Source organism: Trachurus trachurus (assembly GCF_905171665.1).
Source record: "Trachurus trachurus genome assembly, chromosome: 23".
Lineage (NCBI taxonomy): Eukaryota > Metazoa > Chordata > Actinopteri > Carangiformes > Carangidae > Trachurus > Trachurus trachurus.
In genome coordinates this window covers 13,960,930-14,105,108 of record NC_139912.1, presented here as the reverse complement: position 1 = coordinate 14,105,108, position 144,179 = coordinate 13,960,930, and the positions used below count along the sequence as shown (strand labels likewise).

Here is a 144,179-nt window from a genome sequence, read left to right as displayed (position 1 = left end):
ACAGCATGATGTCAAGCCAAGAGAGGGAGGTAAGAAATAAGGTCTTGTCTGGCACCTACTATTTTTAAATGAGACTGATTTGGTTAAAATATAAGGCACATAGTGCACATGCAGGTGAACTCCGTCAATTCATGAATGTGTGACAATTCCAATCATTTCTGTCAGGTTGATGTGTCTTTAACAAGCAGTTAAAATGCTGTAAAATGCTTTTGACAGCGTTATGACTTTCACCATTGGTATGTACTAATAAAAACATACACTCTGACCTTCTGTGCTTTCCCCCTGTCCTGGGTGGCAGTAAAATAAAAAAGCTTGATATTGGATCATAAACAACTGACAAGGCTTCTGCTGGATTAGAAAAACAGGCGTTTTAAAAGGGCTGTAAACATCCAGAGGATGGAGGTTCTACAGCTCTTTCGTTGTAAGAACCGAAGGTGTGAAGGCACACTACCATTTAAAAAAAAAAACATTTGAATATCTTATTGGGAATTCAGTTCTTTTCAGTGTTGCCACTGGTTTAGTTTGCTGTGCCAAAGTGAACCAGTGCATATTTTTCTTGCGAGTTATACTTTGGTGAGATTTGACCTGCAAATTCATGTTGTGTACCAATGTCTGGCAGTGCTGCTGACCTATGAGGGGGCAGAGAGTCAGAGAGTCCAAAATAGACAAAGCTAGTTCAATTCTACAAAAGACAGTTATGAGACAGAAGTCAAAGGTACAAATATCTCCTCTGAATAAACTCAAAGTAACTTATAAGATGAGTACATTTATGAAATGAAAACTGGGGAAATTTCCCATTTTATCTACTGTATGATGTTAAAAAATCTGAACAGTTGTCTGAACCAGACATGGCAAAACAGTGTAGATCCTGTACAGTCCCATTGTCTCACTATTCCTTAATTATTTATGGTCCTTTTGTATGTTGAGGTCCATCAATCAAAACAATAAAAAGGGTTTTCCATAAAAGCATTCAAAGTTATGAATAATATGAAGTTTATATAGACAATCGAGGAACACCATAGCCCTCACTCTTTTAAAAGGATGGGTTAAGGTTTAGGTTAAAGCTTAGATCCAGGTATGAGTCAGGCTCAAGATTACCACTGAACAAGAAACTCATTAGCATTGTAAAGACAGAGGCCATCTATGCCTTACATCCTCTTGACCTCTGGGGTCATCACTGAGCTGGTGTGTGTGTAGCCATCTGTGTTCAGGCTGGTTTGAACCATGTAGCATCAATTTATAATCTATGAAATGACCTATACGTCACTGTTAAACAGATGGTTGATGTTGCCTGAGAAAACAGACATTGGTAATTAGATGTTGTGCTTTCAGTTATTTTGCTTGTTGCTATGTGTTGTTTGCTAATTTTGAAATTGAAAATCTAAATGGTTTTGGTTAGAAATAAATACTGTATACTGCCGAATGAAATGAAACCATTCAGTTGAACAATGGGTCATTTTCTCCTCGTAAAGTCATTTTTTCTATCTGTTATATAGCCATCGAGGGGACAGTAAATATTTTATTGGTCACTTTGGGTGAAGATTGGGAGCAGCAGGGCGCTTTAGGCATGCCCAGTCAGTGAAGCAATCAATCACATTTATTCATGTTTAGATCATTTTGAAGAAAAAAAAATACATTACATCTCAAAATATCTGGTAATATTGTGTGCATGAAAAAGATTTGTCTACCCCAAAAGCCCTGCTACCCCTCAGCAGATGCATCCAAATAAAATAAAGTGCACTGTGTGTGATTCTGTGTTCAGAGATCTTTATATTTGGTGATTTTATTGCTGTCATGGTGCAGCAACAGCAGCCTGAACTATTTGTATGGCTTTACCTGAAAGGATTCATTTGGTAATTACATATATCCTCACAATCTGAAGGCAAAGTCAAGTTTCACCTTGATTCCTGAGTGGCTTCAACTTGTGGTGATGATAGATTTAGAGAACGCCATAAAAGAACACATTTAAACAGAGCTGACCTTTCATAATAACATTTTATTGCCCCAAATCAGCTTTTTGAACAAAAGTTCTACAGTGCAAATAAAAGTCAGACGTTGCTCCACAGCTGTGGGAGTGAACAGAATAGATTGTGAGATTAAAATGACCTTGCCGGTCAAAATTCATATAGCAAACCAGTGGTAATGTCAAGCTCAAGTCCCACTGTGATTAAAGAACTCAACCAACAATTAAAGGACTTAAACAGACATTTACGTTTGTGTAATAGGAATCCCCTGCTGACCTGCCTTATAGATTTTCCCAACATAGATCTGTGCTCCTTGGTATTTGCCAAATTACTGTATGTTCTACAATCTGCACTTTATTGAGCATATTGACTGTAAGGCCACCCGCTACCAGTTAGGCAGCCACACCCTCAGCCACAGAGGGCCCCGGATCAATACCGCATGCTTGTTCACTACATGGGTCCCGGCCCCTGTTGTTATGGATGCAGCGTAGTCCACAGAAAGCACTCAGATGTAAACTCAATACACGCTTCTCCTGCCATGTAAAGGAATGGATGGCAAGAAAACTTTTTTGTGTGTCCATGAATGTGCACATTGCTACTCCTATAATTTCTCTAGCAAACAAGAAAAAGGGGAAATGCAAGAAAAAAAAAAGAAACTCAAGCGACAGTTGTGTGCAGGATGACACCTCGTGTCCCTTATTGTGCCATTTCCTTCCAGATGGAGCTATTGTTCCTGGTGTCTTTCCGCTCTGACCGCACATAAGGCTGGCAAGTAGACATAAGACGCACTGCAACATATAGACATAAGGAGGATCAGGGATACAATGGAAACTTCCTTATCTTCCCGACAGGCAGTTGCTTGTCCTGCAGTCAGGATTAGGCAGGAAAAGGGGAACCAGCAGCTGGAAGGAGGAAGTGAGTCGGCACGCGACGTCGTGAGCTCAGCAGTGTATGACTAATCTTACGTCCTCTGACCGAACGTGATCTGTCTCTTACACTGCTTCATCACGGTGTGCGGGGGGCCAGATTAAGGCCACATTAATTCACTACAGGGAAGCCCTTTGAAACCCAGCTGGTGCGCTGATAAAAATCGAAAGGGCTGCGCTCCACAGAGGGAGGGTGTGCATGTGAAAAGGGAGAAAGACTTTGTGAAATATTTTTCAAAGGAGAAATGTGGTACCTCCTGGTCATGGGAAATGAATGTGTTTTGAGTCTCTGGATTTGGAGCTGGCATTGTAGATTAAATCACCATTTTGAAGCATGGTATCATTAATACTGCTAAGATACTTACTACAATTACACAAAGTTACACACCTTTCAGGGTTTTAGTGGTTTATTTAGTCGTGACATCCCGATTTTTCCAGTCTGTGTCTGGTTTAGCACTTGAATCAAATGCTCATGTATTTGGTTGGTTTGGCAGAATGTGAATGAAAAGACATTAAAAACAAATTACCACACTTTCAAGCTTTTCACTGTTAAAAAAAACTGTATATGATACATATATAATATACGGTAAATAAATATATCTGTGTGTGCTATATTTTTCTGTTTATTTGCAACATTGTGCAATCCAATAACAGTATGTCTGCATGCTTGGTCAAGTGTGGCTCCATGTGCCTTATCAGTAAAACCGAAGGATGATGTGTCCTGCTTCTCAGTCTGCCTTTGAAGTTTTAGGTTAAGTCTTTGACAGAGGTGTGTGTGTGTGTGTGTGTGTGTGTGTGTGTGTGTGTGTGTGTGTGTGTGTGTGTGTGTGTGTGTGTGTGTGTGTGTGTGTGTGGTGCAGGAGGCTGGCCTTGTGTCCCTCTGTAATCCTGTTAAGCAGCTGGACAATGGAGGAACAGCTGGCTTGGCCTTCCTGCACTCTGCAGCATGGAAGGTAGGACGATGTGCACTGCATTCAGATGGAGTAAAAAATAGAAAAATAGGTACACATCTATTGATCATTTTTTTCTCTATATCATCTGTTTCTGTCTGTGTCTCTATCTTTTCCCTTCCTGCCTTGGGGCCCCAATGACACTCTCCTGGCCTTGGTGCTCCATCCATCCTCACGGTTCAATACTGGCACAGATGTTGGGGAAAGTTTAAGAGGCCCACTCGTGCCATTAGTCCAGCAGCAGGGCCTGGGAGCAGCAGGGGAAGACTTCTCTAATCAGTTTTATTGGTGCTGTGCTATTGGGTTAACACAACAGGGTCACGCCCAGAGCCCAGCAGCACTCTGGAGTAAATGCATGTGTGTGTGTTTGTGTACAGGGGGTATCTGTGTATGTTTACACCCTAAGGCTATAGCACAGATATTAATGTCTGTCTGCCTCTGTCTCTTTTATACACATACACAAACACACACACACACACACACACACACACACACACACACACACACACACACATTCAGTGAGGGTGAAACCTGAGACTCAGCTGTGTGGCAGATGAGCTCCAGTTGGTTTAGACGCTGTGATCAAATAACTACATGGGTTCACACCTCTGTGATGCTCTTATTGTTGGAAATGATGACAACTCTAGTATGAATGAATAAAAGGCCAACATTGTGTCCACAGCAACGTTGGCAGGATTCACAGATTTCAGTATAAAATGTCAGGTATGTGACTTAGACTTATTAAGTCGGAATAAGGTTTCTTTCTTCTTTCATAAAAGGCTCCCAGACGAACAAACCTCTCCTATGTTTTGCATGCTCATTCAATTTTGTCCGATGAATTCAGGCTGCTCAGTAGTCAAAGTAAAGCCACTGAGGGAAATCTGAACCTGTCACAGTGCCTGAGGACATCTCCACACTCGTGGGCTACATGACCCTGCATGGCCAACGTAGTGCGAGGTCAGCTGGTCAGACGCCAGGTTGGCTGCTGGCTTATCAAGTAAAGAGGCTGTCACGGTCTCATATTCCCCCCGGTCATGCTGCTCTGCGGTGGTTAAGTTGCTGCGTATGTTGAATGGTGAACTTAACCAAGGAGAGGGTAACACAGCCCTTGGGCGTCTGGTCACAGCAGCAGTTCAGGAGGGATCTTGAGATTGCTGCCATTTACTTTTCTAAAAACCCCCGTTCAATGGAGCGGCAACAAAAGAAAGTGTCGGGGACTGATTCGACAGCGATTTGACTTGTTTCAGTGGCTGCCTCGGTTCGTCTGATGCCAAGCTTTGAATGGCTCCATTATTACACACCATCCATTTGTGTATATGTGTGAATTTGTATGTAAGAAACAACTTTGCTTTGCCTGGCTGCTCAAAGGGGACATAACTAAAATTGGACATTAAAACCCACTGTTTCTCCAACAACTCACTAATTAAAGGTTTTTTTTTTTCCCGACTGGCACTCTGCAAATTATAAAACAAAAGGTCCCTCTGTGTGTAGTTGAATGAATCCCAGTTTAGTTGTTTTGTCTTTTCCTTACTTTTGTGGCCTGGCCGCCTTTTGTTCCTCTTATAACTCTGTTCATAATTTGATAATTAATTGACTGGAATCACTCGGGCTCTTTTTTACACTGTCAGTTATTTTGCTTCAACAATCAGGATCACGAGACAATGAGTGGAGTAGAGATAGTCATTATGAGGATTGGATCTGAACATTGGCCTCCTGCAAAGTAATTAGACAGTAATGAATAGTTACAATGTAATTACTAGAACAAAAAACAGAAAAGGACGACGCTTTTCAATTACCATTATGTACCATTATTTCCCCTCGGCCTTTAGCTCCACGCTGTAAGTAACACTAATCGTGTTTTTACCTCAGTGGATGGTTCAGAGTGTTAAATAATGTATGGGTTATGGCTATTGAGAGCTGTGTGTGGGTCGCCCTCAGGCTCTTCTCACGCTATCAGGTTTGCAACACGCCAGCAGAAATATCACTGTTTGGTATTGAAACTGCTATTCTTGTCGTGTCATATTTATCACCACTGGTAATTGAATATTGGTAAAATCTAAAGATGAAAGTCATTCTGTGTAAGCAAGTAACCAACAAGGTGAAGCTGTCAATCAGTCAGCATCCGATGACTCGCATCAGAACCTATAGGTTCATCAGCGTCACGGCTCAGCTTCTGTCTTCCCTGAATCAGAAGCCAACGCTGTTTTAAACATCACTCCTGTCATCCTAAAGTCTCCTAAATGACATTGCAAGAAGGACACTCTCAGATCATCATAAAATCAAGATTTATGAGTCCTGGAGGTGTTTTCACTTTGCCTGCGCTAACATTAAAGACATGCCACTCCGTTGTGTGGAGGATAATGCTGTGAGGCAGCTTTGTGGGAGAAAGGGAGAGAAAAGTTTGCTCTGGTAACTTATTTAAGAGCAGTTTGTTAGTATTCTGCAGGGCAGGCCTTTTAGCGCAGACCAAATGCGTGATCATCATTCCTGATTAGATCAGGTCTCTGCCGATGACGCACCGCTCCGTCTGTTGGCAAGGATACTGTGCCTTCTGAACGCATCAGTGAGGGATTCGCAGGGTTACAATTACCAGCTCTACCTATACCTGACAACTCTGTGTCCAAGAAGTTTCTTTATGAAAGTTTACATTCAGATTTGCTATATATTCAATACTGAAATGGTTCAAAGCTTAACTAACGTGTTTCTATTTTCAGAGGGGGACATGCGAAGTGCCCCATTTTCTTTCAATCACAGCCACACAGGACATTATGCTAATGTGGTGTTTCAGGCTTCCTTTGAAGTGCAACACTTTTCCCCTGCAGCAAGCTATTTTTGGTTAACCTTTGACTGACTGGCAGATCACACTGACGGATTTTTTTTTTTTTTTTACCATAAAATATGAAATGACCAGCACAGCTGTTTGAACCCACCTCAGCCCTCCTCACCTTAAAGTTAACTACTTGTCTAAGACTTTATTGAACATGCAACTTTACAGGTATGACACCATTCTGCTGCCGTATTGCCAGTCCAGTCCTCAGACATCAAAGACCAAGAGGCACATTTTGTTTGTGCAAATCTGCAATATTCCCTGTGTAATTTCTCATCTCTAGGTTTCGAATCCCACCTCTCTTAAAGTTATATGACTCTCTTCAATTTTATATGAGAACATGAGGTAGGCATCTGTCCGGTGTCTCATGCACATACGTATGGGACAATAATACGGGATGATGAAATGCAGGGTGAGAGAAACTGTAGAGATGATGGAAAGTGGGTGAAACGAACAATGAAAAGGATGGAGACAGGCCGTAAATGATCGCAATGATGATGTCACCATAGAGACACCATTAATCTCAGGTGTTCTTTAATTTCAGAGGATTATGACGGACATGTAAAGCTTTCAAGAACTACAGTATGTGCGTTTATGTGTGAGACTGTGTGTAAGTGGACACACACATTTAGCTCTGTTTTTTTGTCCATCAGCAAATCTGAGTTTATGTAGGATCACAGTGACAGTTTAATCATTCTGGTAATATTGTTAATCCCACACTCAGACTGCAAACATCAGCACTGGGGTGAGAGTTGAGAGGGATTGAAAAGAGGAAAAGAGGAACAAGGAAGAGAACATGAAAATGGTCAAAGAAAGGAGGAGAGGAACCCGAAAGTTCATTAGTTGGTGATGTCAGCCTGAGAAGTCACCTTCAGAGGTCAGCAGAGACAGCGGTGACCTCATCAGAGCGGGACAAAAGTGCTTTGGCGGAAAGGGTTAAGTGTTATCTGGGGGGCTGTATCTGGATCTGCTCCGACGCCCTTGACTGAGCCACTGTGGTTCTTGTACCTGCATGACTGGTGATAAGGAGGATGACGCATCTGTGCTCTCTGCTTATAATCTCAGCAGTGACGGCTATTCGTCATGAACACAGGGTGTATCCGCCTTCCGACTGGGAACAGCCTCGCTATAATCAAAACTACAAACTGGAGACATATGAAAGGACATCAGACAACAACAACAGCATTGTGGACCATGCTTAAGAACAATCACTATCAGTTTGCAGGAGATTCTGCTCCCAAACACTTGACAGAAATGTGGCAAATGTCACAGCGAGCTCCCTCCGCTTCTCAGGCCCCCACTCTTTTGTCAAGGTGTAAATGACAGCAGGTGTCACAGATCCTCGACTCCTATTGAACAGACAGGTAATGAAAGAGAGAGACAGAGGGAGAGGACCAAACAAAACCCCACAAGCCATGTGTGCAACAGCGAATCAGAGCAGTGTCAGCAGAGTCTGCCAATGACACACCTCGTTTCTAAAATAAAGAGAAGTTTGCCACAAACCAAAGAACAAGACCCAGGACAAGAAACAGTTTAATAGTAACCCTAACCTAACAACACACAACTGCAGGACAGCCTCAACAATATCAATACAAAATAAAAAATAATATTACAAGATAAGACATTTAAAAAAAAAAAACCTCACACTTGTGTGTGAGGTTTTTTTTTTTCAGTGTTTAACTATGTGTTGTAGGCTACTGTCTTGTGACAGTAGCCTACAACACATAGTTAAACACTGAGTTATTTCCATGCAGTGCAGTATAATGTTTGGTCCAAAATTTAACAGGTTTTGGACCAAAAGTAATATCAAGAGGAAATGCAGATAAACTTTGTCCACCTTCCACCTGGAAGCTGGCAAACTTGATCAAACCATAAATCTGTGATGTTGTAAAGAGAGGTCCTGATTCATTATCTTGGACTGTTGAATAGCAGGGGAAACCACCTTATGTCAGTGTTTATAGGTTTTTACATACAGTAGCTGTGACTTGTTTCTGTCAGTACCGCTCTGGTGCAAGTGTCATGTCAAAATCGTTTTTCAAATGTGATTTGAAGAATGCAAAATGATACAGATTAGCAGCAGGATCGGTTCAGATTTTCTTCCACGAAAAGTGCAGAAAAATGTTAATCAAGTAAACACAGTGAAGTCATTTTGTTTTCAAATGTGAAATCAAGCCCTTGATATTTCCCTATAACCTTTACCAAGTGTTGTTATAATGCTTAAACAGAACCATAAAAAGGTTCATTGACAACTTTTCCTCATTATACTGATAAAAAAAAAAGTAATCTAGGCTTCATTACATTTCTGTCAAAACATATCTGCTGTGGCAAATTAGCCTAATTCCTAGCGTGACAGGGTTGTAATATCACTGCTTTTTCAATTTATCTTAGCAGCATCTCCGGGTCCTCCGTCTACTTCTCTCCTCCTTTTTCCATCACCCTCTCTTTCCTCCACTCCCCCTCTGTCCCTCTCCCCTGCAGAGTGGGGGCAGTTGGGCTGGAAGCTAATTTGAAGCCAATCAATACTGGTCTGTGTTTCTTCCTGTGTGTCAGCCCAGTCAGACAAGCCCAGTGCCCCTGTCTAACTGCCTGCAGAGAGAGAGAGGGGGAAGCATCAGCATCAGTTTGGTGACTATCGCTCTCTGACTTTAAATCTATGGCGGCGGCTAAACTGCACTCCTCCAACTATTGTACAGAGGGCAAGAGGCTATCAGATTGAATCCAAATGAGATTGATTTCCATGCCAAATCCAGTTGTCAAATGTGTGCACTGACAAATAGCCCTCTCAGTAACTTGATTAACTGTGTGGATGGCATTTTAACTCCTGTTAGATTTTTGTATTGATTTTGTTTTGCACAAAAGTATGGGGATATGGATTTTTTCTCTTTTTTTGGGTGGAATGTGTAAACACTGACAACAAACAGATGCACTCTTGAGCATACAAATAGAGATGCAGGCGCCAGTGCATTCTGGTTCACACACACACACAAACACAAACACAAATACACACCCTCGTGCACACAAAAACACATGCTGCATGTCCTTCACTCTGCCTGCATGCAACAACACTGATGCTCAGATACTGAATCTGGCCGAGATAAGACCAGTCCCCTCCCTTTTCTCCCAGCCCCTCTCCTTAAACAGCCAATGAGGAAGCTGCCTATTCATGAGCAGGAGTAGGAGCAGGCGTGTGTAGACAGCCTGCCACAGGAGGAGGTGTGTCCTCGTGAGCCAAAATGTGTGTGTGTACGAGCGTGTGCTCACACTGAGAGAGGAGGTGGTGGAGAAAAGACAGTGGAAAGAGTGTATGTAGGCATGCAAGTGAGAATCAAGGGAAGGAGTGACAGGCAAGAGGGAAAGAGAATCCAGGTGCTACTACTCATCTTACCACTGATACACTCTCCACAAACACACACACACACACTGAAGGAACTGCATCCACAACCTCCACTAAGGCAGTGAACTGAACCACATGTGTTGCGTTGCGTTGCGCGCTCGGAGCGACAGAGGGGATCTCTGAGGATACACGGATGAGAAAGTGGTGTGTGGGGGAGCCAAAGGAAGAGGAGCCCCAGTGTGTTTCGCCCCGGGGGGAGCTCACACACACCGCAGATAGCACACACAATCCAGCGGGCACTCAGCAAGCACTGTTTCCCTGACAACTAGAATGGGCTGCAATTTGTGCACCTTGCAGAAACGGGAGGAACACTACAAACTGCTGTATGAGATTGCACAGGTAAGTGAGACTCAAGGATGTTTTTTTGGTTCCGGTGCGGTCGGTGAAGAGCATCATCGCTATGATGAACTTAATGACGGAGGTAATGATGGAGGTGGATAATGACAGGAGGGATTTGGTGTCTGAAAACAAGTGGATTTCCCTACAGTGAGTGAGTGAGGAAGGCGAGGGTGAGTAAAGTCAGAGCAGATACAAGAAGGACTCAGAAAGAAGACGGGTTGAGTTAGGAACCTGGAGGAAAAAATGGGAGAGGTACATAAGAGAAATGTACAAAAATGAGTTACTTCCAAGCAACCAGGCAAAGTGTGTGTGTGTGTGTATGGGTGCATATGTGTGTGTACCTCTCCATCAAAGTGAGTGGAGCTAGTTATTTCTCCTCAGTAGCAGGAGATGTGAGAACAAGTTCAGCTTTTCTTCCCGCGCTGGCTCCAGGGGAATAATTCATCACATCTCCTCAGCTCTGTGACTGTCTAGAAGCCAAAACAGTTCAAAGAACAACCAGTAAATGTGTTCTGCTGTTTTTTTTTTCTTCGTCTTCTTCTCCGTCTCTCTGTTGTTTGTCAGAAGTGGACAGACAATTTTTTCTTCTTCTCCTTGACCTGATATGACAGCTTTGTACATTGCTTCTGTCATAGAAGGATAGAAGGATTTCTTTCAGCTTTTGTGACTTTGATGTAGTTATCGTTGAGAGCTTACACCTCCGCCGATGTGCCCAATGAGTTCATTTACCTTTTTAACTTTTTTTTAAATTTCTAAAATACCAGGGCAGGAGTCAAATGTAAGAATGTAAAAGATTTGTAGAAGAGTTGGTAGAGATACAAGCTGTGGAATGACAGAACCTGCAGAAACATACATTCTGTCACAGTTAGCGGTAAATGTGTAACTTGTCATCTTGTACTGGGCTTGGCTGAAATGTGTAGATTAGATAAGGAGGTGTTAAGTGTGAATCTACTAGGGGGAAAAAAATCTCCAAAGTATCACTATGCCAGAAACATATAAAAATGATGTGTTTGTTCTCTTTGGCCACTTCTTTTGGTATTGTAACTGGTTTCAGGTGAGGACAAATACCAACATGAGCTACTGCATCTGAAGTGCGGTGACATTGTTTTCACAGCAGCGATCATGGTTATGTGTGGGAGCCGGGAACACGTGCCTCGGCTTTCCACGGCTGCTTGTGTACAGTACGCACCAATGCCAGCCCAGCGGCAGCGAGGATTCATTCATCATTTAGTATCTTACACAGTTACAGACGGCAGGGAAACTGGATACGGCGCGGTAATGAGACTGAGCAGGATGGCTGAATGCTTCATGTTAGTTTAATATCACCCAAAACATCCATTAATACCAGAAATATATACCTTCCTAGCACTGACGGGAGGAAACTTTTACGTGTTCAATAAGATATAAGACCATAATACTGTATGTGATTGGGCTTTACGACAATACAGCTGCTGCCAGTTGTTTGAGGTGGTGATAATAATGTTGCTGACAACGAGGGCTTGTTCTTATTGTCGGGTCTCAAAAATGTGAGAAATACATTATCAGCACTCCAACCCTCCATCGCTGCTAGACGCTGCTTTATAAATGTTTTTTCCACTGTGCTGCAGTCTTAAGCTAATTAAGCTCTCAGACTAAATGCCCCCATGCTCTAATGAGATAGTGGATGTCTGCGTTGTCTGTCTGGGTGGAGGAGCATGAAAATTAACCATGTCAATTAAAGGAAACTCTAGGAGGTCATTGCTCCTTTTTTTGTATTGTTGAGGTGAACTGAATGTACACGGCAGAAACAAAAGGCATCCATGCTAAAGCTCAGGCTATTTTTATTTGCTGTTACAGAGCAGTGGGTGTAATGTATCATCAAGCAATTGGCTGCTAACAATGAAAAAAGAACCTTATGGTTTCCTCCTATTTCCGCATCACCCTGTAGGTGTCCTGGCACTCTGGCACACATCCAGCAATACTGAGCGTGAGCGAGCGCAGCCGCTCACTGTTAAACGCTCTGCAGTGTGTATGTGACAGTCGGCGAACACCTACCGCTCTCATTACCAGTGTGAAAGAAAGAGAGAAAGAGAGCGAGGGAAAGACAGAGAGCTCACCAGGCAGTAAGTGTGTCAGTGTGACTTTGTCCCAAAACTAGAGGGTGAGGGGATTCTGCAAATCCAGAGAGACTCCTCAACAATCCCTCTGTCTCTCTTTTCTTCTCCTTTTATCATTCCAGACTCATTTCTTCTCCTTCGTTTTTCATACTTTCTCCTTCTCTGTATTCCTCATTAATCCTGCGCTCCCTCCCTCTTTCTTCGTCCCAGCATTCGGTTCCTCCCGACCCTTGTTTTACTTTTTCGCATACACAACACTTCTGAATCGAAATGTGTTTCAGTTCTGTTGTACTTCCAACGGCGCTGCACAATAGGACACCACCTGCTCATTATGCCAGTACAACACTAAAGGATGTTGATTATGTAGCACAGGTAAAGCAGGCAGGGCAGAACAGGTGCTTTGGAAGAACTGGAGCTCCTTCATTTGTCCCCTTCACGCTCTTGTGCTGTATTTCACATGAGTGTGTCTCTTGCTAAATGTTTTTGCCAGGCTTTCTGTTTGAATTTGTTTTTTTCTGATGATCAAAATAATCAAGTGTAGCCTCATCCAGTTTGTAGACATGCTCAAATCTGTGTAATTTGGTTGAAATGCTTTGACTTACTTTAGGGACACAGTTCAAAATCCAAAATCTTCACAGCCATATGGTGTAAACATAAACATAAAAATCTACTAACACCAACGCTGTGGAAGTGCACATAAGGGAAGTGATGGAGCAGAGAGCCCAAAACAGACTAAGCTATTGTACCGTCCAGTTTGACTTAACCTCAAGTATTGAAGAGATGGTTTGCGAGTAGTTATTACACAGGAGTAGATGGCAGGAATAAACTGAATTTATTGTCCCATTAACACCCAAGCTAAGAAGTACTAATGAGAAGAAATAATGGACAATCTTGAAAACAAAAATGTCTCAGAGAAGAATAACTAGAAAGAAGCCAGTGAGTCACTGAGAATGACTACCGCCCTTTGACTAGCAGCTCAGTTAGCTCACCTAGAGTTCACTAACTGGCTCACTACATCACCAGATTCATTTCCCCATGTCACTTTCTGCTGTGTCCAGGTCTTTGGGGATGATTTTTCATTTCTGAAGATGATGAAACAATGACCCTTCCACAAAATGGATTTCAGCTGCTCTGAAATTCTATGGTAATGGTTCTGCCCCTGAAATAGACACATTATGTTTGGTCCAGACCTGCTCTGCACCTTTCATTTTGAAAAAGTAAAAGACCATTTCCCAGTTTTCAGCCTGCAGACCTGCCCCAGTCTCTCCTCCTCCTCCTCCTCCTCCTCAACCGCTGAAGCTATCTCTGTTCACACAGCTGCACCGCTCAGGAAGGGACGGCGGGCTGCCCGACCCCAGCTGCCCAGCGGCCACTCAGAGATTTATGACTCTCGTCAGACCATTTACATTCAATGTTTCGTTTGCGATTTTGTGCTTGTGCCTGTGTGTGTGTGTGTGTGTGTGTGTGTGTGTGTGTGTGTGTGTGTGTGTGTGTGTGTGTGTGTGTGTGTGTGTGTGTGTGTGTGTGTGTGAGCACTGGCCCCTGTGTATGACTGCAGGGCTCCATCTAGAGCAGTTGTAGCAATTGCATTCCATATTTTGCTTGTGGCTGTGTTAAATTGTCCCATAGCCTCTGGCCTCCAGGGCCTCATAGGACCCATGTGTTTTGTCTTTTTGGTTGTATCAAAGTCAGCACTATTACATGACACCAAACAACAGCCTGTGTAACAGTCACTTACTACCCTGTGTGTTTTCATCCTCTGCTTAGTGCTAAGTAGAGTGTTTATTCTCCATGGATGCATTAGCGTTTATTGTTACTGTTGGGGGAAAGCAGAATATCCGTACTATTCACTACCGTGTCAGTGCGATATTACCTTTTAATATTATTAGTATAGCCTTTTCTTTGTGCCTTTTGTTCCATTTGCACATATGTGGGTGTGCATGGTTGTGAACCAGGCCATCCGTGGCATGGGTCTGTCCTCCGGAGACAGATGCTGTGCCACATGTCCAGCCTGTTAAACAGCATGGAAGGGGCCAGACAGTCACCCCCTCTTCCAGCCACCGCCTATGGTGTCCAGAGAGTGCCACACAGAGCAGGGGAAGCTGTGGTCAGTCCAGTGCAGCCGTCACCTCCATATGGCCACCTCAGAGCAGACCTGCACCCTGACTTCATCCAGAAACATGGATGTGAAACATCAAATGATCCCTGTGATTCAAAAGTGAGCGTGTAAAGACTTTCGGTGGATGAAGTGTTTGGACAGATGAGCAGCAGGGGAGGAAGGGAGGTGCTATCACCTGACTCGTCGACCGTCCACTTATCAGGGAAGCGCAACAATGCTCCTGCATTCCCTGTTTTCTTTTCTCAGTCTCTGTGTCTGTGATGGGATTTTGAGCTCAGCAGAAAGTATTGAATGAAGTGACCTTTCCATTTTTTTTCTTGCATTTTTCAGGCCAAGAAGTTGTTTGCCTGTCTGCGTGGGTCAGCGAGTTTAACCTTTTCACCTGTCAGTGTAATTCCTCTTGACAAGTCTCTCTATCCCTCCCACACACAAACAAACACAACACAGACACGCTCACTTGCTGAATGGCTAATTACATCATGTAGATTCATTAAAAAGTCAAAATATAAAATTTGAATTCTAAATGAAAGTTATTTTCCTACCAAAAAAAAGACATCCAAGTGCTCCCAGATGACAAACCGACAACACATTCAGTACTTAGAGGTGCTGAATAATTAACTCAGGTAATCATTAACATTCTAAAAATGTTAATCTTGCATTATGGAGATGAACTCTGCTGTTGAACACAGATCATCTGGTGTCTTCCATCATGGTTATAGTTGCTCGTTTGGAGCACAGCATGGCGATAATGCCACATGATTTAGTGGTGCATATGGCCTCGTCACCGACACCGCGGGTAGCACGTCTTCCAGGCGTCAGCCAAAAAAAATGGAAAGAGGAAATGGGTGATTATTCAGCGTTGGGTTAATGCCAGGTTGATGTAGAGAAAAAAAAAAAACCAACAACAACAACAACAACCAGATTTCTTGTGTGAGTTTTTGCCGGTTTTCTGCAGTGTGTATTGAAAGGAACAAGTGACATGGAGAGTGATGGATAGATGATGACAGAAAGGTTGTCAGTCTGGAAGTTGATGTCTGTGTCTGTCTTTCTTTGTGTATCCGTCTGCCTGGCTGTAAGCAAACATACATACACACCATTTTCTGGCATGTGTATATGTGTGTCCTTGTGTGTGAGGGTGGGAATCACAAAGACGGGAGGAGACAGGTCCGGTGTGGACAGTGTGGGGGTTATTGGTGGTGGTGGTGGTGGTGGTGGTGGTGGTGGTGATGGGGGCAACAACAGTCACCGTTTCGCTCCAGCAGCCAACGATCTCCCCCTGCTTTGGCTCTGATAAGCCCAGGATGAAAGCCCTTTCTGTGACACTCCTCACCCCCACCTCCTGTCTCCCCTCCAAACAAGGCGAAGGATGCGCACACGATGCATGTATACACACAACTACAGGGCAGTGTTAAGAGGTAGATATGCCTGTTTTGCAAACACTGTGTACATTCATGTAACACACAGAGGCTAAATCGCACCGGGGTCCATCCATTCATCAGCTTTATGGCGTGTTTTTCCATTTTTACGACTGTGTAAAAATGTCATTCAAGCTCTTAGCACCCGACAAGAGGACTTATCAGTTGTTATCAGCCTCTAGCTGATTACCATACTCACCGATCAGCCAAGTGGCCTGGCCAAGATGATAGGAGGCAGGAGAGAAAAAGAATAAGAGGAGAGGAGAGGAGGAGGGTGGGGGTAGAGTTTGATGAGGTACAATGGAAAGGTATAGAGCAAGGAAAAAAAGGTGTGAGAAAGACAGAAATGACAGTACAGAAAGTTAAAGGAGGAGGGGAAGGAGAGAGAGGTGAGACCGAGGTAAAACCGAATCGTTCAGCATCAAAAACACTTTTAAATTTCCACATTTTCCAGATTTTCTTTCCCATCCCTTCTTAACCTCACCCTCTCTGTAACACAAAGTCTCACCCGCTCCTCCTCCTCCTCCTCCTCCTCCACCACCTCCTTCTACCATCACTTATCAGTCGCCAGACACTGTTTCAAGTCCGTTCTGCTCCACTGCCCCTGTCTGTCTTGCCGCCTGTTTGTCACTGTCTGGGTATCCCATTCATTAATACACTTTGGCATAACCCTATACCGCCAGAGGTGCTACAGATTTTCCCTCTGCGTCGGAAGGACCCTGGAAGGAAACAGATAGTGATGGAAGACATGGGGACGGTCTGTCATTCATGTGTTGCAGAGACAGTCATTTTGTCTAGTAGTCCCAGTGTGTGTGTGCCGTCAGCCGGTGACTGTTAGAAGGTTTGAAGCCAAGAATAACCCAATAATCCACCTTATGGCCGCATGCTGCAGGTTATGTTTTGTCAGGTTCGACAGATGTTGCGACGAACCATCTGTTACGTATATGTTGTGGGGTATTGTTGCTACACGCTTCTGCGAAAAATATGCATGCAATATGCACAGAATTATTTACCCGCTGCAGTGGGAAAATGCTAAAACACATCTTCTGAGACATAAAAAACCCTCTAACACCCTTCACATTAGCATAAAAGTTCTCTCAGTCAGATCTTTGGATGAGTTCTTTGGCAGTGAAGGTGCAATTCTCATCTGAGACCAAATGTCAGTTATACTATAAAAAGAAAACCTTCGCTGTTTCCCCTCTCTCTTTCTCTTTTCCCTCCCTCTCTCTCTCTCTGCCAAGTATTTCTCCATCATGGATAATCATCAGAGGGAGACGGGGGTTATTTGTTGCAACTGTTTTCAAAGCCGCCATCACTGCGCTACAGCATATTTTCCACAGCAATATGTGTTGATCATAGTGTGTATAAAAATGTCTTGATGTGGCTGTTAGCTAAATGCTTAAAAATGCAAATGGACCGTTGTTGTGCCTCTGCCAAGTGTGTTTTGAACACACAGCGTGGATCCTGGGTCCAGGTGGTCTAAAGGGAGATTAGGTTACAGCAGGACCATGGTGTTGAATTCCCACTTAACCAACTTGGGCTTAGGAGTCATTAGGCCCACTCAGAGCCTGGTGTCGAGTCCAGTTACAGATAGAATAACACTAAACCATCTGCATAGTTGGGGGGGATGATTACATTTAGCATGGGGTGTAACCATAAGCCTCATGTTGATATGGGAAATGCCCACAGGACAGAGAGTAGCCAAAGAACTGTGGGTGGGTCTTTGTTGTTAGTTAGTAGCTTTAAGCAAATGTTTCAGACATGAACAGGTTCATTAAATCTTGACAGGTTTAGGGAACGCATACATGATCAGAGGAAATGCAGAGACTACTGTACAGCATGTGCAGACAGATAGTCCAAACGGATACAGCACAGTCTTTGTACATTGAACAAAATTGCTATTGAGAATGACCTTACTTGACAGATGTGTGTAGAATGAATTCAAGAAACACATGCCTCTCTGTGTTAGTACTCAGGTGCCCTGTCCAAGATCACACTCATGGCCCACTTATTATTTTCAGTAGCTTGAATCCATATAACTTTGGCTTCATCAGTCGAAAACATTACTTCATTGTCATGATTCTAAACACTTTGGGACTCTCAGTGTTGGTGTAAAAGTCAGAAAAGTAACTGTAAGAAGACCTTATTTGGTCAACGGCTGTTTCCAAAGACTAGATTGATGGTCATACTTTGGTAAAAATGAATTAGATTAATTGTGATGTTAGTTAGAAGAAACCAGTGCTGACTGTTTGTAGGAAGTGAGATACAAACCATATAAACTTACATGTACTTTGCTTATGAGAAACAAAATGAATTCTTTGCAGGGACACACCAGGTCCCTGACATCAAACATGCTTTGCAGCCTTGTAACATGAAACCTCAGTCAAATTATGACTGTGACCCATTTTGAGAAACAATGATCTGATTTAATGTGTCAATCCGTGCAAATTACGCAAACACGGCGACTCATCATCAGCTGACCGATAATATATTGGTGGCAAATGTGATTAGCCATTCACTCAGTCATATTGTAGACTTACACTCTTCTGACTGAGAGCATGAATACAGCTGAAGTCTTGACTGAGTCGGGTTGAATGAGGGGGAAATTGCAGCACAGCGTCTCTCACTTAACTAACCAACCATGCTTTTGGATGAAGGTATTTTTCATCGCAGGAAGAGCCCTTCTCGCCTGCTCATAGTTAGTGGAGTGTGAAGTCGTTTTTCTTTTCCACCAAAGGGGAGTCTGACGAAGATTCATGTTATGAATAATGCTAATGACTCAGGTGCTTCCAGTGAGCATAAACACGTTAAAATGAAAGAAGTAGAAGAAAAAAACCCCGGCAAGGTTTGGTTGGAGGACAGATTTTTTTTTTTTTTTTTAAGTTCACACTCAACACTTAATTTTATGCAAAAAGCAGCACATAAATCTTTGATTTTCCTGCTCCCCCAGAAAAATGTTTTCACTTTCCAGGCTTTAGCATGTTTTGCTAATTATGCCCCGGCAACTGAGGCTGGTTCCTTTTGCCTTCAACCAAAACGTGAATAACAAAGATTCACAGCAAGACTGCATCCAATTGGGATGCCTACTCTGTGAATGTTAAGAGTTTTATGGCGGGACTAGTATGTAATAACTCATTCCTTCATTATTTAGGCTCCAGCATGCAATTGTTTTTCTTCTCTCAATTCCACCCCCCATTATTTAGAGACAAACATGAACTTGGTGATGTTTTTTTACTGCCATTATGACTCCAAGTCCCTCAAGTCGTGAGAGGCTTTGCTCATTTCCCACTGACGTATTGAATCAGCAACATTTATTAATAAATCTAAATATAATTTAGAGACATTTTCTAATATTGCCGAACCAATCTCTAAAAATATAACAAAAGTGTAAAATGGAAACATGCCTACTGTAAGGTTTTGAAAAAAAGTCTCAATTCACAAGCCTATTTAATGAATTTCTGAAAAAATAACCTTGAAAGGTTAAGGCCTGGATTATTCTGTATTTCCCTATGTATAATCAACAAACGCCATTAAAAGACCAAACCAACCAAGTTAATTTCCAAAAACTTTTTCCACCACGCACTCAATCATGAGGCTAACCCTAGCCTTAACCCTAACGCTCCAAGTTCAGTAACTACTAAATTAATTAAATTGCTAGCAAAGGAAATCTTTTTAAATGGGTCACAAATGTTTTATTTTTTATCAAGGGATTTCCTGAAACAGCTGGGCTGGGGTTTGAACAAATGTTACTCAAACAGGACACAGTGGTGCATTTGTTGGGGACTACTGTATTTCCAGCTGCGCATGAATACACATTTGACACAATTGGACAGTGCATGGAAAATTGATTAAGAATACATTACAGTCCTCACATTCATGTCACCAGTGAACATAGTTTAAATGATGTGTCGGTACATATGTCTTTAGCCATATAAATAGCATGTAAGCACAAATTCATTGTTGTCTTTTAATAGAATTTGCTGGAAGTAAGAGGGATAAATAAGTACAAGAATTGCTGACATGCTTGGATGCATCATGTATGCTGTTGAGCTTTCCCATACAGAGGAGTGGCATAACCTCTTTGTGAACTCAGCCGTCTGGATGAATTATGTGGGTCTAATCGGTGACCCCCGAGAGCCTAATTCAAACTCATTGCTAGTGTGTGTCGAGGGGCTGGAGGAAGGGCCACACTATTGTTCAGCCTGGCTCAGTGGCTGTTGTTTTAATGGCAGATGAGAGATTAATGGTGATCTAATGACTGCGGGGAGGACACGGTGCAACAATAGAGTCCTGGTACCATGCAGGCCAAGTACATTAGTCAGTCAAGACAACTATCTGCATTGACACGCGCATGCACACATAAAAATGTACACACGGAAATGCTCAGTTAATCCCAAGACGCACAAGTAGAGTGAAAATGAAAGTGACGTCCATTGATTTGTCAATAAAGAAGTTTTGCAGTCATCCAGCAACAGTGCGCCCTGTCTCATCATGAGCAAAACAAACTGAGCTAATTCTCAACCCGCCAACCCCCCAATGTGACAAAAGAAGGCTAATTTATGCATTGGCGACGTGGTGTGCGAGGAATAAGAGCGAGGCAGCGGGGCTGGCTGGATGCTCACTCGTGGATCGCGGTAATTGTGATTTGGTTGCTAGGATGTTGAGGGTAATGAATGTCTTGTTGTTTGTCAGTTTGTCATAACCCGTGCCATCCGTGGCTGCTTGAGAACACAGAGCCTATTAGTTATACATAGAGACATTGGCCCTGCTGTGATGTATGAGCCCACCAGGAAGAGGATATTAGTCACTTTATGATGGAAAATGAGCGGAAACTGCCGGTTGGTGCTGAATGAGATCGCAGATTAAACTAGGTGATGCAAAGCAAACCTCTTGACTTTTGCCATGTTTTTTTTTTTGTCTTTTTTATCGAAAAGCATACTGACGTGTAAACTGAAGGGAAGAATGTTTTAATTGAAGTTTTATCATCACTGGATTACCGCAATGAAAATAGAGTAGGAGGTTGTTTTTCCCTTGGAAGTGTCACATGCACATACACAGATGGGATTGTGTTATGAATAAAAGAAAATACTCATATTGTAATTCCAAAAAAAGCCAAATACAAGACAAATCATGTTTCATTCCAAGGCTTTACCACTGGGAAGGGTCTGTATTCATGAAGCCTAATTGAAAGGAAGCCCGCCTTGCATATAGAAGTGGAACAAAGAGCAGGAAATGAGATGGTTCCTAATGCGTTCACTGACAGATGATAACCTTTGATTTCCCCCCACTTACATCAGAAATGGCTGCTTGGAATGACAGTCACAAGTCAACAGTCTCTGATGTCTGCGTGCGTGTTTCTACTGCTGCTGGTGTTAAGCCGGGGTGGGGAAAGACAGACATGTGAAGAGCGAGAAGGGAGAAAACCCTTGAGACACACAAATAAAATAAAAAAACAGATGGGTAAAAACAGAAAGTGATGTAGTGTCTGTTTTTAAAGTGCTCTGGCAATATAGAGCTTCTTTCTTTCTTTTTTTTACCCACTGAAGCGAAATGAAACAGGCTGATTTACAGTGACAATGACAGACAAAAGGAGAGAAAACACACTTATACTGCTAGACCAGGAGAAGAACGAGAGAAATAAAATTACTAATAAGATCAGATCAGAAGATGGTGCAGTGTTGGAAAATAACATGTGCATGCAGAGGTGTGTTTATTGATTGGCAGACTCCTCAATCCTCAATCCCTGCTGGCTTCTTAAATATCAAAACAATAGAGAGTTTAGCTAACTCATAAAATAAACATTGATCCCATGTAATGGATTTCATGGGGGTAATTAGGCACACAAAGACTGTAGCGATGTTTTAAAGGAGTCACTGACACAATGGCAATCATATAAATACACTAAAATGCACTGTGGACATACACAGGGCATGGTGCTCCTGTTGGTACCAACAAACCCAAATGTTTGCACATCATGAGGATTATCTGAGAGGGTTCTGGAAAGAGTGATAGAGATTTCTTTTCTTTTAGTCCACAGGGAAGGAACAGTGTATGGCGAGTTGCAGAGCAGCGCAGTCGATCTTGCTGAAGGACACTTCAGTTGTTCTGATGCCTCATGATGGGGGGCTTGAATGCAACATAGCCAGTTGAAGGACAGTACACCACACTGTCACTTTTAGCAGGTACTACAGAAAGAGGATATATTGGAAAGCACACAGGCTTGTCGCAAGATTATTTTAAGCACGTTATATTTTAGCTAAAGCTTCATACATTTTTAACATCGTCTGAAGCTAAGATCTAACAGCTGAAACATGCCAGCACTGGGGGAAAAAGCCATTCTTGGAGGAGATGCAGTCTAATCTACTGCAGACAGATGCTGTGTGATGTGGAAGGGATTGACCTGAGCGGGCTACTTAACATCCGTCGCGACAGCAGCTATTTAATCCACATTTCATGTTGTCATGTGGTCTTCCTCATGCAGAACTAATTGGTTGTTTTTGCCTGTTGTGCAGGAACCCATGTCTGTGAAAAACTGTGAAGGACACTCATTACAACTTGTAATCGCACTCGCAGGCACGGACATAGATGCAATCACAGGTGCAGACGAGCACATAAACACAGAGAGGAAGAGCTGAACTCAATTCAGTGAATAAGGGCCCTAATAAGAGCACTGAACGGGGTCTCCTTGAACCCGTTGCCATGGTACAAACTCACACACATACTCATAAACACACACACACCCCCCCGTGCCACCACCACAACTATGAACACAAACACACATCCCGTGCTCTGCCTCTCTCCCACAGTCTCCCTGATCTCTCTGATTTGCATTTTGGTTAACACTCTAATTGCCTCTCATTAAATACCTTGTCACTTTGATTAATTGGCGCGATACAGAAATGTAAAACAGCAGAGCATTACAATGCACAGTGAACACTTGCTGATTGGAAAAGACGAACAAGCCCTGGCTAAACACGTAAAACAGAGTAGAAATCCCACCAACTCCTCATGCACTTTTTAAGTCAAGTCAGGGTTTTAAAAATAAAGAATTTTCAGGTAATTAAGAAAAATGAATAAGACTATAACGTGGCAGATATTTGAAACTGGTTTCAATTTCAGACCGCTTCCGCAATGCAGCTACTGTAGGTGTCTGTGAGCATGTGAAGATGCCCTTGAACTTATCCCCAGCGGGTCAGCACTACAAGACCTTGGTTGCTCTTGTCAACAGCAAAAGCCCAGAAATATATCACCAAGAAAGGACTTCCATGCTGAGTGCATCATCTTTGACTAAATATAGGTTCAAATGAATCATATCTCAACATAACAGCTATTTACTACAGCCAGTCATCATACTCAAGTTTGAAATTGGCTATAATTGTGGTAAATTATATATTGTAGCCAGTCTAAGCTGCATTTTAAAACTATGGGATCCTCTGCCTCTTTAGAAAAGACAGATGCTGTAATTGTACACTAAGCAAGATAATATAAGAGATGTCTTTTTCTTACTATCTTCAGAGTGCTTGGCATAGAAAAGTCATGAGAAAACTAAACTTTTAAGTTTTAATCCCCAAAAAAAGATATTGATATATAAAAGCATATCATCTTCCAAAACAGTAACGGGCAGAGGTTAGCTAACAATGGGAGAAGCCAGTTTTACAGCTGCACCACCTGTGTTGTGCATAGTCAGGGAATGCAAACCTCCGCAATCAGAGCAAACACTGCAAAAGTAAGTACAGAAACCTCAATTAGTGACTGTGGCTCACTATACTGTACTAATGAAACTTGCTGCATTAATTTGTCTCTAAGGTCTTATATTTTCAAATGACTTGGAGCTTTTAAATAATGTTTAACTTGGCTGATGGTGTGGTAGCTGTATAAGACCGACTTTGATGAACAAAAATTCATTTCAATCACCTCTGTTCTGTTTTGCTGGTTTTTCCCTGGTTGCTTGTCACACATGCATCAATAGCATCATGGTATTCTCATCGCACAAGAGGCAAGGGTCAATGTGATTCAGCTGACCGAGCATGGCACCAGTTGCGCAGCCTGCCACTCAAATTTATGAAACCATCATCTCCTTTGCCTCTGCTGCACCGGGGTGATATTGCATGTCAGAGACTTTTATTATTGAAATGAGACATTTATGACAGTAAGCCCTCGCCACACGAGAGTGGCCTCCTGAATCATCTCGATACAGCTCAAGGAGGAAGAGAAATGAGATCTGGCAGATTATTGGAGCACGCCACCTGTGCTTCCTCACTCATCACAATATGCCAATTTCCATGAATGTAAAAACAATCTTTGTTGTATTGAGCTGGAGTTCGGAAAATCATGATCTAGGCTATTGTGGGGGACAGCTTGGTGGTGGTGAGGAGCAACATGTCTCCTCAGGGGCAGAGGAGGCCGGGGATGAATAGGCAGAGGTTGTCTCTCCTGGGTAGCTTATTGTTTGGGTGCCTATGTGAGCCTATTCAATGTGAGATACTGCATTATTCAGTCAAACATGGTTAATGGAAACAACCAAAGCTGTTTTAAGTCTGTCGGGAGCTGATGTAATGTTTAAGCTTTGTGTTGTGTATGAGTGTGTGCATGTGTGTGTGTGGTGTTTGTGTGTATTATCTCCCATTTGCTCACAATGACACCATATCAGACAGGTTTAGCCGTGAGGTTGAGTGGTTTCCATCACACTCTTATCTCTGAGCAGCAAACACACACCCATTCACATGTACGACCATACACACAAATACACACACAAATACACATAGGTACAAACAAACAGTGTGATCTCTACGCTTTCCTTATCTGCTTGCATGCAAAAGTAGAAACAACATTTAACCATCGTAGTGGGCAGCTGATAAAACCCTGCAACACATTTAAAGCTTGACATGGACCTTCTATTGAGCATAGTGAATGCCTCCGTGCTGGTGACTGATTGGCTTTCACTGTGTTATTTTCAACCCAGTCTCAACACATGTAACAGCCATTTCCACACCATGGTCCGCTAGTGACCCCTCATAGTCAGTGATGTGTGTAATTGGCGCATCAGGGGGAGTAAAACGTTGCATTAATAGCCGATAGCTGAGACTCGCTCTGTCTTATATGCGTGACCTTAAAAGCCTGTGTAGAGTCATGTCAGGCTGTGAAATATGGCATACCTATTCAACAATCCACTGAAGTTTTTTGAGAGCACAAGAGGTCATGATTAATTGAGGTTGTCTGACACATGGTTATTCCACTATACAGAATCAAAATGTAATATTTGGTCAAACTGAATCCAGTATCTGACATTGTGACATTTGTTTTTACCATGCTCAAGAAATGTGTTATTTCTGAGACAATCTAGGCTAAAGGATTTCCAAAATAGTTACAAACCAAAACAATGATACTAAGCTAGGAAAGTCTGAGCTAGCCTGTGCTCGAAAAACCTTGAAATACTTTTTCTTATAAGACGGTTTCATTTTGATTATGCTACATATTAGTGCTTCAATGTCATTAATTAGGAAGTAGTATTGAAACATGATAAAAAAGAAAAAAGAACTAGCTGAACATCCTGTTGAAGATGCTTAGCATAAGACAGCTGGGTAACAAAAGCTGTTGCCATTTTGAGTTTAGAAGAACTTGATGTGGTATAAGGCTTTTACATGTATATTTGTATCAACAATTATCAACGTTAACAATATGAATTGCTAATAGTCTAAAGGTTTTTAGCTTACTTGGGAAACTGTCTTACAAAAACAATAGGTAACTGAGGGAGCGATAACAAATGGGCTGATAACAAGTAAATGGCAGTTTCACATTATCAGTGTGTTCACAAAGGACACTCATAAGAGTAGGCTACATTCAATCCTCCTAAACTATATAACACACAACTTTGAACCTTGACCTTTAGGAAGGAGTGTTTGGACAGCCTTGCTTTGGTTTAGGGCTACTGGGAACCATTTTTATTGGCAATAGTAACCTTTAACTTGAGAGGTATATGAAGGCTGCACGAGATTGTTGGTTCATTACAGCAGTCCCTATAGACAACCCTGACCTCAGACTATTTTTAGCGGTCTTGGAGCTTTCCTACGTTGTGTCAGATGATGTAATGATACTGTCTCGGTGTCAACTTGGTCACTGGCTTGCAGCTGAGTGATGAGAAAGGGAACCACTAATAAAAATGGAATTACTGTTGGATATTGATGGAATCCACTCACTTACACGTCTCAGTGCTGGTATCCAACTTGCATGTATAGCTCCTATATCCTTGCCAACATACACATATGGAATGGAGGATCCCACACTATGAACTAAACCACAATCCCTTTGGGGAAGCAGACTTTGCAAGGATAAAAGATAGGAAATAATAAGATAAATTATTCCACACAAAAAAGGGATATTGTTAGAAATACAGTTTTATGTCACTAAGATTTAATTCAGTCAGAAAATAGAACAAAGAGAAATATGGGATTCAAAGATCAAAAATTATTACAAATCTATCCGCACAATCAACATCTTTGTTATCTCAGAGATTTAAACATTTCCTCTAACTCGACTGCTTCTCTTTACTTCATCACTTGTGCTTTAATTATCCCTAATGCTTTGTAAAGTCAGTGTATACGATGTACGAAATGTGTGAAGCACACAAACACATAAAAGCTGCACGTTCTGAGCCATTATCCCCGGTCTTTGTCGCATCTGCTGTCCATTAATCAGCCCCCAGTTAGCTCATCAACAGGCAGATTGAATAGAGGAACAACAGCAGGTAAAGACACTGGCAGGTGTACCCCCACAATCACTTCCTGCTTCCCAGACCATTCCCCCTGATTGGAGATTAATGTGTCCATCTGGTCCTAATTCCAACTTTAAAATGTTGTCGAACTTTCTCTACACTTTGTCAAAGATGCACAAATGAGATAGTTAAATGGTGTTAAGGGTGTTATATGGCAGAATAATATCACACAATAATAGAGGTCACGGGTCCCATGCAGTCATGCATTAATTTCTATCATAGCGGCAGATGGTAGTAAAAGGTTTTGCAACACTTTCTAAACTTGTGTCATTAATTTAAAAAAAAGTTGTGTCCAATCCAACATACCTAATTAAATAAGCCCATACTGCCACTTAAAGAATACAGCTTTTGCTCTCCTCCCCCAGTAATGATGCTGATATTGGCATATAAGTTCTTTACCCACACCCTCAGACATCCAAAATCAATGCAGTTAATCAACTTCAGGGTGTGACAGATTGAAAATGAACTTGAGCAAAGGTGTAGGCTTTCAGAAGGATTGTAATTGGGTCAAACAAAGTGACAAGGTGCCAGAGATGGAGAAAATGCACGGCTGTACGAGTTTGTTTTCAGGCTGACAGCTGTCAGTATGTCGTCCCTCACACCTTCTCCACTGATTCCCTCGTGGCACAACCTTTTCTAAACTTGCAAATTAAGTAGGCGCTGCTCGCTAAAAACTGATATTCCCAATGGAGCGAGGTGTACCTCCCGCTGCTCTCCCCCACTTTGCTGCTCATTTGCCTAAATTGGTGTTATCATTCTATGCCTAATGGACGTAATGGTTGGAACACGATGTAAATAATGCACTTAAGTTAGGCAGATCTGAAAAGCAATACTGGAACAAAACAGAATGAGAATTATTAAAGCTTGGTTTGGGGAGTTTTTCCTCCTTTGGAAAATACAAAATTATGAGCTGCTCCACAACAAATTGTCTGAGCCTGTTAAGAAGAATAATATGTTATGTCCTCATTTAGTCAAGAATTACTGCCTACGGTCTTTTAAAAAAAAAAAATCATGAAAATTCATAGTTGCTTAAGAAGGAGCTATTCAGCAGCTAACTGTAGGAGGAAGGCATCATGTGGATCCCAGGTGTGAATGTGAAATAGGCTGTTTCTGAAAGCAGCATGTATGTCTGTCAGAGTGTCCCTGGATATATGAAGGTTAGGAAAAAAACACAATGAGTGTGCACACCTCTCCCTGGACTTGTTGCTTCTTTTCAGAGACACTACATATTTCAATGCCGTGAGGAATTTCAGGTGACATGCTTCCACGCTAGTCTACCACATCAAACAGATACAGTAGGACAGGGTGTTTTTGTGATTAGTGTTTCCTGATGAAGCTCTCGGTCAAGTGACTCTTTGTTCTTTGTTTCCCAAGGTGAATGGGCGCGACTTCTCCAAGGTCGAACATGACGAAGCTGTGGTGGAGGCCATCAGGCGAGACCCCATCGTTGTCCAGGTTCTCCGGCGAACACCCACCAGGGCCACACAGGCTGTTGCACACAACCACAGTGGCACACCACAGGATGTGTGCGTTGTCGATGTTTGCACGCAAACAGACATCACCTTCGAGCACATCATGGCTCTGGCCAAGCTTCGACCCGCTACCCCACCCGTCCCTGATATCTGCCCCTTCCTTTTGTCCGACAGGTGAGCAAATCACAGTGCACAATGTTAGACCCTTCCACACACACACACACACACACACACGGAAATGATACAGACAGGTTGGATGTTTTTATCTCTCATACCATGGTAGTTTTTAAGCAGGTGGATCATAGTGTGGAAACTCCCTGCAGAGCTGGGCCTGTGATATCATTATGCATAACCAAAGGCGCATGCAATAATTGCTTCTGTGTGCTACATCCATTTTCTTTAATGGGGGCTTTTGCTGGGCGATTAAAAGCCAATGGTCTGATAGAGCTGGCATTCTGGCGCTACATCCATTCTGTAGCTATTTATAGGGCTTTGCTGGGAAGCAAATGAAATCAATTTGTCCTATAAAACTACAAATCTGCCAGTGTTGGTCAATGATTATGGAGATGCAGTTACAGTATCATGGTGACAATTTACAGAGGTCATGACTTTTATAGCAGGAACAGTTGATGTCTTCATTGCTTGTTCAGAGTTTTGTTGCAGAATGAGATGAACATTATTTAAAAAAAGAAGAAAAAAAGCATCACATGCACATGGAAGAATACGCCAGGGATCTCAGGCACCTTAATTCACAATTAGGACGTCTTAAAAACCTCATTTGTTGGGTGTCTCAACAATTAAGAAAATGATTTTCTTTTTATCATAGTGGTTATTGGTGATGCTGCTTTTGGAAGAGATTTGAAAGCCTCATTTGTGGCTTTCATGTCCAATAAACAAATCCATTATGCAAAATTTACATCACTTTTATCTAATGCATACAGCGAAAAGTTCTTCAAGGCCTGGATATTTGCTGGATGGCTGTTGATGTAACAAATATACAAACATATTTACTGTATACACACACTGAACACTTGCAAATGAGAATTTACAGTAATGATCTTCAACACAACCCACTTTTCCTCTGTTTTCTCTCTAGCTGTCATTCCATCCACACCATGGAGCACGAGTTCTACGAATGTCCAGAGTACCTGTCGAACACCCCAGCAGAGGTGGAGAGGCCTGAAGAGTATGAGTATGAGGTACAGTTTTGCATAAATTGCCCTTTTTACTTCAGGAGTACAATCTACTAGGACGTTCTGCTTTAAAAAATACTGGAATTCAGCCTTCCTTTAGTATTTTATAAACTGAAAAATTGCTACTACTGTTCAGTTTTCATTGAACTTGAGGACAAACATGGCGCAACTCAAGGGGAGAGATGTCCGCCCAGAAATACTCTAATAAGTATGTCTGTGCTGCAGAACTACTCATTGGACTGTTTGTGGCTCCCCAAGCTATTGAATAGCCTCAATGTTTTTCCCCTGGTGCAGTGGGATATGAGGCCGCCATTGTGTCAATAATACAAAATCCCAGGAAATAAACCAAGGCTAGCCCCTTTTCACATGAAGCTCAGGAGTCCCATAACAATACAAGAGAAATTGCCTACCACAATAATACTAGAAAATTGGCAGCCTTTTGTCAAAGCGTCATATTCTCTTTAGATTGTTCCATGTAGCATAGCGCTGTCCCTGGGTCTGAGAGGTACAGTATAAGGCCATTCTTCATGTGATGGTACCAAAAGAAATACCTCTCTGTTGTGTTACCAGTGTGCTCCACTCACAAACAGTAGAGTTTCTTTCATCATGAACTCTCCTGCAGATACAGTTGTGCTCCTTTGACTGTCACTCCAAACAGAAAAGTGATTGTGAAAAAGCAAGCACTCACCTCATCAGGAGAAAAACGAATTAAAAACAGTATGAAAATGATTGAGTTTATATAAAACATAACAAAATCCACCCCGCTACATGTATCAGAAGACTGCAGTGTCTCATAGTCAATGATTTCCACAAGTGTCTCCACATGCATCACACAGGTCAGACAGTGGATCTTGAGGTCACGCTATAGGTGACAGTGATGGGTGACGTTTGCCACCGTCAGTGGTCCGACCTACTTTAATAGGCACTCCCCGGTTCAGTGAACTGCATTGTGGGTCATTAGGATTCCTCCGCTGCCAGCTGCGGCCTCACTTCATATCGTCATCTGGAGTCTCCTGTGTGGGTTGGGGGTGGAAGTCGGTGGGGGTTGGAGCGAGGATGTGGGATAATAGCGGTAGTATCAGAACAAAGTTGGTTTTAAAGCATGAACACACACATACACACCTAGTTTAAAAAAAAAAAAACTCCCATCCCCTCCTGCCAGACACAAATTGGTCATCCACACTTACCTCTGTCCGTCCATGTGTATCTAACTGAAACATGAATGGCTTTCCTCTTGGATGAAACAGAAGAGGGCTGCCATTCCCAGGAACATTACGTATGACAGACAGGTTGAGCTTCACTTCAAAATGATTGTCCACATGGGTACTCCTGCTGTCATAATACTCCTGTCAAGTCTACCGCACTGTAATATCACCAGGTAGCAGACAATAGAGACCAGCTTGCAGGTTCACAAAGGAACAGCGAATCATTCCAATTATGAGCACAATTCTAGAGAGTTAGTTAATAATAAGTTAAGTTAATAATAATTTCAATCCTTTCCGGGTATTTGTATCTACTTCCCAGGCACAGCAGTGTTAAATTATGTCGGATTTTAATGAAAGCTCTATTTATCCACCAGGTTATGCCGTGCAGTTAATAAAGTGGCAGCAGTCTGCAAGAGAGCAGCCAGTTAGCTGTTTGCCAAATTAGTCAAAATAAACGTGTCTTAATGATGGATTATCAACAGATGCCAAGCTTCAAATGCAACATTTTCTTAATCCCCCAAATAAATAAATAAAACAGGGGAAAAAAATGCAAAAGACTGTACAGTACAAAAGAACAAAGACTCTTTCTACAAATGTTTCTACCATTAAAGAGGTACTCGCTTTGGGAACTATATAGGGATATAAATCAATGCAGCAAAGGCCATGATAACCAGGGTCTTACTGTATAATGAGCAGTGGTGTTATAACTATAGCTCAAATATCAAATCACTGTCCTCTTTCAAAATACACTCCAGTTTGTAAGAGGTTTAAGAGTCTGATCCATCCTAAACAACTACAAGAAGAAAATGGTTTGAGGTGAGGTAATTATGGGGGGGAAAAGCAAGCTATCAACGGTAAAGCTGTCATTATAAAGCACGGTCAAACCTGACTGACTGTGCATCATGAGGATGAGGAGGTCATCATGTGCAGTGTGGAAACAATGAGCCATTGAACATTAGACTCAGCTGTAATTTTCTTGTGAATGAATCGTGAAGTAGGTTTAACTGTTGAGTGCATATTGGCCCAAAGTGTCACTAACAGATGCTTAATGCGGCTCTAAAAGTCAGGACATCAGCTTTTGTCAACATGAATTTATTTCTCATATATGTTAGTAGCATGAGGTAAATGTGATCTTTTCAATTTAACATTACTTACCACATACTGTAAATTAACAATTGTCACTATGCATGTGATTGTAATCCACGTTAAATTAGTTTGGGCATCACCGCTGTGCCATAGTCTCAGCTCCACAGTGGCACAGATTATGATCCAATCATTGCTAATCGTGCCTTTCTACAGCTTCAGCACCCACAGCTCTGCACATCTGGAGCTCATTCAGCAGTGAGCCTCGCACCACGATAACTGACTCTAGTAATCCACTAAAAACCCCAGTGTACCACCCAGTGTGTGCTGACATTAAGGCGTTAGCGCTGCCTGATCCTGCTGTGTACTGCTGTGATTCCACTGTCAGGGTTTGTTCAAATCAGCCGATGCACTAAACTGGTGAGGAGCGTGGGTAGTCGAGACCAGTGCACTGTGTTACAACATTATAAACTCCTAACACACGCCCAAGCCTTTGAAGGTCAGGGCTGTCTGCACAGGGGGTTAAATGCCACCGAAATTAATTACTTCCCCTGTCAATCTCTGCTATCGTGGTTTCCCATGACTGGGAAAAAAAGGGGGTTGGGGCTTAATTCTAGCCCCCTCCACCCACCCATCCACCCTCATCTCCTCTTTTTTTTTTTTTTTTTTTTAACACTCTATCCCACACCTCCACCTTTCACAACTTCACAGCACTGAAATGAATTTGGCAGCATGGGGTTAATAAAGATTACCCCCGCAGTTATCTTTATGTGAATACCTTTATACACAGCAGAGATCAAAAAGAGCTAGTTGCAAATCGGGTTAAATTTCGAGAATTTTCCTGTGGGAGGGGAACAGCTGGTGAAATACCATCACTATAGGCATCAAAGACTTGCCCTGTATGTTGCCACATGCTGAGTTCAGTGTGATATTGAAGGCTTTTATTTTATTGATGCACAGAGCACATGCTGCGGCTATGTGTTTGTGTTTTATATTTTACTGTACCTACAGAACCAGTACATTACGTTGCAGTGCACTGCTATACGCTGCAGGTTATACAATCCAGCAAAGAGTCATCATTCATTTTACATACTGTAGGGCTGTGCTGTCCTCCATTCATTCTGCTGGGTTGAGTTGTGCTGTGGTGACTGCTGTGGCTCCAAGTCTCAATCTGATCTCAACTGTCAAGATTGAGCAGCAGAGTGTGAACAAGTGACAATGAGGACATGAAAGGACGAAACCAATCTGGATCTGGATGTGTCCTCAGTGTGATTTCCAAATGGCAGCTTTGAGCAGCAGCTAAGTTACCTAAGACCTCATTAAGTCGTCCTTAAGGCTGCACAAATTACAATTTTTATATTAACAATGAAGAAAAGACTAATGTGTAATAGAAAAATACTTTCTTTTTCCCATCAGCTGTTGAGAACATTAACCTCTTTCAGCTATTTATTTGTGTTTTTTTCTAGTTCAGTCTTGCTTCTCTAATCAAGCCAAGACAGCAAAACAACATCTTGTAAAAAACCTCCTTACCCCTGTTACATAAGAGTGAGAGCCACAGATTGAAAGAGGCATCTGCTTGGTAGCTCTGTGTCCCTTAGTGATCATTTTGCACCTCTTTTGGTCATTTTGTGTCTCTTTTGGGTCATTTGAACAGTAACTTTAACAATTACTTCAAAGGCGGTGGTTGTAACGTCATTTGCAAAGTAGGCAGCCCTAACCACTGATGTGAATGCACCTAGAGACAGATTAAGGGCACATTTGAGATTCACTCAGACCATATTAACGGTTTAAAGTGATCTGAGGTGGTGTGAGGCACTTTGAAGGACCAACCACTGAAATTACATGCTTTGCATAAGCAGTAATACAAAGTCATTTATTCTCATTCCATTTGTTGTCAAATCCCATGAGCTGGCTTTGTTTGAAATTCCTGAAATGGCACCAAGGATACAACATCAAATATGCCGGGTGATCAGGTTTTCCTGGAACACACCAAGGAAAAGACCTGGTCGATTCATTGTATACACTTGACCCACATCTGGCTGAAATGCAATTGTGTTATGACTTCCACTAATATGCTAATTAACAAGTTGAAATAAAATTGGAAGTGACACCCACATAACCATGAAATCTTTTTTCCCCCCTCTTACTTTCAATTTCTAATTAAACACAGCAAGTGAATTGTTGTTTCCAGACTTTGGTCTTTGCAAACTAAAATTATGTTTTTGTTTACTTGCATATAACTACAACAAGGAAATGTGAAATATAATCACAAGCAGCAATTGTGGAGATGCACTCTAATGAAAGGAGTGTGAATGCTGAACACTAATGTGTGAACATGCAAGGGAGTGTGAAAGGTAGACATTTGAGGTCGCCCGGATATTGTGCATCAGTCGAAAAATAACAGAACCTTTTGGCCTAAAGCAATTTCACATATTAATGACCATGGGACAACAAAACATTCCTAAAGTGATTAGTGACGGTAATGTGGAGCGTAAAGATCTACCAGGACCTGGTCGCTCATGGGTGGTATCATTTCATCTGCAATACAGGACTGAATTCCATGCTTGAAATGATATGGTTTTGGAATCCATCCAATACATTATCGTAAAAACAAAACAAAAAACGTAACCTCATAACAGGCGTAACATTATTGGTTTTTAAGACATCATTGGTTTGTTTGTGTGTGACAGGAGGTGGAGCTGTGCAGACAGAACAGTCAGGAGAAGCTGGGTCTGACGCTGTGCTACAGGACCGACGACGAGGAGGACACAGGCATCTACGTCAGCCAGGTAGGCCCACAGAAAGAAGTTTTATCCCTGAACAGTTTCTTTTATGGAAGTGGTGGTAATTGGTTCCCAGTGCCACACAATCTTAGTTCTGTAAAATAAAAATGCCATGGCCTTGTGAACCCCCCTGAAGCTCTCTCGATGAAGTCTGGTGGAACTACTCGCGACTTCACCATCAGTTCCTGTTGGAGCAGGAATTTATTAAAAGATGAGCATGACATCCCATTTGAATTCCCATCTTTACATGCTGAAGCAGAGAGCAAGTCGAAGTGAATTAGGGAGGGAGGAGAGAAAAATGTTTGCCAGTCAAATATCAACTGAGAGTGAGCCACGCATGGCCAAAGAGGAAGTCAGGTTTGAAATGTGATTCCCGTTTCTGCCGTTTTCAATCCCTCCTCCTTTTAACGTGTTTTAATTGAAGGTTTTAATTAGGTCTGAGCAACAACCTTCTCTTCCCGCCCCCACCACAGTATGTTAAATGATACAGTCTCCCATTTAGTGTACCCCTACTGAATACCAAACACACAAAACAAAAGGGGAACACACGGCAGAGAGATTCTTTTTAAAATTCAAAGGGTTTGTGACTTGGAGAGGAGGAAAAAAATACTTCCTCATGCAAAATTGTTAACAAAAGGAAAACAAATTATTGCACTTTTTGAGACAAAGCTCGATGAATGGTAATATCATGAGGGCTTTAAATGTTACAAAACTGAATTAGAAAAATGTTCAGTGTGACTCCAGGTGCAGTTTTCAATCCCCTTACAAACACAAAGGCGAGGGTGTGAGAAGTAAGAGCTGCGACGAGGATTAGAAACACAGCCATGAGGATATAAATGGCAGAATTACAAAGACATGCAGTATATTTAGCTCCTCTCAGCTTTTATAAGAAATGACTTGTGTATAAATCTGTGAACTGTGGCAGCTCTTCCTCTGGTTTTCCACCTGTTCTTACTGAACCACACCAAGACTGAACGCAACCAAAAACAACAACACCAGCACCTTCTGAACCTGAACAGACTGTGAAAGCAAGTCCCCCACCGACAGAACACATCTATTTTTGTTTGTTTGATAAAAGGATAAAAATGCTAATTTCCCTCATTAAAATGTATATATGGATAGTATTGGTGAGACTTGGCGATTTTTTTTTTTCACTAAGGTTTTTTTTGTTGGTATCTCTCTTGATCCTCAGTGCAACAATAACAAAGTTTATCAAAGGATTGTGAGGGCTTGTTGTGTTGCTGTGCCTCATATCTATGCATTTCCAGTGGGAGGCATTTTCAGACATAAGAGGTGTTGATTCATTCAACTAGAATCATGTCTGCACCTTAAACACTTTTGACGGTTTTTAGTTTTTCTACTGTGTCTTTTTTTCCTACTCATGCTCCGTATCTATGAAGCCAATGCTCCTTCATAGAGAGTCAAGGACTCACATGTTGCCTCAGTCAGTGTCAGTCACCAGCAGCCAGGGCTTCTCAAGAAGAATAGGATACATGTTAGCATCAAGAGACAAAAAACACAATTCGTATCATGTAAGAAATAGGAGGTTGTCAGTGAGAGAATAAGTATATTCTCTTTGTAAAAAAAAAAGAGAGAGATAGAGAATGTTTTTCCTGACAGCAGAAATGAGAGCAGTGGTGTAAGAGTGCTACATCAGTGGTGTTTTTTGGGGGGGAATAGGGAGCTGCACAATGACCAGCTGTCAGCACTGATCTCCATGTTCTCTTTGTGCAGGTGGAGCCAAACAGCATAGCAGCGAGAGATGGACGCATCAAGGAAGGAGATCGTATTCTACAGGTGTGTAGTTTCATCTCAGCCGAGTATATTCACACATTATAAACTCACACAGATACTGACACTTCCTCCTGTTCTGTGTATAGTCCTGACCCTTCAGTGTTCTTCACATCCCTGGCAGGATGCTATCTGTGATATCAGCCTTGTTTTTTTTTTCTTTTTTTCCACAAAAAAACACATATATATGGAAAAATAATCCAGATTTTTTTTCTATGTGGAAAAATCCTCCAATCCCCCTTCATCCAAGCTGCTGGTGTCTCCAGTCTAGGCAAGCATATGTATATTTAATCACCTCGTTTTACCAGGGAAATTAAAGTTCTTTGTAGCTGTTACACCAGGCACTACATCATCTCCAGCACTGCTCTCTGTCTCAGTCTTGCTCTGTCTCATTATGCAAAAACACCTATGGGATCTTTCTAACCGATATCCTTCTTCAGGACACTTTGGAGAACACTGGTTGGAGTAAAGAGATAAGAAAATGGGCTGCACATCGGGGGGCGTAGGACAGACAGATACCACCATGGCTACACTTTCATATATTATGACTTTTGTACAACATAGTTTCAGTGCCCATTGTTTTCTTACTGCAACACCGGGCTAACACAGTGAAGTTTGCACCCGATGCACGCGAGCAGCTGTGTGTGACCAAGGTGAACACACCCTCGTTAAGACTTAATGAGGGACTGTCTGTTACCTGGTTCTTGTTCAGTGGCCTGTGTGAACAGAAAACTAATGTCTTCCTTGTGAGAGTGTTTTTTGTGATGTCACTATGTTGGTTCTTTTTTGTTGATGCTTTTAATGTTATTTCCTCTAACCCATGTTTGGGGTTTTCATGTTAGTCAGCTCATTTATGTTTGTTTTATTCATGTGTCTATATGCATTTGTGGATCTATACACAGCTTTGGTCGAGATACTTATTCAAATGTAAAACCTGCCCACACTCAATCCTTGTTAATGAGTTCAGTGAAAACACCTTGCACCTCTTACTGGCTTCCTCCTGATAGGCTGTTGCTGTTTGCCTGGGAGCGTATTTAATCCTCTAGAGCCTCACAGTCTGTATATTGTGTTTATAGTCCTCTTTGCATTAGATGCAGCTCTCATATCTTTGTTAGTGTACAGGCTTAATTATGACATTGGAAAACAGAACCTTAGATTCATGACAACCAAATAATTAATTGAGAGTTGTAATCTCCACATTAAGACAAAGCAAAAATAGCTGTGGTTGCAATTCTACACAAAACATAGCATCCTGATACAGTGGGGTATTTAAAGGCACTTCACATGACGCATTAACTTGCAGTGGATTTATCATTTTGACCGTTTGTCAGGCTAGAAAGAAAGATAATGTCATAATAAAAATCAGATAATGAGGGCACATTTGTCACGATATTATTTCAAATCATTATACATAATTGGGTTTTGTCCCAGTGAAAATGAATGGAAAATTCCAACTGAATAAAATGAATTAAATATAAAGATCCTGGATTAAAAAAAATAATGCATCTAGGATACAGTTTTATGTACTGTTACTGATGTATCATCACTGAGCGACACCTCAACCTGCCTCCAGTCTGAACAGCAGTGCACCACCATTACCTCTGCTCCGTATTTATTGTATATAGCACTTTGAGTATCTCCATTCTGTAGTGTTTCTGTTTCCCTGTAGTATGAATGATTGTAGGGAGCAGGGCCCGCTGTACTCCTGGCCCTATTATCTTCATCTGACAGCCCCATTACTCTAGTGAGGAAAAGATGAACGCCACCTGTCAAAGAACAGTTAATTGTGTGTCTGGATATGTGGTGAGAGCAGACTCTCGTGAGGTTGGACTATACGCGTAAGCAATTGACTTCCCTTAGTGAGCGCACAGCCTACCCATTCCTCTATCTACAGACGCAGGGAGTGGGAAGACATGATGGCAGAAAGGTGGAGAGATGAAATGAGAGATGGTCAAGCAGACATGAGGGAACAATAAAAACAAAGTGTGAAAAAGTAAAGGAGAGAGTAAAAATTATCCAAAGATGGCGATGGAGAGAAAGGTGCCTTGCAAGAATATGAAGACTTTTTTTTCATTCACATCAGTTGCATGTTTGAAATTTCAGATCTTTCGTACTCAGAACTTTCTGCAAGTTCTTTTTTTCTTAACATGACCATCTATATGTCTCTTTGATGTGCAGATAAATGGCTGTGAGGTGCAAGACAGAGAGAAAGCTGTTGCTTTGTTGTCAAGTGAAGAGGCAACGAGCATCATACTACTGGTGACAAGACCAGAAATCCAGGTAAACACACACACACATACACTCTCTCTCTCACAGGCTCCCTGCCCTCCCTTGACAACCTATGTCATGTCAAATAACAGCAGCTGCCTGCAGAGTGCCTGTTGCTTTCCTTCCAACTGTCAGCTTGATTGTGTGGAGCTTCTGCACACAGAAAACACTCACAGGCACAGAGAGAGAGAGAAAGTGAGAGGTTTCTAACAAGATGTTGTGATTTCAGCTTGAGGAGGAGGTATGGCTGGATGATGAGCAACAGGAACTTGTGGAGGAGCTGAAGAGGGAGATCCTGGAGGAGAGGAGGAAGCAGAAGGAACGCAATTTTGACAGGAGAGATGAGGTGAGAGGGTCAAGGAACAGACATGGATCAAAATGAGGCAAAAAGAGACAGATGGGTAGCTGGGAAAGATGGAAGGAAAGATTAAAGCAGAAGTAAGCGATATTTTTGTGTTAATATAAGTCTTAAATAGTTATATCTTCCGACAGCAATCACTTACATAGAGTGTTTGGACCGAAACACGGGTCTCTCAGTCGCTCTGCTCTGAGCCGAGGAGAAAACTTTTCTCGTATCCTACAAGTTTTATCCAATGAGGAGAGAGAACGGCATGAAGGGCTGTGTGTGCAGCCAAGGGATGCGCCTGAATGTGGCGACGTAGGGACGAGGACCAATAGATCCATGACGAGGGCAGGGGCTGCTAACTCCATCGGCTGAGAAGACGTTATGGTGCGTTCAAGGCAGCCCGTAACTCGTGTATTTCTGACCTGTGAAGTCGTACCAGTTCGATCTGGTACGAGTTCACGGGTCGGAAGTTACGAGTGGCCGTTATAGTGCACTTTCACAGGTGCAACAGGAAGGAAAAACACGAGTGGGTTGCCTGGAACGCTACTAAGTCGTGACTTGAAGCTGTAATTTACGGTTTCAAAAGCCTGCCTCGAACGCAGCATTAGCCAAAACGACTGGATCGCTTACTTCTGCTTTAACCTTCAAACTTCTTAAGAATATTGGTATTGGACGATTTAGCAAAACCCTGGATAATGTTCAGTGAGTGTGTTGGTTCAGGTTTCAGAAAGGTCATGGTCACTGTAAAAATCTGCTCTAACTTTATTATTGGGTGCAAATTATGGTTTCCTGTATTGAGGTCAGATTCCATCTAGCCATCAGATATTGGTATTGGATGTAAATTATGAAAAGAATAATTGTCCAATTGGATGTAATATTAAGGGACAGTTGGCTGAGCTCTTTCCCTTCAATTAAATCAGTAATCTAATCATGCAGTGGCAAATATAAATCTGTTTTTGTCCTTTCTTCATGTACCAGCATCAAGCTGAAGAGGAGATCACAACTGACACGGCTACCTGCTCCTCCAATAATCAAGACAGTGGGTTTGGACGCAGCACAGACAGTCCGGAGCATCAACCTCTGCTGTCCAGACTTCACAGGAAGAGCCCAGCCCATTGCCTGAGAGAGCGATGGCGGGCAGAGCATCCACACACTGGAAGAGGGACTGCGGCGCCACAGGACACACATTGTCAAAGGACAATGTCCAAAGGCCAAGGCCATGACGGGGTACTCAGTATTCGCAACAGTGGAGGTGGGATCCTAGGTTTAGAAAACCGCTTCCAGCAACTTCTGGAGCTCAAGTGTCAAATCCGTAATGGAGGCGAGTGTGGGGTGTACTCCATCCGACACAGTATAGAATGTAGCCTGACTGAGCAGGGAGGTGGAGGCGACGATGGGGTGGATAGTGTAGAAGAAGGGGGAGGGATGGAGCAGGAGTTGAGGATGCTGAATGAGGAACTGCGCAACATTGAGCTGGAGTGTCAGAGCATCATGCAAGCACATCAGCTGCGCCAGACCCACCAGCTGGACCCCTCACAGCCCACACCCTGTTCACCGGGACGGACCCCCAAAGATGGGCACAAGCGGCACGGCAGGCTGGCCGACATCCACGAATACCCAGAAAGGTCGGACAGCGATAAGATCAGAGAGAAGGACAGCTCCAGTGCCTACAACACAGCCGAGAGTGCGCGGTCAACGCCACTAGGTATGGAGAGATCGCCTGACCACTCTCTGCAGAGACACATCAGCATCACTAACCAGAAAAACCTCAGACTGGCCTCTTCCACACCATCCAGCCCCATCGCCATCCCTAAGCCCCATGGTACACCCAAAAGTAGCAGACCAGCAGACCCAGGCCCTGTAATCTCCAGCAGCCCAGACCAGAGCAACCCCTCCAGGTCTGAGTCAGACCCTGCCCTGCCTGCAGATGATGAGAGGTGTGAGAAGAAAGGCAGAACCAGAGAGTCCCGGAGAGGGCTTCCCTATGGGTATTCGTATCAAACTACCCCCTATCAAGGCCAAGGAGGATCCAGACAACTTCAGGTATGTATTATAAAGAACACACACAGAAGACATGTAAACTAGACATTGATTTACCCTTAGGTAAGACTCTTCTGATGTTCTGATGACAGTTCTTCTAACGGTGACCTCTGTGTTGCAGAGCTACATGCAGCTGCTACAACAGCACTCCTCCCTGGAGTATTCCCAGAGCCAGCTGAGTCTGCTCAGCGTCTGTCGAGATCCCGTGCACCGGAACGGACGCCCTGGGGAACCTCGTCTAGAGTGGAAGGTCAAGGTCCGTGCTGACGGAACAAGATATGTGGCGCGAAGACCTGCTCGTGACCGCATCCTGAGGGAAAGGGCACTCAGGATCCGGGAGGAGAGGAGCGGAGGTATGACCACAGATGACGATGCCATGAGCGAAATGAAGATGGGCCGCTACTGGAGCAAAGAGGAGAGGAAGCAGCACTTGGCACGTGCCAGGGAGCAGAGGAAGAGGAGGGAGTTCATGCAAAAGAGCCGCCTCGAGTGTCTAAGGGAGGGACCAGCCAGTGGAGCTGAGGGCAGGAAGGAGATCAATATCTTAGAACTGAGTCACAAAAAGATGATGAAGAAACGCAACAAAAAGATCCTTGACAACTGGATGACCATCCAGGAGTTGATGAGCCATGGGGCTAGAGTCCCAGAGGGGTCTAAAGTACACAACGCCTTCCTATCCGTCACAACTGTCTAATGGACATACAGCACTGCGCATTACACTGTACACTTTGATATCAGGTAGCCTGCAGTTCAGGAACTACTTTGCTTTGTTTAAGAAAGGAAAATGTATCTGCTGAGGACTTCTGTAGCATTCCTGAAGCCACTTCGTATCTACTACCACAAGAATGTTTGAAGAATTTTCCAGAACTATCATTACGAGACATCAGCCATTCAAAAACCTGACTTCTACCTGTTTTTACACCGGCTTTTTTGGTGCTCTGGCTTCTGATAGCTCATGAGTTTGGTAGCATGTTGGTTCGAACAGATTCACACATGAAAGGAATCAACACATTTACTTCATGTATACTATGTATTGTGTCTTCATACACTCCGTTCTTCTGTTTCATTGAATATGAAGCGACTTCACTTGCCTCGTTCAAGGTGGCGTTTTTTTATAATGGGGGAAAGTACCAATATTTTTCACACTTTGTAAACTCAGTGACTTTTTGTAAGGAAATTTTTTACACTGAATGTCAATGTACTGTATACATTTTATTGTTATTTATGTTTGTATCTCCAAACCATCAAGGTCAGAGTTGGCTCTATTTGATTGTACTGTAGCTTGCATTGTTTAGCAGTCCAACATAGACAGAAATGAGAAAACTTTGAGAACTCCCTGAAGAACTCCCCATCTTAAAAACACTGCTTTGATTGTGTTAATAATGTCACTAGGGTTAGATTTGACTGAAAAATGTATAGCACTCAATTTAAAGCACTCAAAGGCTTGTATTAGTCATTGGCTGAGAGGACTTTATGAAACAGATTTACCTCAACTTGCAGTCAATACATGAGTAACTGCACTGACTTAGGGAACCCTTGAGTCGACCATCAACCCTTGCAAAGTATGTGAATTATGTTAAAACTGTTAAATATATTCTTATTTATATTGTTTACTGTTATTTCTATTTATTGTAAATTAATTTTATGGTCCATCTAATAAATGTTTCACATCAAGTGGCTAGCCCTTGAAAGGCCGACGCACTTTTCAAGGCACTGTGAAGAAAATGTATCATACTGCAGTCTTTCAACCCAAACCTGCTGATTTTCATTGTAAAGTTCATTAAAGAGGCCTTGACTTCAGTATTTGTTGATGGTGAAATTTGTAATAAAAAAGAGTAAGAAATACGTATTTTTTAGTCAGTAGGGGAGACCGGGGACAGTAGCAACAGGGGATGGTTGCAACATGTCATTTTTCTCCAATCAGGAACAAGCTAGAGTGATGATACTCACACTGCACATGCTTAGTTGGATTCCCCCCCTTGCAGAGAAAAATCAGCTGAATTCAAAAGATGCTCCAGGTTTTATTGCAAAAAAACTGTTTTTGAGGTATGAAAGTATTTTTTTCTTGAGCTTTGTTTTTGTTAAAACTGTTGTCAATCTTTTTGTGATTCTGCTCAAACTTCTATGGTTTAAAGGAGTGACATGTTAACTTTAAGGTGATATGATTAGCATGTATCAAGAGCACTTTGTTTAGCTAGCACATGGAGTTTAATCATGGCTGACCGCACGGGGACAGTTGCAACGACTGTTGCAACTGTCCCCGTGCAATATATGAATATAAAAACAGACCACAAAACAGTATTTTGACATTAATTTTTTTTTTACTGTTGTATTGCTAATATTAAAATGATGAGAGAATAAATGACAATGGCAATATAAAAGTTATTCCCTCACAAATTATTCCATTCATCCTATATACTGAAAGTCTTTTTTTTTCAATTTGAATATTTGACATCTGCACATGCAGTAATTCCTCCTCATCTAGACAAATCTATACTGTAATTGCCATCTGATCAAAGCTGATGAATAAATAACACTATAGAACTTACATTTTTGATAATAATCCTTTTACTAGACATGAAATATATTGTATTTGTAACATGTTGCAACTGTCCCCGGGCCCGGGGTCAGTTGCAACATCTGACTCCTTACACTCAAATGCAAATTGTGAAGAATGTGGATTCTGTAATCATCTATTAATTGTGTTGACTATTAACAGACAAATGTAAGTGTATTGTATAAAAATTTGGTTTGTCTAATCCAAACCATCTCTGAGTAAGAGAGCCAAATGCAAAAAGTGTTGCAACTGTCCCCGGTCTCCCCTAATTCCCTATAAACACTTTGTCCTTTGTCATTTGTGACTGTAATGTGTTTATCTTAACATGTCGCCATATTAACCAAAGGTTTTTAGCCTTGGCTCTCGGTTTATTGTAACAAGGTTGAGTGTGACAGCTTAAGTCGGTATTTTTGCAGCAACACCTACACTGCACTAACAGCAGATTTCAGAGCAACTTATAACAATTTAAGCAGTTGTCAATCTCAGTCAACACAACTCCAGCTGCCTCATTAAGTTGCTTTCCAGCCACATGTGAATTATGTGAAATTCCAATTTGTGCATGAAAAAACACAACTTATCACAAAAGAGCTTGGCTGAGAAGGAAAAGTAAATTGACTGAGAAAAGTGAAATCCAACAATGTGCAATGGAAACATGGTGTGATAATGTTCCGATGAAGCTTCCAGTCCATTGAGCAGACAAAACGGTGCATGACAGAAAACAAATGTTCACGTTATTACATGACAGAAATATGCTAAATGCCACATTTTTCATACATTGTGATTTAGTTTTGAGATATGGCAGACACACTTTTAACTATGTCATTTTTTGTACCCTCATTTGGTAATAAGATTAATGATACCTGACAGGACCAACAACTTATCTATCTTTACAAACCAACTCAAGCTGATTTATTTGAAATTATGTTTGAAGAATTTGAGTAGACACCTGGAGACAGTTGATTGTTGTTCCATCCCTATTGTCTTACAGTATTATCACAACAGCTATTGGATGGATTGAAAATCTATGAACCTCTCTGTGTGAATGCAAATTATGTTTACTGGTTTAATTTAGGTTCGGGAGCAGGTGCACGTCTCAACCACACCTCTAATCATTAGCCAAGCCTAAATATACATGGCCTTCTTCCTCCGCCCCCCCAACACTTCCATCCATTAAAATGTTAAATCACACATTGTTGTGGCGTGATCCTTGCTAGTACGGTAAACACGTTAAAGATGGTAATGACCACCATGAGATCAAGCTCACAAAATACCGGCAAAACTAATTGTGTTCCCATCAGCCTTAGCTGCAATTTGTGTTCAATTAGCATTATGATGTGATGCTTGCAACTCCCTGATATAAAATAAAAAAGCACTCCACATGAGGAGAATATATTTTTAAAAGCAGAGAAGATCTTGCACACATGTGTGTTTGTGTGTGTGTGTGGTGTGAGGCAGCCAGGCAATAAGATACATAATGTCGGGGAAATCCTTGTGGTAAGTGCTGCTACTGATCAATACTGTGCAATCAGCCAAAGCTACAGAAAATGATTGCTAATTGAACACATGGGAGAATTAAATGGAAATGATTGCTGCACCTGGAAAACTACTACACCTGCCTCCAGGCCTCAGCAAAGCGAGCCTCCGGATCTCCACAGTCACACTAACAGGAAGTCATAAAGCATTTTGATGTTTTGTGGCTTGAAAGCTCACATAGTAATTTACCCTGTCGTTACAGTTTACAGTATTCATGTATTCACACAAGGACGACTGACTGACAGTATGTGTGGGGGGGGGAGAGAAAGTATGTGTGTGTGTGTGTGTGTGTTGGTGTGTGTGTGTGGGGGGCATGTCCATTTAGCGATAGGATGCATCAAAGCTAAACTATACTCCTATTTCAAAGCATTGAGGAGATGCTGGTGAAGTCTCCTCATCCCCTGTCAATCTGCTGTGTCTGTCCACAGCCCACTGAACTGAAGAATTAATGAGAGACATCAGGCTGGCATCCCCATCGCCAGGGCTTTTATGCATAACATTAAATCAGGTAAGCACTGCACCCGCTTTTCTCAAAGCTACTCATCTCCCTGTATGATATCCAAACAGTTTTTTTTCTCCATGTGACAGAAGTGGCAAAGGAATTGAGGTATAATTTGTTGCAGTCAACCCAGTATTATAAATGATTAATCCCAATGTGCATAGCATAGATAATTAAATGTATTTAAAATGTTGATCTGTTACACACCAGTGGTATTGTGGCAGAATACCATGGAATAGGCTTGGGTTTCAATACATGTGTGAACCACAATGGCATGACCAAAATACATAGCTTAAAGCTGAGGCGCTGGGGCTTAAATTGTTCCCAAGCTACATGCTTGCAAGACATAACATAAAAAGATGATAAAAACCAGAAATCCTTCAGAATATGGAACGAGTTTGTTCAAAGACCTTGGCATCCTAAAATAAATTGTAAAAAAAAAAACATCTTAAAGTTTTAAAATGCTGCAGATGCAGTCATATAAATGCTGTTTCAATACATGCTGGATATAGGTCACTGCTGTTAACTGAGAGTTAGTTGAGAAAACTGATGGAGCAGCTATAAGGGAAAGCTAGACTAACTCTAAATAAGATAAAATTGTTTGTCTAATAGCAAATCTAAATTTCACTAATTAATTATTTTTGGTGTAATGTAGAAAACTGTAAGTGTAATAGGCCTACTTGTGTTTTTATGTATATGTGCTAAGCTCTGCCTGCAGCTGTAGTGCTGTTTTCAACAGAGAGAAAGCTAATAAGTGTATTTCCCCCCAAAGTATTCCCTTTGAACGATAAAACAAACAAACAAACAAAAATCATTACACACACAAAAAAAGAAAGTTCAATCCAGGTAACATGTAGCAAAAAATACATAAAGTTAAGTTTTAAGACTCCATGAAGAAGGCACTGGGGGGGAATCTTTACAGATGTTTACTCCCCGGATCCATCTACACAGCAGGATGTGCCCCAAACATAAACACGAATATGTGAATCCCATATATTCTGACTCCCCTTCAACCATTCTTCTCATCTAGATCTGTCTCATTCAAATTCCAACAGCTGATGTGAGCGGAGCAGGCCGAGTGCTGCGGTGATGAAAAAAGCAGAGGTATCCTGGCTCTCTTTAATCTAATGATGCCTTTGAAGCTGCAGAAAGTGAGCGGGACTAGAACAAAGTCAGGTGTTCTTTACCGAGACGTTGGTTTAGATGCTGTGATGGCAAGTGTGTGACACTGTCTGTGTGTGAGGATGCTGACTATGTGTGTGTGTGTGTGTGTCCTTGAGTGTGAATATACAGTGTGCCATTAGACAAATAAAACAACACTTTGGAGATCCTCAGTTGATGGTTAATTGATTAAAGATTTTATCTGGGCCATGTTCAGAACTGGAGCTTTTTGACTTTGTCAGTATCACCTCATTATTTATAGTGCCTTACTTATAGATATTAAGCATCACTTTCAATATGTATACTATTAAGACTTGTCCCGTCCTGACCTCGAGCTTTCTGCTTTAGATTGGCACACTGGCAGTTTCCACTGATAACAGAGGCAGATTTACCTCTCCTATCTCTGAAACAATCTCAGATGGCAAATGGAAACTTCTGGCCCAACATTTGCCTGGTTCTTCTGGCCCATCTACTTGCATATCTGGGCAGACTCCGACTGTTGTCCTCTAGTGTTGGCAGTCAGAACATTTTCTATGTGAAGGCCAGATCTGGTCCAGATGGGGAAGTAGCATCTGACAATTATAATGTATATGGGCCAGATCTTAAGACTGAGCCAGTAGACACACAAGCCATGTTACCAAAGTATATCCTGGACATATCTTACTTTCTTGAAACTGTGGCAGACAGATTTAGTTTTACTTTTTAGCTTTGTTAACTAAACATTTCTAATTTCACCCCAGGATCCAGGGTAAAAGATACTCTCTTCAGCTGACGATCATGTAATACATAGACAGTAGGTTAAACCTTAACATGAGTACAGGTTTAACATACTGTAAAGATAAGAAGAATGCATTTGGGAAATATAACATAATCTCAGGTGATGAATTTGTATTTCCTTCTGTCTCCCAGATGTGGGACTTTTTAGCGTAACCTTTAACCCACATATTCATTAGCTAATGACGCTCTTTAACCCTGATGTGAAGTGATGCTAGGGGGATTTAGCTGCTGCAAACAGGAGCAACTAATGTTCTGCACTGCTGAATGCACTTTTAATGCTTTTTTGTGTGTGTTGGCTTTTGGGAAATAAAAAAAAAGTGATACAACACAAGTTGAACCATCATTGAACAATTATTGTTTGTGGTTCAGGGTTTTGGCAGATGGTCAGTCGCTGTTGAATTTCAGACCAAAAATATGAAAGTTGTGAAACAGTGAATAATACTGCACCTCTGTGCACTACATAATTTTCTAATCGTGCCTTATGTGTTTTTAAGATGAGGGTATACTGTAGCTGGGATATTGCATGTTTTTTAATGCAAGTAGTGTACTAGCCCAAGTGTGCCTCTACATAAAAATCAGCCTCCTGGAATCTCTACACCTTGTGGGGAAGCCTCAGTGCTAAATGAGTAATGGCCCCTCCTACCTCAGCCGCTACCACTTGGTCGCCCTTGAGCATGGCAATTAACCCCCAATTGCTCCAGTGAAGTTGGTAAGTGGTAAACAGTGTAAGCCTGTGGTTATACTGGGTTGCTCCCAGGTATGAATGTATCTCACTAAATTAATGTGAGGAGGGGGAATTAAAAAAAAAAAAAAAGCAAAATTAGTTAGGAAAAAAACTCTAGTGCAAACTCCTCTTCCATCATACTGTTTGTGTATTGGAAAATTATCATCATGTTGATGTAGATTTGATCAACTGTCAGGCCAACAACATCCAAGTGTGACATATCAAGACTTGTGTCTTATTATGGAATAAATGACTAATTAGATTGGGGTAATGACTGATGATTTTCCATGCATTACATTTCTATTCATGGCTTCAATTATGTGCTAATGGCTCATTCAGAATTCTATTTAACAAAATGGATCATTTTTACTATCTTTTCCCCTTAAAGGACAATTAACTGTACTGCTGTGAAACTTCAATCAGTTACAAACTCAGAAATGTCACCACTATTCCAACACTTTGATGATATTCAACACCAACAAATGAACTATGCTATTACAAAATATCAAAATAGCTGAAGGAAACTTGCATTCATGCATCAATAAACCTCACATTTTTTTGAGTCCTTTTAACAGTGCTTCTTTAAGTGTCTGTTAAACACAAGCATTCACAGACCATGCAGCATAAAGAGATGATATTTTAGATTTAAAACTCCTGCTGAGCAGTAACAGCAACACTAACGATGGCTCAACTTGTGCGTAATGAGCGAGATAAAATATTCAAAGCCCCGGCCCCGATGCAGATTTAACACTTGAGATAATTGGAAGCGAACATGAAGAGAAGAGGTGGGGTAGTGAGGAACAAAAAGGCTGTAACTGTTCCTCTGTGGGACGGCGGAGGGAGACCATGTTATATGAATGAGTGGTGCCAACAGTCTGGGATTCTGTTGAGTGTGGCACAGTAGGTGTGTGTTTTGGATAATATTGCACAACTCATGGTTCCCTTTTGGTTCTTGTAATTTCACCTGAGTTTATTACATGTTTCTCTAAGGCCGGTTGATGAAACTTTAAAAACCCTCAAAAGGATTGAATGAGGGGAAAAAAACATGCTGAAAACAAGCCATCTTTCTTGGCAATCTGAAAAAATAAAAATGTTTGTTTTCTTCAAAAAAAAGAAAAGAGAAGAGAAGAAAAAAATTAAAACTGTGCTAGAATGTGTGATCTTGTTTTTAAGAGATTTTCAAAAAATGTCCCCAAATGTTCCAAGAGGAGAGAAAAATAAAACAAAAACAATTGACAGATTTTAAAATGTCATCTTCTATACCTATAAGATCAAAATAACGCAGCAGTGATAGTGATGGTGGTTGCAGCTGGTTTCATAATCCAGCCAATCTGACACCTGGTTTATCCTGCGAGACAAACATATTCTGTTTCAGAGTCTCCTGTGGGGCGAAGGCTTTGATTAGCTAGTGATGTGCTGCACTATTGATCTGGCTGACTGCTCCTTATCTTGCTCTGTTATTTCTGGTTTAGCGCAGGCATCCTGGTGGGCTCAGTGGTTATAGAGTGTTGTGCTGGGAATACCATCTCTGCTCCACTTTGGGGGGGTCTAAAACAAAACCCTCTTGGGTGGAGGACCTACAAAAACAGCTTTTACACAAACTGGTGCTCTCAAATGTTCTAATAAATAAGCAATGAACAACAAGTGTGCCAGAGCCAGATTTATATGTTTTGTGTGTCTCCTGGAAATACCTCTGTTGTAGTCTGTCACCAAAAAATTTAAGAATGATTTTGTTGTTTCACTGTAGCCTACTTGTCTTAGCCAAATAGTAATTCAGCTAACTGACTGTTCTACTATGGGGCTATCCCACATCATATAGAACAGATGGCAACCCTACGCCTTATGTAAAAAGGTACATCATTTTCATGTTTCAAGAGATCCAGTTGTTTTGGTCCTTTTTTATGGATCATTGGATTCTGAAGTGTTTTCACCACCTCACTCCATCCTCTGTGAATAGCTCCCTGAAACAGCCTACTTGGAAATGGAAGCTTTAACCAAGTGTCATTAGGCCTGATGAAAGCAAATTGATTTTGCTGGCAAGGAGGATTTCCAAAAGAACAAGTGCCTCCATGAGATTATCTTAAACACGAAGAGGACATGTTTTCTCTTTATTGTTTGGGCAAAGGTGCACAGATGGTGCTTCCCTGCTTATACAGCCCCTGTGAAGCTGTGAAAAATGAACACAGGAAATGAGACAAAAATCAGGTCCCACTCGGAGCAATTGATCTGGCTTTATGAGAAGCTGCACTGTGATGTGTCTGTTAAGACACTGTGGGTGCATTGACCCAATCACTGCTGAGAATAATTAGGCTACTTAAAGCTGCACTATATCTGTCTTAAGCATAGCAAATTGGCAGTAAAGCAATAACCACTGGTCAATATAAGATAATAACCATGTAAATGAGAAAATGTAGATTCATCAAGACCAAAATTTTACATCATCAAAACAACTGACAATTTGCTTATCCCCTGTAACTGTCGTACATGATGGCTGCTACCTCTGTCAGGATTCATTACAATTTTAAATTTGTGTCCTCAATTTCACACAGAAATAGGCTAAAAAAAAAAAACAGCAGCTGTCGGCTGAAAGAACTTCTCTCAAGCAGAATTTTATCAGCAAGAAAAAGCAAACATAAACTAATCATCTTATGTTAAGCTAGGCTGTCAGTTGGGTGAAATCGCTCTCTACATGACTTTTTCACTTTTTCCCTTCTCTAACAAGGAGGCAGAAGCAGAGTGCTATGAGACTGAGGCTAAAGCTACATGTCCAATAACAGCATTGTGTGAAAATGTAATGACATTACCTAAGGTTGCATGTTTATGCGTTATTCATTGTTTAAACTGTTATGATGAGGCCAATCAGGAAAACCTTTTTCCACTGGAATTTTTGAAATATAACCTTAAACCCCATAATATAACATGTTGCACTAATGATGTGCCTGCTGCCTTTGGACATATTGGTTTTAGAATAGGCTAGCTAGCAAAATGTTAGCAGCTTACTCATAAACTTATAGTTCATAAGCAACAAAACAGTGTCTGGTGTTTAAGTTTATTTTTTACATTTTGTACTGACTAGGGTACAAATTGTATCTTGCATCTCCCTCCAGAACTATTTAATGCCTATTATCATTGCATAAAAAGGCAAAACATTATAGCTTTACATTACAGCTGCCAGGTCAGACAATCCCTAGATTGTGTTTAGCAAACAGTCACTATATGATCATCAGTCAGTTTGAAATCATACTGAAAGAGACAATCAAGGGAGTCCCACAGGGCATACTCTTTCGCATTTGATGAGAGCAGAAAATTTCATTTACCATTGTCCCTTTCCATCATTCATCCATTTAATTATTCATTTATGAAGTCATCCAAGAGGATTTCAGAAATGTTTCCCATCTCTCCTCTATCAGATTGCCCTCAGGAAATCTGAAACCTACATAAAAGACTTAAAGGATATGTACTAGAGATTCTCTAAATAAGATGTGTTACTGACTGACAAAGCTGCTGCATGTTGCTGTCTTGGTCTTCTCTCAGTGTACACAACTTACTTAGTCATAAAGGTTGAAAACAGGATCCAACTTTTCAAACCATAAAGCACCTCTAGACTCCTGCAACAAAGGGAAGACAGCGTTTCAGAGCTGGAATCAATAAAAGATTCATTTGAGCGAGGAGAGTAAGTTGGTGTGGGAAAAAAACACCAGAAAACACAAGAAACATCAAGAGATATCAATAAAAGCAGCTTAAGACCAAAGCGGCTTATTTGACAGCATGACAGAGAAGTGGATGCCTTGGGATCGATTACACTAATTAACTGTTTCACACAGCAGAGTGCGGTAAATATCAACTGAAGAAAACAGTTAATAAAGACAAACTCACTACACTCTGCATATTGCATTTGTCTCCTCCACTGACTTCAACTTAAATTTGCATCATCCGCTGATCGATTTAGTCACTTTGAGAAAAAATTGTCACCCGAGTCGTCACCACTCAGCTGCATTGACACTTTTCAGTTGCAGGCTCAAGCTCATGATCTGATGGAGTAACAGTCACATGAGGCAATGAATTGCCATTTACCAAAGTGAGGCTGAGTGGAAAACGTTGCACATTAGCTGAATAAATGGCTGTGGGTAAGACATTGTAGGAAACATGGCCTGGGAATGTATGTTATATATTTTCCAGACAATTTCTCTTCTTGGTCTTGAAAACTTCAGCTATGTCAAAGCACCCGAGTTCATACACCTCTCTAGGCTGGATGGATGAATAAAATAAATCATGTATGCAAGAGCTGAAAAGGCTAGAGGTCTAGTTTATGGTGCAAGAAATACCCCAATACAACTACATCTTATTGACATTTACAATGTGGATCACATAAAAGAGTTAAAGTGTGGATTTTATATCTTAAACCTGCACTGAACTTCTGTTTTTTTTTTTATCAACAGTGGATCAAGTGACATGTGAAACCTGCCTGGAGCATAGTACCAATATCACAGTGCAGTACAGTAACAATGACTCTTATATTATGGTGAGAATAAGTGCCCACAGAAAGTTTATTTTGCATCGGTGCACATTCAAGGTGCCCCACCACCTTCCCTCTCTGCTTACTGTATTTTCATGTTTTTCCTTTCCCCTGCTGGTTGCCACTACTAACACCGAAGCCTCCCCACAGGGCTCTTCATAATCATGTAATCCACCCATTCACTAGATGGAACCTCCTTAAATTCCCCTTATATTTACCTCCATGTTCTCCTCGGGGTGTTGAGGCCTCCTAATGAGCAATAAGCTACAGTGGAGCTAATACCATGAAGCTTCCAATCCTTCATCACTGATAGGGGAAAGACCCGAGGAAAGCTGTGAGGGATAGAGATAGACGTGGTTATTAACACTGGACCACCTCAACCATGAGCATGTTTATGTGCACACACACACACACATACACACACAAACATACTAAGGGGCCCCATAGACAACTTCTATCTCCTGGGCCCCCTCTGTCTGCCTCTGCTTCTCCCCTTCCTATGTCTGATTCACAGGGCCATATGTCTATATTGTGTGTCAACATACAATCTAAATGCAAATGGTTAATCCTCTCTTCTGTAGCCCACAGCCTCCCAGGAATCAACACACAGCCCCAACTGACATTCATGCCATTATTAGGTTAGGAAGCGATCACAGGTACAATCAAATAATTAAACCTGCATTTTTAAAACCCTCTGCTGCTGCGCCTTGGCTCCGAACAGCCAAGGGACGCTTAGGAGCGCATTTCTGCCTGCACAGCTCCAACATGGGATGAAAGGCCTATTTTAAAGGCCTATTACATACCAATGTCGATGGATAATTTGCAAATTCATGTCCCTACAACCACAGCATCATTATATAAGGTGGAAGTGGGGTGCCGAATACTTAACAATGCATATTTAAGAAGGTATAAATATTTGTTTTTATGTTGTGAGAAAAGGTTAATTACATTTTAATGCCGGTGTGGGTATTCAAAGGTGCCCGACACCAATGCATTAGCCGGTCGCCTTGTTCAGTGTAGGCACAAGGGAATAGATCCTCAGAGCCCGAGCAATTACTGGTGGGTAGTTTAAGTCTGCACTTGCTTCCCCACCGAGGGGAGAGATGGGAGGGGAGAATGAGTCCCACATTCTGGAGCTTACATGGTAATTATGAGGGCAGAAGCTGCTTTTTGTGGGTTTCATATCAAGACACATCTGATATTTGAAATAAATGTTTCTTCATGTGTAACCCCAAACACCCCTCTACTTGACGCTCGTTAAAAATACTTTCTATTACACTGGACTGAAGCATGAAGGACCTAACACCAATTAATATTTCATATTCCCAGTTTTTTAGATGTTTTGACAATTATGGGTCATACATTGTGGTTTACCCAGGACTGTAATAAGAGGAATAGCTGAATAATTCTGTTTCCTCTCACTGAAATCCCTTTAGAGAAGATCTGTGAATGTCTGCTATATAACGCATATCCTTAGCAGATAGTGTACAAATTTTTTAAGTTTGCTAAGCACATATCATGTCAATAATAACCTACATTTTTACAGATACATTTTGAGCTAGTTCAAGGGTGCTGATGTGTTCTTTTGGAGGAGGGGCCATTGGTTGATTGTGCAATTATGCAGAAAAAAAAAAAGAGAAAGCTGTGGAGCAATCCCCCGAGAGCTCTAAACTCAAACTAAAGGCTAGAGCATTTGCCTCGTGGCTTGCAGCCTTTTCTTTTTGAATAATTCTCCACTTCCTGCATTAATTATTTCTTTCGTGGTCTTGCGGAAAGAAAAAAAATCGAAATGCTGCTGTGCCCAAAACAAAATCCCACAATATAGCTACTGATTTCAGTGCTTTGGGTATTTGACTAGTGTTGATGGGAAAGTGTTTTCAAAGCAGTTTCAGGCCGTATCAAAAAGACAGGGCGGCAGCTTTCTCCTGTGTTTTCCCGCATTTTGGCATGAATCCCTAAAGACTGTGAAAAGTGCTGGCTTAGTTAAGGAGCTACCAGAGGGCAAGCGAGTATATAGTGCTAGAAAGGGAAAGAGAGAGACACAGAGAGAGAAAGAGAGAGAGTTTAATGTACTTTGAAGCATAAGAAAAACAAACCAGATTGCTGCTGTAAAATTGCTGAGACGCTTCGCCATTAAACTCCCCGCCGCTTTGTTTAAACAACTCAACGCATCACAAAGACGACTAATTTGCCTCGAGGCGCCGAAAGCATCTTCAGCTCAAGGCCCCGCCCTTTTTTGTGTATGGTACACATTTTCATGCAGAGCATCTGTCAAAATACATATTTTCCCCAAAGCATTCCCAGACACCTCCATTCCAAGGACAAATCAATTAGCAGTGAAAGACAGGCAGATGGTTTTGAAGGACGTTGCTGCCTCTGCCTCAGGTGAGAGAGGCATCGGATGGCAGCGAGCAACTGTCAAGTAGGATACTCGTCTGAGTGATTCCCGGATGTCATGCACACACACATGCATCTCCCAGAGAGCCTCTGCCAATATCAGACACATGCTTCCACAAAGAGGCAGCTTGCAGCTTACTGTAGGATGCAAAAATCAACGCTGAGAGAGTGAGAGAGAAGTGTGAATATTTCATATACATATTATCAAACTGAATCCTCGATGAGCATTCCTTCAAAATTACCCCAGGTGATGCTAAAGAGGCTCAGCGGAAAGGGTGCTGGAATTTTTGTTCACCTAGAGAGCAAAAAAGGAAAAAAAGGGGGGAGATCAGAATGTGAATAATTCAAAATAATAGAAAAAAAAAAGACTACAAAGATGCAGGGGGAAAAAAATCAAAAGCATAGCCTATTGTTAATGCTGGATTTCAGCAGCAAAGCAACCAGCAAAAAGCTAATCTTCCTGCTGATCGTATACTTACAAAGGGACAATACATCAATGTGGGTAATTAGGTGATTTCCCAGCGTCTTTCATTTTACCGTCCGACTGATGAGATAACAAGCTAACTGAATTAGCCAAACTGCTTATCTGCAGGTAACCACGACGACCGTTTTGGTTTGTTAATAATTGAGGCAGAGAGGAAGCAGGTACAAAGGCAGCCATTTTGAGAACCTGTGGCTGGGAATGATAGAGAACCTGTAAACTGAGGGAAGGGCCTATCAATTAAAAGTGCCATTGTCTCCCATTCAGCCATAATTAAGGCAGACAAAGAGCAGTGGATACAGTACACACAGGCTAGCATGGATGGACAATTGGATATAGACAATGCAACAAAGATAGGGAATCATTAATTATAAGACAAAAAGGCAGCAGCAACAGCAACTACGAAAAAAACCCAAACACTTACAGTGACGATGAAAACGAGGCCTGATTCCAAATAAATTCGGTACAAAGTCCGTAGATCTCCAGATTTCCCTGATAAGAGGGAAAACCGCACTGCTAGCAATCACTGCTACTAAATGTTTCCTGAAGTGAAACTGAAATGCCATGTAAAATGCACTACTGAGATATTTTCTCTGGTGATTTTCAAAATAAATAAAAATATTCCCATCACTTCAGTAAATTATCTCTGGCTGACATGCAGGCAGCCTCCAATCATGGAAATGGACTACATAACTACCAACATCCTAATGCCTGCTAATTGTGATTCATGACTTCAAATACCAATCAGATAAAGTGATTAAGTCTTGGCTTGTCCAAATCTTTAAATCATAGCTTCCCCTCCCAGCGCATCATCCTCTGATATAGTCCATGTCTCATCATTTCATTATTAATCTTTCTTTGTTTTGAAGCGGTGTTGCTCCCCAGAGAGCCCAGACTTGGCACAATTAGAAGATGCAATTATTCCTTGCAGAGTTGTAAATCTAAACAATCTATATCTGTTCTCTGTCTTCAATAAACTCAAAGCACATGTGTCAGTTTCATACTGTACACTCATATAGATCACAATTAAAAACATGCCAGCACAGTTAACAGCTCAATTTTAAGCGTGTATCTTTTACAAATACATTAATTCAACTGATCAAACTCAATTGCAGATGAAGACCATGGGATGGGATTGACAGGTTCGGAGCAGGCAGGGTTTAGGTATAGTCTTGAGAGAGAGGCAGATTAAAGAACATGAAATAGTAATGACTGCTACTGTACAAATGGAATTTTTATGTGGATGTCTGTGACAAAATTTCTTTGTTTCAACTAGTTAATGATTCTTTCATCAAAGTGGTGAACAGACTGATAGACCCAATTTCCAATGTCCCCCCTCAGGCCTAAGGCTTGAACCCCCACAGACTTAATTAACGTCACCCAGAGACATTAATTTGACGACATACCACTTTTGAATTTGCGGTTTTGATTCCCTTGATTCGCTCCCTGATTGTAAACAAAGAAAGTTGGATAATACCTGATGAAAGCATGTTCATTGTGAACCATCCGTTTGTGCACTACATTTCATAATGTATTGGGATACTGTGAATCCAATATTGAGGGTGTAATAATTCTCACAATTCTCAAAATGAAAACTAACTAGTGGACAAAAAAACTGATAAAAGCAAGTGTTTTTATTGATTTCCTCTCATGCATTCATGGTATTTCACCTTCTTTGCATCAAGATGCAAATTGCAAGAACTTCACATGTGGCATATGCTTCACACAACGTTGTCTACCAGTAACAAACGACAAGTAGGCCTACACAAGTGGATTTGGATTATCTTTTAGATGCTAACAAATAAACTGGCTCAAGTTTATATCTTTCTTTAATGAGTGTGATTAGATACAGAAAGGACATTGGCAAATGAAGAGCTGTATCTGTATCATTACCAGTATGCGGAAAATGACCTTGCCCTGCTGTGGCAGCTTAATCACCGCTGACCAGTAATGAGTGCCTGAATCATCAGTGATCAAAATTTAAAGCTTTAATCACCACTGGCCAATATAGCACTGGAAGTAAGGCTATAGCTGGCCTGACAAGTGAAATACTGTTCACTTCCACAAAGAGTGTGTCTTTTTATGATGGCACTGAATCAAAAAGGAATTAACCACTTTGCAAACACAACATTACTGCGATGAGCGCGGGGTAAATTATGACTAGAAATTGTCATGGCACTGCATACATGGATCATTTTAGTTGCCATCTGTTTTTATTACCCCCCCGTGAACAAAGAAACTGAGGGGTGTTATTTATTTTATTTTTTTAATTTTAGTCCGCCATACAGTGACAGTAAGTAAGTCTTCTGCGACCTGTCGAACATGAGCTCATATATGTGGCCTAGTCAGATAATATAATCATCTCTAGGTCAAAGTCTCTGGGCTTTTTTCATTTTCAATGCACAATATCCGTCAATACATCTCAGACCAGCTGTGCTATTGAAGACGCGACTATCTTTTCGGCACCAAAATGTTAATTAAACCATAAATTGAATCTGGCTGTGAAAAAAGCAACAGCTCATATCTATGATTGGAAATGGAGTTCAGTGAAGAAGGGAGGGGTCCATTCATCTTGACTTTGAAGAACATTAGGCTGATGGGTGAGCACAGTCCATCCCTCTTAACACACACTTACAGGGGAATGTTCCGTCGGACATTAAATTAATTTCACATTTTGTGTCATTAACCTCTTAATGAAGAAAGTGGAATCATTTTACTGAACAGTTAGAGTGTTCATGGCAGCGGTTTCAGCGTGGCAATATTCGGAAGTCATCACACTGTGTTTGACCTTGACAGTGGTCTGAGTTGTGTTAAATCTGAAATGCTCCGGACCTTTCCACCGCATGCCTCTTCAATTGAAATGTTCAAGTTTCAAAACCCGCATATGTCAGTGTCTTTTTATTTTGCTTTGCTGCTACCCCTGTCTTTCCCCCAGCACGTCTCCAACATCTGCACTCCCAAAGCTCGAGCCGCTTCTCTCCCCAAAGTGGCAGTGATCTGAGCGACAGGCTGGGGTTCTGCTGCTTACATAAGCTGTCAGTTCTGAGGAGTCTGTGTATTCCCAGATCAAAGTGAGGCCTGTCTGAGCAGCTGAAGTGCCCTTAATATGTTCGTCTCAGCAGGAGAATCCATAGGCTGGTTCTGTCTGACTGTCTCGCTGCTGCCGGTTCGTGACTTGGGGGGGAAGAAAGAGATGTTTTTCAAAGTCTCAGAAGGGACAGATAAAAGACCATGAAAAGGAACTGAAAAAAATACCAACCTAATGAAATCATAAAGTTGCCAGCGTCCTGCACTTTTCTCTGTGTCTTTGCATATTCACATGTACCTCGCACCTTTTATTACTATTCATTTCTTTTACAGACCCATCATTAATGACAGCAACCACATGTTCTCTCTCTAGGAAACTAGGGAGGAGGTTTCTGATGCATCTGGTGAATTATACAGAAAAACCCCTCCTCCACCACCCAGATAAGTTGCAACAAATATGGTCACAATCTCCCCTGAGTTAAAGACATCTGACTTGAATTGTGTCATAATTTGTGTATGGATTTGTGAATTGCAGAAAAAAAAAACCCATTGTGAGGTCACAGTGTGCCAAAACCAAAACTAATGAAATCGCCTCTGGGCGTTGCCGATATATCATATACACAGGTACATAAAATCACAAAGACCTTGAGCTTTGACCTTTGGCCACCAAAATCTATTCAGTTCATCCTTGAGTCTGTTCGTCCCATTCATGTAAACACAGTCAGAACTTGTCAAGGTGAGCTTGACCACCGAAATCTAATGAGCAATGACATAGTGTTCACAAAAATGGGGCCGGCAGACAATATGTCTAATAGCTATAGCAACATTAGAGGCTGTAGCTCTATGATGTGCTTGTCTCTCAAGGAATCATTGACAAGAAACGTGACCAACTGGTGTACTCTTTCTAAACACTTACACTGTTTTGGTTCTGACCTTTCATTTCACATCTTCTTCTCTCATGTCGTCCCCCTCCCACATCTCTCCCTCGACAGTATGAATCCATCTCTGAGGTAGATAATCATGAGTTCCCCCAATTATAACCTTTCCCCGTGTTTCTCCGTTAGGACACCTCGTTAGTCCTGTGTGCTATCAGTGATTGATCACAACCATCAGCCTCATATCCTGTCTCACATCCTCCGCCCGGATCATCAAGAGAGCTGAGCCTGATAAACATTACTGATAAACTCCGAATGCATTTGATTAAGGAGACGTGGAACGCTGCCAAGATGGCTAACCATTAGCCGGTGTGTATTTTACTCATTGACATCATTTGGAGCCACAGAGCAGTCAGTGATGGAGCGTATGACAACGGTGAATCATCTTCCTGCTTCTCTCTCTGCTCTTACCTGGGGAAATAAAAGAGCTGTAAACTGGCTGAGAGACAGTGTAGCATTTATTTTAGACTATATTCACTTAACAAGTCACATTAGTAACTCGTGGCATTGTGTTTGTTTTCCATGCTTGTGTAAGCCCTAATAGTGTTCACACTTTAACCTGTCCATCACATAACATAGGCAGGAAACAAAGGGGCTTTAATTAACAGAGCAGATCCTTATCGTCATGGGAACAAACGTGATATGGTGTTACTGACGTCTTTTGCCACCTTGTTGAGAGGTTGGAGAATTACACGGTGTGAAACACTGTGTGCACACATACACAGACACACAGACACACAGACCGACATCAATGTATAGCAGACATGTTGCCTTGTCTTAACAGAGCTTTAAAGCCTTCACATGTGTGTCCAGGCAGATCAATAGGTGCCGAGTGTAAAATGGGTGCAGGCGTAAATTAACACACGAGGGAGATGCCAAAAGAAGACACCATGCAGCACAAGATCCACCACGGTGCAATTTGCACAAATACACTTCTCCTGCCTGAGTGTACAACAAGTGGTTGGAACTGTTGTTCTATTTTCATATAAAAAGCAGGAGGTACATAATGCTTCATAATTATTATTCATTATGTTCAACCTCAAGTGTCTGTAAAAGAATTAAAACTTTTCCTGTTGCACATTTTTTTTTCTTTTCATTGATCTATTATACATAAAAACACAGCTCACTGGCTGTCAAAATATTTAACACATGGAATATGTTTCAGGGTGCTACCACACTGTTTTTCTACACTATTGATTTAATGTAATTAAGGCAGTCTAATGCCTCATCATGCTTGCCTCACTTCCACTTGTTATTAACGGCTTTACATGCATGAAATCTGTTATGGGAATGTTCGTGAAAGCTCAGACTGCATGGAGGTGTGTTCAGAACGAGACCATCACAGTAAAAGTGACACATTTCACACCAGATGTGTTTTTTGATGCACTGACACCAGCAACACAAAAAGAGAAGGGTCACATTTCACAAGCTGTCATCCCATCTAATTAATGGAAAGGAAATGGAAAACAGGATATTCAAGAAAAACGTTACCATCACTGTGGAGTTTATAGACTTTTACTTTATTTGAGGGAGAGACACCACTCACTTTTTTGTCACTTTAGTTTTTTAGTTTTTCCCATTATATTATACAAGTGTAAAACCAACATATAGACAAAAACAAATACAAACATGTGGGTGTTATAGCCTTAGCAATCTGAGCTTCCTGCAGTCTTAGGCAATGTGTCACCTTTTTCATCTTGTAGATTTCCTCTACAATCTGCGTCCATTGATCCTGAGTAGGCGGGGTCAACACCACTCACTTTTACTGCAATTTCAGATGTAATTGTTGGTTAATCCAAACTCAATGCAGAGTCAAGACTCATCGGAAATACTGCTGCTATTGTTGCATGCACTGATCAATAGTTAGTGTTGGAAACGGATCAGGAAACTGAGCACTGCACTGCATCGGCATCAGGCAAGAAATATTGAATGAATATTCAAGAAACACTTTATATTAGTAGCCGTTTTCTTCATTATCCTCTTTTATAACTTTACTAATAACATTTTCCTGAGCACAGAAGTAAATTTCATTAGCAGCCATGTCTGTGCCCTATGCACTATACTCTCAAGTTGCCTTGTTGCTGTTTTCTGCTTACACCTCTGCTCACGCTGAGAGAATACCAAAGTGGAACCTAAAATGTTAACAAAGTGCTTAACAACGTGGTGAACGTGCTGCTCGTAGGCGGCAGCGGTATCTGAGCCGCTACGCCCTCCAGGCAAAATCATGATGATGTGCTCATACTCACGCTGCTCACACACCACCCATGTCTCACTGGCATAAAATAAATACAACCCATGTATTGACAAAGAAAAATAGGTTGATATTTTAATGGTCAGCTCGAATTCTAATAAAAATAGATTTTTTTTAAAAGTCCCTCCATCACTGTCAATACATATAATTAAGTGCAGCCTCTTTTTTGCATGATGTTTGCTTTGACACTTGCATACTCATACACACAATAAACTCTTTAGAGTCAAAATGGGTGCACACAAACACACCTGTGTAGATGTGCATACATTACACACAGACAGAGACACACACACAAACACAAGCTGGGTGGACACATGCAGACACAGTCACTGATTTCCACACACACACACACACATGCACAAATATATGTATTCATACAATAGCCTGCAACTCCCCTCGAGCCTGGCAGGTAATTGCTGTCTGTGGGGGGACAGGTGCTTCTACAATAGAGTGCCAGTGTCCAGGCAGGCTCTATTCACTGCCATTGTAATTACCTAATTGAAAAGCTCACTGGGGAAAGAGTGTGAGAGTGAGAGAGTGTGGAGAGTTCGGTAGAAAGAGGAGAAAGGAAAAGATAAGCCCCGGGCTTTTGGAATATAATCAAGCTAGACACTAAACACCACATACACACACACAGAGTACACTTACTCACATATTCATTCACACACATATGTATGCTTCCATAGCAGTTTTTGCACCCATGCACGCCGGATATTCCCATAACCACATGTCAGACCACACACACACACACACACACACAGACACAAGCGTAGGCTAAGGTTTTTTATTTATTTTCTGAATCAGATCCCTCTAGTGGTAAATACTGTTGAGCTGTGATTGAGGGATGGATTGAAGGAGGGAGCGGTAATGGGAAATCTATTGTAGTGCTTTGAGGATGTGGCACAGAAAAAAGGAGAAAGGTCAAAGTATGTTGAAATATAAAAGCGGACGGGTCACTCTCATTTCTGATGTCAGCCCCCTATACTTCAGTTATGAGTTTCACATGGAGCCTATACACAAGGGAGAGCAAATGGGGTCTGTGCATGAGTGTGATGTGTGTGCACATTTTCTTATATGATTGCATATAAATGTGCAGCTTTGAGTTTTCTATTGGGAATAATTCTGCCTTTGCTGTAGCTTTTTACCAATAAATTCGCCTAGACTGCACTTCTGAAGCTCACGGACACATCTATACATACAAAAACTTCAGAGTAAAAGTTGTCTTCGGTCTTTATGCTAACAGCCTGCTGGCTACAGCCTTACATTTACCGTATAGATGTGAGAGTGGCATCCATCTTCCCTGCAAGCTATAGAAACAGTTAGCCATACTCTGTCTGTAATGTCGACTTATTGTCCTTGGATGTGTTCATCGTATTGTACCTGGCTCATTTTGGCTCTCATGTGTGCCAGTAGTGCAGCTACAAAAAGGAAGAAGCTCATATCCCCAAGGCTAATATTGCACAGACTTTTGACGTTCTTCAGATGTTTGGAGGTGAAAACTTCTGCAACACCATCCCTCTGTGAGAACATTTTGTTGCCATTTCTTGAACAGAAAAAAAAATGAGCATGTTTGATGAACACATTGGGTATTTTTGTATTCACTGTGTGGTTCGTCTGTGTGTGCCCTCTGATGGGTGCAGCAGAAAAACAAGGCATGAAAAACTGGGTCAGACACTGGTGGATTTGGAATGTAGATTCTTGTAGAAATAATATGAGAAGATAGAAATTTAGAGACACAACACATGGAAATCAAAGAGATGGGAGAAAATAAAGATGCTTACAAAGTGATGAGGACAAAACCAAGGACAAGGACCGCCATTTGGCAGACAGCCTGATAAGAGTGGGAGAACCCTGAGTGCTGGCTTCCTTGAAAGCGTGATACAGACATCGTTAGGCACGGAAGTTGACAAACACACATGCAGAAAATAAACTAAACCAATATGTTAACATATAATATCATCACTCTTATCTCTCTTCATATGATGTATGAGTGAATCCCTGAAGCGAATGTAGTGTCAGCGCAAGCAAAGATGTCATATTCCATCTCACTGGGCATCAAACGTACCCTGGAGTTGCACACATGTAAATAAGAGGCGTATAACATGACATTATGTTTGTGGGAAACATTCAGGCCTGTATGACTCTCTCTCTCTCTCTCATCTCCTACAGGAGTGATATGTAGACCCTATTACAACATGTAAATGACCCCCTGCTGAGCAGATCTACGAGTGTGATATGACATACGTGCTCAAATGTGCGGAGCAGAAGTCATATATATGTGTGCTGCTGCTCCACCTAATTCTTCAGCCAGTAGTGATATGTGTTTGAACATGTGTGCATTATGCATCCATGTTCTGTAGTGTGTGTGTGTTGGATTCAAGCTGTCAACATTAGGTGCTTTCTTGTCCCTCTGATAGAAGCTTTATGAATAAGAGGAACTTTAGATCAAAGTGTATATACCATAAATGACGGATATACACAAACACTGCCAAAACTCACAGAGCCCATAATGAAATAGTTTCCACTTGCTTATTAGATAAACTCAGGTCTAAGGATAGGTTTAGCACCCGTCTTGGTTTTATTGCATGCAACTCTGTGCTGGTTCTTTTACACATCATGGTCTGTTTACAAGTCTTGGAGAGTCCAGCTGCAGTTATGTTCCCTAATGGATGTGGACACAGACAACCTTGGATATATCACTTGTACAGTACCTACTACTTTCTATTCTATGGACTTCCCTTATAGTACAGGTGCAGGAGCAGCCTTGCGTAAACACCCACCAATGATGAAATTTCCGTCAGTCACACTTCAGCTGACACTTGGCTTGTATAAAGCCTTTTATTGCTCCAAAGGGAGCGGAGAGGAAAATCTGTTGAATTTATCCAGCTCCTCATCCCAGCTTGAGGATAGCAGCTCAAGGCTACACTAGGTGCTACGAGCACAACACACGCAGTCTGTGGCTTAATATTAGAAAGAATCCCAGACCAAACTGTCCGCTGTAAACTTATGGTGTGGTAAATGTAAGGATCCATGCAAACAACAACACAAAAAAGATTAAACTTAAGGCAAATCCATTCATTATAATGCCTTATTAGAGGGTGAAAAGAAGACAGACAGTGTAGCTAATGCTGGAGTAGCAGTTAAGTTTCTTCCTATTATTATCAATATTGATCTTCTGAGGGTTTCCCATTACTCCATTTCTTATTTTTCCTCTGTATTAGTGCTTGTTTACTTCGTTTGATTAATTAATACAGTCCATAATTAGCCCTCTATTCATTCACTGCTACAACAGACTTCCAAATGGCGCTCATGCCCAGAATATGTTTCTTTCTTTAGAAATCTGTTTGTTTACTTTTGCTGACCCAGTGTCGAGGTTCAACTCTGTTTTCCAGGCGAGCAATATCCAAAAGATGGAGCTCTGAGGCAGCAGAGTGCTCTAATTGCTATATTGGCTGTGGCAGCCTTGTTCTTTTCTTTCATCCTCAACACACTCCATCAGCCTTTTCTCTGTCCTCCCACTGTACTCACCTCTCCTCTTCAACATTTTGTCCTGTTACAATACGGAGAAAATAGCCAACCTTACTGGGATTTATTTATTTATTTTTCTCTCTTTTTTTTTGGCCATCACAAACACGGACGCTTGCAGATGTACATTTAATTAATCTGTGATGTCTTCATTCTCCTCTTCTCTCTTCCACTTCAACCCAGTCTAAACGCTCGAGGCCACATATTTATTTCAAATAGTTTCCCTTTCCAGCTGCGATGGCACAAAAGAAATAAAATCAGAGTTATTTATTACAACATAAAACACGTAGTTTCGGGAAAATGAAACCACGGAGGATGGACGATATTGAATTTTTCACCATGGTGCTCAATTCACGCCATTGTCTCTCGCTCCCCGGGGACCTGGTCTGTTACATGTTGCATTTAAGCACACAGGTCAATAGAGGTAATTGATAAGCTCTCATAGCGATATATAGTGATGAATGAAGGATATTCCTCGTCCAATAAATCAAACTAGCTCCACAACCATAAACAGATGCTTGTATCCCCCACCTAATGGGAATAAGCATACACTCATTCTCTATAGTCAGTGCCATACAGCGTCAGACAGGCATCTACACGGCAGTGCTATTGGTCCATCACTTACACTTTATGAGCACCCCCAGCTGAAGCAGGGATGGTGCTGCATCTCAGGTGGCCAAGTCATAGATTATTGGCAAGTCCATTGATCAGTCCAAGGAGGTGAGAGAAACATAGCATCAATCTTTTTTCAACTTATAAACCTTCTAGAATACACAAAGAAGACTTTCATTGATGAAGAGAAAAATCTCATGAGTTTGGTTTAGTGTGATCTTAGACCATTCAAGTAACTGTAACTACATTTTAAAAATGTATCAATATATTTTTTTTCCAAATGATATCATTTTGAAATAACTCCAACAAACAAATTCATGAATTGTTTTTGGTTTAACTGACTTCTCACTGTAGTCCTTTGTTAAGGATTAATTATACTTTTCCTTCCCCAAGACAAATGCTCATATTTTCTTTTTTCAAAAAAGCATTAGTGGACATATGAAAAAATGCTACCCTCTGGTGGTTAAATATAACACCACACCGTACAAATTTGACAAAAATGAAATGGTCTTCAATATACAAAAAAAGAGCACTGCAATTTTATTTCCAACAGTGACATTGACAAGTAAACATATAAAAGTCTCAAAAACATATCTTTACAACAACACCAACATACCATAAACACTGACATTTATAGCATTTATTTACAACATTTTCAACCCATAAGTGTTAAAAAATACATTCACTGGTGCAAAAACCAAAATTAAAGTAATAAAACAAACACTTTGGTATCAGGTCAGAAGCTTGTAGCTTATGTTCAAAAGCATAATATTTTTTCTGAATTGTGTATGTTAATCTATGTCAGATATGCTGTATATAGAAGATTAACCTCATTTCATCATATCTATGTGCCCATGTAGACACAGCACATTCTTTTAAAAAAGGAGAAGATGCTGTTTTATCATTCAGCAGTGTTTGAAACAAATGAAGGAACTGTATGATGGTTAACTTCAAAGAAATATACACAAACATGTAGCCCACCATCACGTTGTAAAACAAACATTGTACCATATTCTCCTCTTGTATAACATAAGATAACAAAGCAAAAACATGTTTACTCAGGCACAGTGCTCTGGTGGAGATTTCATATGCTCCACCCATGCCACTGCAGAAATAAATGAAGAACAATCCCAGAATTAATTTGCATAATCACTTTGCACTGAAATAATAAAATATCACTTCACTGTCACTCCCCTAAATTACTCTTCCTCCATGTTACTGAGTGGTTTCTGAAGAAAAAGGTGGCCCAACATATACATCTCTCAGAAACTGGCTCTGCAGAGAGCCTTTTGTCCAGTTTGATATGGTTTGTCTCTTTTAATAAGAGTATTTCACAAGATTTAATATATTCTCCAATATGGAAAGTCAAGAGCTGCTCCTTTATTTTATTTTTTTTTAACAGATCTCTTGCACCTTCAGTCAGCAGCCAAAGACTCTGAAAGAAGCAAATTATTATAAGAAAGAGAGACTACTAAATGCTTTTTGGTTTAAATCAAATCTCCAGTTGGAAAAACAAACACTGCTGAAGCCCCCCCCCCCCAAAAAAAAAACACCTAGAAAATAATTTGTACTGTATTGTATTGCATTTGTAGCAACTGTTAAATGTATCTTGTGCTACACCTGGCCTACACTACATTGACAGTACATGTCAGGATTTTACATCACACTCACTTAAGCAGCTTACTAAAAGTTAGCAGTTACTGGTCTGAGTCTTTCACATTTCTAACTGGGTTTCCATCCACCTGGTTTTCTGCACATTTTCAGTTAGCACGACAAACCCTGAGTGGAAACAAAACACGCAAAAACATTGAGGTAAAAAAAAAACAAAAGAAAACATATGCTTGATGGGTGAAAAAGTGGATACTATGTCACAAAGTGCAATGGAAACAACCCCGGCCAATAAATGACATACATGAAGCATGAGCTGCGTCTTAAAAGATATGAAAAATGGCAGCAGATGTGTCATCAAATATGCAGAGCATATTGGGGGCACTGCAACCTTCCTCAAATCAATACATGAAACAAATGACTCGAGAATTAGCACCACTATCTATTTATATGTATTGACAAACCCATCTCCTCATAGCTGCATTATGATAATGGATGAAAACAGACATTAACACTCAATTTCGTCAAAATTCAGTTAAAATTTGTCTGGATGAAAATCTATCAAGTGAGCATTAAGCAACTGTTCCCCACAGTGACAAAAAAATAGTTTGCCATGTAACAACTTTTTAACCAAGATTTAGTGGTTGCATTTACAAAATAACTGACATTCATAGCACAAAAGCTGCAGTTTGTAAGAACAGAACATAATGAGGTGAATGTCTCGACACGTGTGGCTAAAACGTAGTGAGTGATTAGTCTCAATAAACAGTCTTCCTCATCTTGGTAGCTGAGCTTGGAAAATTCCTACTGGCCTCCATCCCATCTGTAATTCTCGTCACCGGGCTTGTGGAGCCTTCCTGTTAATATTTGCCAGGCTGTGTGCCAGTTTCTTTGTGAAGAGTGCGTGGGATTTACCACAATAAGTATGTGTTGTCTTCAACAGCTCCTCCTCAAGAGGATCCAACAAAGAAGTCACTGGGTCTGCACCAAACGCGTACTGGAACGACAAAAACAATTTGGTGATTAGCTTTCATTGTCGGTGTATTTGGAGGCCAAGCCAAAGGGTTAAATCAGACCAGATAATCTTCCATTTGACCAAAACTAACTAACTCTGCTCCTGGGAACACTATAGAAGCAGTTTTATACCCTTGCTCTGATCTATGCCTTATCACAATCATATCACAAATGTCTACAGAGATGTCTTTGGATTTCATGTCTTAGTGATTGTCCTGACATCCACTGTGAATTGTGGGGGCAACCTATTTCAAACAGGTCGAGTTGCTTTCAGTGTTTTATCACCTAGCCAGATACTTCCAGGTGCGTCCTGTTTCCTCCAATTAGTAAACAAAGCATTTTAAGACGTCCTGATACAGATTCAAAAATTAATGTTAAGAGGCATTCAGTAAAATGAAGGATCTTTTGGTCATACAGAATAAACAGTCTTCCTCATCTGAGCTAAAAACACATAGTGGTACATATAAGGTTCACCTATATGGTATGTAGGACACTTTGTGTATCCATGTCGTTTCATGATGCCAGATAAAATGATTTTCACTCTTCCATTGCCCCCTGTTTTTTGGGGGTTTGTTTTTTTTCAGAGAAGCTTTCAAATGTGAGTGGTGGTAGCCTTAAGGTGGTACAGGATAATGCCTGGAAAGCTAAAATGAGCAGCTCAAACTAGTGTCAAAACTCCCCTCAGGATGGTTCTCAACCCCCTTACTGTTTCAGAGGAATTGATCAGATTCCCTCAGTAAGTAAGTAAAGTGGTGCTCTGGGCAGCGTTTGGGCTTGGAAGATATCGTTCCCTGGATAAATTAAAAACTAAAGCTGCGGGGCTTGCTGAATTCAGATGGGGCTCTAAATCTAATCTGATCGGTCAGTTGGGCAAAACATAAAAGCAGTCCATGTTGTTGTTGGAATCACTTTTATGCTATAGCTTACCGTCCAGTGATAACCGGGTATTACAGAACAAATTTCATGTCTTCCCAATAATGAAGGAGCCTTTACAATGCTCCGAGGAAATCAAAGGGGAATTACCATTTTTTATGCCAGCTCATTTGCTTGCGGTTGGGTCCCTGATATTGGGTCACAAAGAGAATGGTGTTTTTATGAGTGCACACTTGCACACAGACACATGAGCACGCACACACACCCCCCACTGGTCATAAAGTTGCATTTACAGTTGGTGTATTGATTTTGTGTGGCTGATGGGGCGCTGTTGGTGTGCACACTCTAACTCTAAATGTACCATCGGCTGTAAAATTTAACTGCTGCTTCCTGGGCTCAGCTTTTTGCAGGGGAGGGAGGGAGGGAGGGAGGGAGGGAGGAGATGCTTTATGATGGACAGACCTGTGTGAAACACAGACAGGCAGACAGACAGGGAGGAGCACTGCTGTTTCTAGTCCACTTTATTTGTGTAAGGATGCAGGGCAGTGAAACTGAGTTCCATTAGTGACACTTTAAGGACAGTCTGCTCAACGGAATAGACTCACTTTACAGCTGCATTGTCTGCATTTGAAAAATATATAAAGTCAAGTTGGTAAACTGATTAGGGGAAAACTGATCATTTGAAATCATGCTGGTTTTAGGTCATTGTAACCTGAACACATTTTAAGTTTTTGATTGTTGGTCGACAAAACAAGCAACTAGAAAACATCCCTTACGGAACCTATTTTTCTGTATTTTCTGGCGTTTCATATGTTGGAGTTGTTCAAGTGTTGTTTTGTGACGTTGGTGAGCATTAAGCCCGGTGGGCGTTTATCACATCAACTTCAAAAATCACACACAACCCCCACAACATCACAAAACTCCCTAACTCTAGCAGGGCTTTGCTGTGCACATTAAATCCCTCAGCAGGTGATAATAATTTAGGTAATGAGGGTTCCAGCTCGTCAGCCATCACCTGTGCTCCAAATGGCCTGGCCCCACACCTGCCCCACGTCAGTAATCAGCCCCAGTATATATGTGTGTTGTTTTCACAGTTCCCATTTTGCCAGATTCTCACTGCCACAGCTCGTTAGAAACTTCTTATACTATCATGTGTGACCTTTTCATTTCAGCTGCTTTCTGTTGAAGTGTTGCACATGAGCAAGCTTTCATTGAAAGACTTCTTTTTTTTTACTTTTGCCTTTCAAAGTATGCATCCATGCAAGTTTTCTAATCCCTCACACTTTTATTGAGCTGCCAATATAGAATTGTCCTATTGGTTATTTACTTTGATAACACTGCAGTGATAGCCTGAGGTTCTGCTGCAGATGAACAAGCTGAACCGGATGAAACTGTTGGTCCAGTAAGATTTAACACCCAAAGACTCAATCTATTGTCCTCCGTCCTCTTGGCAAACCAGACTTAATCACATATCTATTTAAGTGTCAATACCTACATAAGTTATTGGGAAAAACATGTGTGTCTTCATGCATGCTATGGTCCTCGTGTCAGGGTTTCAATGCAGGTGTATATATGTGTGTGTCGGCTGCATAATTGATCCTGTCGTATAAAGCCGCAGTCTTAACTGCAGGCCATAGAAAAAAGGGTATGGATCAGCCATCGCCCTGATCTATGTTCAATAGTTTAATAGGAAGGCAATGAGACAGTGAACGTTCATAGCTTCATTAAGCAAATGTCACTCCTGCTGTCAATACCGTTACACTGCTGGTAAACAACACATAAAGATCCTCATGGGGGAAATTAGAGCTCACTCCAAGCTTCTGTGGTGGAGATTTGTGATATTCAGTGTGGACAATCTGATGTAACTGACACTTAAGTTCTTAAGGGTCAGCACCAATCCAAAATCTCATCTAGGAGCGTAAAGAAACAAGGAAGTAGAGGACAGCAGGTGTGTCACATGGGTTATAAAAGGTCGTCTCCCATCAGATGTTACTCTAAATTGCACCTTCAACTCTTTGAAAAGCCTCAGCATTCTTTATTTAACCTTCGTGTACCTGAGAGACACTGAATGGTTGCAATCGCTTCTTTCAATCACTGAAAGCGGTTACAGGAGAAGCATGAAAGAAACTTTCCGACCTTACTTGTAACAAAAGGAAAAGGATGATGAAACAAAGTGGTGTCGTAACAAGAAAGAAAGTGTTTCCAGCCAAAAAAGTCGTATCCCCTATTGATGATGGACTACAATATTAAACTTTCTTTGCTCTTCTCCTTCTACCACCAATATCTGTTTTATAATTGCTGTGGGTTGTTAAAACATAAAAGTTGAGAACGGAGCCTTTTTGAAGCCTTAAATTCAAAGGGGCAGACACAAAAACTAACTTTTATCCTGAGTTAATAGTTTAGTTTATTGACATTTTGGGCTATTAAAATTGATTAGATACACTGCAAATGCTATATTTCCACTGGGTCTCACTAATAAAAATGATAATTAGGCTTCCAAGAAATGGAACAACTTTAAAAGCTTATATTTCACAAACTTTCTCGCACACGCGTGAGAAAAGAAGTTACGGATAGGGCTGAAATGAACTATACAAAGTTACTCATGAAAGTGCAATTTGTTTTACGCACTGCACAACAGTGCTTAAATTCTGCTGTGTCCAATCCATATCTTGCTTGCAACATGGAAGAATACGCAGAAGAAAGTAACAAGAGGCCTATAATGTATATTGAATTCACTGGGGCTAAATACGGGAAAGTGCACTCAAGCTTCACAAACACCCCAAGGCACACCCACCTTTCGTATGGCGTCGTAAACGGCTCTGAAGGCGGGCTGCTTATGGTCGTGGTAAACCCCTCTGTTTCCATGCAACATGTAGATGCCGTCCTCCTCGGCTGAAGCACAGTTACTCCCATAGATGCAATGATCCGGACGGTAATTCCACCGGCACGGAAACTCCAGCAACATCTCTGCAAGTGGAAATGCAAACAAACACTTGTGTGTTATTGAATCAATGCAACAAAGCAGGCATCCAGTAAACTCTTTAAGTTGTGTTTTAACAAATGAATCAATAATAATTCCTCTTTAATTTTTCAATCTGGGGCTAAGTGTTTGCTCTCCTCACCAGGGTTGTGATGGAAAATGATATTGAGAAGGTCCTGGTCTCCCCAGGTTATGTTGAGTTTATATTTCTGAAGTAGAGGCATCAACAGCTCCTCCCAACGCAGCCCAACAGATGTCATGTCATTCTGTCAAAACACACAAGTTTTGACAATTGTCAGACAAGTCTTTAGTGTGCAGATATGTTTGGTGCTTCACTTTGCAGAAGGAGCATTGATGCACAACAACTGTAGCAGGAGGACATCTTGTGGACAAGTAAAGGTGGTACACTAATATACTAAACCACCAGCTGGTACTGTTTCTTCACCTACCTTAAAGAATGTGTTCCTCATCCTCGTCATGTTCATAAGCATGACCCCTGAGTTGATGCCCGTCGTGCCGTAGAAGGGGTGGCGGGCGAAGCGGCTGTACCAGGCGATGCGGGACTCCTCGTGCTCAGGGGCCATGGCCGCCAGCTGAGACGAATTAAAGCCGGACAGGAACGCCCACAGCTGGTCTACAGGCTGCAGGAAGAGGATATCTGAGTCGACGTACACAATCGAGTCGACGTCCTTCAGGATCAGCTGCATGGATAGAAAAGAGACAGACAATTGTCGTATACGATATGGAAATAATATGGATCCTCTCAGTGTGTGCTGACAATCCACATTTTGTTTTTGTTTTTTTCTTCAGCCTGTATGAAACTCACAGGTAAAAACAGTCTTTGAGAAGCGCAGGGTTTGAAGAGTTTCTTCCACTCGGCTGCGTTCTCACTCGGGAAGCTGATGGAGTAAACTGTGTAGTTGAACCTTGAGCGAAAAAAGTCAGGCCACAACTCCAGCTGCAGAAAACACAACACATTAATTGGTACCGGGGACATACAACACGGGGAATGGTCAGAAACAGAGAAGCACAAATTCTGTGTCATTCACAATCAACAGTAAACAATGCAGATCAGTTTTCAGACAAATATTTCCAACTCACAGCTTCCATGAAGCTAGCGTGTAGCTGATCTTCTGCAAAGATGTGCAGGTAGAGGTGTTTGATGCTGAAAAGTACAGCAGACTTGATCATGGTGAGAGTCTCCTCCAGCCTCTCCCCACAGGCCACCACGGCCAGGTGCATGGGAGGCTCAGGTTTGCTCTGAGCGCTGCCGCCACCCGCCTCCAGCTGACCCCGCTGACGCATGATGTACCTGAGTGAGAGGATGGAGAGCAGGACAGATCTTTCAATAAGTTATGTTGTCAGTTTTGTTTTTTTAGTCATGACTCATGCCATTATTGGCTCGTGAAGAGATGTTTAAATATAGATAAATCCATTGCACTCATGTCCTGCTATACTGTAATTCTGCATGGTCAACACCTATGTATTTTTATGGAAGGCGTATGTGTGTAGGTGTTTATCAAAACACAATCTGTTTTCCCCTTATTATAAATGACTTCACCAAATGTCACACTGCTGCAGGATGTTTCCACATCAGCATTATGCCATTCAGGATGTGACGCATCATTGAATCTTTCACAGATGCTGGCAAATGGCCCATACTGTTCAACCTTCTAGAGACTTGTACTGTAAGATATACCCTTTCTTATTTCTTAAATGACCATCATACAGATTAGATTATGGGTTTGTGGCAGACTGCCCTTTGAAGTCCATTAGCTAAATGCAAACATACCATCATATCCTGGTTCCAGCCTCTCAAGTGTGTCAAATGTTTAAGTATATCACAGTTTATGATCTAAACCTTCAGTGAGAATAAATAAGAAGAAATTTGTAGTAATAATCAGATCAAATTTATGGATTTCATGTGTGCTCAATGGCCCCATCCACAAGGGTGATCTGTCTCTTTCTTACACTACTCCCCCTCTTCGACCCTCTAGCTTTGGCTCAGACAGTAACAGGCAGGTGTGAAAACAAATGTGGACTGGCAACTGAATCAAAAACAATTAGTCATTTCAAACATGATGAATGTTCCTGTTCTATCTTGATTTTTTTTATCAAATTCCCAATGAAAATGTGCCAAACTAGTTTAGCCTGTGGATGACAAAACTCAGAAGAATGTCTTTGTTCAACCTCTAATGTCATTATGCCATAGTAATTAATGGTTAATTAAACCCATCTGAGAGCTGCAGGTGAAATTACACACCTGTCCAAATCTTGCGTCATTAACGTTACTTTTTTTCTTCTGTAGAAAACGAAAGATGAGATTAACTTCGTCAGCTCGACACCGTTCAGTCACATTCCTATACATCACTGATGACACTATCTACCATATCTATCTACTATCTACCACTGTGTCCGCACTTAACATGTAAAACTCCGTTTGTAAAATGTTAAACGCAGGAAAGAGGTGAATATCCAGTTATACCTATTGTACCAGTGTGTGTTTTGGGGCCCGGTTTTGTCCACAGACCCTCGGCTGGCTCCGGCCACTCCGGCTGCGATGAAAGCCCTCTTCGGTCCCTTTCCACCGACCGGTACGTCCGAGAAAAACAGCTTACTGTAAACATACAGGCCCGAAAACACGGCAAACACCGTGCACAGCATCAGTGCACGAATGTAACGCCGCATTTTGGAGTTTATAAACACAACTCGGAGCTAAAGTCATGACACAAAAACTGGCTTATACTAATAATGTGAGGCTACCGGCAATGATAAGGCACTTCCGGTCAAAGCTGACAAAATAAAACTCAACTTTGGTCAAATAGGCGTCGCAATCACGCCCTCTCGCGGCCATGTCATATATTATATACAAGCCTTTTGATATCTTTTGATATTTATCTCAAAGATGTATGGAGGCCAAGGCGCTGTGCTACAAAGTTGCAATATGTTGTGTGATAAATGCAATGTTACAATTTAACAGGCTGAAACAAGGCTGAAACAATATAACAAAACACTGGCAACTGCAGTAATGGTACTCACATCAGATTTCCATTGTTTTTATTTTTTATTATGCCTATGCATTTCTTTTGTGTGTATGGTGTTCTTGATTCCTCAAATGTTCTGTGAATACTAAAAACTATGAAAATGTATTTTTCCTTGTCAGAAACTCCCTCTTTGTGCATTAAGTCAGTGGCAAGAGGTCTAATTTTGAGATTTCTTTTCTTTTTTTTGAGGACAGGAGTTGTGTTAGCTTAATATTAAAAAATAGAAATGTAACTCAGGACTTAAATTCTGAGCCTAATAAAACTGGCATGGTCCATTGTAATAGCCGTTCTTGTAGCTTTTGGTTGTATTGCACCGTCTTCCTTTTCACTATCCATACATTTATTTTGAAAGCAAAAACAAGCTTCCGGTTGTTCTCTTTGTTCTATTGGTTTCACTTGATGCGCTTCTTGCAACTGAAGCAGGAGGTCGAGACCCTTACATGGGGGAAGGGTGGGAGCGATAAGCAAAGTTGATTCCTCCCTTTCCCTCCCCCCTCAGGCTCTGTCTGCTGCAACTTTGAATTGATTTCACCTCTGAAAAGACCCATTCAGCCTGGCTTTAAGTGACTAGTCGTCTTTATTGAGGTGGCCGGCTGCATTAGACAAACAGACCTGAACTCAATTTCATTTTCATTAAGTGTGGGGGAAATTAGGTTATTGAATGATGTGAATCTAACTGATAAGTGTGTAAACAAACCATATGCTCATAACTATTGCATAAAAATATATCAATGTCAGACATGTATTTAGGCTTAACTGTTTTCAAAAGAAGAGTGATATGGGCCTGATGTTTTGAGAAAACTATGAAACTGCATGCCTCGTGGAAATAAGCAGTTAATTCATTCAAAAGATTAAGATAAAAAAAAAACCCCCAAAAAAACACAGTAAAACACAAATGGAAAAGGTTTGACAAATGAAACTACAAAGGTGTGTGCATGCATCTGTGTGTATAATAGAAACAAATTCATAAAAAGTAAAAATGGGTTTGTGCATAAGAAACGGACATTTTTTGTTTTGAATTTTGTTATTTTCTTATTCAGACACGTAATAAACAAGGTCACACATTTTTTAAATCAATTGAGCATGGCAAAGCAAAACAAAACAAAAAAGTATCAACAAGTGACACCAACACATTTTTTAAGTGTCTTCCATTTTTGCCACAATCAAATAACGAATGTCTGTCCGAACAGTCCTCACGAGTCCACACACCTAGTCCCAGCTAGTGTAGTGAACCTATGAGAGTACATCTCTGACACATTAAACAATTCTAACAAACTAAGAGACATAGTCTGTCCCACAATATACCGAGACCGTAATATTATCATGCCATGACAGTTCTCAGGATGTGTGCTAAAATGTTAAAGTAAAAATCCCGACAATAACACTGGTATGATGGATAATACAGCCACATCAAGACATTGTAGTACAATATTTTAGAAATATCAATTATCTGTGTAGTTACTCTACATGTTTTTATAAGTTATTGTGTAGTTAGGTTAATCTATAGTTGTTCTGCTGGGAGTTTAGTATACTCTATAGCCCCTCCACTTTGTTTCATCAAAATGGAGGAATTAAAACAGTCTCTGAAGTCCGTCACACCGCAGGATATCCCCTGTGCAGCTCACAAATGTGTCCAACAGTAAGAACTCGTTCCACTGTACAAAGCACAATTCTTGCATCCAAACTGGGTCCTTTTCTTGTGAAAGAGGAGAACAGTATGAACACCTCCTGTTTCCCACTGGGACGCTGAACAGGTGTTGTCCTGTTTGTGCAGCAGAGATTAAAAGGAGAATACCAGTGTAATTTTTTTTAGCTACGGCACCTTTGTCTATAGTTATGACAATCAATCCATCATTGTGCAATCAACATTATTATTTTTTTTTATAACTTTCACTCAGATAAACCTTGAAATTAGCTCTTGGTTAAGAAAATAAAAGCACAAATGGAAATACAATGATGCAAATTCGGAACGCTACAAGAATCATTGTCTTATTTGCCTAGATAACTCTGGGAAATCATGATTGAGCTTGACTGATCCGTTTTTGAAGGCAACAACTCTTAAAGCTGCATTAGAATCATCTTTTTTGACAGCTAGAGGGCAGAAAATACATTATCAACTTTATGAAACACAGCCCTGAGATATTACTGGCTTCAGCTCTTAAACGCTATTATATTAGCTATTTAACGCTTAGTTCCATATCTAGCAGACACATACCAGCTTTACAACAACTTTAGACTGATGTTTCTATTTTTGTCCAATGTCCACCTCACTGGTAGCTCTGGTTTTGATCGCCACTAGCAGCTAGTTAGCAAGTAATCATTAAGACTTCCTTTACCAAGCTATAGCAAACTTAAAACTTGTCCTGTTTCATGTAAGTCAGGTAGCATAGCATAGCTTGTCTGAACTACGTCTCTAGTAGCTAGTTAGCTAGTTTCTTGTTTACTTTCTCTACCAGCTGCTAGCTAAATGATTGCTTCTGGTGTTTCTGTGTTAGCTAGGCAGTGTAACAGTAGGTTTTCTCAACTGGTTTGCTGAACATGAACAGTCTATAGTTCTCCATGTTTTTATGTTCAGCATTTTACATCACCCAAAGTAATTAAATTCTGTGTTCTATATCAAAAATATCACTTAATGCAGATTTACATTTGTGGTTTATACTGAACAAAATGAATGGCAGCCAAGATAGAAAAAAATAACTACCTCAAACTTATCTGACTGTGAAACAAACAAAATGACACCGGTATCGACCTTTAAAATCACATGCTGCACCTTTCAGGTGCCATTGTACGGACATGAGTAAGCATACCTGAACTAAACAACCTGCTCCAGACATTATGGAAAGACATACAGCCACTACACTGTGTCAAAAAAGTCTCTTCAGCGGAGGCAGTCCAGGAGTAAAAGCTTGGGAGTATCAAGATCAGGAGCAAAGGTTCACTGTCAGACTGAAGGTTCAGCGTAAGGACACTGAGAGACCATGTACAAGGATTACTCAGGTTTGTAACATGAAGGTAAAGATTCCAGACAGTGGCTGAGAAATCCACGCGGGGGAAGAAGAGGTCACTCTGCCGGCCACTGGAGATATTTCCAAGGGTAGAACTGCACATTCTGTCTCATAAAAATATTGAAGAAGGGAAAACCTTGACAGGCAGGTGCATCTGAAGGAACCCACAGAGGTTAATAATAAAAAAAAACGGAAAAGGTTCAGCACACTGTCCAAACATTTCATTGTAATGTTGGTGACTGTAACTTCCGAGATGGAGCAAAGTGTATTTCATATTGCTTTCTAAACACAGAATTCCAGTGCTGAGGAGAAGCTTTCAAATGATAAACATGCCAAATCTGAAGGGCTGGCATCTTGTTCTCTGATAAACAGGTCACGACTCCAGAGGAAAGTGAACAAAAACTGTTTTTGTGCAGCTCTAAAGTAGATATAAGTTTCCCCTCCAAGTGACCTGTGGACTTGCGGATGAGATGTGTCTGGAGGTGGATGGGGTTGTGGGGGGGGTGGGGGGGTTTGAGGGGGTGACTCAGTGGGACTCCCCGTTGACCGAGCTCCCCTCTCCCCGCGGTGAGGAGGAGCGGGAAAGCCCCTTCTCTGTGTTTTCTGAGCTGGAGCCGTTCTGGCTGTGGTGGTCGACCACCGACGACGCGGCGCTGGAGGACGTGGCCGAGGTGGACGAGGGCTTGGCCTTCTCCTTAAAGTCTGTTATGATGACCGTCAGGTCCCCAACCGTCACCTCCAGGTGCTGGGCGCTGCTGCGGTCGATGTTTTTTAATCTGGGCCTGATGGATGAGAGAACAGTGGGGAAAGTGACATGAAACAAAGGCGGACATTTAAGAGTATTTGTTTGAAATCCTGCACGACCTAGCTTACATAAACTGCATCTACAAAGTCTGGTGTTGTTTCATGCATCCCTCTAATATCCGATTCCTGTTGATCCCCCAACCTGCTGTCAGTTTGTTTACCTCATCTTCTTGTGACTGTTTTTCTTGAGGGCTGGCTCTCTGTCGCTCTTCTCCCTCTCTACCCGCTCCTTTTTTTCCTTTTTGGGCTGCGAGGGCAACACGAACTGCTGCGTTACCTGCTGCTGCGAGACGAGCTGGGAGACGGGACGAGGCTTCCTGATCCGGGGGGGAGGAAGTGGGGGGAAGGGGGAACAGTGAGTAAAGAGAGAGAGAGAGAGACATAAAGAGGAAGGGAGCGAAAGGGGAGAGACAGAGTGTGGCAGATTAATGAAAGGGAAAATCACAGTGAACACATTGCTTCATGCTAGCGTACCACCATAATCAAGAGCCAATAATCGCTGCCAGTGCTGGTTAGGACGGGGCTGCTGAAGTGCTCTTAACACTGGCAGCAAGTGGCAAAACACATCTAGTTTGTTCAGAATATAACTCAGGATTCAGCCATCTGTGAGATATGTAGCTACCTGCACAGGCTTGTTTTTAGCCCTCGCAGGGGATACGCCACAAGATGAGGTTTTTTTTTTTTTTTTTGCTGAAAACAAAAGGTGTGATAGGATAGTGTGCGAAATGCACTGAGAACAGACATGGCACATTACTCCAACAACAAAGCAGCAATCCCTCACCAGCTTAACATCCTTGATCACCGTTGGCTGTTTAGTGGCTGTTTCTGCCTTGGAATAATTATACTTTCCCCGATTTATTGATTTAAAGATTTTGAAATACAACATTACGCACATTAATATTCCTGCAGCCTTCCTGCAGGTTGTTTTAAGGCTTGCATCATTTAGTCCTGGTCATGTACATGCTACAAAATGCTGAACTTGGATGTGATATCAAATAATAATAACCTGCGAAATGCTCCACTATATGCTACTCCTCACAGTCACTTTTCCACCCTCCAACTCTCTACTGTCTCAAAAATGATGCATTATGCAATTGGTCTGGCAACAGTTTGCATGCATGAGGACTGTGATCGTATTTCTGTGTGTGTGTGTGTGTGTGTGTTTTAGGGCTGGCAAGAGCCGGAGCTGAAAGGCGAGAGTGTTGAAAAGGCCATCTGTTGAGAGTCCACATACACATCTAGGGCTTAATTTTGCACACATACAGACACGCGCACGCACGCACAAACAGCACAGTTACATGTACGAAGGCACCTATGCGCATCACGGCATGCCGACGCCGCACCGGAACCGAGAGCTGAACGTACGCAAATATGACAAGTGGGCGCACACGAAAAGGTACGCAATTGACAGACGGCGCATACGAACGCGTGCGTGCACCCACACAGACGCACACACAGCAGTGAGCGGATAAGGCATGAGGGCATGGTGAGGACAGCAGAAGAGCACAGTGTGTGTGTGTTTTCTGAGCCCTGTTGAGCAGTTAGTTGTACTTGTAATCAGAGCTGTGAAAAGTCATTTCATATTGGATGAGCCTGTTTTACTGTTTTACAGACAGAAAGACACCTACTGCACCTTAATATTGACACTTGACATTTAAAACGCTGCTCAGAAAAAGTAAAACATCTACCTTTAAAAAAAAAAAAAAAAGTTCTCTTATTAACTTTCTGCAGCCCTGTAAGTGAAACTGTACAGCTGCTTCTATCGAGTGCACTAACCTGTGTGTGACCCCTCTGAAAAGTTTTGCAATTATCAAACACGGGCTTCCAGGTGATTCGCAAAAAACGTTCTTCTGTACTTGCCTGATGTAATTATAAGGGTGTAACACAGCACAAGGACAGCTAGTACAAATGTAATGGACTGAACAGAATCCATTCACAAAATTAGTCTGTGCACCTGGCCAAGTGTTGCAGTGCTGTGTGCCACTTTTTTTTTTTTTTTTTGCCAAAAAAGGAGCCTTTGTGCCCCATTTAGTTCAATTTAGAGGCTTCAGTCTCATTTTCTAGGAGGAAACGCGGCGTTCGAGGCGAGTCAGCCGGTCTGCTTTCTTGTTCTAAGGGCAAAGTTGTTGTTTAACAGTTCTCGGATGACCTAAATTGGGGCCCAGCTTCAAAGAGCCTCTCTGAGAGTCAGTTTTTTCCCCGAGTTATCGCTGCCTTCACAGAACATGCAGTGATGCTAGTGAGGCTGGAGTGAAATGCAAATGGGTCTCTTGGCCTACATAACTGTCTGATAGGGAGGAGATGTAGAGATCCTCTAATATGTCTGTCTTGTCAGCACGATGCTGCAGAACTGCTGACACTTTTTAAATAAAAGCAGAGGCCTCTCAAAGTCCTCTGTTTCCCCAGCTCCAGCAATTTGCAGCTCTCCTTGACATCCTTTTACCCCGGTACTCCTCCTACAGCAACAAAGCAGTGTCTGGTGTTCTGAATTTACTGGAGCTCGCGCACAAAGCAGCGACTGTCACAACAGAATCGACCGTCCTGCCCTCAGGACAAATGTTAGCAGCTTCCAAAAATAAAAACAAGACTACAGGCTGCCTCATTCATCCCCTCCCTGTTGCTTTGTGTTTGACTGACGCGTTCGGCTCAAGATGCGGTTTGTGTGTGTGTGTGATTCGCGGTATGTAATGAGCAGATGAATTACCGCCGTCTCATTAATGCAGCAAATGAGTGCAGTGTGTTTTTGCTTAATGTGCAATCAAGGACAAAAAGAAAAAGTCAGCAGAGCCTAATAATGGTCTTTTCTATTTAAAAAGGAAAGGACTCGATGTGCCTGAGAGTAATGAGAGGCCAACTATAAACATATTTTGTACATCCTATCTTCCTCATGCATTACAATGAAGTAGATTCTCTCTAATAGAGCCAGCTCAATAACCTGGAGGTGAAAGAGGAGACAACCTAATATTACAGTGAGGCAAAGCAGCAAGCCTAAACAGAGCTGCCTCTGTTAACCCAATCAAATGGTTATTATCTTAGCACTTAGGCCTTCGCTGCTGGCCTCAGAAGCCGAGTGTGTGTGTGTGTGTGTATGTGTCTATTGATTCCAACAGGAATTTCTGTGCCTAATGTAACGGCCTATTCTTTCTGACATTAATACTGCGTGTTGGAACTGTTGTTCCGATCGATAGCTGCTCCACTCGTGCCATCTATTCTACACCAGCTAATGGAGTCCCACACTGGGAAATTAGGACGTTACGATGGGAGCTTAAACACACTGAATTGTATTTCCTAGAAAACAGGAGAGTGAAGACAACAATGGACGTTAGCCACAACAATGTCTTTTTTAATTCACTGTGAGTGTGATCAGGAAAACGTGTACTCTCTCTAAGACAACAATAGGGAGACTATTACAGAGACGTGTTTGCCGCCATCGGCTGCGCTGGTTTCTTCTCGGTAAGATCGTTCCTAATTTTCTAGTGCAAAATGCAAAACAAGCATAATCCTCTCTCTTTCAGCCTTTGCAGCTCACCATCTTTCTCTGCTTTTGTAAAGCGTAAAGCTCAAAGCAAACTCATGTCAACCTGCAGGCTGGAAAGGCAGGAAAGTACAAACGCCGTCACTGATCCCTCGCTCCTTCACGAACAGGGGAACTCTGGCTGACCTCCTCTCAAGTATGTCTCATGCGTGCACACACTCTTAACACACACACATACACACACACAACACGTCTCACCATCTCACTCCTCTACCCTTTCGCACTCCTCTCTCCCTCCTTCTGCTGCACCCAGTGACCTCGAACTCCGCCACCTCTGGCCTGTGCTCAGAAAAACAGAGGGGAAATAAATAACGCACCTAATGAACCAACACGCCACTAGAACACGACTCCTGCTCGCAGTTGTGAAGCAAGTTACAGATTCAGTAGGTGGTCAAATTATGAGACAGTTGTGTTTCTGCCACAGTCGACAAACAGGTCGACACTGCTGCTTGATGTGACTCAGCAGTTAAAACAGATGGTGTGGTCTAGTGTGTGTGTGTGTGTGTGTGTGAGCCAGAATGTCTTGTATGGACAAATATGGTGACAACAGATAAAAACCACCAAGCAACAACATACCAAAAGCATAAGTACATCTAGCAGCCGTTTTATTATGCTGTATTTGGGCGAACAGACGCTAATAAATCTGAACTGCTGCCTTTATAAATCCACAATCTCCACTACAGGTGGTAATACAGGAAGTGAAATTTCTGAACAGGGACATAAAGGTCCAAAAATCTGTATTTGTTCTAAATATCAAGTCTTAATAAGTTACAATTATTTCAGATTCTTCTCCTGATAGTTTATTGCTTGTCTTGTCTTTTCTGTAAAAGGTGTTATTTACTTATTTGAATTCGTGTGGTTGTTTTATTCTCTTTCATTTATGAATTGTATATAGATTAAATGCATGTTGTAAATAAAAAGATAAAAAAAAACAAGTCTTGCACTGAAAGTAGGGCAACCATATAGGAGGACATTTATTCTGAAGCCTCATTAAAGGTTAAAAAGACGTGTCTGTGGTCCTGACATGGCAGCTCCGGCCCATTAATCCAGGCGTGTAAAAACGTTGAACCAGTCATGTGTCGCATCCAGGCGGCAGCAGCGCGGGATTCTGCAGATGTTTGGACTGCTCGCTAACATTTGTCGAGTACGCTGTGTGATGAGCAAACAGCCCACAGGACAGCTGATGGACTGCAAATAAGCACTGGAGAGTGTGTGTGTGTGTGTGTGTGTGTGTGTGTGTGTGTGTGTGTGTGTGTGTGTGCTGCTATAAACAAATCTCATCTCCCTGGCTCTGTGATGATTGTAAGATCATTGTGAAACAGCTTATTTTCTGCCCTGTTGAACAGCCTCAATCCAGGTGTAGGAGTATAGGTGTGTTTGTGTGTGTGTGTCAGGTTTTCTATCAGCAGGTTGTAGGCTGCTCCTGGGAGCTGCTCCAACCCCATGATTAATGTCTCTCCCTGCCTGTACATGTTACTGCCGTGTGTGTGTGTGTGTGTGTGTGTGAGAGAGAGAGGGAGAGAGAGAAAGAGAGAGAGACAGATGGCTCTCCATGTCCTGTGGTTTATGACACCTTCTACAGCCCGCTAGCCTTACTCCACCACATTCTCCTCACACACACACACACACACATACAAGGGCCCGCCTGCCTGCCCGCACACACACACACAAACACACAAACACACAAACACACATAGAGCAGTATGTCATGCATCAGTGTCACTGTAGTAATTACAGGCTTATCATGTAGCCATAATCTTCAGCCACGGTGACGTGATAACAGCCAGCTTCATTGTCCCTGGTGTACACTCTGGTGTTGGAAGGCAGTGTGAACACTAACACCAGTAACCCACACAACCCAGCCCACTGTGTGACTTATTAGAGGATGTAATAATTTAGATGGGATTATAAAACCCTGATTGGTTTGTTTTACATGCATCATGTTTATAGATGCAATTTACATCAGTCGTTTGACTCCTCATCCCCCCCTCCCCTTTCTTTTTTTTTTTAAATTGATCACAATAATAATCCCTGCTTTTCTTTACTGCAGATTTGACCCAGCTCATAAAACCTGCTTATCAGTATCTGCTGTTGCCTGTTGTAATGATCTCATTCGACATAATCGCCCATCATCCAAGTACTATTTCAAAATCAAAGAGCGCGCACAGCTTAGAACGGCTGAAAATACCTGGATGCGTTTCATGACACTCTCCCAAGGAGACCAGACTCCACGTTAAGCACCAAAAGCTGTTGCGGAATAATAACAACAAATCTGCCGTTTCCATTAGCGGCACTTAAAGTGAATGGAGACGCAGCGACTCTAAAGGTGAGAGTCAAATGTGTTGCTCTCTGCTCGTAGCACGTTCTTTTTGTGTAATCAGAGTGGGAAATTAACACTGGCATTAACACAGCAGCTAAACAGGGGTACAATTTTGTTGTGTCTGGTAAATTAGCTTTCGCCCACACACCTTTTTTGCAGCTTAAAAAACAGGTTATTTCTCCAACATGGAATCTATAAAAGACTGTAAAATGAGTAGAGAAGGGCAAAACTAACCAAGAAGCTAATAATAATATGCCTAATAGATATGTAAGAAATAGAGCTACTGGCTTTATTGTTAAAGAGAACATCTTCAGTAACGTCTTAGAAATGTGTACACAGGCAGTGGAACAACACAGAAATGCAGCTAATTCACACTTTACACTATGAATTTCAATGATACAATTTTTCTCCAGGCAGCACTTAATGTATGCATATACAGCGGTATATTGTCTATTGCTATTCCACGGCAGTTGCGCTCATTTTTACCAATGCAGCTATTTTGAGAGAACAGGAAAAAAGGAGATAATTAATCCTGCTCCCTTTCCTTTTTTTTTTTTTTTTTGCATTTTGAAGTTATTCTCCAGCCAAATGTTAAAATCAGCTTTCTGACACGGCTCAATTACGACACATCCAGACAGCTCCAGCGGGCTGATCGTTATTTCATATTCTATAATGGATATCTCATCTATTGAAACCAAAGACTGACTGGCTTCATGCAATAGCTTTGAGATGGCATCAATTGTATGTTGTCAATATCAGCATCAGAGCTTTGATTTTTCAGAGCAATTTACTTGGCTCATCTTGTTTACATGCGGTTGATCGCCGTCTCCTTTTGGTGAGGCTGAAAGAATGAGGCGATGGGCAGAGAATTAATGTGCAAATATTTTGACAAGCCATCGATTTTTTCCAATCGCGTCTGAAGCAAAAAATGCTCACAATTCACTGGCTCCGAGCCAAATCTCCAGATTGAAGACGGAATGAGACAAGACATTGACAAGATGTTAGTCTGGACTTTTGGAGACTGGTATGGACAACCCTAACCCTGTCAAGCAAATAATACTAATAGCCCACCGTTCTTCCTCAGTTTGTTAATTAACATGTATCACTACACCTAATAGTTAGACTGCTTTCCTGCTTCTGATAATTCAGACTGTATTATATTGAGAGCTGAATTTTTTTACCGTGACTAAACTGACTGCAAGTGAGCCAAACGCACAGTTAGAGTCCAATTTTGAGTGTTTGCACTGCACGTGAACTGTGAGGGCGAGCTTGTGTGGAGGATGATAAAAAAAAAAAAACACATCTAAACAGCCAAATGCTGACAAGTTCCCAGTGAGCCAGTAAGGCTTGTGCTTGTTTAGGTGGAGCCGATGAAACCTGCACATCAGTCAACCTGTCACCGACAGACGCCCTAGGTTAAGTTCAACTCTCGGGGAGAAGCAGAGCGAGGGAGAGACGGAAAGATCGCTGAGAGGGAGGAGAGATAAGGATATGGGGGGGAGAGAGAGAGAGAGAGAGCGAACACAAACAAGAGGGAGAACTAATAGGAACATGATCGAGCTCACTGTCCTGACCTGTAGAAATACAATGCTGCCAAACATGCTCTTGAAAGCAGAGCGTGCACACATGCTGAGTGTTTCCCTGGTGGGCCTGACTTGTCAGAGCTCGGCTCGGTGAACAGATGCAGATAGTGGAGGCGAGACACCAGAGAAGGTCACACACACGTACATATACACACACACACGTCGCTCTATTACACCCAGCACTATTTGCCTAAGGATGGTGTTTAGGTTTGGGTTTAATAGCCGTCTGTCAGCATCACTTCACACCACATTTTCAATGAAACACCTGACAGGTGCATTTAGTCTGAACCGTGTCGGCCTCCCTTCATCTTATATTTTAAACATTAGCGTGACGCTTTAATCAAGCACAACTTTTGATGGGTGCACTGGGAGGCCTCCGTGTCTTGCTCAAGGACACTCTGCCTACTCCATCTGATAGGGAATCAAACCTGTGACCTTGCGCTAATCAAACAGCCTCTTTTTCTTTTTAAGTATTACACCACTGTACCTCCACTTTCATCTATCACGCCGGTTTTCAAAGGCTGGGACTGAGGCCAAAGAGTCACAGGAAGATAAAATGGCCACTTTTTCCCCCTGGAAAAGTCTTAAGGTAATGAGGCTGTGTTGTGATCCAAAAGCTCCTCTAAGATAGCTTTAATTAAATACTCCACACTAGCAGCTTGCCATAGAGGAGCGCCATATTTTTCCATATTAATTTGCACAAATGACTAGGTGCAGAGAGAATATTCAAACACTCATTCCTGTTTTATCCCCCGCTCCACTTGTGTGTCTGTCTTCACATTTGACTTCCCGGCTGCAGAACTTTTTTTTTTTCCAGCCGCTCGCAGTTTTAGCAGAACGTCGGCCAGTTCCCTCTTTGTCAGTCTGTCTCTCTCCTCCATTTCTCTCCACCTCCACTGATAAGCAAGTCCAATCCTGCTGATGTATCCCTGTCTCCAGTCAAACCCAACAGCGTGCTCTCAATCAGCCCGCCGGCTCGGGGCCCCTGCAGTAGATCATCTCTCCACATCAGTCGGATCCAGGCGGCGAGATCTGCTAAAGCTCAACTCCATAAAACATTCATCTTCATCTCCTGACGGCTATCTACACGCTACACTCTTTCCCCCTAAAATATTGCTCTACCTTGTCCTAAAATGTTCTCTTTCGCTGGCGTCTGTAACCTTTAGCGGCGCCTGAAAAGACAGAGATTCTGTCGAGGAGAAGTGAAATTCAGTACGTGAAGTTAAACCTGCGATAGATCGATTTAACCCACCTCCTCAGAGCCCACCCTGGCTCTCAAACCTGGTGACCTTCAGTTTTCTGGGATGCTTCCTGCGACCACTGGACGCACCGTGCCCAAACGGTGCCGAGCATTAATTCATTACTTCACAATAATGGCTCAGTCATGCTTGTTTAGTAACCGGCGAGGGGAATTTGCCGTGTCCTACATTTATATTCCGCATGTCGTTTGCCCTTTAGCACCTTGGGCTTGCTCGCTGAGAAACCCACTTGTCTGTTGTGTTCAGTCATTAACAGCTGCGACCACCTGTGTGGCCATTTTGCTGCAGCGTTGGCGCGTGTTTGAGTGTTTATGTGTGGCCTTGTGTCAGAGCATGACAACGCTGCTACTACAACACTTGTGCAGCGCTGCAGTTGAGAAGACAACGGGGGTTATTAACGTTAAATGAGACCTTTCGTATTATTGACTCTTTCTAAATCTGTCGCTAAGTGTCAGGGGTGTGGCAAGGAATCCTGGGCCTTGGCGTCGTCCTTGTGACTTTACCGCCTGATTTAGAAAAAAAAAGAAGAAGAAAAAAAATGTCCAGATGGGGAGGACAAAGAGTGTCAAAGCTTTTGGGAAAGATCCAGGCAGGTTCTTTGCACAGCTGCAGGCCTCTTGTTTGTTACAGCAACACACCAGAGTCAGTGAAGTGTCCTCAACAATCAACGCTCAATTGCAATAAGCTGGACCCTATGACAACAGCATGTCTGCTGCTTAATCTCTTTGTTTGTGTGAGCAGCAACTGCGCTCAAGTGTGCGTGCGTGTGCGCGTGTGTGTCTAGGAGTGTGCACATCAAGAACGTGCAATTGTGTACGAATATGTATGCAGTCATGTGTAAAATTTGCATGTTGAGTGCATCTGTACATCAGTGTGTGTGTGTGTGTGTGTGTGTCTCTGATGACAGCAGGCTGATTAAGCTGTTGCATAGTAATGAGCTATGGCTGTCTGTCTGGCAGCTGCTCTGACAACCTCTTTCCACAACTAGCCCTCCCACACACACACACACACATCACCCAAGTGCGCACACACACAAGAAAAAAAAAACAGACACACACACACACACACAGATATATATTGTGTAATTGCATGCACCGAGACAAATGCCACAATTCTGAAAAGGCATCAGAACTGACAACTGCACTGATGCTCTGTTGCTCTTTCTGCTTTAGTGAAATCACTGAGAAAGTTGTGCTAATGCGGGAGAGGGGAACAGACACACTTCCTCTCCTTCACCCTCTTTTGTTGTGTTTTAATCCTGATAATGACTGCTCACTAAGGAATAAGTCATTTCCTGCTTCAAATGTCAGGAGAAATATCATCCTCAGGCGCAGAGGGCACAGCCTAATGTGTGTGTGTGTGCGTGTGTGTGTGTTTTTGTATGCTTGAGTAGAGTACCTGTCTAGCCCCTGGGTCTGTTACAAATATCACCAGGGCAACTAGATTGATGTGTGTGCTTAAAGAGAGCGCCATGCCTTTCCCTCATTTCACCGAGGTCAGTGTCAGCACCCGGGCAAGAAAATGGAGACTAATGAGACTAATGCGGCGCTTAGAGGGGATCTATGTGAGGAGACAGAACTAACAAATTAACATGTTGAGGTTATGAGAGAATAGAGACGGGGTAGATGGCTGTGTTTACTATTTTTGTTTACTGTCTAAACTACAACTGAGGGAAGGGTTAAATATTTACTGTACAAATGCACCATCGAATGCATCATATTCATGCATTTGCTCATGGTACAAGTAGAGAATTGCTAAAAGGAGGGGGGTGGGGGGTAGCAAGGAGATTAAACTGGTTATTTTCCTGTGGGGGGGCTGCCCCTCAGTCCCAAAGGACCCCCCCACCCCCCGCCCCGCTCCATTTCCCCCTCCTCCTTACACACACACACACACACACACACACACTGGGACTCGCTAATGGAAAAGCCACCAAAGGTAATGTATGTCGGTCGCCTTACCTTGTTGATGTCCCCTTCCTCACATCACACATCATGCACTTGAAAGCCTCGGCCGTGTTCTTGTACGTGCACACGCTGCAGTCCCAAAACCCCTCGTCGGAGGAGGGCTTCGGTTGACGCTTCGGCCTTTAAAACAATAAATGTAAAAACGAAAATAAAGAAGAAGAAATTTGGGGAAATAACAACAATAAATACAGGAGGAGGTGGTGGTGGTGGTGGCGAGAAAGCAGAGGAAAAGGGGGGTGAGATGAGACAAGAGGAGTGAGTTGAGCTCGCATCCACGGAGGCTATCGATAGCAAACATCTGGGTAAGCCTATAGGATTTAGGAAATCATCTGCGAGCGCGCTGTGATCCGACACTGTAATTGGCGATGAGGTTTTAACACCCGCGCGCGCACAGCTCGCACGCGCGCACACACACATATGCAGCGCGAGAGAGGGAGAGAGCGAAAGAGGGAAGGAGAGAGAGAGCGAGCGAGAGAGAGAGACCGCGGAGAAAACCCATTTTTTCCGTGCGCTCGCTGATGTCCGCTCCCCCTCTCCCTCTCTCTCTCTCTCCCTCCTAGCTTGAATAGAGACGCACCAACTCGGTCGTTTACCTTGTGGGACTCCTCTTGTCGCCCATGCCAGACCAGGGTTTCTCTGGAGGTGCTGAGACGAGCTCAAGTCTTGTTATTTTCGACAATTTTAGCCAAAGAAGCGATGCGCCTGTACAGCTCGGCTTCCAGCTGTCGTGGAAACTCCGCTTGGGAAATGGTCACGTGATTCGCCTCGACCAATCAGACGCCGGGCTACTTCCCGAGCCTGACATTCCTCCTCTTGATGAATCTATGACGCGTTCACGGAGCCACTGTAAACGCGGATTTCTGTGCTTTGAGGATAATAGATACGTTCTTAATTTGGTTATTAAAACAACAAACGCGGCCCAGAATACACCGTGTTCACAACATTCGTATGCACGAAGGTTTTCATTTTTAGTCAAACATTACAGCTGATTTTACACATTTGCACACATTAAAACCGGTGGAAACGCTGAAGGAAATTCATCTTCTCGTGCAGCGTTTGATTTAAATGTCTTTGTCACATGATTGATTCACTTCGGGTACAGATACCGAGCAGCTCTTACGCAAAATCGTCAAAAGAAAACGTCCTGTAAGGATTCAAATGTAAAATAGATGATTTACACTAGCACACAATACGTAAAATGGCTTATATTAATAAATGCTTATATTTTATATGATAATGTAGTAGTCAGTTCATAAATACCAGTGACTAGTCATCGCGTGCGGCAGCCACCTCTTTCTCCCTGTAGTGAACCCTACAACATTTTATTTCCGACAGTGCCCGAATGCAGCAAAAGACACAGTAGCGAATGCTGCATCTACGACAATGTGTTAACACGATCCCACTCATATCCGCTCACTGTACTTTAATATCCTTTCATCATAGCGTTTGCGCCGCAGACTGCAGACGTGCCGCAGCAGTTTAGACCACAGATGTGTTAAACATTGGGGAACCCCTCGCTTTGTTTGCGTGCTGACGCAAGCGAGCTCCAAAGACCACAATCCCAAGCGAACAGACGGAGGCTGCCAGGGGTTCCCAAACTGTTTCATATCAAGGATAACCATGTGGATCTCCATTATCTTCTACCAACTGGATGCTCCCGCAGAGAAACCCCGATTGCAGCAATGTGGCTGTTGCAATATTTAAGATTCTAATTAGACTTCAAGTGGTACAGAATTAACTCACTCCTCATTTTGGGGATAATAAAATAAATTGTCTTTTCTTTTCTTTTTAAATTACAATTGAGTAGCCAATTGTATACTGTGTGTGTATGTATGTGTGTATATATATAATTTAGTGTGTGTGTATAGATTTTCATCCATCATTAAATCGGAGTCATTTGTTAATAACCTGTGTTGACTAATGCTTTTTCATTTGCTTTTTTTTTTTAAACTCGTAGTCAATAAACTCCTTTATACTTAAGCATTCTGTATGTGATTTCAATGTTAATGCTGAAATAAACAACAATCAATAGTCTCATTAAGAAATAAGGGTTTATTCAATAGTATAAAAAAATCTCACACAATGCGTCAACACAAGAACCATTATTACATTTTTACAGAAAGATGTCTCAGCTCTATGTACAAAAAGAAAATTTCTAAAGCATAATAATACCCCAATTGTAAAACAAAACACCTTAAAAACTAAAACATTATAATTAATCACTCAGCTCCTCCTCATCACTGAAGTATGCACTCTTCTTGATCCTTGGTTTTTTAGAATCTGAGGATGTTGAAGCCTTAGCATCACTCTCTTCAGCCTTCCTCCTCCGTTTCCCATCCTCTTCCTCAACTCGCGCTTGCTGGAGGGAAAGACAGGAAAAGCAATCTGTAAATGTTATTGGACAGCTTTCTACAACCTGACTAGCTTAACAGTAGTTGAGGCGGTGAAGGGATGTTTAGGTCACAAAGACACTTAAGGATCCACAAATCCTGAATCACATGTTTGCAGTGACTTTTACAGTTTACACAGACCAACCTGAAAAGCTATAGCTTGACTCAGGCTATCTAAGGCTGGGTCTTCTCCCTCTTCTTCACTTTCTTCTTCCTCCTCACTGTAAAGGAAAATATAAGAATTACAAAAACAGATATTGTCTATTATACAATAGCTCAGACAACAGCTATTAAATACTTACACATGCTCAGGTTGTTCGGCCTTTTTCTTCTTTTTCTTTTCTTTCTTCTTTGGTGGGTCCCTCTCTCCCAGCATGTTTTTGGGGCATGCATAGCTCAGATGACCTGTATCCTGTGATTTCATAAAAAACAAATGCAATTACATTCAGACACTGGACAACCAGGATTGTTCTCTACACATAACATTATTTGACAGTTTTCCCTTCAGAGAGGACAGGCCACATATTCTACTTGTAAATATAATTCAATAAACGTTGATCTCACAGGATAAAAAACTTCACTAACCCCACATTCATAACATTTAGTCTTGTCTGTGTAGTTTCGCCTCCTTATAAACTCAGTTGTTCGTCCATTGTCGATTGCAATGCTTGCTTTCACCGTTCTGCCAAACAGCTGTGAGAAAAATGCCTTTGTCAGTGATGATTCTTAAGTGGCTATTCACTTATCAGTTACAGAGAGATTGCAAGTTTGCTGTTAGTGAGACACAACATGTTTAAACTAATTGTATTGGTGTGACAAACTCACCTGTTTGTTGTTTATTGCTCTTGCACAGTTGTGAGCTGATTCTCTATCCAGGAAGAGAACAAATGCCACTCCTTTACTCTGGCGAGTGTCTTTGTCCTTCACAATTGTAACCCTGAAATTGGTTTTAATAATTATTACTTTAAAAAAAGAGAGACATACTCAGAGCCTTTAATTTATTGTTGTGGATTATATACTATGGCCATATAAACATATGAATGATAATAAAGTTAATATAACGGAGCCATTACTTACTTAACAACTTTTCCATATTTGGTGAATAGCTGAAATGAGACAATGTGATGTGTTTTACTCGTATCATTTTTGTTAAACAGATGAATTGTTGACATTTGTTTCACTACAAAAACATTACCTTATGTAGGTCATTGTTGGTCAGAGAGAAAGGCAGGTTGGACACATATACAGTGCTTTTGCTTGGTGCCAAACCCCCACTCATACTGGACGCAAAGGACACGCTGTAACACAAAAAGTCAACTGAAATGAGGATGAAATCTGTAAACAGTCAGCTACCTCGCTAACCCTGAGAAGTCAAAAAGTGTTAAACGTTTATATTTAACTTCAGCCAGCACAGTGCCGATGTTTTCGTAAGTTATATTAAACAAAATACTTACCAACACAGTCTTCACCATGAAAAAAACATCTGAATTTGTTTAAAATCGCAATATTTTGTTTTTGTTCATGTAGCTTGTCAATGCCAAGTCGATGAAAACAAACGTCATATCTGAACGTCGCAAGTTGATGACGTAGACGTAAACCTCGTCCAATAAAAAAAAAAGCCGTTGTCCAACCGGGAGAGGCTAGGCTAACTAACCAACCAACAGGGAAGGTGAGATTGTTTTTGCTATTTTTGTGAAATAAAATGCATTCAAGTGCAGGTTATTACACTCGCCTCTATCTACCGGGGCCCACAGTGCGAAGTTGATATTTATTTGTGATTTTTGTGCCGCAGTAGCGTAAGGATAACTGATAATGAAAATAAAACGTGCGGATGTTTGCAGCATATATGGAGGCTAGCTAATTTAGCAATGCTAGCTGCCTATTCTGGATGGAGCAACTGTTGTCAGCAGTAAAATCAGCAACACAGACAAATGTTACGATCATTGTAAGTTGTCGGGTTGGTGCCACCCTGTTAATAAAGGTGTCGCTGGTCAGATATACTTTTATAGTCTGCAGAAAGTAACGTTAACCCCATCCGTCTTAGTGCAGAATCACATCTCAGCATTGGTTCCTATCTGATCTAATGTCTCGCTTTGTCAATATAGAGCTGTTTTCAACCTAAGTTTACTAAGAAAGACTCATGACAATTAATGAATCATATTCCACATGTTGTTTTACAGATTGTGCTGAAGATCTTAAACTACACTGAAGCATTTGACTCAAAAAGTAAGTTTTTAGCCAACTCTCCTTCAGGGTGCATCGTTTTAACCTTGGTTAAATCACTGCTCAAGAATATTTTTATATTACTAACTTAGGTTACACCTCAAAAGGAACATAATCATTACCAGAGAATCTTTCAGGCAAATAGAAGAATTGACAATATCATATTGTAAAAAGTATTTTTGCGTGGATGGCTTCATGTCACCCAATTCAGAATGATCTAATTAAACGTAACCTACAATACAATGTTCTTGCATGTTTTGCTTTTTTTATTACTATCTTTCGCTGGAACATTACTGCTCACAGAAGTTGGCTAAACAGTCTTGTGCAGTGCATACACATCTCTCACTCACATGTACATTTTGCAGTGACATACAGGAGAGAAAGGAGCATACGAGAGGCGTATGATGAACGATTCTTACCAGAAAGGCCGGTGAGTGTGAACCAAGAAGCTTCACAGTCTGTTTTCTTTTGACCCCGTCTTATCATATTTCAAAAGTGTTCTCATACTAGCACAAGTTAGAATACTGTCTGTTTCCCAGGCGGTATGGATCTTTGAGAGAAGGAATTTATATATGTTAACACGGGATGAGTAAGTCTCTAGCAAGTAGGTTGTCATGAATAAAGTTCACTCAAAGCAGTTAAAAAAAAAACATGACATACAGTAAAGTTCAAATCCTTGTATTCATTGTACTCGTCCTCCTAGGGCCCGTACCCCCGAGCAGCAGGAGCAGTGGAAAGGCGCGGCCCCTTTGGCAGGCCAGAGGAAGACTATAACCGGGGTGGCTACGATTATGAGGGAGGTCCCCGGTTTTTCCCGAACGGAGGTGGCCCCCGAAATTACCATGAAGATCAGAGGGGCTACCACGGCGATGGCCTTCATTTCCCTGCTGAGCGCAGAGCGGCTCCACCTTCAAGAAGGGTGAGGGCCACATGTCACACATTACAGCATCTATGAAAGCAAGTGATATACAATACATTTTTAACATCCCTTAACTTCAGGTAGATTCAGAATATCTCCCGAAGTAAATAGAAATAAACCAATTTTATATAAGCAACTTTAATAAAGTGCCCTAGGTTACTGAACAAAAGAGAAAAACTTAATTTAAACATAATAGTGAAATAATATGAACATACCCTAGAAGTATTGACATCCATTTGTAAATCAAGATGTCATGTGACAGCATCAGAGGTGCTGAGAAAATAGGTGCTCCCCATATGGATACGTTAGGGAGGTCAACAAAAATGAGTGCCCATTGTTGAAAAAACACTTTTCATTGTTAGAATCTGAAACAGATGCTGCACATTAAACCAAGTAGGCCTCCATAAGAGAAGGCAAAGAGAGCTTTTATTGCCTCTGGTGTTGGAGGCAGTGAACATATCAAAAGATTTAATCATTTTAGAGCAGAGTGTGTTACCCAGTGTTGGAACACTAGGTTTGAGGTGAAGGTCTGTGGTCTGTCAGCAGGACAATGAACCAAAGCTTGAATATAGCAGCACAAAAGAATGGTTGAAAAGGGAAAGATGGACTGTTTTTAAACATGCAGCCAGGAGTCCTGAATAAATCCCTGCAACCTGAAGAGCTTGAAAACAAAAGCATAGCAGTGAAAGACCGGCTGCCATTGTTGCCATAGTTTCAGGCTTTCAGCAACCAAGTAGCTTTAAAAGAAGTTTGCCAATAACTGTGTCTGTGGTGCAGTTTATGTATTTATTTATTAATTTATCCTTTCTATGTATTTCACCTTTTTATATTGTAATGAACCATGGACATTTTTCTAAAAATTCTGCTAATACAACAGGGGGCTAATAATGGGGTTTAAACCCATTTTGTCCGGACTATTACTATCACTACACATTCATTGGCAATTTTATGTAATAGCTGGTAGTTGCATGTCTTGTGATCGTGTCGGTTAAACTTGCACACACTGGCCAGCTGAGGGCGCTAAAGTTAAAGAATCCGTTTAAAAAATGTCTCTTTGAAACTCTGTGTCCCTTCCAATGTTGCATGGTACCTCATTTTTTGTGTTTTTTTAGTTAGTTAGTTTGACAGACATTAATCCAAATGATAACATTACATAAACTGTAGAGGAGCAGTTTTAGATGGATGCAAGTTACATGTTATAAATAAAAATATGATGGTTTATTTATAGCTAAATCCCCAAAACATCAGCACTTAGGGTCAAAAACAAACAATGGAGATAAAAAAACAACTTCTTTTTACATTTTCTCAACTGTGTTACAGGAGGATTATCCTTACAGAGTACCCAGAGAGGACCCTCACGCAGGAAGACCTTTGGAGTTTAGGTAAACCTCTGCTCCTCTAAGGCTTGCTACAGGCCCTCTGTGTTTTACTCGGGATCGCTGCAGGCTACATTTTCAGTATCCCTATTTTAAAATGAGTGTTTACATAGCAGCAATCATAAATCATGGGCGGCTGTGACCCATATTGGCCTGTCTCACCATATTCACATTTCCCGCAGCTTCTCAAGTCATGCCTGGCTCCGCACTATTTGAGAACTGTTCAGATGAGCCGTGTGAGCTGACCAGTGTCAGTATTTAGGTTGTGGAAATGTAGGCTACAGTAATTTAGTTGACAGATTTACAGTAAGATATTAAGGCTGTTAATGAGCAAAACAGCTCTGAACTCAGAACAGATGATATTAACAAAGTGAACTGTTGAAGGATCTCAGCCATAAAATCAGCCCATTTAATCCCCCATGGCTTTGAGGTTTGGAAACGAGACAAATAAGCTTTTTGTTTCAACACTTTAACTTTTTGTAACCATTTTTGAAAAGCAATTTGATACAGTGGCAACTGCAGGAAGGAAAGTGAGACAGTAAGATATTATACAACTGATTAATTTGCCACCTAGAAGGCACACAAGGATGCATATTGACCCTCTGATTCAAGTGTAACCTTTCTATTATATTTGCTCTAATTCAATATCATGAATGGCATTTAGAAAAGGATCTCCAGGGACTACAGTTGAAAATTAGCCACTGGGCTAACACTGGCACATTTACAGTAATGTCAATCAATGTGCACTGTCTCTGAAATAAATAAATACATTTAGTGTAAATTCAGCGTAAATTAAAGCTTGGAGTCGGGTTAAATCTTGAAAAATAAAAATCAGTTTTTTGCCCTTTTTTGAGATTCTCATCTGAAATATCTTGGCCATGTTGAAGAAGATGAACAAGCTTAAACAGTAAAGCATGTACTGTGTGTACACTCAAGTGATGATGTAAGGGTCTATGAATATACTCATGAACCAGATGGTATGTGTTTTCATGTTCTACAGTATTTGTTTGTGTATGTACTTGTGGCTGAACCACGTGTGTTGTTTAATCCCTTGTAGCGCCAGAGCTCCACCCCCTCTTAGCGTTCGAAACCAGGGCATCTATCCAGCGCCCAGGTCGCTACCAGAGAGCGGGGAAGACACGCTAGTGCAGGCCATTCTCAACCTGGACAGAGGGTACGAGTGAATACACACTGAGGGTAGCCATGTGCCATTGGTTTCATTACAGCCAATATGTGTGATTAAGTAAACATAAGATGGTAAATCTTTTGATAAAATGGAAATCTGTGAAGTTGTCTGTGTTTAGGACTGTTACGTTGTTTAACCCTCCTTTTTTCCTCCTGGGTCAAGGAAGAAAGGAAAGAAAGATGGAGGAAGGGAATAAATTGATCAGGGAAGGAAGAAGAAGGGAGGAAGGAAGTGAAAGGATGGGAGGAAGGAAGTGAAAGGATGGTGGGAAGAAGGAAGGGAGAAAGGAAGGAAAGAAGGATGGGCAAAGGGAACAGATTGGGTCAAGGAAGGAAGAAGAATGAAGGATGGAGAGAAAGAAAGAAAGAAAGAAAGAAAGACATGGAACAGATTGGGTCAAGGAAGAAGGAAGGAAGGGAAATGATGGTGGGAAGAAGGGAGAAAGGAGGGAAATAAGGATGGAGGAAGAGAAAAAGAAAGGAGTCGAGAAAGGAGGGAGGAATGAGGGATGGAGAGACAGAAGGAAGGGAGGAAAGAAGGACCATTCGAAACAGATTGGGTCAGTTTGACCCAGGAGGACAACAGAAGGGTTAAACACATGTAAATTTAAAAAACTGTTTTGTGCAGTTACCTAAAAAAACGCTAGAGGGCAGCATTGTGCTTTTGTCAGTGCATACAAAGAAAAGAGATGGACTACAGTTCGTATTCTCTGAAACACAACACCAGTTGTGGTGCATAGCGGTTTAGAGCTGGAAATATAAGGGGGTCATTTTTCATTCACTGAAACATTTTTTTTTTTTATGACGGCCGTGTGCTTTTCCAGTGAGGACAGAGACCACTATAGGAGAAAGGCGGCCCCGTTCCCCCCAATCAGAGAACGTTCTCCTGTGCGCCGGGAGGTGGCCCGCTCCCCACACAGCCGCTCCGGTTCCAGCGTCAGCAGCAGAGGCTACTCACCAGACAGAGCCAAGAGCCTGCCATTTCCATCACAGCAAGGCAAGAGTATGTAGAATTCATAGTCCCCCCTCCCCCCCACCACCACCACCACCACCACCACCACCACCTTCCCTGACACAGTGCGGAGCTCTTTCAGTTTCAGGACCACCATCAGCCAAAGTGTCCATTCATTATTTAGGAACAGAACCTCATTGTGGTTCTTTTACACCTCTGTTTTATAACTTCGCTGTCCATCCATAACTGATAATCTGGCTGATTGGCTTTTTTAGGTGTGGACGTTCCAGAGGGACACGCAGGTGTTTCTGAGCACCTTTGGGGAGCACTCTTCCCTCAGCAACAAAGCGGACATGAAACTTTGGGTCTGTACATAGAGTCATATGATCAAGCTTGAACCTGGGTGATGAGAAGCTCATCTACTGATCCTCACGTATCTCTTTCCACCCTCTTCATGTCCTACACCTCAAAGATATCTGCAACCAGGGCTTGAGAAGGATGGAAGGATGGAGGACAGAAACATTTCAAGGCCTCACTTCAAAAGATTGACTAAATTCATGTTAACCCTATAGAGAATGATTTATATACTACAATACATTATAGTAAAATGGATCATCTTTTTGACATTGAAGTTCTTTCACCCAGGTCTGAGTCAGATTGCATTAGAAATTTTGTTTATTTGTAACAATTTATGACTCTGCTTTGATTTTTTTTTTTATGTAAACCATTTCTGCTCCTCTTGCATGGAGGTACTTTGGCACTCCCTAGGATTCCTACACTGATCAGTAACCATATCTATCTGAAGCTTTAAAATTTTTATTTTCTAGCCCAAATGAGCAGGATACACATATCTTGTCTCCCATTATCCTCAGTTCGCATGTGATTCAGTGTGCATCACACAGAAGTATAATCTAATAATTTCTATCCACTTAGTCTGCCCTGAAAATGAAGGATAATGTGATGGGAACTGTGGATTTTACAGTCCACATTAAAGCTGTGCATCAGAGAGTATTTGGACACAGCTTCATTTGTAATCTAATTTATGTCACATTTATATTTTATTTTTTAACAGTGTTACTGACACTGGACATGTGCTGCATGAGTTCACAGAACTACTTTCCTAGCAAGGAAAAACTGTCAAATACCTGAGTGCCAAAGTATTTCCCTGTTCTCTGCATGTTTGTAGGCTCTGTAGCTGTAAAAGCTTCCAATGTCCCCGATTCCACAAACTCTTCCATTTAGACGTGCTACCATCTTCAGCGCTTTACCATTTTCTCTTTAAGTTTCCACTTATTTGGTGTTTTTTTTTCTTTTTTTTAACGTATTAAACAAGCTTAGTGGACAATGGACCATCATCATGCTAATACGGCCAAATTACAAATGGATGCAAGATGGTTTAAGTTTGAAATGCATGACTGCATCCTGTTGAAAGTAGAGCATAATGCCATTAATCATGGTTGTAGTGGAGCATCAGAGCAGCTTGCTGTATTCAGCCAGTGACCTTACGGTTTGGTTTTCCTGCAGGGTATGAAGAGACTTATGTTCAGAGCAAGATGGCTGGTAAGTACAGTTCAGTATAGTTGTTGTCCAGGAAAGAAACGTTGCATCCAGTGGAGTGTGCACGTGGATTAACCCACTTGTTAATCAATGAAATGGACAGTTTAAACACCACTCCTATATAAGTTAATGTACCCAGTGCAGTCTGGACCATTCCGGTCATCAAAAGCTTTTCAGTAGAAATAAATGAAAACAAAACGAGATGACATACAGAGGATTTGTTTCGGAAATATACAAAGGTTACAATCGTTAAACTTAACCTATTCCCAGTCTGCGTAACCCGAGAGTGACAGAGCGTTTCTAATGCGTCCAGCAGCCAGCCTTCCTCCCCACTCTGTCTGCCACTTTGTCAGGCCTCATAAAGATGCCACCAGGTCGTGTGTGGATGAAGAGAGAGAGGGTATAAGATGTCTGATGGATATTCCTGAAGCCTGGCGTTCCCACTCTGGGGTGTTTTTTGTTTCACTGCGATGTGAGTTCATATTTGTTGGTAGGAATGGGCCGTAGAGTGACTGAAGAGGAGGTGGCATCCACAGTGAGCAGGTCCCAGGGATCAATCCACCCACCGCCGTAGCAAACCCTCTGTGTCTTGATCGTTCCAGATCTTCTAGCCTATATGTACCTGGATCCTGAAACCAAACCAACACCTTTTTGATCGAACAGCGATTACTAAAAGTCCTACTTACATACTTACTCACTCTCTAGAAACACGTAACCATCCACTTTTTCCATGGAGTTACTGCGTCCTGCTGTAATCCTCCCTCTCTAGTATCTTTTTCTCTTCACAATAGTCTGTCCTTCACTCAAGTCTCACCCTGTCAAACTTTTTGTTCTGTGTGTGTGTGTGATTCTCATTTCTCCAGACAAAATTCCTGGCTTGTCAAGGGAAGGCTCTCCACACAGTGCAACGTCAAACAAGGTGAGCTCAGGCAAAAGAAATGATTTGTTTTAAATAACAACTATGTAAATAATTTATCATAATGGGGTCTGGTTTATCTGCTTACATTTTTATTTAAACTTTTATTTGCAATAGTGTGACACAAGAGTTTTTCTTTCAAGAATTTGAATCCTGGTCAGAAAGTTATAATTGCAACAATGCAGTTGTATTTATTGTATACCATGTCCTTCACATTTGTCACTGTACAGCAGGATGCATCTGGAACTTCTTAGATTCCATTCTTCCAATAAGCGTTTAGTCCCATTGAAGTGTGTTAATGGGTTTTAAAGTGGCACTCACACGGAGCATGAAAGCCATCGGGCCCGGGATTTGTTTACCTGCGGTGTAAGCAGACCTCAATCACCAGAACTTGTAATGGCGAAGGGAAAAGGGGGCTCAAGTGTCAAGCGAGAGTATGGGTCGTTCCTCTTGTTTTAAAAAGAAAATACTCTGTACTGTTTTGAGTAAGTGCCGAATGTAGATATCTCCTGCCTGTTTTCAAAATAATAGCTTGTTTTGCCGATAACTATGCAGGAGAGTGTAAATAGAATCAGATGTGATTAGGCGCAGTGAGTCTGGCTGTGGCCACCCAGAAAGTGAAGAGGCTAACTCAGTAGCCCGAGTCATAACTTTATCACAGGATCTGAGATGTAAATCCAGGAGAAGTCCCCGTGGAACACACTGGGATTTGTGTAGACCATTTCACAATGAACAAAAGTTTCCTTTTTTCTGCAGAGTATGACTGAATATGTTTGGAAGCCGTGACTGTTTGTTGGATGTAGCAGGTCTTGGGAAAGGGCTGGATGTATGCATCAGCTGCCAGCGGGCGTTATGCCCCGTTCTCATCATACAGAACGGGTGGCAGCGACCGAAAAGCCCCTTAATGATGTCAAATGTTCACATCAGTAACTCATCATGTTGATTGTGTTGGGGTTAACAATGACAAGATTACAATAGATCCATTACATTTTGGGTTTAATTACAATGAAAGATGGACTGACTGATGTGAGACATTCATGGTTGCTTGGTTTTTTAGGTACTGCTTTAAGATGGATCTAAACTTTCTAGCCTTCATTATTACTTGAACACTAGTAACACATCACCAACTCATCACTGCTGCGTCGTTCATCCGTTGTTAAGAAGAAAATAATCTTTTGACTACATACTGGTTTAAACTGAGAGAAGAATCTGACTGAGAAATGGTGAACTATTAGCCAAACAAGAGCGATATGTCAAGTGATGGTTAACACTAACTGCTGAGATGGCACTAACTAAAAATAGGCTTTTTGATCAGTGAAAGTCTAAAAAGCGTAAATTGAACTTGAAGTTGCAGTTTAACGGCTTGTCTGAACTTTTTAAACCTTTTTTGTCTTAACTACACTGCTTTTGTAGTTGTGGCTGTAAATGCTTAAAATGAACGAGTCACCAGCACAGGACAACCACCTAACATTCTCCTGGTGAAGTCACTTTGATCAAAAAGCCCATAAAACTGTATCTTTAAAATGTTGCTTTAATGCCCACAAAGTCTCATTATTTATCTCATTAGCAGCCTCCTTTTTTTTTTTTAAGAACGTGCTGGAGGTCATTTGAATGTTGCCGTGTTTTGTTTTTAATGGATCGTTCCTTTAATTGGCACACAAGGTTCTTGGATGTCTTTGAAAACCAGGCACAGAAATTACAAGATGCAACACAGAAACGTAGTCCTTTCCACTCCTAATGTGCATTTTTGGAAGAACCACCCACCGTCGCCCCATCGACTGCTGTGATGAAAGTTTTTTTTTTTTTTAACCAAGCGCTCCACACACCCCCCCTCCACACACACACATACATACATAGACACTGCTGCTTCTGCTGCTGTGTTTGATCTAGCCTGTGGTGGTGCATTGTTGTTCTCTGTTCTGGGGGGGGGCACAGACCCATAACCTTGGCCAAGATGAAAGGCTTGTGATGTGCCCCCAGTAAAGGGCGCACTAATGGCCCCGGCCACTGCCTGCTGCGGGGATTCAACAAACACACACGCAGGCTTTCTGGAGCCACCTCAGACAGAAGAGACTAAAGAGGGGGGACCTAAAGAGCAGCTCCGACTCTCACTGCCAGTCAGGGTGGTCCGGTGGGTGGAGAGCACGTCCTGGAAGTGGAAAGGTCACCAGAAGGCTTCATCCTAATACAAAGCAACAAATTCCTGCCAGTTAACAATGATTTTTTTTTTTTTACCAACCTTCCCTTCCCTCCAGTGCTGCTATCATCTATAAAAATGACCTGGTAGAAATTTCAGTAGAAGAATTCATAGTTCCACAACAATAAATCCAAATGATTTGGATAATCCCCCGACTTTCCCCATCGCCATGGTTTTTAGCATCAGACTTCATGCTTTAAAGGGAATGACCCTAAAACTTTAATCTTCCCCTGATCTTGTTCAGCAAAAGATCAGTGGTAGTAAAGTGGCAGTAGTGTCAGTAATTAAGAAAATGTTAAAATACATTTGTCTTTGTGGCTCAGCAGACTATGCAGGCAGCAGCTGTCTGAGTATAATTCAGTTTTAGCTTTACAAATGAGCCATGCCTTGGTAGTGATGATATATCGTCTCTGTCCAGAGCACTGTGTGACTGCCAAGCTTTGCATTGAAACTAAACTAAAACATCGCTTCCAGGTTGAGCCGTGCCTCGCCTGCTGAAGTGAAAGACACAGACAGGGATATTTTTTCACTCAGGCCAAGGAGGCCGAAGACCGACAAATGCAATTTTACATACATGCACAAGTGCACACGCTGGACTTCTCCCAAGCATAGCTGCAGGGAGGGAGTTGGAGGGAGGAATAATTGGCCGATGCTTTACGAGTCGTGCTTCTTTATTTTAGACCACACTCGGCTTTGCGATGTACCATCTCCTGTAATTTCTTTCCTCAGTCATCTTAGAGATGTAATATGATTACGTCTGTGGCCTGTTTCCCTACATGTACGAGTGGACTGAAGTCATGGCTGGGCAGCTCTGCTCCCCGGCCTTCAAATAGTAATAGTATCAGGAAATGAGCAAAAGAAATTGAGCGGCGATCCAACTTGGCCTCATTTCTCCCCTTTGCTCTTTCTTTTGGCTTTCACAGTGATACTTATGGGCACTAAAGTTTCCAATCCACCCATTAGATAGCTCATCATGGCTTGTCATGGCTCATCATGGCTCGTCCAGTTAGACCTCCTATTTTGCAAAGATATAAAAACTGCTGAAATGTCTATGTTTCTATGATTAAATGAACCTAATGTTAGACCAGGTGCACAATGTGAAGGTCGTGTCATATGATGGAGATCTACTCCGATGCTGTAATCCCTATGAGTCTTTAATTCTTTGATTTATACATGCAACTACAGATCCAAAACAGCAAATATCCATAGTGTTCTTTGACTTTTCCAGCTATAGCTGCTTCTTCAGTGTATATGTATATATAGGCTTTATCCTTTGATACGCCCCATTAACCACGTCTTCCCTGTAAAGTTAGTCTGGAGGTCAGGTCACAGAGTCCTCATCACAGACAATCAGTACAATGCCGAGTTGCTGACCTTCATACTTTTCCAACACAACATTTCCCTCTCTCTGCACCATCATTTCTTTGTCTTTGTAGAGAATTGATTTTGTTTAGTAAACTCGTGAGTTGGCTTTAATCAGTAACATGAAGGGAAGAAGTGTGTTTCCTTTGGTTTTACTGATTATTATTGTCTTTTTTTCACTTTTAGTTATGTTTCCTCTGTTACTTCGTTTGCACACTCAAACTCGACTTAAAAACACACTCACCTGCTTTTCTCTCCTGCCTCTTCAGGAGGACGTCCACCCTGCAGAAACAGACAAAGAGGAGCCCCTTCTAGGTCCTGTTGTTGTGGAGGAGATCCAAAAATCTACAGACAACTTTCAAGAGCGACGAGCCCTGGCCATCGCAGCTAAAGCCCAGGAGATAGAGAAGGTACTTTCCCAGCACTGGTTTTTGACCCTCTAGTTGGTAAGAAAGTGAGTCAGCATGTAGAATTGACTGCTGAGCAAACACAGGATTTGTTGAAAGTTGAGGTTTTTGATGTGTTAAAGTCCCTTACACTCTCCATCTCCAGCTGAACAGTAATTTGACAGTGCTCATGTGCCTTTTTAAATACTGACCTTGAGCTGATTTCAAAATAATAGATCACCTTTTTGGTTTTCTACATTAATATTAATGTAGCATAAAGATATTTCTGAATCCAGTTTTCATTTTGGAAAAATCACTGCATTTACAATCCTCTCACTTCATGTTGGTAATTTGTAAGACTTCTCTATAAATGTCAGCATCCCGGTGTCGGTGTGGGACACACTGTAGCTCTGGCATACGTTGCCATACATATGGTGGCCTTGGGTTGTCTGACTCACACATGGGTTGTTTTACTGGATAGGCATTACTGGAACAGTCACTTATTATATCCCTAACAAGGCAGGAAATTAACTTTCTCTGTCACCAGTCACCCTGGTGTGGACGGATTCTAAAGTTCACCGGCGGCAGCCAGATGTTAGATTTAGCACAGAATTTAAATGATGAGTTTAATTATCCAACAAGAGCCATCAGGAAAATGCTGGTGAGTTTGGCAAGCAGCTACTTTGCCATCCAGCCCTCTCCAGCTGCAAAAACTGCTCATTAGACTTTACAAACACACGCGCACACACATTTAGACCCACACGCAGGTTTTTGGAAACATATGTACAAGAACGTATAAACGAAAGCAGAAACACGAGTGCAGTTTAGACAGGATATAGGTTTTTGTGCATACACTAAATTGGGAGGTCGACCATTTAACAGAGCTAAAACCACCCGAGGCTTGAGGCTCCAGCTCTGCTCAGTTATCTAATGAAGGCCATGCCTGCGCCCGTGTGCGCTACTGCTGCTTTACTGGGACCATTAAACCTGAGCCAGCTCTGCCCCGGAGCACACACTGCGCTCTCACATCGAGCTGCGCCACAGAGCCCTACAGGCTGTTACAACACCGATGCTGACGCTGCAGCTTCTGGCCTGTTTTTATGGCCTGTCTATTTCTCCCCCATCTGTGTCTCCTCTTATTCTATTTATAAGAGCCACTATATAACATTTAAGCTCTGTTGTGTGAGCTTCACTTCATATTTTCAGGTATTATGGCAAGTTTGAATGTTGTCATTGACAACGACATTGTTTGCCAATTCATATCCCCCTGCTATAATCTTCAACTCTGGAAAGAGTGTGACGGTTTAAAATGATAAACGAGGAGGAGCAGCGAATTCCATTTTCACATGGATATGAAGTTTCATGTTTTCTTTTCCAGGATTTCTCATTCTTAGATAACCATCCATTTCCACTGACATGCGTTTTTCCTCCTCTTCTTCCCTTTCTTTTGCTTCAGTTTTGAGAGAATCAGGAAACTGGCGTGAAGACGGCTTGTGACTTGGCAGTCCTCACTCTGCCTGTCGTGAAAGGCTAGATTGTTAGGTCATGGGTGTGAGAGAGAGAAAGAAATTAGCTAAAGGAACATCAGAAAAATCTAATTTTGCTCCATGTCTGTTTATTCACTTTACAGGTCTGAGGGGGGTGGGGGTGGGCGGGTGTCTTGCTAAACATTAACCCCCTTAAGACCTTTTCATGAACACTCATCAAAACCTGAGAAAGTTGCCTTCTCATCAGGGTTGGTTACCTGCCAAAGTGGCTCACAAAACACAGCCTGGAAAATTTATAAGCACTTGTTTCGTGGCTGGTTTTAATTCCCCATCATGCCCAGAACATACAATTAATCCCTCTGAAGTCCGACTTTTTCCTTTTATTTTTTAGCCTGCAACAACATTTTCATATGCTTTTCAAAGTCACAGCAGTGTTTTCTGTTGCAGTGGGCACTCATGTTTAGCATCCAGATGTTTGGCCTCCCCGCACGCAGTCTGGTCCAACCATCACCCAAACTCACTCCGGCCTCCAGCCCAGTAGCTCCTCCAAATCCCACGAACTGTCTCTAAAAATTTTCAGTGATCACAAGCTGACCTGAGCTTTCCATCATCGAGCAGACATCGTGCTGGGCCGCGTTATACCGTCGCCTCCATATGTGTGTTTGTATAGCTAAGTGAAGTTGGTCCGCTGAAATTCAACCTGAACCCCTTCTCATTGTCAGAGTTGACTTTGGCTGCGGTACAAACTAACTGCTTACAGTGAGTGACAGGGCATGAGAAGCAATAAAGAGTATTACTTTTTACTTCTCATATCCCAGGCTGTGATACAAAGGGGGTTTTATTTCATTTGTTGGGGGATATATATAAATTTGGCCTCGAGACAGACATGGGAGACAGTTCCAGCCTAGATGTAGGTTTTTCTTTATGCACCACGATGGCAGAGGCTGGACTCTTTCAGTCCTCTGTTTCTCTCATTTCTGAAGCCAGGCGGGGTCACACACTCACTCCTAATCATCCAATATAAGGTAATACTTCCCAGCCACTGTTAAAAGAAATCAAGTTTAAAAGGCGAATTCATTTTTAGAAACACAACAGTTCTTGACTGAGCCCCACCCATCCTCATTAGATAACAAGGGAGGGATTTCAGGAAGCGTGTTTGAATACAGGATGTACATTTTAAGCACATTGTTATCTAGGAGCTACTTTCCCTGTATTCATTGAGGTTGCTGTCAGCGCGCTTGATGGGACACTTCCTCCGAGAAGCTGATAAATAAATTCACTGTCAGCTGTTGAATGAGACCATGGGAAATTAACAGAAGATGAAAAAGGACATTGCTTGTTGTCAGAGGAGAGACCGGCTGTCACAAGTACGTGATGTGTTTGCACATGATTGGTCGATCTGACGCTGTTGTGTAACGTCCTTCACTCCATCATTTACTGTACACGAGTAATGTATAGGAACACCCAGAGGAGACGACATCAGCATCGCTTTCTGATATTGAAACGCTCCCAAACAAAAACAAAAAAGACTTGTCACACAACACTGATGGTGGCAATTAAAATGTATTCTAGTGAGAGATGCTGGTCTCAGTCCGTCACCAGGGATCCTCTTCAGTGAAGTCTCGTTGTTGGCATTATCACAAGGAAATGTTCTTTTTGTTTAATGCAGATTTTGGAAAGCTGCCTTCTGTTATTACTACGAGTGCATTAACTCTGTTTGACAGCAGATCTTTATTGGAGATCTCTCCTCTGCTCCGACCAATGCTTGAACATTATGAAAAAAGCTATAAATAAGCCAGCGAGTTAGAACGCCCTGCAGCACCGAAGCCACTGTTGGTATCCGGTGAATGACTGAAACTCACCCTTGCCTGGCCTAATTTTATATATATATACACACACACACACGCACGCTTGCCCACACACAAGCACGTAGGTTCATACACTCATGCTTAAATACACACATCAACACTCAATCCTTGTCATTGGTGGTGCCCTTGTTTCCGCCTGCAGGATCTAGATCTAGACTGGACGTTCAGCATCATAAGCAGCAGTGATGGACGGTCAACGCACTTTTTGAGTCAGGGCAGAGTTGACTAAGAGGTAGAAGTTAGGACAGTGTGAGGTGAAGAGACTGACAAATGTGTCAAGAAATAATGGAGGGACAGATGGAGAAAATGGAGTTACATCCCTTAGACAAACAGTTTTGTCCGTCTCTGAACTTAATCACTTTGGACTTGGGGCATTTCTAGAGACAGAGCCTCACACTGTCCATTGAGGTTCTCAGGTGTTGTGCGTCATGTATTTGTAGTTATTTATATGTGAACATTTTATGGCGTTATTTGATGTGTAGTGTAAAAATAACAGGAAGCGAGGGTGAGAGAACAGTTCACGGCTGAATTACAACTCAGGACATTGTGGTTTATGGTTGATGTCTTAACCCCAAAGTCACAGGTGTGTTTATAAAAGCATGTATTTTGATAATAGAATGAATTTCAAAGCCTCTGGGATCCTTTTAGCAGCATAACATTTCCATAAATTGTTTTTCTCCCATCCACCCACCATGTCCTGCCTTGTTCGGGCAGCAGCTGAAGCAAGTTAGACCAGATGCCCATCTCCTCAAAAAAAAATTCAACCTATTTTCTGTGGTCGGTTGGCAATTTACTATTATATTAGCAACTATTAACTCAAAACAATTTTGATGAGTCATTCAGTCACAGAAAGCCATGAATCCCCTGGCTCCAGTGTTTCAAATGTAACGTTAATAGTTTCTGTTCATGTATCATTAAATAAAGTGCGTATCTTTACATCCAGGACCAGTGCCAGCCTGGCATACTTAAGACCAGATGATTAATGAAGAAAATAATTGGCAGACTAACCGATAATGAAAACAATAATTAGCCACAGTTTTGAGTTCCTTTGTCATCGCTCAGTGGTGGCTTTTATTCCCGTTAATCCCCCATGAAGTGTTTTCTTTTTACAATTTCTCTACTATGACTGTTACTTCATTTTTAAGGCCCTGGGGGGGACAACAGGGATTTATGTTTCTTCTTGTATGGAAGTCCATCCTCCTCATCATGTCTGGAGCATTAGCATAGTAACTGTTACCATCTGTGAAAATGACTCTTCCTCTCCCCCTCTGGAATGTCATTTCCAGCTCGTGTGTGGAACTTTTAAGTTTCAAACAAACCTGTTTTTGGCATTTTGCAAATCGAAACCACTTTGTGAGGAAGCAGTGAGCTCCCTCCATTGTTTTATGAGACATTTGAGGCTCGGTGTGAAATAGCAGCTCCCTAACAAGACTCCAGCACCTCTTCCTCATTGTCCCTTTAACACCTATTAAATGCCTCTGAGCTTCTATTAAAGTGGGGGGTTTTATTGCATCTCGGGCTGCCCTGTCCCATATAAAGGGCCCTCATTAAACTTGAGAGGATAAGTGTTTATCTTTTGACACTACATGATGTGGGTTAACACCATAGTGATCAGCTCAGGCTCAGTGGCGCTGGAGTATTTACACCAAGGCGACAGGTAGAACAGGAAGGAAGCAGCTTCTCGTCTCCTAATTACGGCTGTTTCCCCCATAGCTCATAACCTTCTGCCTGTTGACAATTAAGACTGAAATCTACATACAAATGGGTGTAAATGTGCCTCTAAAGATATTTTGAAATAAGTTGTTTGTGTGCATAAAGTGGAAAGTCATATTCCCATCTGTTCCCAGGTGTACCGTCAGGACTGTGAGACGTTTGGTATGGTGGTGAAGATGCTGGTGGCCAAAGACGCCAACCTGGAAAAGCAGCTGCAGGTTCCTCTCAGGGAAAACCTCGGGGAGATCCGCGAGCGTTGCCTCGAGGATCTGAAACACTTCATCAGCGAATTGGACGAGGTGATCCGGCAGCCATAACCTTCAGTCTGTGACTCAAGTTCTACATCCCTGTGGAGGTCGGGTGGGGGGTCATAAACTTTCAAAGACGGCAGTGACGATGGCTCATCTTACTGACACGTTGGCCTCATCTGCTTCATTAATGTGAGACTGATCATGGTAGGGTTTGACTGCTGAACATGATGGATATCTTGCATTGTGGATTGCTGGAATGAAGCTACTCTACAGCGCATCAATTGGAAGAACAACTCGGCATAGAGAGATGATGCAGTGTTGCACATGTATATGTGTAGTGAAGAACAGTGTTAGTTTTGAAAAGCGCATTTTTACTTTCAAGTTCTGTCTTGAAACTTGCTAATTATTGAAAGTTGTTTTTCTGTAAAATGTTGGCAAAAAAATACATTTTGTCTATTTAAAAAGCTATTTGTCACTTCACAAGGAAAATGGGTGTCACTGTTTGTTTAACTCTTTTGATTTAAAAAAAAATGTTGACAGTCATGATCACATTTTTCCAAAAGAAACCACGTAGGATGGTGATTTGTTTTGTAGTATTTTCATGTAAATTTGTATTTTGTAGCAGTCAGACATGACTTGGTGCTGCTAAATTTATAACAGTTCAAAATTGTTGTATAAATTTGTACTGTCAAGAAATGTCATTTCGGTTCGTTGTCATTGTTATCAGATTTAGTTTTTTCAACTATATTTCTCAGAAAACCTGCACAAAGCTTGGTTATTTTGAGACAAAGCTTTGCACAAACTGAAATAAGGGTTCTAGTAAACACAATTTCTGTTAACTTGAAAGTTTATTGTGATCTATTAAGAAAGTTAACATATTTTAAAATATATGCATCACAGACTTTTTTTATATATTTTAATTTACCAGAATTGCATGTCTCAATGAGACATTTATTTTGGATCATCTTACTCTGAGGATTCATATACATGCATGCATTGCATGAAGGTCTTAGTTATGCACTACCTCAAATTCCCCAAAAGGTATCCAACTAAAAGAAAGCTACAATTTGAGGGCAACTCAAATATAATATGAACATCAAATCACGTCAAACACAAACAAAGCAATCATTCTTGAATCTTTGGCAAAAAAAATGTTTTATTACAAGCTTCTTTACATCACAAAGCGTTAAGCTGGTTATGTCTGAGCAAGGGGAGTGAACAGATGGGCTGAATATGGAAAATGTGGGTGTTAACTGCCATTCTCTTTATATTTTGTATACCAATAGTGAGCATTGTGGAATATATGTTAAAATAGACTTTGTTACCGAGTAACATGGCACTTTACTGTGAAGAACACACTTTATGAAGTGGCACGTTCTTTGTTTCTCATAAAATAACGAGGTCTGTTTGTTCACCGTTACAACTGCTATTTTTCATATCATACACTTCAAATGAAACAATTCTTTAAACCAAGGATATAAAAATACCAGTATTAAAATCTTAACTTAGTATATACATTATCATTTGTACTATTATGCATTAAATAATTATTTGGTTAGTTTCTGTTTTCTACGTTATCAACCTCTGTGTACAATAGTGTTTTAAATGCACACAAAGATATTGCTGCAAACCTTTAAGTGAACATTTAAAAAACAAACAAAAAAAACGTAATGGCAAATGCTGAAATGAATAAGTTCAATGTTCCCACTCTGCACAGTTTTTGTCTGCACTGCCCAAAGAAGGCTTCCAAATTTACCAGTCCATGTGTCATTAGTGCTAAAATTCAAATACGCCTAGCTTCTAGGCACAACTGATTTTCTGACTGTAAATTGCACAGATCTGGTTTTTGCTCAACCTTTACACTTAAATATTCCTTTCAGTAGATTTTGACCTAAAATGATATGCGTCTCGACATGTGGCCATGCACCTATTAGCATATAATAAACAGTTTGTGCACATGCATTTGTTTTAAACTGCTTTGATCTGTGTAAACCATCACAAAATCTGACTGTATTGCTTAGGATAGTGCAGAATAATGTACATACACTTGACACTGAACTGTTAAGAGATGATGCAGTTTTTGGAGCGGTGGCTTTTTCTGCGACCAGTCTGTGAGCCGTGAATCTGAGAAGAGAGGGCTGTAACCCTTGTCGGATAGTCCTCGGCGTAGTAGCGCCCAGCAGCTCGAGGCTGAGGGATCGGCTGGCCCAGGAAATAGCCCTCCTCCTCAGAGTCCGATGATGAGGAAGAGCAGGTAGAGCACCAGTCATCTTCATCTCTGTAGAGACCCATTAAATTCTCAACCCGTGGATCTCCTTGTGCTGAGGCCTGAAGCATATAGTCAGATCGAGTTTGGGAGTAGGCAAGGGGCAGCCTGTGTGAAGGATGCTGTAAGAGCATGGGGCCGCATGAGGGGCTGACCAGACCCTGCTGCTGGGGCTCATATGGCCTCTGTGCTTTCTCCAAGGGCACCATGTGAAGGGCGTTGTCCGAGCGGGTTTTGCGACTCCTGTGGTGTCGTCCTTGTCTGTGGTGATGCTGCCTGCTGCGCCCATGGTGGCTCGTTGGCCGGCTTCTCTCCTGACCCATCTCATCTGGGCAGTATGCCCTCCGCTGTGGCTTCTCACTCATGGGATGCTTTCTTATACTGACATCAAACCCATCATTATATCCATTGTCCACAGTGTCTTCTGAGAACTTGACCACCTGTGGAGGCCTGGATTGGGACCTGCTTCTCCTCAGAGCTGGGGCATGAATAAAAGAGGGAGTAAGGCCCTCAGAATGTGGGGACAATGAGAGAAGTCCTCCCGGTGCGCCTCCCCTCATTGCCAATGCTACCTCCTCTGCCTCCACATCTCCCTTCTCCATGTTAAGGTTCAGCGAGTTGGTACTCTGGTGATGATGAGATGAATTAAAGGTTCCCATGTTGCTCATCTTCTCACAGTCATCCACCATGGAGGGATCCTGCATGGCAAGGCTGTAGACCAAAGGTCTTTCCCTGCCATCTCCATCCACTGATGCACCTAAAAAGTGAGAAGGAAAGAAACATTTTTGAACAATTGTTCAACATAAAAAAAGAAAGCATAAGTTTGAAATCCATCTGAAGAGTAGTTTCCTTACCAGTGATGTTTGAGAGTGCCAGGGAGTCCATGGAGTCTCCAACACCCTGTTCAACCTTCCTCAGCTCATCTGCGATGCACTCAAGGGAGTCTTCAAACCACTGTCTTGTGTCTGGCCAGAAGGCTTGTCTTCCTGTGCCAGATTGGTCTTGATCCTGGTCCAATTCCAGCTCTTGGATCTTTCGGGCACTAGCTGGACCTGGGTGACTTCCATAGGCAGAGTCTCCCAGCCCATCCTGGGACTGGGCCCAATACATTTCAGGCAGGTGCTTCTTGCTCATCAGTCCAGGGCTAAGGCTGTTGGCTCGGGATTGATTGGAAGTCTGGCTTTGGGTGGGGCTGGCAGGGGTGGGACTGGAGGCAGAAACTCCCATGGATGCAGAATCAGGTTTTAGCCAGGGATCAGAGACACTTATGAGCCCGTTTCTATCACTGCTGGGGCTGGGAGATTTTAGGGATGGCTGCTGTAGTTGGTGTAACATTCCGCGGTCACCAAACTTGAGCAGGAGCTGAGTCATGTAGTCCTCATGCTGGGCCCATTCTTCTGGATCTTCCTCCCCACAGGCATCCTGCTCCTCCCGCTCTCTCCAGTACCTCTCCTCCTCTAGACCGAGACGAGCCAGCTTACGCCCTACAATATCAATGTCAGCATCGGCGTCTCCATCACCCTCACCACTCCTAAACTGAAATGAGGGGACAGTGGCAGGGGGATTAAACAGCTGCGACTGTCTCCACTGTTCGGCGGGCTTGCTGCTCTTCCCCATGCGGACGCTGCGCCGTGATTCTCTTGAGCGGGCAGATTGGAAGGCAGAATCAGAAGAGTCGGAGGCATGAATATCTTCACCCTGGCTACAGGCCTTTGAGCAATAGATACGACCCTGCCTTGGAAGGAATGGGCAACCCAGCAAGGAGGTCTTGCACTGGGCACAACAGAAGCACTGGTCTGTGGCGTGCCAGTGTACACCTTCATAGGTCATCTGAGCATGGTCAACACCTAAAAGATCACAAGATGAAGAGGAGAGTAGTCTTAGATACAGCACTTTTACTCATAATCAGCAGAATTATGTGTTCAATATTGAATATAAAGAGTTACGCCCTCTATTCTTATCCCCAAAACATTCTTGCACCTCACAAATATGACTCACCAATATTTTCACCACAGGCCTCGCAATACTCTGCATACAGTGACTCAAAGCAGCCACAGCAGTAGGGTCGGCCATCTTTCATGATGTAGCGCTGCCCACCAAGCATTATCTCGCACTCAAAACAAGCAAAGTGCTTCATATGCCAGTGACGACCCTCTGCTTCAGTGCACTCATCAGCAAAGATGATCTGAGGGGAAACACATTCTGCCATTAGCTTTGTTTTACGCTCTGCCATGGTTTATTGTAAAAAACCAAACAAAATGCTAGTGGGTATTTTTTCTATTACTGCCACTTACCTCATCACAAGAAGAGCATCGTGGTTTGAGAAGCTCAGCATGGTGTCTTCCACATAGGATCTTGCCATTTTGGTAGAAATATATCAGGTCTACCAGCAGTTCTTGACATGTGGCACACACAAAGCATGATGGGTGCCAGCAGGGGCTCGGACTGGCTCTGGAGGCAAAAATTGCCATTTCCCCTCCGTTGATGCCGCCGCCACACTGACAATCAAACACAAACAACAGATGATCCATGAGATTTATATTTCAGGCATCTCGTTGCACCAGCTGCAGTGGCCTACAACTAAGAGTGGGGTTTCAAATAGGCAGAACACATTTATCATCAAGCACACAATTTAAGTCTAGCGATAAGAATGCTACCTTGAGACAAATGCATGTGGAAGTGACATTTCAAAATCGATGTCACACAGTTGATGCCCATGACACATGAGGAATGCAACATAAATAAAGGAGAGATTATGGAGATTACTATTCAAAATATACCATATATCTGCCACTGTTTCATTTGCAGTGATGCTAGAACAATGAAGGTCAAACAACGGGTGACCATATTCTAAGTGCCAAAGGAATATGATCCTTTCAAAACATATCAGTGAACTGTACAGTGATGATCACAGAAACACAACAGTTGATAACACAGGAACAGTGCAATTTAATCTTTTCCCTGCAACAAAAACAGTCAATTGCACTTGTGATGACTCCACCCATTCCTTTCCTGAGTAGACTGAATAGGGTCTCTTTATATTAACATGGTGGCATATCCCAGCATAATTACGGTACCAACAAAGGTTATGAGCCAAACACCAGTTATAAATTAATTAATGTTCTTTCTGTTTCAATCAGCATTTGTTTCACCAAAGTAAATCAGTCATTTATTTGGTGTTGCTATGGAAATGACTAGCATTTTTGTCTTCGAAGCGTCAACTGGCCTTGGCCATGAGCCGAAAGATCGTATGACTCAAGAGATGAAACATGCGATCGAAACATGTCCCAACGTGCAATCATGAGTCTTTATATATCCCAGCAATGCTATGAGACACACATAGGAAGTTAGTGGATAGCATGCCCAGCTGTTAACCATTATTACCAGAGTGGACAGATGGGGGGCCTTGGATATGGAGGTGTTGTGTGTCCCTAGGAGTTACAGCACCAGGAAACTAGAGTCTGACAAAGTGTGTGTGAACGTGTGTAAATGCTTGTGTGTGCACCCTTCATGATTTATCATTTTGACAACACGAGTATGTGCAGAATGTTTGCACAAGTGTATGAATGAGCACATGTTTGTAAGCGTGTGTAGCCTATGTGTGTGATTTAGACTGTGAGTGCGCGTCCATTGGTTATTCCTGTATGTCAGTTCACTGTAGGTGACCTTGTATCCCTGTGTTAGCATCTGTGTTTGAGTGGTGACAGGCTTCATCTGCCTGTCCGGGGGAATTAACATGCCTGGCCCGCTTTTCCTGGATGCCTGGCAGAGGATGTGGTTTACTCACTGGTCAGGGGTGAATTTGGCGGAAGCCACATAACACTAATATTTATTTTTGTTGCATCGAAAGGAAGTTTTTCAGAAATATGATCAAGGTCAGCTTGGATGGCATTGCATGTTTTGTTTAACCAAATTAAAAGTAGGTCAGAGTTTAGGATTGTTTCCAGCGTTCCATTTGTATTCATGCATCTCCAAAAACATGTTGCCTACTCCTTTCAAGAAAGTCTTCAAACCAGCTGTGTGTGCCTGGCAGAGCTGCATGCAATTATACCAGTAGATGAGGAATGATCTCCAACATACTGTTTTGGAAAAAGTAGGGATTTTAAGACTCTACACACAAGAATTACTTATTAACCTGTGTGTTTTATGCAGTCCGTCATGCTGAGCTATAGATCGTTGGCAGGAAATTGGCCTGATTCCTCACGAGGAACTGGCTTCTCTGCTCGGCTTGAGCATGAGCCTCCCAATTTCCCCGCTTCCTCTCTCCCCTTAATGAGGACGTTTAGGTCTGTGATTAAAACCATTGCATTAGCCAATCAGGATTGTGCCTTGGGGTACCATGCCCTGAGATTGGACAATAAGAGTTTGCTGCTTGTGATACATATAACGTCAGACCTACAAGTTGGTTCCCTAGCTTACCTTATGGCGAAATAAGCAGTAAATGACGCAAGTTTGTATGTGTGTGCGTGTGTGTGTGTATGTGCTCCTGGGTATCCATGTGTGACACCTACGTTTTCACAGCGGGTGTGTTGCAGAGCCCGGGGCAGGATTTTGGGTGTTCCTCTCCCCAGCGCCTCCCTCTTCCTCTGGGCACTGAACATGTGGAGCTCCCTCTTTTCCTCCTCAGTCAGAGTGTGGCAGTAACGCACCTGTTTTGTAAGAAAAGACAAAGATGAGACAAAACAAAATAACAAAGAGGTCAAATTAAGGCTATAAGGGGAAGCCAGTTAAAAGGAGACAGCAAAATGGCACTTAAATACATCCAGCCATTATTGCTGGTGGTTCGGCTTTCATCTTTTGCATGCAAGACTGGGGGAGTGTATCACATGAAGTCCATATATGGGTGGGAAAGGGTTTAATTAAAGCGAATTCCCCTCAAGGCTGCATTGAAAGGATGGCGTGAGTGATACACAAACCCTTCCTCTGTGTTTAGAGATGGTGATGAAGGCCCCAGATAAAAGACCATGACTATCCTAACAACCAGCTCAGTTGTTCTCTAAACAACGGTAAACGATGCCGGCGTGTGAGCTAGCGCTTCCAATATGATCACACACATAAACACACACACACACACACACTCACTGTCTCTTTTTCACTCACACAGAATGATTATCCCTCCTAACCACTGTTACGCAAGGAATCCTCCAGCAGTTTGTTTCCTTAACCACCAGGTCTGCCGACAAACATCATAAACTGCTCAGTCAAACACTGTGTGTGTGTGTGCGCCGAGTGTATCCATTGTGTATCTTCCATGTGAGCATACATAGACCACCTCCGTCAGACAGTAGCCCCCCTGTCTCTCCTCTCTGGTGATAACCCCTCCACCATATCTCCTAATGTAAACTCTATTAACACGGATGTGAAAGGAGTGCTGGTTTACACACCATAAAGCTATTATACAGAAGAGGCTGGCATGTGCTTTATTGTCACTGGAGGGTTTTTTGTCAAACGGCTGAGAGAATGTGGTCATTGTTTTAGTCTCACTATAAAACCTGGCAATATATTGTCTCGGCTTTACTCAGCTGCAGGCTTTATTTCAGTTGGGGCTGGGTGTTGTTTAAAAAATCCTTCTTTCCCTTATAACCCGACATCAATAGCAAAAAATATACTAATAATAATACTTACTTTTAATTTTACAAATGTCAATTTTTTTATGTGAAATGTTGTCTAAATAGGCAGCACTACAAGACCCTTCAGTATAGTTTGAAACTTTGATACATAAACATTTAGCACAAGTTTGATGCCAAGCCAGGTTGGCCTATATACAGGACTTTGTAGCTTGTGAAAAAATAAATCTAATTTATTTCTTAAAAAATAAAAAGTATTCAATTGTTTAATGCAAAGCACTCAGGACTTTTACTGCTACATCTCTTGCTTAACTCATGTTAGGAAATGTTTGTAAATTTTAGCTGCTGCTATGCAACAAGTCAGTAGCTAGTTCACCCACTTTATGACTTTAACTCTTGTTTCTACTATTAGTAGAAGCAGCGTCTACTACTATCTACATAGTTATACTTTAGCATTATAATATAATTCCGTCTCTTTTTGCCAAAATTGCCACTTTTACGGGAAAAGTACAGAAGTAAAGACTGTTACTGGTTTTCAAAACGTACCAACATGCTGGTTAAGCCACAAGAGGAGTTGGTTAATTCATGACTTGTTTACTGTTTCCTCTTCTAGTTGAGATTAAATGTCATTTTCATGAAGTTTTGAGCTGTTTTAAGCCCTCTTATCTCCCAGCTTAACTAGTCATTTTTACCTCGACACAGTTTGCTGTTAAATGTTCTTTTTGTGGTTATGTAAATATTGTAAGTCGCTAATATTGTTGATGGTGATTTTTTTCCCCCCACATGTGCATAAAAAGCAGCAACTCCTACATCACTGTCAGTGTTGGCCACAGAGCTCCCACCTACCCCTCATTCTCACACACCCTGTCATCTCATAATCTCTACCTCATTGTCATGTGGCGGCAGCTGGTAGAGGAGCTGTCGGATCCTGTGCTTCTCTCCGGGGCTGTTGACGTACGGCACCTTGTCCTCTGGCAGACAGGAGAAATACATCTGGACCTGCAAACGGAGCAACGAGATCTCATCAACCCATTGGTAGTTTTGTTCACTTTTCAAGGATAAAATGAACATGTGTGGAACAGTTTAATGGTCTGACTCTGACTTTTTTCAGCTCTTGTTAGGTCATTTAGACCAAATAAATAGGTGAGACACCTTGCAGCCAAGAGGTCAGTGGTGTTATCAGTCTGCTTAAAGGGGAAGACAGGAGGGGGAGGGAGGGCTTCATAAAGGAGTGGAGGGAAAGAGTGGATATCAGGAGAGAAGCACTGCTGCCATGTGTGTCCTTATTTTGTGACACTGTGGGGCAAACACGTCAATCTCCATCCAGTCACAGGCGCCGGAGTGTGAGATCTCTCCACACACAGGAGACAGCAAGGGACTGGAAATGTTAATGTTTACCTAGACTAATTCCCCCTGACGGGAAAAAATGGAAAGGAAACATTTTGGGGGAAAATAAATCAAACAGTCATTTCCAACTGAGATAAGCTGAACATGTGTATCTTAAATACACGCTAATGAATGTGGGGGAGAAAAAAATCCATAGCCAGATGTTATGTTTCGGCATGTGGTACTGCTAATCCCCTCGTATGGCATAGACAGGAGAATGTCTGCACGCATGACCTTATTTGAACTAAAACCCGTTGCTGCACAGGTTTATACTGTCATCATGTGAAGGAATAAGTCTACCTTCAGTTGACATCAAACTCTAATGTGCAATAAGTTTTTCTACATTTTTGGTATACTTCCAACTTTTACATTTCTTGAGGCCCTACCTGCTCAGGCCTCAGTCCTGGTGGCACCCAGGCATACTCCTCCAGTGCACATCCAGAGTCATCATCTGAGGTGGAGCTCCTCTGGAAGCCCATGGATATCTTCCCCATCTTTCCCCCAGTACGGGCTTCCATGTCCGGGCCTCGAGGAGAAGGACGCTCCCCTCTCTCACTGCGCTCCAGATTCATCACACACGAGCGCTGTAAACAAAAAGGGGAGGATTGAGGAGTCATACATACAGAACCCATCGTTCAGTTTTTTTTTTTTTTGCTTAATGTATCATACGTTGATATCTTAAATATACCCAAAGCTCTAGTTTTTATCTCATGTAGCCTACTTCTTGTCACTGATTGGCTGGGATCATGCTGATACAGCACTAACTGTGAATCCCTCTGCACTTACTTTAAAATCTATTTCTCAACAAGATAATTGTCTTTATCCCAGCAGTGACTTATCAGCTCGAAGTAAGAGCGTAGGAGACAAAAAATAACAGGAGGAGAAGATAACCTCGTCACACATTGTCATCCTTTCAAAATTAAAACCTCTTGAGTCACATTCAAGAATAATGTTTATGTTACTTTCCATCCCATTAGTGTTCTATGTCAAACTTCCTTTGTTTATCCATTACAAAATCATTCTTGATAAAGTGCCCAAAACTATGTTTGTCTACCTTCAAAGAGAACGTCAGACAAACTTAGGATGATACATAATGGAAAATCATACCACGCTTTTTCCAGCACTTGTTCAAACAGACTCTTGCCTTATTGGGTGTATCTCATATCTCATTCAGGAACAGAACATAACATTGTTGGGTACAGATGATTGAAAGGTCTGTACTTCTACTTGCACCCTATTATTTGGAGTAGGGTACACATTTAGATATTTACTGCCACATCGAGTACATTTAGACAGCTCTCTTAAACTGAGATTGTAAAGCTTTGACATAACATGATACAGCAGGAATTTCCAGCTGTTCCTAACCAAACATCTGTTGCGCTTATCCACTGTGCTGCAAAGTACTGAAGGTTGTGAAACACATGTAACCAGGACAGAGATTTGCAGCTATGTGCAGGAAGTCAGCAAATGTTCATCTGTGATCTTGAAAAAAATAAAAATAAAAAATCAAGTGGTGACAAAACTGGCAGAAATCTTACGAATGATTGAGTGCTTTTATCCCCTCAGACGGCAGCGTGAATCTACTTTCATCAGCATTTCAAACAAGCATTTTTTTCCCTCCCTCTTTACAGGATGATAACAGTTGGACTGTTACATGAATAGGGATTAACCAGTCTTGTGGTTGTGTGTCTCCCGCCTTCAGCAGTAGCCCTCTTATCTCAGCAGCCATGTTCTTCTGAGCCTTCACAGCCTGATAACGGCGCTTTGGTCTCAAGGTGTTGAAAAAGCCACTTGTGATTTGCCCTGCTCAGCTCTGCCTCTTTGACATGCTAATCTGGACCAGAATAGAACTTGTTTGGGTGAAAACAGTCAGAAACTTCACACAGTGCCTCTTTTTTTAAAACTGTAAGCAGAACTATCAGGAACATTAAGGCCTTGATAGCTTCTATTGACAAGTCATTAAGCCTGCTACCGTTGTCTCCAGAGTCAGTTCAAATCCTCCTGGTGATAGCCAGTTACATAGGGTCTGTTTGAACATCATGCATGACCCAAGCTCATTTTTTACATTACCCAAATTGCACACTAGATGTGGAATGAGCAATTTCCAGTATGATAGTAAACATAACAAATGGTGTTCCCTGTTTACTGGGCATCCAAGTGTCTCTACTTTTGAACCAGGGGCTACTAAATTAACAGTTCTTAATACATGGCAAACACGTTTTTTTCTCCTTGTAGTTTTTGTACTGTAAATTTTGCAAGAGAAGGTTAAAATAATAAAATAGCATTCCTCTTTTCCAACCCCACCTTCCTCTAATAATTGCCAATCAGATAAAATGAGCTGTAAAAGAAAAATGAAAATCTTTGTGTGGAGTTTGTGTTGGAGTTTAAAGCAGCACTTTGAAACCACTTTTCAGTCATAAATTGGTGCCATAGTTTACTGTAGATTGTGCTTATCGTTAATTTTTTTTTTCAAATTATGCCCTGAGGTAATGATGACTTTCTTACTTGTGCCCCCTCCAAAGGTCAAAGGTCAGCTGCAACTGAACTCCCAAACTAAACACTGAAAAGGGGAGCAACCCCATCCTCATAGAGATGTCAACTGTCTGCTCAAGCTTCACCCTCCAGGCTTCCCACACCTCACCACGTAGACAAACCCCAGTAACAAGCAAGGGGAAATATTAGCATTCTGATTAGCATACAGTTGAAAGAAGCCCAGGGCCTCAAAACGCCGAATTTACAGATTAGAAATGCTGTTAAAAGTCAAACCAAAGCTCTTATCACAGGACAAAAGGGTATTTGACTGTTGCTTTGTTCTTCAGTGACTAATCTATCAGGTTTTATGGTAGGACAGATAATGTTATCACTCACAAGCTTTTCTTTACCTGCTCTGCTTTATCTCTTCTAACCTTAATAAGACCAGTAAGTGCTGCAATTAGATGAAGTCAGTTTTTCTTTCCTTTGAGATTATTTTCTGCCCCAATATAAAAGACATTTTTGGATTTTAGGAGGAAGAGGCGATTAAAGTTTCATTTTTAGCTGACAACATGAGTTGAGGTTTAGATAACAGCTATTTATATGTGACATCTGTTAACGGACAGATGTGGGCTCAACATGTGACCTCCAAAGCATCGGGCCACATCAGAAACATAAAATAGCATTGCCACCACATTTAGTGCAACTGCAATTGAAGATTATTTTCCATTGTTTTCCATTATTTTCTCAAATTATCAACATGTCTGAGACAAGATGTTTCAGTGAGTGGTTTTGTCCATTTAACAGACCAAAAAGGAAGATGGATTTTTTTTTTTCCCCTTGCTTGAAAATGTACATAAATTAGTCTGAAAAACTCAAAAGTCAATTAATTGATTAATTGGCTAATCACTACAGCTTCAGTTTGGTATCCTTTTTAAGGATCTGTATCCATCTTCCTCTGCCCTTCAGCTCTCTGGCTCTTCATCCCGCAGCTTATGGGGAAAAGGTGACTGCAGATTCCTGAGCCAACATACACAGCAACTCACATTTCACCATGTCACCTCTTGGCAATAACACAATGGCTTTCTTTGTCGAAAACAAAATGTCCACCTATTCCTCCTCTACATTTCAGCTACGGTGTAGATGTGACAGATTAAGGCTCAAGGGGTTAAAAAGAGATTTTCTTTTCCTTTTTCTTTTTTTTTTTGAGAAAGACGTTTAAAGAGTCACAACACAGACGGGGCCAGATGTAGCCAACGGTTAAATGTGTGCACCTCCCCTGCGTAACTGACACTTTTAAAGGGGCTCTCCTTCACAGAGGATTTAGTCAGTCAAACACGTGTTATTTTCAAATGAATACAACCCCAGGGCGAACTATAGGAATACTTCCTGCCTTACCAAGAAGTATGACTTTTACAGATTGTGCCAAAAGGTATAGTACATCTCAGTGAGTAGATATTGTCAAAGAAAACCGCTGTTTTAGTTGCAGCTTCAGTTACCTGCTGCAAACTGAACCGACACAGTGGAAAAAAAAGTCTATTTTTCTTCAACATGATGAGATTTACTTTAGAAAAACCATTAAATAGTGGAGTTCAAAGGCCGAGGTCATTGCTCTTTGACTGCTGAAGAGTGTTATTTTAAGGCCAAATGGGTGTCAGGGGGTGCACAGGAGACTTAACACAGCTGGCGTGAGACCACCTGCACACACACGCACACACAATCACGTCACTGCTGCCTATGTGCACACAAACACAAGATACAAGACTTAGCCCAAGATTTAAGTGCTGTTTGTGCGCATTGCTGTATTCATGATGTACGCCTAAACTCAGCCATTCATTCTCTTCAAGTCTTTTTCAATGCTTTCGTCCAAGAAAATCTCCCACAATGCTTTGCAGACCTCTTTAGCAACACATCAAAGTAATGATGGAACTTTAAGGTGCAAGCATTTTCCAAAGAAGAGCTGGAAAAGTGCTTTAGTCTTTCTGCGTGTATCTACGCTGTCCTTACCTCCAGGAAAAGCATCTGTCTTTCCACCTCCGCATAAAGCTCTCATTCACTTCCACAGTCCCTCGGTCATGCCGCGCTCCATCTGCATGTCTGTGGCGCCGAGCTCAATGGGTCCACGTTCTAATCAGACCCAGATCCCACTCAGTCCCCCCCAAGGTTTCAGCCTTTTTTTCTTTCTTTTTTTTTTTGAAAGTCACTTGTGGTGAGTGGGAGTCTGAAAGACGCGACTCTCACTCACGCCACAGCTGGGGAGCAACTCGCTTGGTAATCCAAAATTTTCAAGGTCCAAAGAGCAAGGAGGGAGGGCAGAGAGGTGACGTCTCTATCTGGAGTGTCTCTGATCCCTGCGAGTGTGTGGGAGTGAGTGGATGAGTGGATGTGTGTGTGAGTGCTCTTGGGGCAGACAAGCCTTGTCGGCCCCTCCCTCATTCCTCCCCTCCAGAGCAAATCACCCTGCACTTCAATCACACACACACACACACACACTTCAGTCACCACTCCTCCTCCCCTCGAACCCCCCACCCTTATCCCTATCTCACCCCTTCCTCCAAAAGAGTGACACCAAGCCCTGCTCCCCGTCCCCTGGCCGCAGGATTCCTTGGAGCCAGACGACATGTCCACTCCGCTCTCACACTCTGTCTTTCTCTCTTAATGTCCTATTTTCAGTCAAAGTCAAACCAACTGCTCACTCTTTTAAATTACTAACCCATTTCTTTCTGTATATAATCCAAGTGACGGCACACTCTTACTCTGTCTGTCTTTAAATGGTTCCTGAGGTCATCCAGTCTGATGCGTCTCATGTCATTTGCTCTACTAATGTCACATTAATTTGAACTCAGCTGCTTAATTAGATCCCGTGGTGGTTAATGCAAATGTTCTTGCCCAGCTGCTTCATTATCTCAACAACAAAAGTGACTGTTTGTGCACAAATTTGAGCAAAATTAGAGCACTTGAGCGTTTGATCATAAGCACTTTGATGAAAATGAAACCTAAATTTACAAAATAACTGATGACTCATTACTGAACAATTAGAGCGAAAAGCTTTCTCAACTTGCAATGACAGATTTTTTTTTTTGGGGGGGGGGGCACTGACTCCAGGAAACTATCTTGTTATTTTGCTGTTTTATTTATCAACTTTGTGTGTCAGTTGATGGTTTAGTAGTGAACTATGGGTTTTCAGAACTGAGAGGTGCTGCATACTGTGGCGAAAATGAGGAGTTAGGAAACCAAAACAATAAAAGGCTTCTGTAATATTAAGCCTAATCGCAGAGATGGTTGACAAATCTGTGCGTTCATTCATGGAAGAGACATTTATCCACATTTGATCAATTGTTAATATAAAAATAAGGATCACTGTAGGTTTAAGTCTTTGTTTGGCAACACATTAAAACTTTAGTCAAACTAAATCCTCTATTGGAGGCACTGGATCCTTTAAAAGCACCAAATGATTTTTCTTTCCAGAATTTGACTCCTCATGTCTTGTTGGTGTTTTTCTGGTTAAATATTGACTGTGCTTCCTCCTGAGTCAACCTCATCCATCTCAGGGAAAGTCTCACGCCAAGGACCTGTTTGCTCACCCTGTCACTGATGCCGCCAACACCCCCCCCCACCCTTTTCCTATTTCAGAGATCTCAATGAGTGAGAGTAGTGGGGTCCCCTGCCCTCATCTCTCACTTCAGCCGATGACAAAGACATCATTGTCATGCATGCATTGTGAGCACTTCACTTCAGGAAACTCATGACAATCCGGTAGATCTAAAAAATTAAGAGTTTTTCTTCCAAAATGAGGCACAGACTGTGTGGAAAAAAGCTGACAGCTGCATTATCGATTGCAAAATGTAAACAAACAAAAAAAAATTAGCATTATTTTTAGGGGAAAAATTGCAGAAAAAACAACCCTGAGTCAAAACAGTGGATGAAATGGTGAAAATGAAAATTCACTTTTAGCAGAAGGCTTATGTGATTTATTTGGACAAGTTGTGCATCATCCGTCTTTGTGAAAGGCTGAAAAGCAGCACTGGCTTCATTTAAAGAGTCTAAAATGACAAATGAGTTTGCTCAATTGTCCCGCGGACAAAGGCGCTCTCTCCCCTGACAACCCCACAAAGTGACTTGAACGGAGGGCAACAGAGCTGTTTGTCACATGCCAAATTACCTGTTACAAATGAGAAACGACTCGGTTAGCTAAGTGGCGCAGGAGAGCGGGATAGAGCGAGAGATGCTCTCTGTGCATAGAGATGAGATTGTGCCGTATGCACTTTCCTTCCTCCTGGCATGCAGACACATATTTGAAATTGAGACAGAGGAGAGAGAGAGAGAGAGAGAGAGAGAGAGAGAGAGAGAGAGGGGGGCTTGGCAGTCCAGTCTGAGGGTAAAACCTTTCAAAGAAGCTCTCAAGTTTTCCAGGGGTCTTGGCACTGCTCTGTAAAAGTGTTTAACCCTTCCTAAGACGTGCTTTGAGTCTCCTGAGATATTTATCTGGATATACATTTTGAAAGCTCTGGAAATGTTATTTCAGGTAGAGGGATTTAAGCGACAGACAAGCAAATTCAAATAACAAAAGCAGACAATGAGTGGGCGACGAATAGAGGACAGGTCTGAGGATGAGTGGCTTTACTCCAGACAATAGGCAGATATTGGCCCTTCAGACCGGGCCTGGGCTTGTGGCCAGGGACCCATGGTTCTTTGGAGGGGGGGGGGCAGATGACCTTGTGGTCTCCTCTGCTTCCTCCAGAAAAAGAAAGAGGGTGTGACGGAGCAAAAGACGAAACAAAACTAGAAATTCTTTTCCAGTCTTGCCATGAGCGATGCAGGTGTCAGGTTGTTTATCTTTTAAAGCAAAAGAACATAATGGAAATAGAAGTGGGGTTTTCTCAAGTCATAGAGGAAGACCAGAACTGTCTGTGACAACAACAGAAATAACCAGCACATTGCCTTCAAGATAACATCAGGACATGATGTGATTATCCTGCAGCTTCCTCCTTTCACAATAAAAGCGGGGGTTATTAATGGATTGCAGCCATTATAAGGCAAAGACATCATGTATCAGCACTCTGCCAAGCCAGTGGACATGTGCTGAATGGTTGGCGCTCTGGTCTCATTCACATGTCTGGGGCTGATGAGAATCTACTAAGTAATGGAGGGTTTATGCAGTGACCTTTAACCCCTGGCCTCTATGTGAACAAATGCACAGTTTTACTAACATTTGGAGCCGCTTCAAATATGATGTTTTTAAATGTTGGGAAATGGCTACTACTCTGTGTTATCCAAACTTCTGTCACTTCGCTGGCAGCTTAATGTTTCACAGCAGCTGTACGAGACTGATTGATGCACGGACTACTGGTCCAGGACAAGAAAACACACCAACTTTAAATGAAACATGAAGCTGATTTCATGGATCCAGTATTATATGAAAGGACAGCAACAGACCAGAATATTGGTCTAACCCTGAACTCAGAGATGTCAGAAGTGAGTTGGACTGAAACCTTTGGATCAAGTCTCCCAAATAACTTTTTCAGCAGAGATTTCTTTCCATGGCAAACGCTTCGGACCGGGGTTCAGACAAGATCTAGTGGCCTTTCCTATACTGGAAATCCAAGACCAGGTCTAGACTGCATGCTGCCCCTCACACACACACACACACGCACACTGACGCTCACTTGTTCTGGCTGCACATTTCGTCAATCTTTTGGGACAAAACTCAACTTGTAATTTGTCCTTTACTTCACCTTCACTGTGCTGAGCTCACTCTTCTCTGGAAGTGTTGCACTTCATTTTCATTTCTAACCGTCGTTCACACCTGGACTCAACTACCAGCCCTGCATGCGTTTCATCCCCAGGGGGCAAGAAGGGGTTTAACTGATCCCTTAGAATGCAAATATCAGGGGAGACATCCCTCCTGGTTGTTCAAAACAGAAATCAACAAGGACACTGACATGTCACGACTTGTTCCAGGACAGTTTGTCATAAAAAGCCAAACTCAAACAGACCGTGGAGGCAAATTCCTGATGTTAAAGTAGCATTAAGTGCAAATTAATGATGAAATATATCATATGGTTGTGAAAATAACTGTCTTGAACCTAACATGTGCTTCGTAGGCAGGAATCTTGATTCTAAAAAAGTTGACAGCTACGTTCAGCGTCTCTCACTGCTGATCCCCATTTGTGTAACTCTGTGAAAGGTAAGGGCGTGGGTGTGGCAAATTATCAACAATTAAACATAATTTGTAGGAAACATGGGTGTAGACTGACATTTTCACAAATGGGATGGCACACAGCGAAACGTTGAAGGTGTTTCCATGTGAAAATTATCATCAATGGTTCACCATCGTTATGGGATGGGTTTGTTTGAAACACATGTCGTCATCCTTCCGCCTCTTGGTGGCAAACTTTTTCCCACAGTTAAGGGTCATGGTCAAATCCAATTCTATTCCTAGCATTAGCATGGTAAGCTAGCATCAGCAAGCCTGAAGTAATTTTTTATTTTTATTTTTTTAACTATGCAGATGTACAGGAGTGGCAACCAGTTTAGGAAATGCCACACACTTCAACACCACAATAATTTATTCAAGTATTATTGGGTTACCATGGGAGTTCTTGGTCCAACTGTCAAACAGGAAGTGGCACAATCCAATGGCTTTTGTAGAGGGTGGGGAACTGGAATGTACCATCTGTAAACTAATACAGAACACCTGTTTTGTTAAGTAATGCAAAAATGCTCTTCTGTGTATGTGCAGTCATGATAATTCTGGGTTCATGTAGGTTGTACCACATGCACAGAAATGTATTTAGATGTAAATATTATGTTTATTGGTTAATTGATTCCAATTAACTGTGGTTTGGCTCATAGGATGGACTTCTGGTATAAAGCCAGAGTAGAGGCAGCCATCTCGAGGTTGCCACTTGGGCCTGGAAGAGGCAGCAGGAGCTAGAGTCCTAGTCAGTGGTCTATAGCTTCGTAAGGCCCCCTTCTTCCACCACTGTCAAGTCTGTGACAGTCTGCAGTTGTGCAAAGGGAAGAGACACATGAGTCACACAAGTAGGGGTCACCAGGGTGCACACATGGACAGTCTTTCTTCAGGGGCATTCACATTGTTGCACTTGGAGCGGGGTGACGGAAGTTGTGGCCACACTTGTCAGGTTGTTGTCTTCTGAAAGTAGCAGCAACCATCAGATGTGAACCCCAATTCTGATGCCAGAAAAGTGTGGGGACAGGGACCAGGGTCAGACACCGTTTGATCTGTTAAGCAGTTTGTTTGAAGTATACCAATGCCTTGAGCAAGAAATTCGACTACATTCTAGTCAATGATTGAAAATACTGATAGCTACAAGAAAAAATCCTGAAAGCGTTCTTAACACAACAAGTAACACTGCTGCCAAAGCTGACAAGCCCGGACAAATAAATCACCAAAGGGGCATTTAAACGTTGAAAGTGAAACTTGATTTTCAAGCATAGATTGTCCTCTGTGTGCATGTGATCTGAGATTATTTTGAATGTTTAGTCTTTTCTTTGGCCCTGTGTCATATGAGCTATGTTGTTGTTCATATATCAACACCAGCACCCACCTTCTAATCCACAAATAATATGTAGCCTGATTGTATCTGTTCCTGGTTTTATTCATAGATGTCACAAAGGCCACATGGGTGACAAACCAGCTTAAACACAGATCTGCTTCACAAAAAGCCCTCAGATCCACGTCTCAATTCACATCCATTATAATTCCTCCATTCAGCCCCATTCACACCGACAGACGCCTCTCAGCAGCCTTTCACACCAGGAAATGGATCTTTAGCCATCACGAACAAGGCCCACCAGCTCGACTCGCTGCTGCAGTATCAGATCTGTGGAAGTGTTGCTCTGTGGTCTCACCAGTTCAGTGTTAATATTCCCTGACACTCCCAGGCTGAGCGAGATTTAAGTTCCTAGTCATAAAACCCTCGACTGAGATCTGTTAACCACTACAGGGTGTTACCTACACACCTCTGGGACAATAGGAACAGCAATAAAAGTACTATAAAATGCAGGAAATTGTCAAGTAACTGGGATGGGAGCTTTGGTTGGGATTGGGTGGAGAAAATCCAGTTTGGATTCCCTCTTATTCACAGTTCTATTTTTACCATTTTGAGTGAAAATAGAGTGGACATTTTTATGCAGATTTTAGGGAATGGCAATTGGTTGGTCCGCCCATCACTTTGGTCCAGATTAAAACATTTTGGTAATTATTTGATAGACTGAATCCTACCGACTCTGTGATTTTCTACCTTTACATATAGTGCCACCATCAGACCAAGTTTTTAGTTTTTATTACCCAGTGACATCTTTTCTAAATCGATTGGATTTGTGTGTATGTTGTTGTATGTTAGCATGCTGTTAGCTATTATCTCAAAGCAGTTTTTTCATATGGTTCCTGTTTGTGCTTTTTCACAAGATCAATAAAGCTGTCTGAGTTTGGAAACTGAAGCTAGACTCCAGTCATCAGCAAACTTCCAGCAGTTACTATTAATGCTCTATTCATTCTCTTCCAAAAAAGTAGGTATCTCCTTTTGGATAAATCATAGCAAAATGACTATAATTGCTACTTCAATGCAGCTACTGTTCAGCATTACATTTGTATCTGTCAATCTTCATTATGTTTTTTGTCCAGCCTCTATCCATGCATATGTAGCCAATTATGCTGACATTCAACTGGATTTTCTATAAATCCCTTCACTACTCACAGGCTGATTAGCGTCTGCTGAGGAATTATGCTGTTTTGGGGCTAAATAGTGTCGTCAAAAACAGTACAGAACCCTCTCTTCTCTATGTACGTTATTCATCAGTATCATTGTTATTCGTCGTTTGCCAGAGTCAACCTCATTCAAACTGCTTAATACTTGTCATTACCTGAATCTGACGTAAAAGTCCCGGTTGTCCCTGTAGGCTAAAATGCCTCGCCAAGCCAAAGTATCCGGGAGGATACAAACTCTTTCATCAGACTATTAGCCTCTGTGGAAAAACAACTTCAGTCACACTGCAGACATGTATCCTTGCAGTGTTACACTACTTGTTGTCCTGTAATTCTTTAATTAAAGACTGTCATACCCTGTCTGAGTGTCACCAAAACAAATTATTCTGGTAGAATTGGATCCTGCACTGTCACTCAGGTGTAGATTTTGTATTTATTTATTTATTACTAATCCCAGAACGGGTCATATTTGAAGGTCCACACTCTTTTTCAGACCATAATTCCACTGCAGTGTGTTGATAATAAACAAGAGAGTTTGTGAGCAGCATCCAATGTGCACAGTGTTCTGCGCATATACAGCTACAGCAATCTGAGTCATTCTGCAACCCACGTCAATGTGAGGGTGCTTTATAATACTGGGAATTTGCATGAGATAAGATTTTACTTCCACATCATCTTAACACCTCATTAAGGAACTGGAATATGAGTGAGAAACACCACCACAATACTTTAACACCTATTAGGAAAACAATAGAATCCCATTGTCATTATAGTACTGTGTGTGTGGGGGGGGTATGTGTGGGTGTGTGCGTGTGTGTGTTTGAGGGAGAGAAAAGAGTCTTGTGCATCCCATCCAACTCTAATTTGATATTGTTAAGTGATGCATTCCTGCTTTAATAAAAATCAGAGGTCACTGCAACCGCCACTGTGAAAGGAGTGTGTGTGTGTGTTTGACGCATCTTAATAAAAACCCAGGCCGCCGCAATCACACTGACTCACATGCAAAGTGTGGTTAAAACTGATTTTAGAGAGAAGATAAGGAGCAGGCAGATATTTCTGTGTGGAAGGCTAGAACACAGGTGAATGAGAAAATGTCAAGAAGCAGATTTTCTTGTTCTAGTTTGACGAGCACAATGTATGAATCACTGCGGTTTCGCTTCACTTGATTGGTAATCTAAGCACAGGGGGGGGGTCATGGTCGGGCCACTGATTGTGGGGCCATACAAACTGTAATAACCAAATGAAAGATATAGTCAAATATTCCAGCTGCTCGTTTCACAAAAAAAGTCACAAATCCACAGTTTCTTTACCACACATGGAGTTTCAAAAGACAACAATGAAAGATAAGAAACTTACTCTTGCTGCTCTTGTTAGCAGGGAAATAAAAAACGATACGCTCCAGCTGCTTCCCTTAGAAATAAATGTGTTTTTTATTTTGATTGGCCCTGATTACTGCCATTCTGTCCTTATAGTAGGTATCCATGTGAGTGATTTATAGCGTGCCACGTTTCGGCCAAAAGAAACAGATACGTTAAAGACTTTCAGTTTGCTGTGCCACTAAGACTAGATAAGGACATTGCCTCTGAAAAACAGTTTCATAAAAACAAAAACAAAGGAGAGAAGCAAATGTAAAAACAGCTAAATATGATGACATATCATGCAAGACAAGCAGGAGCGTTGCATCACGTTGAATATGAGAAAGCTGTTATGTTATTGTGGCTATTTGTGTGTGTGTGTGTGTGTGTGTGTGCGCGCGCGCGAGTGTGTGTGTGTGTGTAAATCCCCCATGAATTTTGTATAGGAGATAAATGTAGGCCAGGGATTGGGGTTGTATACACAGAAGCTTAATGACAGGACCCTGGAGGGATAGTGCATCAGTCAAGCGGAACAGACAAACACACACTTATACATACATACACACACACACATATACACTAGCTGAGTATTACACAACCAGCACCCTCACTTTCCCATAATTTAGCACTGGAGACACAACAAGAGCTGGGAACGACGGGTCTGACCAAGTTCGCAGCCTCAGGCACTTTGTCACATTCGGGATACAGTTTGGCCTACATGGGCTGGCACAGTTCTCAAGGCAGCACAGTGTTGGTTGGAGAAGGGTGTGTGTGTGTGTCTGTGTGTAACCATATAGCCTTCAGTCTCACATCACAATCCCAAGGTGCTTTTTTTTTGTTTAGCTTTATATGGGTTAGTGAGATTTTCGAACGGACGCAGATAAGAAAACAGCTGAGTGATATCAGCTCAGCTCAGCACGGACACGCTAACATTTTGGTGGCGGGTTTGGATGCCACGAAGGCGACAGATATCGAGTCTACGTGTTATATGAAAGTCGCTTTGAGCTCCGTGCTTAAATAAACTCACTATCACAGAGAAAGTGGCGTGACTGGCCATTTTGCGGAGTGTTTGCACCCCCCCCCCCTCCCTCCCCAAACCCCTCTCCCAGGGACTGCGGTTGAATTTGGCCAAGCAGCCGCTGTTGGCATTCCACACTGACCCTCGAGTAGCCGGCCTGAGGTTCATGGGTAAACAGACAAACCGTTTGGAGGCCTGGCTGTGTAATTTTGGAGCCTGTCTCACCTTCTCGCCGCCTGTCTCTCCCTCCTTGTCCCTCTTCTCAGTCAGCCATATCCTCAGTTGGCCTCTGTGTTAATTCAGACCTACCTGACAGTTCTGACTAAAACCTTCTGGGTTTACTATCAGTCCTGCTCTGAGACCGGCTCAGCTCTCTAAACATACGCCGAAGACTAATCTGCAACAGATGGGAGACGGACCGGGGAGGAAGTAGTATAAAAGGATATACAGCATATTTGTACCCCTCAGAACCAAACGATAGGGTTTCAGTGAAGTCCCAAGCAAAGCCGGCGGAGGGTTGTAATGATGTGCACAGCGGCGGCTCCCGGGGGCTTAACTGGACATATTACTTGGAGATATAAGCTGTCCATCCGCAACCAGATGTCTGAATGTCTCGGAGGGGGATTCCTGAGGGTCCTCTCTGAAGGGAACACACACACTCATTCAAAACAAGCCCAACACACATATGCGGCGTATTGAATAAATAAAAACATGTGCAAACGTGCACGGATACATATGTGCGCACACATAAACAAGCCCACACATGTTGGATTTCACGGGTGGCTGGTTAGAGATAATGAACGCCTCAGCCCCCGGTTTACTGTCTGGTTTTTGAGGTCATTAGTATAAACACAAAAGACATTTATTTACCACCTCATTAATGCAAGTGGCAATTTAAGCTCCCTTTCACAGGCAAAAAAAAAAAGAGGAACGGATGGATCTCACAGCGCCGAAACCCAGACATCAGTCAAATCACTGTTTGTATTAGTTTTGCAAAGAGCACTTGGGAAGCCCCAAGCTTTCATCATCTAACCACTACGGGTGAGTATCTGTTACATTCTCCTGCTCAAGCAGATGAAATTGTCCTAGCTAAGGGATATGCTGCTGCTTGATTACTTGCCACGGAGCACAACGGCAGTGAGGGGTTTGTTTAAGGAGCTAGGGAGAAGTTATATAAGAGGACGGTATGCCTCTGGTAAGAAAGTGCTGTTTTCACTTTAAGTAGCACTTGTCATCCAGAGGCAAATTCTATTTTCACTGGCTATAACAGATTTTGTAGACCACATGGGGGCAGTAGAGAGTAGCTGTATAACCTTTTAAAGATATTTTCTGGAACTTTAGCAAACAGCTGCCTATTTGCTCATACAAGTGATGCAGTGCTACATTTGGTTTTGTTAAATATAAGTTCCGTATTCATTCTTCTTTACGCTGTGTGCTGCTCACATTAACAATATCAGAGTAAACCAAAACAACAAGCTAAAAGACACTAAAACTCTCCATAGAGCTCAAAAGTAATTCACAATCAGATGATCAGTCTTTTTGGTTTTGTGGCTAAAATTGATTCCTTATATATTTTACCATCATTTGATCCATCAATACTCAAGAAATATTGATTATCGCAGCTTTAGTGAGCATTTGACAGTGGAAGCAGGACTCCTCGAAACGCCCAAACAAAAGCAAATGTGCAACTTTTGGTGAGTTTGGTGAAAATCCTGTAATTTTCTCCACCCTCACTTATACCGTATTTATCACAACAAGCCATTTCCTGACTCCGGGTGGCATCAGATTGGATGCAGCCATTTCCCCTTTGGATGGATTAAGAGGCTGGTATTCCTCTGGGAATAGTGTGAGGCTACTCTCAGATACAGTGACAGATAGGGCATGTCCCCAGAGACCTCAGCAGAGACAGACGACCACCCAACAGCCAAAGGTTTATGGACATTTATAGAGATCTCTTCCTATGATTGTAGCAACCTACGTTTGTGACAAAGTTTAAAAATTCCTCTTTATCTCATCTGCGTCTGTTATTTATTTATCCTCTTAAGCAGACTGACAGTGATTAGCCCCGTGGAGAAACTAGAGACGCAGATTCATGAGAACATCCTGTGCCATCTGAGAATTTATGCATATTCAAACAGAGGTGAAGTGATACAACAGAGGGGAGGTGAGCGAAGGAAAAGGAAACGAGCAGACTGTCCCTGATTAGGCTTGAGTTGAGACATTCGGCCCAGGAGCTCGTCTTAGCCTCAGGAACACCGTGTCCGACATGTGAGACCACATGAGACCAATTTAAAAGGGGAAGGCTGAAGCTAAGTCATGTTTTCCTGATGCACGCACCCAAACACAGATCCCAGACTCAAAGATAGAAAGTTTTCTGTATATTTACTTTGTAATATACATGAGAACAATTCTGATTATTTTGTTTTCGAAATGTTCACCTTTTGATGTCCCAATTTTCAAAGTGGGGTCCAGAAAGCCTAGAAGGGGTTCTCAGTCCCAGATAAAAGTTGAATCATTTTCTTCCACTATAATTTCATCCATATGTAACACGATGACAGAATGTATGACAAGTTGAGTTATACATTTCAATTCTAAGTCTAATTTGTAAGTTTGGAGATATTTGATGTGAAAATGTTTGAGAATCACTGCTTTATATTCATGCCAAAAGAGCTGATGTAAGGGATGTTTCTCCAAATATTCTTCACATGATGCAAATATCTGCAAGTTCAACTGCCTGGATGCAACAAGACCGTGCTTACAATTTCACTGTTGTGGATAAAACTCCTAAAAACGTCAGCTTTGCACAGACAATAGATTTATTTTTTGTCATGGATTTAGACAGGGTGTCTCTTCGAGTGAAGTGAAAACCTGAAACCGCCGAAACATCAAACGGTGAAACGCACCCGGACTGGAAGCGGGAGGTTTTCAAATCACAACAGCAATATTGTGTGAGTGATGTAGCACCCAACAAACCTAGAATCTGTTCTGGAGGCCTTTTATGTTTTACTCAATCAAAAACAAAACTGAAGAGCTATCATTTGTGCTCTGCCTCAGGGTGGTCATTTGACTGGGAATAATTACGTGGTTATAGCGCTGCGATCTTGTCTTCCTATATGAGACGCTGCTTCTATCTATACTGTTTACCTTTACTTGAGCTTTAAAGCCTTTTAATTATTATCATCTAATAATCATCACCTTTAATGTCTCCGTGGCTGGCGACTGGCAGTGTCTGGGCAGGTGTGTGTGTGGTGTATATGTGCGTGTGAATGGCTTTAATCATCATCAAATAGAGCTGTGTGTATAGGTAATTAAGTTGGTGCCGAATCGACTCTCACTCGCAGGCACGAGTCAGGAACTCCCAGCAACACCTCGGCTCTGCGTCGCTGTAGCAGGCGCTGCGGGGCGACTCGACTACAACTGCAAGTTTTAACACAGAGGAGAGTGTAACTCCCTCTCAGAGTCCATTACTCAGTGTCATAAGCCCTGGATTACTTCTCTTCCCCACAAGCTGACCATAATACCAGGTTGCGGAGCCAATGCGGCCTGCAGGGTTTGGTCTGAAACCACTAAATGAGCACAAGGATCACGATTAGCACTGAGATCAAGGAGTGGCCTCCCAACCCCCGCACATATTTACACGCTGCATCTTTCACGTTCTCGACGTAGCAATGGTTTGTGGCTACTGTAAACCAACACACATACACAATATTAGCTTCTCTTACAATGCAACCTTCAAACATGGGATGAAAGAAAGCAAAAACTATGTGACAGCTTCAGTTCAGTGGAAACATCTTGTTTCCTCCAAACTATCCAATCTAAAATCAATTCACAGGCACGTGGGATGGAGAAAATCAGATTTCCTCATTTTTGATGCGCTGTAACTAGGGGATGTTTGACTTTTTTGACCTGTATGATTAATGTTAATAAATAAAGTTTGGTTCCAGCACTAATTCCCCACTGCAGAAGTGATAATACCTTTTTAAATATCTGCTTCTAATTGCTCACTATTCTGTTTCCGCTGTTCAGAGATTGGCCCCACACACACAACTACAGGGAGAGCTGGTTGGCAAGCAAATCTGTGCAAATGCGTGTGTGTGTGTGAGAGAGAGAGAAGGAGAGAGAGACGGGTTGTGTTTTCTGAGGTTAGGAATAATTTACACAACCCCACACTCGATTAATTCTAGCATGACAGCACAAACCTGCCTGTGTGTACACATGTTGGTCGGAGGTATTAGACTGACAGAGACGCACAGACAGAACAGTGTTGACTTACTAATAGATGGAGGTCCCTCTCCCTCTCTCTTTCCCTCTCTCTCTTTCTTACACACACTCACACACACAAACTTGACATTCATGTTTATGTTTCTTATTGGTTTCATTTATTTAATCAAATGCCAATCCTAGCTCCAACTCAAACACTGGGATACAAGAAATCTGTGGATGGTTTGCTGTCGGCTGATTCTGGGTCAGGGGGGTCGTGGTGCAGTACTCAAAGTGTAGCCTGTGCACTACTAGTTTGTGTTAATAATGTTTTGTACTGTAAATATGAGAAATGGATATGAAACACAATATCCTTATTGTTGAGGTGGAGCCAAATCTGTTAAATTAAGCTAACACGGGATTGGAGCTGCAAAATTTGTTCTGATGTTATTTTGATTGCTTTTAATCTCTTTTTTGGATTGAATTCGCAAACCAAAAGAGGTGAAACTTCAAACGGTTTCACGGCTGTGATCAGATGAGGTGTTTAAGCCAAGCAGCCAGTGGCTCTAAATCCAGAACACCACTGGTCGCTGAGCAAAAAGGTTTTCCAGGAGAGAGTCCAACAATATCAAAACAATCTCCAGGCTGGATTTCCTCTCTGGCACTTGAACCCCACTGGAGAACTAGAATCTGGGCTGCACATGAGAAAACGAGGAGCTGTAGGACGAAGCCCCATGTTTCTCATCTGAAGATGCTGAGAAATGAAGCTGTCGGTTTAGAAATTGTCCCCAAACAAAACGTCAGTGGGGCCTTGGAGAAAGAGATGAAAAGGAAAAAGTCACGGATGCATTTGTGATCCGTCCACCTCTCCTGCCAAAGACGGACTCATAATTGGATGACGTTACGAGTCCAGTCATCTTCTGTCTTTCGCTGAAACCTTCGAAAGGTCATCTCTTCAGGATCTGCTTCACATCCTCCCCCTCTGATTCACATCCTCCTCGGCTCAAGTATTTTTCTCCCCCTTGCTTTGAGACAAAGCAACTTTTTCACTGCAGCTTGCCTTTTTTACTCAAACACAAACTCTTCTGATTGTTTTGTTTACCCTTTACCCAGTATTCGAGCTAAGCTAACACGCCGGTTTCCAGTGGATGATGTTCGTTATATAAATTGTACAGATTCAAAAGATGCCGTTCAGCAGATATTTAAAGCACAGAGTCAGATTTATGTCCCATTGAAGTCAAACATGCCAATCATTTCTGCTACTGCCTCATTTGACTCTCCCATGTGGTCCAAATGGCTGACCAATTAACAGCAGCTTAACTCCTGAGTCCAAACACCTATGTCTACCATTCTCTCTTTCCCTCACACACACAAAATGTACAAACACACAAGCAACGTCAGAAAAGCAGCTGCACAGGAAAACACACACGTGCACACAAGGATAGTAACAGACATGCAAGTACTTGTACCTCACACTAGGACACATACACACACATACATACTCATTAACAGGGGCTTAACATTGCAGCGTTCATACCCCCAGCAAAGTGTAGCACAGTCTGACTGGCCTTCCATGGGGCGGGGCGGGGTGGGGGGGGGATACATCTTGGTCACCTGATCCCCAGCTGCTAACTACACAGCAGTCATTTACAGTGGCTTCAAAACACTCCAAACATTACGTTTCTAAACCTAAGATACAGAAATGTTGTAAACAAGCTACATTTTATTTCATGACTTATATACTCTAACAACAATTACCAGGTAAACTTAATACAGCAAAGAAAAACATATTTGGAGCTCTGATATGGGAAGGGACGACAACTACATAGAAATGCAAAAACACAAGATCCAAAGCCCTGCAGCTCTCACTGCAGCATCTTCACAGAGCTCCACAACCACTAGGTGCCACCACTGGCTTCAATACAGATCACACTGAACTGTGAAAGTCCATCTTAACACGTCATTATGGGACTCATAATCATATGACTGAACTTACAAGAGGTAAAATACTCAGGGAAAAATCTAGAAACTGCATGTGGGTATCAAAAAAGCCTGAAAAAGGTATAATTTTACACCTGTTTTACGAGTAGATTTAAGTCTGGAAGGGAGAATGGATTTGAGAAAATGATCTTGTGTGTGTGGCTGAAGTGATGTGGCTTCACTTCTCAGTGTTTCTGCGGATCTGGGCTGTGGTCTGTCACTTAGGAGCTCCAAAAAAAAAAAAAAACACAGAGAGCTCGTAAAGCGAGGAGAAAGAGAGGGAGACAGACAGACAGACTGAAAGAGAGAGACACACACAGAGAGAGAGAGAGACCACCTGAGTGACAAGCAACAGCTGAGTCCACACATCTGGAAACCAAAATGCAACCCCTCCATTAAAGTGCGTCTTTTACACGCACACACACACACTTTCCAAACTACCCCCGCACCCCACCACCCCCACCCCAGATTCACTCTTTCTCCTCTGTCCTCCTACAGAAAAACTCTTTTCTCGTTTTCGACTCTGGCCATGAAGTAATGCACAGACAAATCAATTCCATGTTTGCCGAAGCATGACACCGTTTCAAAGAAGATGAAGGCGCACAAACCTCTCGAGACTTGACCAGTAGTTTTTTTCTTTTTCATGATCACAAACCTAATGCAAACTCCTGCTCTCACGCACAAATAGCATGCAAGACACAACTTTCTTTAAAAATAAACTAGACTACAAGGTTGCAACATGTAGAAAAAAACTCAAAACGCGCAGCTCTCTGAGCCAAAGCCTCCACACTCACCTCTCAGAAGCAACAACTTGGTCCGGGGTTGGGTTGAATATTCCGTTTATCAAGATATAAAATCACGGCTGTGGAGGCATCCGGGCTGAGTGCAACCAGCAAAACACAAGTCTGTGGCGTTTCCAGTCCTGAATCAGCTCAGTGGATGTGGTCTTTCAGTGCATGATCGTGGACAGAGCGAGAGAGGGAGAGAGAGATAGAGAGTGATAGGGAGGGAGTGGGAGAAGGACGCTCACCAGGGCTGAGCGCTGCGCAGCTCTGGCACCAGGTTAAAGCGTCGAGAAATGACATTATCTGTGCTCTGCGCCTATTGGCTTAAACATGAACACCCCCCCCTCCTCCTCCTCCTCCTTCCCTCCTCCCTCTCCTCCCTCTCTCTCTCACCCTCCTTCACATACACAGGCAGGCCTCTCGTTCTCACTTACCATATAGCTTACATCCATTACCATGACTTTATGGATAAGTTCTGGGGGCACATTCCCCAAAAGATAAGAGAATATGATTAGTATCTAGTTGTTAAAAAAATACTATAAATTATGACGAGTAAGTCATAAACTCATCATCGATCACCATAGAGATCACCATAGAGACACTGAGCAGCAGTAAGATGCCCTTCTGCAGTAGTTTTCCATTTCATCTGATGTTGGTTATGTGGCTGGTCAACATAGGCTATAGACTACAGCTTCCTTAATTGTCTATGGTAGCCTATACTCCATGTGTGTGTCACACAGTAACCTCCTGAAACTCAAAACGGACCCTCGGTAATGATGTGTGGAGGTGTTATTTACTGTACACTAGTTATTCCAGTCCCCGTCTGGTAGGCTATATGAAACCATATAGCCTGTATATGTCCTGTATCTCAATTATCCAAAGTGGCTTCTTTTACTTGCAGACTAAATGAGCCATTAATCAATATACAAGGGAGCAAGTGTCAGGTGAGCACCTGCTGTTTTCCTGGAGAGTGAAAAAGAGTTTTATCTACATCAGCAGCAGCTTCATCATCAGTCTGTATACAGCTCAGGTGGGACTGTGCAGCTGTGTTATAATGAAATGCTGAATGTTCTGCATGTATTCCCCAGGACAGATGGCGATTTTAAAATAGGTTTGTCCCACTCTGTTGTGAAAAGGATTCACTTTTGATCCCAAGAAGACGTTGAATGCTTTACTCTGTGACCCAGACCAAAAAAACAACAACTTCCAAGTAGTTGGAAGGTTTAGAACTTGTCTGTCTTGTCCTTGGTCATGAGCCTACTTCTGATTGTAGGCTCATGACCCACCACAAGGCCGGTAATGAAAAAACATTACAAAAAGTCCCATTATCTACCTCCCAATGACTGTCAAAGAATAATTCGGTTAAACTTAAGGACGAAGACTATCAAGAAATGTGTTTTCGGAACGCAGCAGATGTTTGATTTGTGGAGCAGAGTGTTGGTGGATTGAATTTTCAGTCTCAGCTGTCAGAGTCAGGGGAGCGAAGAGGGCCGTTTGAATGTCCGTGAACCTGGCAGCGTGACAGAGAGCAGGTCAAACAGTATGGCTTATTGTCTCTGCCAGAGAGCCACTCAGCCCACACAGCAAGGGACCCACGGACGCCCTTGTTCACCCTGGCTGATGCTCTGACAGCATCTGACAGCTTGATTTACAACTTATTTTTCACATTTTTTGTCTTTTTAGCCAGCGTTGCCTTTATCCACAGGCGCTTACACTGAAAGTCAGCAGCATAAGCTTCAATTCACAGATCTCCAAGCATTGAGAGTGAGCAGTGAGTGGTGGTATGCCTGCTACCATGGCAACAGATGTAAACAAGTATTTCATTAGTGCCCAGAAAATGTGCAAAATAGTTTAAGTCTCAGCTATGTTTCACCTGTTGTGCAGCACATCACACACACACACACCTGAAAAACACACATAGCTGGTGAACTTTTTAATGGGAAATCTGATCATCTTCTGTGTCCCGATTGCTCTCTTCCCACCTGTTCCCTTTGGCTCGATGCAGAATAGAGCCGGTCTCTGTGCTTCGCCTGGGCTCTTTGTGCTCGCACACAGACATCTGTAACATTAAGCCTATTTACAGCAGACACAAAAAGAGGGAGAGGGGTATAAAAGGTAAGCCTATAGGCCTACACATGCAGCCAGAGAGGAAGCGAGGATCAGTGCAGCGTGGAGAGCACAAAAGGGGCCTCTGGGTCAGTAAATCCTGCCCCTGTCACCTTCTGGTAACGTGGAAACACAGCACGGCTTATGAAAGTGTCAGAGCCAGGCGCTGCACGTTGTACATCCCCGATGCTGTCTTTTATCTCTGTCCTTTCTCTTTCTCCTCTTCTTGTCTTTCCTTTGTGGAGCACTGCTTTGAAAGCAATCCAGATTGATGTGGGACAACGTGCTTTGTGACAGCAGGTTGAATGTCATAGGCAATGAATGGAGAGGTTATCTTCCTATCAGCATATCTGGTTGTTGGAAAGGCACCTCTCTGTCTTGTTGTGGCCTGGTTGCTTATCCCAGATATTTGACACATTTATTGAAATGGGGAAAATAAAATTAGGATCTTTCCCCTCTGCTCAGGGTTGTTGATGAAGTTTTAATGTGGGTCCAGGGTAGTATATCTGACAGCAGAGGGAGTGAAACTGGAAAATGTGGCATATCATTTCAGGAGTGGTCCGTAAGGTGATATCTGGTCATTAAAAACACTGCATAACCTCACACCGTGTCGTTAATGTGACTAATGAATTTCTGCATTCAAGTGACATTTAACCCCGTGAAACTGTGTCGGACAGAAGACATGAGTTGTGCCTGAGCCTCAACCAGCTGGAAACCTACAAATAGCCATAAGCCAAGTGCTGTGAATCCCAATATTTGGCACGAGTGGTGGCTAAAATAGAGCTAGCTGGTAACATAGTTTGATATCATGAGACAATCTGCCCCAAAAAGTCTATTTCCTTTCCTGGTCATGACCCACTGGGCCCCCTTCTTTCTCTGACCTTGTATAACCCACCTCCAAAACCTCCAACCCCCTCTGTAAGAATGAAGTAAGTGGTTCCAGATTTGGCCTAAAGGAAAACTGTCAATCAAGCTGTGGGAGCCTGGGCTGTGTTTTGTAATGGCCTGGTTGTCCACAAAACATCATCTGGAGGAGACAGTGAACTGAATCAGCCTCTTCCCTCTGACTGTCACACTAAAAATAAACTTGGGGCAAAGCTTCATTTCCCCCCAGGGGATAAAAGCAAGTATTTGTACTGAATCTTTTTGTTTGCATTGCTATGCTTTATTGGAAAACCCAGAGGAATTTTACATTCGTGTCTGGTTAGTCACTGTCACTCAACACATTTATCTACCTGTAATCTGTTGCCTTTCTCCCACTGTCATTAGTCTATCTGCCTGTGTCATCTTGTTACCACAGGCAGAATAGAGGGGTTAGGGGGTAGAATTGTTATCACTGCACTGTCATCAGATGCATCAGTTCACTTGTGTCAGGGAAAGTTTGGTTATTTACTGGAAGGATATATGGCAGCTACAAAGTCAGTCATCCATTTTTCAAATTCTGTTCCAACCACATGGATAAACCCATTGTTTTTGTAGGGGAGAAGTGTCTGGGATAAAGAAAGAGCTTTTGTTTTTCAAAGACACACATTAAAGCATGAATTTAATTGTCAGTTTAAACATGT

At 42.0% G+C, this 144,179-nt stretch overlaps 6 protein-coding genes across 8 annotated transcripts; 2 read left to right on the top strand and 4 right to left on the bottom strand.

The window, feature by feature from the left end:
• Positions 1-10,331: 10,331 nt before the first annotated feature.
• Positions 10,332-41,676, top strand: pdzrn4 (PDZ domain containing ring finger 4; the record flags this gene model as incomplete). Its single annotated transcript, XM_083999467.1, has 9 exons — positions 10,332-10,400; positions 28,176-28,447; positions 29,370-29,472; positions 34,445-34,543; positions 36,272-36,334; positions 38,507-38,608; positions 38,826-38,942; positions 39,921-40,985; positions 41,104-41,676. 9 exons carry the CDS (start codon positions 10,332-10,334, stop codon positions 41,674-41,676), a joined length of 2,463 nt encoding a protein of 820 aa, XP_083855593.1.
• Positions 41,677-67,607: 25,931 nt separating this feature from the next.
• gxylt1b (glucoside xylosyltransferase 1b) lies at positions 67,608-75,150 on the bottom strand. The gene is made up of 7 exons (XM_083999071.1): positions 74,938-75,150; positions 73,554-73,764; positions 73,279-73,410; positions 72,902-73,153; positions 72,595-72,718; positions 72,267-72,439; positions 67,608-68,582 (listed from the first exon to the last, which is right to left on the bottom strand). The coding sequence occupies exons 1-7, from the start codon at positions 75,138-75,140 to the stop codon at positions 68,421-68,423; spliced, it is 1,257 nt and encodes a 418-aa protein (XP_083855197.1). The 5' UTR covers positions 75,141-75,150; the 3' UTR covers positions 67,608-68,420.
• A 1,407-nt stretch (positions 75,151-76,557) lies between these two features.
• yaf2 (YY1 associated factor 2) lies at positions 76,558-90,693 on the bottom strand. The gene is made up of 4 exons (XM_083999172.1): positions 90,560-90,693; positions 89,961-90,086; positions 79,467-79,622; positions 76,558-79,283 (listed from the first exon to the last, which is right to left on the bottom strand). Exons 1-4 carry the CDS (start codon positions 90,583-90,585, stop codon positions 79,028-79,030), a joined length of 564 nt encoding a protein of 187 aa, XP_083855298.1. The 5' UTR covers positions 90,586-90,693; the 3' UTR covers positions 76,558-79,027.
• A 1,322-nt stretch (positions 90,694-92,015) lies between these two features.
• On the bottom strand, positions 92,016-93,926 carry zcrb1 (zinc finger CCHC-type and RNA binding motif 1). The gene is made up of 8 exons (XM_083999296.1): positions 93,811-93,926; positions 93,552-93,654; positions 93,434-93,462; positions 93,182-93,293; positions 92,942-93,049; positions 92,659-92,768; positions 92,502-92,577; positions 92,016-92,325 (listed from the first exon to the last, which is right to left on the bottom strand). Exons 2-8 carry the CDS (start codon positions 93,633-93,635, stop codon positions 92,182-92,184), a joined length of 663 nt encoding a protein of 220 aa, XP_083855422.1. The 5' UTR covers positions 93,636-93,654; positions 93,811-93,926; the 3' UTR covers positions 92,016-92,181.
• Positions 93,927-94,073: 147 nt separating this feature from the next.
• On the top strand, positions 94,074-111,512 carry pphln1 (periphilin 1). 2 transcript variants are annotated; one of them, XM_083999990.1, is made up of 12 exons: positions 94,074-94,301; positions 94,537-94,582; positions 94,945-95,009; positions 95,283-95,498; positions 96,819-96,880; positions 97,932-98,048; positions 98,884-99,062; positions 99,287-99,376; positions 100,536-100,571; positions 101,432-101,487; positions 105,313-105,453; positions 110,632-111,512. In XM_083999990.1, the coding sequence occupies exons 1-12, from the start codon at positions 94,245-94,247 to the stop codon at positions 110,812-110,814; spliced, it is 1,248 nt and encodes a 415-aa protein (XP_083856116.1). In that variant the 5' UTR covers positions 94,074-94,244; the 3' UTR covers positions 110,815-111,512. The 2 variants fall into 2 exon arrangements, with proteins under 2 accessions (XP_083856116.1, XP_083856117.1); XM_083999991.1 differs by lacking the exon at positions 100,536-100,571.
• A 444-nt stretch (positions 111,513-111,956) lies between these two features.
• prickle1b (prickle homolog 1b) lies at positions 111,957-140,640 on the bottom strand. Of its 2 annotated transcripts, none has more exons than XM_083999134.1 (8): positions 140,518-140,640; positions 120,354-120,551; positions 119,467-119,580; positions 117,526-117,663; positions 115,309-115,512; positions 115,013-115,199; positions 113,869-114,861; positions 111,957-113,771 (listed from the first exon to the last, which is right to left on the bottom strand). In XM_083999134.1, the coding sequence occupies exons 2-8, from the start codon at positions 120,537-120,539 to the stop codon at positions 112,810-112,812; spliced, it is 2,784 nt and encodes a 927-aa protein (XP_083855260.1). In that variant the 5' UTR covers positions 120,540-120,551; positions 140,518-140,640; the 3' UTR covers positions 111,957-112,809. The 2 variants fall into 2 exon arrangements, with proteins under 2 accessions (XP_083855260.1, XP_083855259.1); XM_083999133.1 differs by lacking the exon at positions 140,518-140,640 and adding an exon at positions 124,447-124,570.
• Between the last annotated feature and the right edge of the window lie 3,539 nt (positions 140,641-144,179).

Coding starts and splice junctions, on each gene's coding strand:
- gxylt1b (XM_083999071.1), bottom strand. CDS start 75,140: ATGCGGCGTTACATTCGTGCACTGATGCTGTGCACGGTGTTTGCCGTG. Junction 73,765..74,937: donor AACACACACTGGTACAATAG/GTATAACTGGAT, acceptor CCTCTCACTCAG/GTACATCATGCGTCAGCGGG. Junction 72,719..72,901: donor TGAGGAACACATTCTTTAAG/GTAGGTGAAGAA, acceptor GTGTTTTGACAG/AATGACATGACATCTGTTGG.
- yaf2 (XM_083999172.1), bottom strand. CDS start 90,585: ATGGGCGACAAGAGGAGTCCCACAAG. Junction 79,623..89,960: donor AGGAAGGGGACATCAACAAG/GTAAGGCGACCG, acceptor CCCCCGGATCAG/GAAGCCTCGTCCCGTCTCCC. Junction 79,284..79,466: donor AACAGTCACAAGAAGATGAG/GTAAACAAACTG, acceptor CTCATCCATCAG/GCCCAGATTAAAAAACATCG.
- zcrb1 (XM_083999296.1), bottom strand. CDS start 93,635: ATGAGTGGGGGTTTGGCACCAAGCAAAAGCACTGTATATGTGTCCAAC. Junction 93,050..93,181: donor GAGCAATAAACAACAAACAG/GTGAGTTTGTCA, acceptor TTTTTCTCACAG/CTGTTTGGCAGAACGGTGAA. Junction 92,769..92,941: donor CTAAATGTTATGAATGTGGG/GTTAGTGAAGTT, acceptor ATGAAATCACAG/GATACAGGTCATCTGAGCTA.
- pphln1 (XM_083999990.1), top strand. CDS start 94,245: ATGGAGCAACTGTTGTCAGCAGTAAAATCAGCAACACAGACAAATGTT. Junction 94,302..94,536: donor AGACAAATGTTACGATCATT/GTAAGTTGTCGG, acceptor GTTGTTTTACAG/ATTGTGCTGAAGATCTTAAA. Junction 105,454..110,631: donor AAGCCCAGGAGATAGAGAAG/GTACTTTCCCAG, acceptor ATCTGTTCCCAG/GTGTACCGTCAGGACTGTGA.
- prickle1b (XM_083999133.1), bottom strand. Junction 115,200..115,308: donor GATGCTCTTCTTGTGATGAG/GTAAGTGGCAGT, acceptor GTTTCCCCTCAG/ATCATCTTTGCTGATGAGTG. Junction 114,862..115,012: donor GGCCTGTGGTGAAAATATTG/GTGAGTCATATT, acceptor GTGATCTTTTAG/GTGTTGACCATGCTCAGATG.